Raw genomic sequence first — 143,060 nt, forward strand, 5'->3', positions numbered from 1 at the left:
ACATTCACCGGGCCTTGGAGAGGCCTTACCCTAGAATTCTTGGCATTGGCCTATCTGTTTTCTTAAAATATTCAGTGTTCCAGGCATATCCATGGCAACTGTTAGACATACAATCTGAATTTGCTTATATCAGAGGGCATTCAGGACACACTGAAAAGCTGTCATCACCAAAATCCTTTGAGAAGTTTTTAACACTGATGCCATGCTGGGTTCTCTACCAAGGAGACCACGCACAGGTGCGCCTCACCCTCTAGGATCTGATAATCAGCAACTTTACTTATAAATTATAGCAAATTTGGGGTAGGAGAGGTCGTAGAAGGCCACTTTGGTTTTTATTTTTAACTCCAGCACTTCTCCCCCACCCTAAGATTTACAGAATGTCAACATCACCTTGCGCATCCTCTTCCGGCCGGTCGCTAGCCAGCTTCCCCGCATCTTCACCAGCATCGGAGAGGACTATGACGAGCGCGTGCTGCCGTCCATCACCACAGAGATCCTCAAGTCCGTGGTGGTGAGTGAACAGGGCCTCAGCCTCGAGCCTCGAGCCTCGAGCCCGGCCCCCAGGAGATCGCTAGGTGGCAGGAAGAGCTTGGCGGTGACTGGCTGGGACTCCGCTTCCTCATTGTCCTGACCGGCTCCTCTTCCCTCCCTTGGAACCAGGCTCGCTTTGATGCCGGAGAACTGATCACCCAGAGAGAGCTGGTCTCCAGACAGGTGAGCGATGACCTCACGGAGCGAGCAGCAACCTTTGGGCTCATCCTGGATGACGTATCCTTGGTAAGGGTCTTGGGGTGCCTGCAGGGGAGGGTGCCTGATTCCATATCTGGGTAGACACTGTGAGGTCCTACCTTCCACTTTACTCAATGAAGGCTTGAAAACATGGAACCTTCTTGGTGGCATGTGGCAGTCTCCATGGGTTTGTTTTCAGAAGAAGGTTCTTTTACCTCCCCTGTGCCACAGACATTTTTCTTTTAATTTTTCGCCCTGACCACTAGATTTTTCATCTTCCCCGAACTGAATGTTCCCCCGAGCTCCCCAGGAAGTGATGTCGTGTTAACCCTGTTTGACACAGGCAGAAATTGCCCGGTAGAGATTAGGGAACAGCTTGGATAGTCTTTCTCGCTAGCACAGACCTCCCAGCCTGACCCCGGGGAATTTCCTAACACCTAGGGTCTAAAGCGCAGTGAAGTGAGCTCTGAGACCTCCCCATGAAAGGTGATAGAGTGTACATGAATGGTTCTGTTTCCCAAAGCCTGGTGTGGGAGGCAGGGGGCATCTCTGAGGCATAAGCTATCCTCTTGAGACTGTGTGGTCTGTGTATTTATATGACACTGAATGCCGCAATGCAGACAGAAAGCAATACAGGCAGGATAGCATTTCAGATCGAGGAGGGTGAGGGGAAGGGGTCGTGTTTCTGATTCTCCGGGGAAAATCATTTGGCGTGATTTGTTCGGGTGGTGAGGTAGAGTGTTCCCCGTTCCGTTCTCCTGTGCGTCGCTGGGGAAAGGCACAGCTTCCCCCTCAGCATCTGTGCAACTGTTTAAACAGTAACACTCTACATACCCTGCGCTCACCCCAGGGCGCTGCTCCACGTGCAGCTACTGCCTGAGCCGTGGGAGGGCTCGTGGGCTCCCTCTACTGGCGAGACGCCAGGCTGCAGCCATTTGGCTCCTTGGACCAGACTGGTTGCTCAGGCTCTCCCACTTAGTGTTAAACTAAACACTGTGGCCGTGAGAACACACTAAGTGAAAGCCTAAGGAGAAGCTTGGCATTTTGCTAGACTTTAACCACATACTCCATCCTGGGGAAATGGGGGTTGACCACAAGAAACCATATCTAAGAGGTGTGCGAAGAAAATTAGGTTTCATGGGGAATTTGCTGCCCTCAGCTGGCCCTTTTAGAAAGAAATTTTATTCCTTAATTACGCATTGCATTTTCATTGCTCAGGATTGTATTTTCTTTCGCAAACTTTGAACAAGAGTCCAGAAATGGAGCAGGCGAGGTAGAACAGCTGCAGTTTAAGAGTTAGGAGTGTCAAAAATTCTGGAAGACGTTGGACTGGGATTTACTCTTCAGGAGAAGTTTTGAGCCGCTTATTTTCTTTTTTTAAAGCAGAGGTTGGGAGGGTAGTGGAGGAAATGAAACAAGTAGAATTTGGTAGCAAAACCAATGCTGTTATCCCCTTTATTCTTCCCTTTTAATAAAAAATATAGATAAATTAGACTGGGCATTAGTAGTGCTGAGATCTGTTTCCGTTGTTTGCACTGTCATTACAGATACATCACTTCAGCGAAGTCTCGGTCACTCATGTTGTTAGGGAAGACCTATGCATAATCAGAATTTTAAACCTTCACCCGAAGCAATGTCTTTACCTGCCTTCTCTTTCTTTTAAACCCTTTATCAGAAGCACTCACACATAGGGAAAACCATGATTTGCAAAATCATGATTTGGAAATCGTCTCTCTCATCCTCTTCCTGTTTTGTGGTGGAGATGCTGTGAGAAAGCAGTGGCCTGGTTAAGTCATAAGCAGAGAGCATCACACTCTTGAATCCCTGAGAACCAGCTGCATCCCTCACGCTCAGGGGCTCAGTTTTCCATCTGGCTTCTCTGGGGGCTTCAAGCAGGCCCTCAAAGGACCTTGGAAGAGCACTAGTCAGTGGTGGGGGTCCTGGAACCCACAGGTCTCCTCCCCCAGGGAGGTGGTCAGTCGAGTAGATGCCTTCTGGTGCCCGTGGGCTGTGTTGTACCTGAGGGTGCCCGAATGAGGTCCAGGAGCACTTTGGGCAGCCGAGGATTCTGGGGTGTGAGCTCAGTTTGGGCACGGCTGTGGAGGTGGAAGGGCGCTCTGACCTCACATTGTCTCCAGCTGCTGGAGCCATTCGCGGCCTCTTCCTCCAGCGGCCGTGCGGGCCCTGCAGCAGCGCTGTCGAAGCCATTACCCTGCCTCGTCTCGTGCTCACTCTCTCCCCTTAGACGCATCTGACCTTCGGGAAGGAGTTCACAGAAGCGGTGGAAGCCAAACAGGTGGCTCAGCAGGAAGCAGAGAGGGCCAGATTCGTGGTGGAAAAGGTGAGCTCTCAACCAGATGGCAGGAGCCTCTCTCCCCTTTCTCCTGTGCTCAGCCTCCCTGTTTGCTGGGTGGCCTGGAAATTCATCATCTGTCATATCTTCCGGGATCATCGGAAGGGGATTGAAGGGACTGTACTCCTGCAATTGGTTCCAGAGTCTTCGGGGTCTAGTCAGGGATATGTGAAGTTATGTTCTTAAATCACTGAAGGGTAATTTTTTTTTCCACGTCCCTAAGATCAAAAACACTCTCCCACAAATAAAAACGTTTCTTCTGGAATATTTTCAGCTTCACTGAGAGGTCATTCTTAACTGTGGTTACACAGTGAAAGCTGACAGCAAAAGGGATCAAACGTTGCACCAGGTGCACTGTCATCAGTGGATTTTTTTTTCAAGCACTAAATCCATCCAGATGAGTCAGAGTGTGCTGGGACGCAATATAGTTGCATAGGGCCTGGTCTTTTGGTCTTTGCAAAGGTGTATTTATTTCATATATTCCCTTCTCCCCACCACTAATTCTCTTGGATTTTTATTCCTAATCCAGGACACCTTAGTCCTTAGAATCAGGCAAAAGAGAGGTATATGGGTAGACATTTAACTTTAGAGAATATAAACTCCATGTGGATGGAGACTTATTTTTTCTTTTTCCACTTTTTTCTGCCTCTCGCCAGCACCTAGAACATGTCCCAAACCATGCCTGGGATAGATTCTAGGTGTCACTAAACATTTGTGGAGTGGACAGTCCCAGAACCTCAGTTGAACAGCTGTCTGTCCATCTCAGAGGCTCCACACTGTGTTCTCCGTGCTTCTGAAGGTCATGCATTGCAGACAGACGTCCTCCTGTTGGTAAGGGTAGGCAAGGCCAGGAGGTCTCGTTCTGGGTGCCTGAGTTCCTGGTCGGGAACCAGTTTAGCCCAAGAGCGACTTTAGGGAGCGTCCCGTGCCTGCTGCCCCTACTTAGCTGCACTGGTTTTGATGAAAGTCGCTTTGACTTGGGGCTGGAGGGAAAGATGAGGACTAATTCCATCTTTCTTTCTCTCCTGCTTTCCTCGGCCTGGGGTCCTCCTGCCTCGGAGTATGTGGCCGGACTGGATTGCTGCATATTACTGAGGACTTTTAAATAAGACGCTGTTTATGTAGCCAACAGAAATGTGTCCCTGTGGTGGCAAGGCAGGAGAGGAGGGCTGGGGGGACAGTGCTCATTGACCCTGTCTGGAGGGGGAGGTAAAGTCCCAGAGTTCCTTCAGGACCCGGTGAGGGTGCCCAACGTGGTTCTTTTGAGACTGCAGCCGCCATCCAGCACCCCAAGGTGTGATCTTGGCCTCTCCGCTTCCACCCCCGCAGGCTGAGCAGCAGAAGAAGGCAGCCATCATCTCTGCGGAGGGTGACTCCAAGGCCGCGGAGCTGATCGCCAACTCGCTCACCACTGCGGGCGACGGCCTGATCGAGCTGCGCAAGCTGGAGGCGGCGGAGGACATCGCGTACCAGCTGTCGCGCTCCCGGAACATCACCTACCTGCCCAGTGGGCAGTCGGTGCTCCTCCAGCTGCCCCAGTGAGACCCGCACCTCCTGGGGCCATCTGGACCCCAGCCCCCATGATGCTCACCACCACCTTCCTTCTCCCGCCCCAGAAATCACTGTGAAACTTCATGATTGGCTTAAAGTGAAGGAAATAAAAGTAAAATCACTTCGGATCTCTAGTTACTTGATCAGGTGAAGCTCTTTCACTCTTCTCCTTTCCATCCCCTTTTTTTATCCACCTCCCTACCCAGAGTTGCCAAGTGTCTACACAGACCAGCTTGGCTCCCGTCTTTGGGGCCTGCTGGCACTCCAGCCTAGGCACTGGCAGTTAGCAGAAGACAGGCAGGGCCATGTGTGTGATGAGCTGGGAGGCAGTGGGCGGCCTGAGTAAACTGGTAGCCTCCAGCCTACTTCTATTCATGATTTGAGGAAGATGGCATGCGCAGCTGAACAACAACGAACACAGGCCTCGGTTTTTTTCCAGTGGTTCCTTCACGTACCCAGCTGAAGAGAGGTGCTGGGGAGGGGTCAGAGAGGAAGCGATCTGTCTCTTACCATAGGCCGATTCTCTTTAACTGCGGGGCCAGCGGAAGCACGGATTGAAGAATCTGCCCCTGTGAAGGTGGGTGGGCTGATTTGCTGCCCTACCCCCACCCCAGGGTCCTAAAATTGGAATGGACTTGGATAAAGAGAGAGCAGGCCTGGACCAAGATGTGAGTCCTCTGGCCTTCCTCTCCACCTCCCACCTTGGTGTCTCAAATACCCGGCGGATTTCCAGCTTGAAGGATTGCATCCGGCCGGGGCTACATGGGCCTGCCAAAGCCGTGTGCATCCTGCGTTCCTGGCTTCCCTTGTTCAGAGACTGCCCTTTCTAGAGGGCTCTGTGCCTGTGCCTTGAAGGAAACAACCACGGGAAGAAAACAAATGTGTGTAAACTGCTATGAATAAATGACACCCAGACCTTCCAGCTCAGTCTTACGGGGTTTTTTGTGTGTGTGTGGGCGGGGGGGGAACCGTGGGATCAGAACAGAGCATTCTAGCAGTTTTTGTGTGCACGTTTGTATCACCAGATACAGACAGAACCTCCAGCGGGGCAGAAAATGCTTTGGTTTCAGAAAACACTTTGTGCCGTGTTCCAGATCCATCCCAGCCCGAAATGAATCGGTGGTGTCAAGTGAGGTTTGTTGTTCCGTGGGTTCTTGGGAAGTGAGGGGTGGTGGAGGTTCGTTCACTTCCCCCGTGGCTTTTGGGGCCAACTGGAAAGTTGTAGGCCCACCCCTTAAATGAGGGGTTGACAAAATACACGTGTGCCAAGCCCTCGGTGCACTCTGGTTAGACTTTTACATACACGAGATGGCTTCGGGTGCCCTGCCTGTTTTGGGCTTCTATTGCTTATTCTGCTTTGCTTTGATGAAGAAAGGCCTTGGCCTTTGAAGGGGGGCCAAGTTTATGCACTTTGAGTGGTGGGGAGGGAACGCGGACCTACAACTGAGAAATGGGCCGTGCCAGGCACCCATCTCAATCCTTTTAGGAATAAAATGGAAATAACGTGCAGTGAGCGCTCACATTGACGGCTTTAACCTCCGCTCTCAGTTTAATCCCCAGCTCACCACCTGGCCAAGGAGAGTCGTCTCTTAACAGGACTCTGCAGGCTGGTCTCTGACCTGGATTCTGCATTTCCTCTCCCAGAGTGATAGGGCCAGCTGTCAACTGGGAAATGGGACCGGTGCCCAGATTTAGGGTGGGCTGGGGACTGAGTTCTCCCAGCACCGCACCGCGCTCCCCTCCCAGGCCCTCTCCCTAGGGATCTCGTCCTTTCCCACCTGTTCTGTTTGATGCTGGACGAGCCTCATCTAGCCCATCTCACCACCTCCCTGGCATCAGTTATCTCAGGTTAGCTCTTCCCACTTGTGTTTTGTGCTGTAAGCGTAGTGAGACCTGCAAGCGGTGAGCTGCCTGGACTCAAACAAAACGCGTGAAAGACTGGAGCAGAAAGAGCATGACTGCTAAATAGATTCCATACCGGCTTCCACTCCGCGGCCTTCCTGCTTTCCTGCCTTTTATTGCTCTGGACACCCTTGGGGGGCTGGGCAGGAGGCCTCTCTGTTCCCCGGGCCCTTTTTAAAAGAGCAGTTTGTTTCTTGCATATGGCAGGAGATTGGGTTTCCCAGCCAGGTGTGTGAGGGGAGCCGTCCCCGGCTTCCGGGTTCCTTCTGCCTCCAGGTCAGCCCCTGGCGTCAGGCCGGCCAGTCCCTGCTGGTTTTGCCTGCGGCCTCCCTGCCACAGACAGTGCCAGTGGCAGGCCAGGGGCCTTATTCTGCCTCAACTTCCGCCACGTAATTATTTTCCCAAATGTTCAAGGGCTGTTAACTGGCTGCTTAGCCCCAGAGTCCCTCCGATGGCCTCTGGGTTTCTCCAGAAACTGCCACAATGGGCTTTTATCAGCTCGGGATTCTCTGGGCCCTGGATCAAAAGCCATGTCCTGTCCTGGCCAGGGAGGGGGCCGAGCGGGGAGTGTCTCTCCTTTGGTCAGGCTGAATAGTTCCCTTGTTCAGGCTCCGAGGGTCCCGGACTAGGAAGGCAATGAGCCCTGGATGGAGGGCGGGGGCGGGGTGGGACCCTCGAAGGCTCGCCATTTTTCCTTCCTGCTGCATTTTACACAAGTTCTGCTGGTGTGGACTGAAGCGGGAGGAGCTGTGTCATCCCCAGGTGGGTCGATCTGAAAGACAGGGAGAGACAATGGAATATTGTCAAAGTCTGACGTGCAGCAGATGCTATTCTAATCACCTGGTGGTCCAGCAATCAGCAGGGCAAGAGCAGTTAGGCCCTCCCCTCAACCTTTGCCATCTGCCAATACTGTGGGCAAAGTAGCCCACCTGGACTGAAAATAACCTGGGTGGGACAGTCACAGGAGACTGGAGTTGATGTCCCCACCTTTCCTAGGCCTCCTGTCCATCCTGCACACCGCTCCAAACTTAACTTTTCTAAAGCAGATCTCATCCCCTTCCTCCTGAAAAATCTTCAGCAGCCGCTCCTCCCTTGGTTAATAAAGTGCAAATGCCTTGTCCTGGCATTCGAGGCCCTCTGCTCGCTACCTTTCTAGTCCAACTTTATACTTTACTGCTTGCCTTCACATACCTACCTGGTGGCTCCCATGGGATGGGGAGTGTTGTCTAAAAATGCAGGTGGAAAGGGGCAGCGGCTACTGGCATTAGGTGATGGGAAGCAGAGGTGGCGAGGATGTTATGAGACCTGCTTTGTGTGGGACAGACTCATGCAACAAAAAATTGTCCCAAACGTGATGCCAATAACAGTCCTCATTGAAAACACGCACCAAACTGAGCTCCTTGCTCTTGTCTGCGTACCCCCCAGCCCCACTTTCACTGCATCCCCTCTGCTCGCACGGTCACTTCATCCCGTCAGCCCTTCCCCCACATTTCACAGGTCCAGATGCCCCCCAGCCTTTGAGTGATAGCTCCAATTCTTTCTTTAACACAAAACTTCTGCTGAGCCACAGTCCCATGAGGCGTTTAGTGCTCATTTGGGTTGCAGGTGTGTGTGTGTGTGTGTGTGTGTGTGTGTGTGTACACGTGTTCTCCCTCCAGCCCTACATTTATGGAGGGCAGGACCCTTGCCTGATTAAACGTTTCCTCTTCCTCTTCTCCCCCCCAACCACCCCCGGATCTTTTCCCCCAAGTCAAACATGGCTGGCTCTTGGTGGGAGTTACTGAATGTTTGTCAGATGAAGAGATGAAAAAATAGACATACAGCACTGAAGCTAGAAGTGAGGTGAGTGCTGGGGGTCGAGGCCCCTGATTCTCCTCCCCTGCCGTTATGTTAGGTAGCCTCAAGCTGCTCTGAAGCAGGGTGCTCAGGGTCTAGCAGACTGACCCACCCACAAAGGTCCCACCCAGATCGATTTCCCAGCCTCGCCACCCTCTCGCTTCCTGTGGCCTCCAGGTGGGGGCTCTCCCCTTGCTGTCCCCTGCCCACAGCTCACCCTCTCCTGCTTCTGCCTGGAACACCTCTCCTCTCTCGCCTCCCTCTTTCAATCCCGGTCCCTCTCTGTCTCAGGCCCAACTCAAAATCCTTCTTCTCCAGGAATTTGCCTGTGGCTGACCTCTTCCCACCTTTCCTTACATTTAAGGCCTCCCTTTTTTTCTAAAGACATTAGCTCGGGGACTCTGGCAGCAGTGGGGTTGAGAATTGAACCAAAAAAGGAGTGAAGAGGCCTGCCGCAGCCAGTAGAGGCTGGGATGTTTGGCCCAGATGCACATGGCTGGACGAGGGAATGGAAAGGTACTGGCCTGGGGAAACCAGTTTATAGTTAAAAGAAAATGACTTTGCTCAGGACACTGGGTGGAGAAGGAGGAGGGTGTATTTCCAGCTCCCTCCAATCAAGCTACTTTGGAAGAGAGAGTAAAGCTGAAAGGGCAAGGTTACTTTGAAGGAACTTAAAGCCGCTGTCATCCAGGGAAGATAGGACAAACCATGAGGATTAGCCAGAAAAGCCTTCCATCAGTGACAGGCTTGGGCCATCTAAATTTGGCTGAACGAGCTGCAAACGCTCAGGTCAGAGGCTGGCAAACTATGGCACGCAGGCCACGCGCAGCCCGCTGCTTGTTTCTGTATAGCTCGTGAGCTAACCGTGGTTTTCACACTTTTAAATGGTTGGAAAACAATTAAAAGAATACTATTTTGTGACATGAAAATGATATGAAATTCAACCTTCAGTGTTCATAAATAGAGTTTTGTTGGAACACGTCTATGCACGTTTGCACTACGGCAGCAGATTTGAATACTTGCAACGGAGATTATACGGCCTGCAAAGCCTAAAGTATTTACTATCTGTTCCTTTATAGGAAACGTTTGCTGACCTCTGACTTAAGGGCATTAGATAGCCTTGGAGAAGGGATGCACCCTGGAATATGGAAATCTCAGGCACCAAGGAGGGGCTGAGGGCTTTACGTCAGATACAGTGTAATTGTCCCCGAAGTCCTCGACTGTGTCTGAGGCTACAGTAACCTGAGAAGCGAAGTCACACTGAGGCCCTAGCACACAGGCCTGTGCCACCGTCTGTCTCCGTGGCTGCAGATGGTTCTGAGCTGGGCAGAGGGTGGGAATGGGAGTAGCAAACAGATGGGAATTAGCAAGGAAGAGCCCAGTGGTTCCCCAGAGGCCTGAGGATCCCCAGGCCTGGGGTGAAACCACTTCTTTTCCACTCCTTTGCTCTCCAGGTAGGACTTGCTGCTGGATTGGACTTCCCAAGCCACAGCTGAGGAAGGGAGCCCAGTGCAGCGATGACTCCCAGAGACGGGGACTCTGGGACCTTTAGCCTCTGGGTGGAGGAGTCTCTTGGTGAATGCCGTGTCTATCCTGAACAGTCAGAGACCCCAGAAGAACCCACAGATGCTCCTCGTTGCAGATTGTGCCACCCCTAATCTCCACCAAGCATTCAGGAACAGCGGAGCTTGCCGTCTCTGGCTAGCAGCGACTTCTTTTCCTCGCGTGCCTTCGCCATCCTCCCTGTGTGAAATGCTGTCTCCTTCATCCACGTCCATAACCCTCCCGCCTCACTCACTTCCTTTGGGGATCCTTTCCTATCTAACTCCACCCCCACTGGAGTCACAGCAGCACAGAACTGAGTCGCAGGCTTTCAGGTCCTCAGGAACAACCCCTTCATTTGGGAGACGAGGGGGAGGAGACTTGCCCAACGTCCCACAGGATGCGGGTTGCAAGGCCAAGGGTGGAATCCAGGTGTCCAGACTCTGTCTAGTACTGTTTCCATCCCATCTCTCAGCTTCCAGGATTCTATATCCGGGCCCCCTGGTCCTGTAAATCTTTTGCACTCACAGGTGGGCTTGAGCATGAGGGGTCTTCATTCTCTTCGTAGGCACACTTCCATCCCCAGCTAGACCATAGCGGGCAGAGAGAACACCTTCTCCTTCGTAAGAACTCTGAGCTGGCCTGGACATCCCAGATTTGTCACCCCAGAAGGCAACTAAGTGTGTAGAAAGAACATGGGTTCTAGAATTAGAAAGATTTGTGTTTGGATTCTGACTCTGCCAATTACTAGCTTGGGAGACCTTGGGTAAATTACTTAGCTGCTTCAATCATCCTTTTTTTTTCATATCAAAACTAAAGATACGAATATCCACATTGCAGTGTTGCTGAGGAATAAATGAGTTGACAGATGTGAAAATGCCCAGCACAGGGCTCAGCCCACAGAAGATGCTCAAAATATTCTCGTTCCTGTCCCTATTTGTGTTCTAAGGGGCTGCCTGCCTCTCCCTGATGTCAGAGATCAGGAAACACCTTTGGAATTCTGAGGTAGCAATGGGCATCTACGTGCCCCTGATTCCATGCCTATAGCTATTGAGAAGGGGGCATAGGGACCATCATGGGTCTAACCCTGGTTTGATTCAAACAAGAAGATGTAGAAGTTGAGTTTCAGGCTTCTCCTCCCAGGAGCCCGGATGTCTTGGGGTAGGTGGCTTGATCCAGCACTCAGGAAGCTGTGTTCAGGTCTTCTTTATTTGAGGTTGAGGGTACAGGTTGGCTGCACAGATTCCAAAGTATGCCTTGTGCAGAGAATTTCTGCAAGTCCCTTTATATCTCCAGGTCTCCGTTTCCCCATCCTTACAACGAAGGGGTAAACACCCTATCAGCTGTTTGCCAGCTGAGCTTGGGGGGGCGTGGAACGCGTCCAGTCTTTCCCCTGCTGCAGCCAGAGCAGCGCTGAGTTTAGCAGTCTTGCAGGAAGGCCTTAGTCACTGCTGTCATTTAAAGGAAGGGCTCCACAGCTACAAAAGTTTGAAATCCACTGTCATGGAGGCTGTTCTCAAAGGTTCCTTCCGTCTCTCAAGTCTGTTTCAGGCCCAGCCCGGCAAAGCTGTGGCCTCTCTTCTCCACCAGATGGCAGCAACCTGCCTGCTGCTGCAGGTGCCAGGCTGTGTTGACAAGCACGAGATGTTCAGAAAGGTATCCTAGGCAAGGGACCAGGAGGACATTAGCACCAGCTCTAAGGGTAAGTAAATAGATCGAGGGGACCGTCTGCAGGCGACTTCCTGATACAAAACCCCCTGGGCATCTGTGGCTGTAAACATACCAAGTGTCCTGCCCCAACCACCAGCCAAACTGGTGCTACCCGTCTCTTTGCCAGGTGGGAGACCGCCACCAGCTCAGCTTAACTCTTTCTAAAACCAGAGAGGCTCCAAGTGTGCTGGATAGTGAGGCTTTGGCAGCCTGAGGTCAGTTTGGGGAGCTCAACAGTTGTTAATGAATTAGTGAGACACAGAGGGGACATCACATTCTCCTTCGGAGGCCCCAGGAGTTTCCTTCCAGCTTCCCCAAACACTCGTGAGGAAGAGCAAAATCAAATCTGCTAGGCTTAGGGGTGGTTTGACCTTCCACCTTGTGGATACTCTATGAATGAGCAGACCTGAAAAGGACAAGTGTCACGTGCACAAGTTGTTCCATTTATTCATCCAACAACTATTGAGCACCTACTGTGTGCAGTCCTGGGCTAGATGCTTCAGGGGATTAGAAGATGAATCAGATACAGGTCCTTTATAAAGAAGCAAATACAAGTTAGTCCAAATGACAGGTGATCAGGTTGTGTGTATTGAAGTCATACTGTATATATTCTTCTCCCTTCAGATTTCTGTTTCTTATTGTTTGGTTCAGGTCAAAAGTTAAATGATGAGGGCTTCCCTGGTGGCGCAGTGGTTGAGAGTCCACCTGCCGATGCAGGGGACACGGGTTCGTGCCCCGGTCCGGGAAGATCCCACATGCCGCGGAGCGGCTGCGCCCGTGAGCCATGGCCGCTGAGCCTGCGCGTCCGGAGCCTGTGCTCCGCAACGGGAGAGGCCACAACAGTGAGAGGCCCGCGTACAGCAAAAAAAAAAAAAAAAAAAGTTAAATGATGAGGCCATGAAATGGGGGAAGACACAGGGAAAGGGAGTGGTTAAAGGAAACCAGAGACGGCTCAAACATTTGTCATAAGGAATCCACAAAGTGGAGTGTCAAATGGCTCTGCTGTTACTGATGTGTACAGATCTTAAAGCAAAGCGCTTTCCCCATCTCCTCCCATCAGTTGTCCTGGAGAATGTATGATCCTAGCTCTACCCTGTTTCATCTTGCAAATGCACACTGCCCGATTCTTTAAATTGGCTTAAAAATAACACTTATTGCTTTGATATTTTTTATTCTAAATGATACAGAGAAGTACAAAGAATGAAACAGAATACACAATAATCCCATTGCCCACAAGTAATATTTTTAAAATATGTATATCTATCTCAATATCATATATACATCACTTTAAAATGCAAATGGTACAGGAGGATACATAATGAACACTGAATGCCTTCCCACCACTTTTCTTCCACAGTTCCTCTCCCCAAAATAACCGCTGTTATGTTACTTAAATTTCCTTCCAGTAAAAAAAAAATGTCATGCATTCTGGAGCACACACATCTCTAAGCCTATATGAACATGTCCTCTGCTGTTCTGATTATTTGCAGAAAAGGGATCACGCTGTTCTGTATCTTGCTGCTTTCATTTACTGAAATATCTTGGACATCTCACCACAGTAGCACAAACAAATCCACCCCATTGTCTTTAATGGCTACAGCGTTTCCCCCGGTATGGATCTATCATGTTTTGTTGTCACAAATCGGCTTTTGGATGACTTGCTGGTGGTTTTTCGTGTGTTTTGCTGTTGCAAACAAAACCACAATGCATGTTGCCCCATTTTTCAAAGGGTCCAATCTCTGCACAGGGTTTTCTTACAAGGCAAAAGGGTTGTGTCCAGGGTCCTCGGAAATAATCTTTGGGGTGGGGAGATGGCATTGCTTGAGCCCCTGGAGCTGCCCAGAGGCTTCATATTATGAATGTGTGACCCTGACTTCTCTGGGGAAGTCATGACTCCACCTCTTTACCCTGCCGACCTGGCATGGCTGCTACCAGGCTAGCCCTCCAAGTGTGGCTGCCCTGGGATGGGTCTCTGCTCTGGAGTTCCAGATGGTTGAGGGCTTGCTGGCTTGGTTGGTGGTCTCCGTGGAACTCTTGGCTCAGGCTGGAGTTGCTCTGCTTAGCTGGGGTTCATGGCTGCACAGTGCTGCTCCGAGATTCACAAACAAACAGGAAGCCAGGCCACTTCCTCCTCGCTGGGGCTGGTCCCCCGTCCTTATCGCCCAGTTGGCCCAGAGGGGAAGGGGCAGCCCAGGATTCACAAGGCAGCTTCCTGGCAGAGGTGGGGGGGAATTCTGGGTCCCACTGCCAGGATGAGCTTCCCAGCCCTGGGCACCTATTTGTTCAGTTGGGACAGCCCTACTGAGAATCAAAATTAGGCTCCAACCTCCCCCTTTCTAGAAGACTTTTCTGAGAAAGCCCACACTGTTTGGCTCCCCCCTCACCCCTTTGGTCTGAGATGGAGTTCGTTTGAACTTGTAGTCAGCAGCTCTCCGGGTGCTTGTGGTGGGAGAGTGTCAGCACCAACATTTTCTTGACTTTTCCCAGTACCCACGCAGCACCGCACTCTGCTCACGCGGGATGCCCGATAAATGTTTGTAGACTGAATGACTGACCAACTCCAAAAGGGGTGCCAGGGAACAAGCGAGACGGAACAGGGCTGTAGCCCCAGCTCCTGGTGGGGTCAGAAGGCATCGCTGCTCAGGACCGGACCATGGGGCGTCTGACCGGCGGGAGCGGTGGGGACTGTTAAGAGAGTGTGAAGCAGAGGTGTGGCTGGGGCCGAGGCCGGGGCCGAGGGCTGCAGATACCATAGTCCACAAGGCCCGAAGGCCCACTAGGCTGCCCGGAATATCAGTTCCCTGGTTTCCAATCAGTAATCAGTTAGTTGCTATATACGCTACACTGGGGGGTGGGGGGTGGGGAGGGTGCCCTTTTTTTTAAACAAATTCAAATTTATAAAGCACAGTCAACATAAAAACAATGCTGAATATACTTTTAATCCTTCATGGTGACTCAGAGGGCGCAGTAGGATACCTCGGTGCTTGGGGCTGTCCTTACGCCTATCAATTACTTTAGAGAACATTAGCCGAGGGCCCAGCAGCCTGCAGTGAGTCACTATCAGTTGCTTAAAAACAAAAATCTCGGCTATCCACTCGTTTAGTTGCCACTGTTCTCTTTTTTTTTAAGAAAGCCGAGGACAGAAACCAAACTTAAAAGCAAACAATAACTAGGAAACCCTAAAAGCTCAGTTATCTTCCCTTTGCAGTTGTTTGGGTTTCAAACAAAAGTTTCTCTGTTAAGCACCCGTGGTGCAGAGAAGCCTGTGGAGGTTGGAGGCCATCCGCGAGGACTGAGCGATGGGGGGCCAGGCTGGGGCTGAAGCGGAAGGCGAAGCAGGAAGGGCTGCCTGGAGGTGGGGACCTTGGACATTACAGGAGAGCAGAGAGGGAGTCGGAGCTCCCTGAGCCGCGTCTCCAAAGCTGCAAAGCTGGTGCAGACCACGGACCAGCAGCCCCCCTGACGCCCCCTAATGTGGGTCACACAGGTGGACCGAGAGGTGACCCTGGAGGCCTGGTGAGGTTCCAGCGCTCGTGGTCCTCACCTGGCTCCATATACAATCTCATAGCATTGCGGGAGGGGGTCAGCTCCCTACGTGTCCTGCACAGTTTCCAAAGCTTCGACCAACAGCCAGTTTAGGGTGTTTCCCTCGTAAGTAGAGAAGGGAGAGCTTTATAGAGATGGCTAAGGGTGAGGGCCAAGGCTGGGCCCAGCATGAGGCCACAAACTGTAGCCTCCAAGGCTGGCAAACAACCGGACAGTAAGAGATGAGTGGAAACCTCAGCTTAAAAATACCCAATCTTGTAAAGAGAAAGGAGAACAGGAAGGAAGTGTGGGCAGGCAAAGGCAGAGTAGACAAAAAGCCCCAGAGAAGAATGACATGTTATTAATGGCCAGAAGCTGATCAGGTAGAACAGGTTGGGAAAGCCCTCCAGGTGCCCGAGGGGCTGGTGGGCAGGGGAGGGGATCATGTGCGTGGTTCAGGCACACCCTCCCAGAGAAACGATTTGGACCTACTGAGACCAGGATTCAGATCGCCCCCCCAAAGGGCCCTTGGCCCAGGAATGGAGTGGCTGGGCATGGAGTCGCCCCAAAGGACAGTGGGGCAGGGGTGACCAGAGGCAGACTGTCATCTCTGTGCTTCCCTCTCGGGGGAGAGGGCCACCTGAGCCACCGGACCCTCAGCTCACGCGTGGGCAGGGTGGAAGGGTGTTCAGTTGGCCTTGGAACAGCAGCCACTCTTGTGGAGGGAAGGGAGAACAGTGAGAGGGCTGAGTGAAGTGGCATGGCACCGACTCCACGCCACCGAGGTTACAGTCAGGGCTCTGGATCCAGGATGCTGAGTTTCACTCCTGACTCAGCCACTTACTAGCTGCGTGACCTGGAACTGATGCATAACTTCTCTGTGCTTCAGTTTCCTCATCTGTAAAATGGAGATGCCAGGAGTGGTAACCTCATGGTGTTGTGGTGAGGATTAAGTGAGCAAATATGCCCAAGCCTTCTAGATCAGTACCTGGCGCCTAGTATTGTTTTGTAAGTGTTAGCCTTCGGGGGGTGGAGTAGGGGGCAATGCAGGTGATCGGTGGGAAGAAGCTCCCAACACCCTCATGTCTATGGGACAGCGCTTCACAGAGAGCCTGCACCACACCACGCTAGGAAGGAGGGGATAGAAATAGGATAGATGTGGTCTAAGCTCTCAGGAACCAGTGGCTTTCGGAGGACACAGACAGCTAACCAATCACATTTCGGCATAAGACAAGAGCGTTTCATACCAAGTGCTGGAGCGCTTGGAAGATGGAGTAACTTTCCCTGCCTTCAGTGTTTGGGAGGTGTGGGGCATGCTAGTCTTAGAGGTTTAGTAACATAAGTCATCAGGCCGAGAAGGGAACATGGTATTCAAGGTGGGGCTCCTGGGCGATTGCCCGGGGGTCGAGAGCAGGGAGGGTGGCTGGGAGTGAGCAGTTTGGAAGGGTCAGCAGGGCCTGGACTGGCAATTCTCTGCCAAGAGTTCGAACTTTAGCCTCTAGGCCTGAGGCAAGTGGAGAGGCTAGGAAGGGGGGACCCAAATCAGACTCTTGTATTTGAAAGAATTCTCTGGCACACATTTGAAAGAAATGTGGAGGGGAAGTGAGAGGGGACAAGAACAGTGGCAGGGAGGCCAATTGGTTAAGGAGCCCAGCAATGGTCAGGGCCAGAGATACCAAAAAGAGGGCCCTTAGAAAGTGGACTAATGGGGGATAGGGATAAACTAGGAGCTTGGGATCAACATATACACACTACTATACCCAAAACAGACAATCAACAAGGACCTACTGTATAGCACTCGATATTCTGTGATAACGTATATGGGAAAAGAATCTGAAAAAGAATGGACATATGTGTATGTATAACTGAATCACTTTGCTGTACACCTGAAACTAACACAACATTGTAAATCAACTATACTCCAATATAAAATAAAAATTAAATTAAAAAAATAAGCTACAAGCATATATAGTACAACACGGGGAATACAGCCAATATTTTATAATAACTATAAATGGAGTATAACCTTTAAAATTTGTGACTCACTATATTGTACACCTATAACATATGATATTGTACAGCAACTCTACTTCAATTAAAAAATAAAATAAAATAAAAATACTGCTCAAGGGAAAAAAAAAGAAAGAAAGTGGACTAATTTGGAAGGATGGCAAGCAGAAAGGAGGGGAAACTGACCCTGTGGTTTCTGGTCTGGGCAACTGAGTGTTTAGTGGTGTCCTTACTGGAGATGGGGAAGAAAGGGAGCAAAGTGGGCTTTTGACAAAGAAGGTTTAGAAACGGTGAGCTTGAGGGGATTCCCCGGTGGTCCAGTGGTTAGGACTCTGCGCTTTCACTGCTAAGGGTCTGGTCAGGGAACCAAGATCCCCGCAAGCCATGCAGCGTGGGCAAAAAAAAAGAAAAAAAAGAAAAAGAAAAGGAAAGCAAGCAAGCAAGCTTGAGCTTGAGGTGGCTGATATAGCCAGGAGGAGCTTGGAGAAAGAGGAAATGGTAGCACAGCGATGGACATGAGGTGGGGTTGCAGAAGACTCCCTTCAGAGTGAATCAAGGAACCTTGGACACGGAGCCATGGGCGATGTATGACACGTGGGGTCTGCAGGGGGAAACACAGAAGCAAGGGTACCAGAGGGGCTGACGGGGCTCCCCCACTCCCTGGCTCATGGCTAGACACCTGCAAAGTATCACAGATTCCATTGCCTAGTTAAATGACATTACGGATTATATTATCTAAATTGAACTAAATTAACCTTCACGAAATGGACACGGGGTTCAAAAAGATCCCTGCAAAGGAGCTGCAGGTTAAAGATCATAGTAATTCATCAAGCACTAGCGCACAAGAAAGTGCGTCTCACACGAGCTCTTTGTCAGCCCCATCGGGAGGTTAACACAGGGACAACCTGATCAGGTCTGACACGATGACAGCCACAAAACCGTTTTTGTCCTTTGTAATTGTCAAGGTCACTGGTGGATACGTGAATTCTACTTTCCACCATTGTTAAAAACAAACCCCACCCAAGGATATGTTGTGCCCTGAGATATAATGATAGTAGGCTGTGTGTACACCTTGTAAGTAATTGAACTTATATGAGGGGCGCACGCTCAAAGTTTATAATTGATGAGATGTAACTTCTCAGCATGAGGGTTGTCATCTCACTCAGGATTTGATTGGGGGGAAAATTCTTAAGTCATAGGTTTCGGGTCCCAGGGCATGAACTGCTTTCCTATTTTATCAGTTCCACACATCTGAAGTGCTGTGTATTGTATTTACCTCTTAGAACAAAGGATGCTTGTACTCAGAGTGTGGCCGCAATGCCTCACTTCTCTTTCATTGCCATGGTCCTTCTCTTCTTTCTGGGGATGAGGGAAAGATTAGCTGAGCTCCCTGGAGAAAAGCATTAAGTAAACACAAGGTGTTGCCGGAGTTATTGTTACTGTTATTAACAACACCTAACAGGCAGCAGCAGTGAACACTGCTCCAAGGTGTTCTCATAAGGATCCAGGTGAGAGGTTTCTAAACACCTCCAACCTCTCATCTCTTTTTTTTTTTCGGTACGCGGGCCTCTCCCTGCTGTGGCCTCTCCCGTTGCAGAGCACAGGCTCCGGACGCGCAGGCTCAGCGGCCATGGCTCACGGGCCCAGCCGCTCCGCGGCATGTGGGATCTTCCCAGACCGGGGCACGAACCCGTGTCCCCTGCATTGGCAGGCGGACTCTCAACCACTGCACCACCAAGGAAGCCCCTAAAATAATTACTTTTACTTTTTCAAAGCACATTTGTGTGGGGAAGTTAATGGGGGGGATGATTATTTGCCACCATTTATGCCCAGCACTTATTTATTGAGCATGTGTCGTGTATGCAGGATGCTGTACTAGGCTCTATGAGGACACAGAGATGGAGACCTCAGCACACTGATGACCCCAGTGGGCAAGTTGAGATATGCACATAACCAGGGCAGAGGGTGGACCCAGGGGCTTGAGGTTCAGACAAAGAAGAACCAGCATTCCAAGGTGGGAAGAGAGTCAGGCAGTCATGGAAGCAATGATCTCTGGCCTCGACCTCAAAGGCTAGCAAGGTCTGGCCAGGTAGAAATGAAGACAATGACATTCCCAAAGAAGGATGGCAACCCCAGAATGGGACAGCGTGGGACACGCATGACCCACAGCAAGGGATCGCTTCTGGCTGGCGTCTGGAGGGTGAAGAAGAGTGGGGTTGGAAAGGTGAATTAGAGCCAGATCTTTCGGACTTCCCTGATGGTCCAGTGGTTAAGACTCCACGCGTCCATTGGAGGGGGCCCTGGTTCGATCCCTGGTCAGGGAACTAAGATCCTGCATGCTGCACGGCATGGCACCCCCCCAAAAAAAAGAACCAGATCTTCAACAGCCATATGCTGGACTACGGGATTCAGAGTTTATCTTCAGTGAACAAGGGGGAACCTTGGAAGTTTTGGGGCAGGTGAGACAGTGAACCCAAAGAAGTTAAAAACAAAACGAAACTTGCCCAAGGTCCTACCGTGAATTAATTTGTGGCCCAGCCAGGACTTGAATTCTGATTTGTATTGACACAAGCAAAGCTCCTGGACCTCAAGCTGACTAGACAAAAATGGGTCTGTGGGAAAGTGCTCCAGGACAGGGATCGCCAGAGTGCTTCTCTGGGAAACCCAGGAGCCCAAGCCTCCAAGGAGCCTGGCGTCCTAGCCTCGACCCTCTAGTCGAGCTCACTCTTCCCATGGAACCTGGGGGCTGGATGAGCCGGGAGCTGGACTGCGGTCCTTGGGAACCCAACTGGATTGGGCTGGGAATGGCTAAGTGTGGGATCACTGCAGTAAAATGAAGGGGGAGGAGCCCTCGGAGTGTCTCGGGGTGTGGGGAGCACAGGGTGTGGGCCTCGCATTCCTGGATGGTTGAGACGCCACAGCTGATGATTATCATTATTATTCCTTCTCTGGCTTCTCCGAGCTTTCATCCTGCAGGACCCTGCCTTGCTGGCCGGGCTTCACCAACTAGCAAGTCCTCCTGGGGTGGGGCAGGGCAGGGCGGGCGGCTCCTGGCTGCAAGGGAACACAACACCATTGTGGGTTTCTTCCCCAGTGAGACCAGGGAATTTCCTAACCCTGGAAGCAGGGGCAGACTTTCTCAAGGGGGAAACTGAGGCACAGAGCCAGGGTATGATGTGACCAAGATCATGGGGGCCTCCCTCTCCTGCCGCTACTCACTAGACCATACTTATCCTTCCCCAACTGGAGCAGATCTTGTCGGCCTGGAGGGGAGCCAGGGAAGGCGTGGATGCTGGAAGAGAGAACTGGGTCTGGGCCAGGACAGCAGAACTGGTACCTTCCTTGCCAGGTGCTGTGGGCAGCATGAGGTCAGGCTCCTGGTTTCTCGTCTCTCTGGAAGGTCCTTCCTTATGGGTGGGTCCTCCCCAAGCCCCTGAGGGAGGCCAACGCCGCAGACGCGGATGTGCAAAATGCCTGGCTGTCTCGCATCAGACGCTACCTTGAGCACCTGGAGAGGAAGAGCCCTGGTCTCATAAAGATGGGTCAGGCCGGGGGCAGAGGGCCAGACGATGGCTCCGAGACAGGGAAAGGGGCGTGTGTGCCTGCACGCGCACATCTGCTTATGCCAAGTTTCCAGCAGTGACATGTCCCTGCCTGTCCAGATGAGATCAAAGAGAGAAAGACTAGGAGGAAACGTGAACAACACCTGATGACTGGGTGGGGGGGCTGGGTGGGATCCTATCGGCAGTGGGAACCCCAAGGAGAAGGGAGGGAGTGACCTGACCAGCTGAGGCTGAGACCCAGTTGGCAGGTGCTAGAGTCACTTTCCCTACTCTCTGCTGTCCACCTAGAGAGCCGCAATCTTTGGGAACATCTTCTGGCTTAAAGCAGAGGTGGGACAACACAGAAGAGTAGGCTGAGGAGCTTGGAGGAGAGAAGACAGTAAACAGGGCTTCAGGGGCCTCCACAGGCTCTCACATCTTCAGTGCCTCCCAGAGCCAGCCAACCAGCATTCATTTATCTAGCATTTATTAAGCAGCTACTGTGTGCAAAGCACTCACTCTGCTTGGAGCTGTGGGTGTAGATGCTTAAGACATGGCCTCTGCCCTCAGGAGAAAGACACATCTTCTTATTTGGTTTCACCCCCACTGCACACAGTGCAACGCCAGGATCCCGGGCTGGGTCCCAAGGCATCTTCCTCTTTGGCCATTTTTGGCTATTACTGCACTGGCCCTTGCTTCTGTTCCCACCGTCAGCTCTGAGTTCACAGCAGCAAGGCTCACTAGAGCTCTTACCGCATTCTTGACACTCACCCGGCTGAAACATTCACCCTTCAGCCACGAAAGTCATCTCTGGAGCTTGCCACTGTGACTGGGTGGCTCCAAGAAGGCGCACTGCTCTTCGGGTGACCCTACCCTCTTCCAGATCAAACACAGCCTGTAAAACCCCCGCCTGCTTGCCTTCTCCTGTCGGTGACCTGAAGAACCTGCAGGGGTTCCCCGTTACTCAGCAGATACAAATGGAACTTTGGGGCTATTTTCCAGAGCCCTCCCATGCATTTCTAGCGCTTTTTATTATTACCCAATGGTGTCCCTACACACCCCCAGCACACCCATCTTGTAATGTAACTCAACATCTGAGCAAGAGCAAAGAGCTCTTTAAGGGAATCACTTCCACATTTACAGTTGATTTATTCAACCAATATTTAATAACAGCCGCTCTGTACCAGGCACTGTGATACACACTGAAATGGCTCCAATGGTGTCTAGGGCACACATGCCTCCTGTCCTGGGGGAGCCCATGAACTAGCAGTCAGGACAGACACTAATAATGAAAACAGAATGGTATGTGTGGTCAGACTGAATGACCATCTGGGGTTCCTGAGAGTCTGGGCATTTCCACTGTGGCCGCAGAGATCTCTTTTACTTCCTGCCTGGACTCTTCACAGAGCAGAGTGTGCCTTGCTGGGGAGAACTGAAGAATGTTCCAACAGGATGTCCACATGGTAAGACCCCAAGGGCATCAGCCCCCATTCTGTTCTCCCTGGGGGTGGCGGGGGTGCCTAGGTCCCACCCTTCATGAATTCAGTCTCCTGGGGAAGTGGCACAGGAAGCAGGGACAGAATTAAGCTTAAGAATTCCACATCCATATATGTATACGTACAGCTGATTCACTTTGTTATAAAGCAGAAACTAACACACCATTGTAAAGCAATTATCGTCCAATAAAGATTTTTTTAAAATCAAAAAAAAAAAAAAGACGCAGATGTAGAGAATGGACTTGAGGATACTGGGAGGGGGAAGGGTAAGCTGGGACGAAGTGAGAGAGTGGCATGGACATATATACACTACTAAAGGTAAAATAGATAGCTAGTGGGAAGCAGCTGCATAGCACAGGGAGATCAGCTCGGTGCTTTGTGACCACCTAGAGGGGTGGGATAGGGAGTGTGGGAGGGAGACGCAAGAGGGAGGAGATATGGGGATGTATGTATATGTATAGCTGATTCACTTTGTTATAAAGCAGAAACTAACACACCAATGGAAAGCAATTATACTCCAATAAAGATGTTTTAAAAAAAAAGAATTCCACGTCCAAACAAACCATCTGGGCCATGAAACTGAGAAGGGCTGCAAAAGGCACTTCCCGATTTCACCCTGCTGGGAAATACCAGGTCCCGCCCCTCCTCCAGAAAGCAGCCACCTTGTTGAGGGTGAAATCCACTCTCCTCTGTTCTCTGACTGTATCGCCCATGGGGGGTAGCACCCCCGTGTTTCATTTGGAAACTTGTCCATGAATGAAGGCTCTGACCTCTCATGCAGATGTTGGATGTTGAGTCAGTGTTTTGTTTGTTTGTTTGTTTGCGGTACGCGGGACTCTCCCTGTTGTGGCCTCTCCCGTTGCAGAGCGAAGGCTCCGGACGCGCAGGCTCACGGGCCCAGCCGCTCCGCGGCATGTGGGATCCTCCCGGACCGGGGCACGAACCCGTGTCCCCTGCATCGGCAGGCGGACTCTCAACCACTGCGCCACCAGGGAAGCCCCTTGAGTCAGTGTTTAACCACTGTAATGGGCAGAAAAAGTCCTCCAACTATCTAACCGAGATGAGACACTGCAAATTCCACCCTCTTGCTCATCTGCTGCTCTCTGTGGAATGCAGAAAATAAGGAAAAGCTATAAAGCATTCCCTACTCCTGTTGTTCCCAGAAAACTTCTGTAAAACTGACATACGTAAAAGGGCTTCAGATCTGATGACCTTCACTCTCTCTAAGTGTCAGCATCCCGTATGGAAATTTTTTTAGAGGTAGTGATGGTGGCTGTAGGTGGGGGGACAGGGAGCTCCCACATTCCTGAGTACAAGCCTCCTGGGTGCTTTCCTGGGTCCCTCTCCTGGTGGGGGTCTCTCCCTGTTTGGTGCCTCTGTCACTTGGTTGTGAAACTGGAATGGGCCCCAAGAATGCTGTGGAGGTGGCAGGTAAGGCGTGGCTAGCATGTGCAGTGCAGCAGTAGAGCATTCCTTCTGAGGGGTGCCTGGTAGAGGTGAAAGGGGCTTGAGCTCTAAAACAAGAAAAGCGTCGGAGAAATAAAATTTTCAAAGGCTGCTGCCCTACGTTTGTGGGAGTTTCCTAAATCAACGGGCAAATCCCTACATCTGAAAGAGTTTCTTTCCCTCCTTCCTCACTCCCTCCCTCCCTTCTTTTCTTCCTTCCTTTCTTTTTTCTTTTTCAATGGAAACACCTTTCTCCTCTCTTCCAGCCTCAATTCTACCATCCTTTCAGGTCAAACTAAGGGCCAACCTCTTTCATACAACTTTCGCATCTAGTCAATCTCTGGCTGTCCGCTCCTTTCTCTGAATTCCCATTGAATTCTATTAAACTCTGGGGTTTGATATGACTACACAGTGTCTCGTGTTCCCCAGCTGTTTTATGTACATGAGTCTTGTCTCCCCAACCAGGCTGTAGATGTCTAGAGGGCAGAGGCCATTCCTTACATTTTCGAGTCCCTCAGCCCAGGGCTGGGTATGTAATAGGCCTTTATTGAGACCTTCATTTGCCTTTTACTTCTCATTAAACATCAGATAATTCACACAGGGAAAAAAAATCATAAGTGTAATAAATGTGAATAAGCCTTCATTTGGGTAGAGTCACCAACCATCTTATACAACATCAGAGAATTCTTACTGGAAAGAAACCTGTATCTGATGTGTCCGTGCGAGAGCCCTCGGGTGAGTCTGGAGGCTTGGAAGGCACATCTGACTCAGTGTCCAGGAACTTAATTACATAGAATGTGATGTGCGGAAACCTTCGCTCAAGATGAGACCCAACATCGGCGTGGACATTAGAGAGAAACCATGAATCCGAAGAATGTGGAAAAACCTCCCTCAAGACCTTCACCAACCAGCATCAGAGGATTCACCTGAGAATCAAGAGCAGTGTAGATGCAGGGGATACAATAGGCTGCGAAGTGGCCACAGCTCCTGTCTCTGTACAGCTCGTCTCTAGACCCATTTCCCAGCTGAAAAAATTGAGACTTGGAGAGGAAGCATTGTCTACCGTGGGTACAGCTGGAATATTACAAAACTTTGATTAGCACTTTTTCTTTTTTAACTTGAAACACTCCCATGTCTCACTTTCTTTGTCATTATCTCTCACTAGGGGAGGGAAGGGTTGATTTCCCCCTAACGCTGGTCATCAACGGAGAAACGGGGCTGGAGGGGCTGCATCACTGGTCCAGTGCACAGGTCAGGATTAGAGCTCTATTCTCCGGGGACCTTTATTTGATGTGCTGGGGACCATGCTAGGTACTAAGGGAGACCAAAGGTGAGAAGAGAGGTCCTGTACCCTCAAATAGCTTTTAACCCAGGGAGGGAAGTGGCCGGTCCTTAATATCTGCTTTAACAGAAGTGCATATGAATTGCAGCAGAGGCATGAAATGCAGGAAAGGAGCCCTACGTTCCTTCGGGGGAAGTAGGAAGAGCCTCACAGAGGAGGTATTGTTTTAGCTGAGACCTAAAGGATGAGGAGTTTGCCAGACAAACAAGTGAGGATAGGGTGTTCCGGGCACAGGCATTGACGTAAGAAAGGGCATGGCTGTTGAGGATCCTGAAGAAGTTCAATATGTAAAGCATGGGGTGGGGGGTATAAGCTAGCCAGGCAGTTAGACAGGGGGAAGATAACATGAGGCCCTTGAACGCCTTGCAAAGCAGTTCAGATTTCCCTTTAAGCAATGGAAGCTGTATTCGTTTCCTACTGCTGCTGTAACAGATCACCACAAACTGAGTGGCATAAAACAACACAGATTTATTATCTGACAGTTCTGGAGGTCAGAAGCTTCACTTGGCCAAAATCAAGGTGGCAGCGGGCTGTGTTCCTTCTGGAGGCTTTAGGGAAGGGTCAGCTCCTTGCCCATCCCTGTCTCTAGAAGCTGCCCACATTCCTTGGTGCTTGTCCCTCTCCCATCTTAGAGCCAGCAATCACGCCATTCTGACCACCGCTTCCTGGTCACATCTCCTTCTCTGACTCTAATGTTCTTGCCTCTCTCTTCTAAGGACCTTTGTGATTAGATTGGACCCACTGGATAATCCAGGCTAAGGTCTGCCTTTCAAGGTCCTTAACTTAATCCCCTTTGCAAAGTCCCTTTCACCAATGTAAGGTAACACATTCACAGGTTCCAGGTTTAGGGAGCCATTATTCTGCTTATCACAGGAGCCATTCAAGAATTCCGAGCAGGAGAGTGGTGTGACTGAATGGGGCAGGACAGCACTGTGGTTCAAAGAGCAGGTTTAGGAGTCTGACTGCCTGGGTTCAATCCTGAGTCTGTCACGTAAGGCTTATGTGACCTCCAGTCATTTCCTACTTTATTTCTCTCTGCCTTGGTTTCCTCATCTGTGAAATGCGGATACCTACCTCCAAAGGAAGTTGGAAGGATTCTGTGGGATAACAGAGGTGCAACATTTAGGACAGTGGAAAGCACTCAATAAGTTGGGGACATCTAGGTGCTTCGTAGGTGCTAGGAACAGCAACCTAGTCAGGAAAAAGACATGCACAGTCAATGCCACGCAGAGCAGAACCAAGCTTCCTATGGGGCCCATTTCCACAGGACCGTCAACACGATAGGAAGGAGGTCTCCGAGCACCAGGGGATTCTTTGGCTCAGAGGAAATATGCAGCTCCTCTGAATGGCACCACATTGCTCAGTGGAGCACTCACCTTCTTCGTCTCTGTTGGCAAAATGAAATGAGGGATGTAAGTTGCCCCTGTCTCTTCCCGTTCTTAGGTGAGGTTCCGTCTGTGTTGGATAAGATTAGAGAGTAGATGATGTTTTGTCTTAAGCTCTTCCCTGAGATCTCTGAAACAACTGTTTGGTTTGACACAGGGCCAGTTAAAGACCTGGTGACATCTTACCTATGCACCCAGTGTGATGGTCAGTGTGCTTCTGAGTTGATGGGCACCTGGTTTAGGGCCTCTTGCTTCCGTATCTTCTCTGTCCCCATTTTTCTGTCACCAATGAACCTGAAGCTATAAAAGAATATCTCTTTCCTGTTGCTTTTGTCTCTAAGGAACTCCAAAGGAGTGGCTTTGGATCTCCTAGAAGTTTACCTGCAAGTGGATAAAACACAGGACACCCAGTTAAATCTGAATTTTTGGATAAACAATGAATAATCTTAGTAGGTCCCAAATGTTACTATGTGCTTAGTACTACTTTAAAACCAGATTATTTGATTAACCAGAATACTCCGTTCCCTAAGACCACCATATAACACTTTACTCTATGTTCTTTGATGTAATCTGCAAGGGAGATTGGTATTCAAGCCCTGAACGTTCTAGTACATTCTAGAAGGTGACTTTCTCTGTACTAATACAGGGAAGGGAGGGAAGGCTGTGTTTCTAGAGGGATGGCAAGGGTCCGAATAGTAAGGACTGTCCCTCTTATTTCCCGGATACGAATGGTGATGGCGCTTCAGCTGTGACACAGCTCCTTCTTCTGCCCAGCTCTGAGATTCAGAGAAGCTCAGATCCTGCTCTGTATCTCACCTGCCCTCGTCATTAATGGGGAGCATCATCCCCGCTGCTCCATGACCTAAGGATGACCAGGATACCCATTCTGTTTGGGTATATTGAGATTTTTTGCCTATATTGCTGTCTTTGATGTTGAATAGGATAACGATGATGACTCCCACCATCTATGGCATGTAAGAGAAAGTCTGTCTTTGGATTGAGTGTGTGTAATCTGTAGTCACTGTAACGTGAAACACATAACTAAAAGAACGGTTGAAATCTGCAAGGGTAGTCACTATTGGCACTAGGTTTGCTCAAGGTTTGGCTCCCAGGCTCCATCCCATGTGACTCCGCAATCTAGAACGATCCTCCTTTTTTTACTCACCTCTAGCTCTCACTCTAAACTTCCGTCCTTGGTCTGTGGGGGGTAAACACCTGAAATCCTCGAGTTTACCTTGTTTGCAGGCCAAGGCTCAGCCTTGCCACCAGTTAGGGCTTCAGGCAGATGGTCACTTCCTGGTCACTCCCTGGTCATCTGCAGGCCACTCTCCACTGCAGCATATTATCCAGCCTGGTGCCGTCAGGTGGGACTTGAGTTTTCACCTCAAAGTTGTTTAGACATGTTGTGATGGCTGATTTCTACATTTCTATACTCACCCCATTTACGTATCATTTCAGAGACTCTAAGTAAATGCAAAAGGTTATAACAGTTTATGAAATGGGAAGTGAACCCTGGATTTTACCCCTCTGGATGTGAACGAACCCACCCAGCCAATGGCAGGAGGCTGAGCCCCACAGGATTAACTGTGTCCTCTAGCACCTCCATCACTTCTAGAAAAAGGTGCCCTGAGGGGCCAGGGGAATTAATGACTTAATGCCTACAAAGCTCTAGGAACAGCTTGCTGCAGGTAAGGTCTCATTATCATTAATTGTTGTTGTTATTGTTGTTCTTATCCCAACTCCTGTGAAAAGCTGCCACAGCTTTGTTAACGACCTCAGGTCAGGGGTTTAATGAATACCTCTGAATGCCAGAGGCCCCAGGCACTGTGTTCCCCGCCCCCCCCCCCCCCCCCCCCCCCCGCCACATCCAGGCTCCACCTCCTCTGAGCTCCGCCCTCAGGGTCCCCTCCACCCCCAGATCTTCCCAGGCGCTACCTGAGGGGCTCCATCATTCTTCAGTCCTGCTAACAACTCCAGGTCCCACTGCAGCCCCCAGTTTCAGACACCCTCATCCCCTTTGCCACCCCTCCCCCGTAATCTCACACACCTCCTTTGGCCAGGCCTTCCCTTTCCTGCAGTTTTCTGGCCCCCCCAACACGTTTCTTGGGGCTCCCAAACTGTTCTCCTGAGACGAGCCTTTTGAGGGTCACAAAAGCTAAGAGGGGGTTCCCTGAGCCCTGTCCTTCCCCCTTGCAGCCCCCATGTCCTACACTGCATATCAGGTCTCCCATCCCACCTCTGAGAATTTTGGGATTGTTCCTCAGGTAGTGAGGCCGGTTGGGTGGATTGCCAGGTTTAGGGTTACGGAGTTTGGCATGAACTCACAGCCCCGGTGCAGCTGCCTTTTTTAATTAATTAATTCCAATTTTTAAAAACCATGTCTTCAGTTGGACCTCAGTGCATGCCTCTGGGGCATATGTCACATCAATTACAGACAACAATGAAGCATGCTGCCTAAAAGAATCCCAGAGCCTCTTTAAAGACTCAAAACACAATTGGGCCTAACTGCCTTAGATCACTCCCCTGTAGATGGACCTTGAGGCAGAACCCCCCCAGGGGAGGAACTGGGCTGCAACAGTCCATTTAGAGATGGGAGGTGTCCTCCTGTTGTGCGTCCCTGACCTGGGCTGCCCGCACTCCCTAACCCCAGGATTCCTCTTGGCCTTTGCTTAGATATCCAGGAAGCTAAGCTATTGCGGGTAGTGTGGTAGCCTGTTTTCTCTGGGGTAGTACCAATGCCCCTCAGATCCCAAAGCCCACCTCTCTACTGTCCTAACTGGCCATCTTGCACGGATAAAGATGAATCTCAGGCCCTCACACAACAGGACAGACAGAGACTAAGTTAATCTGTCCTTCCATCCGTAGAGATGGTAGACGCAGGGTTAACTAATGCTTTCCCAAGTGGTTTGAATCAGGAAAATGGTTAGAGAGGCTGCTTGAGGGTAGAGATGATGTCTTCATGGTCCTTGATTCCCACCTTGCATGACAGACACTTAGTAGTTATTTCAGGTAGGTTGATAGAATGTTGAAGACAAGAAGGGGAAAGAGCATGCAGTGCAGCTACAAATAGTTTTTCCGTGTGCGAAGCAAGTAGGCAGAATGGGATTGGCCTAAAACCTTAGCCTCATTAACATTGTCCTTTCTACCAACTGAAATTTAAAAAATCATTAATAGGCCAGGTAAACATGGCTTTCCTTATCTATTTAACTCATTTCTTTATTGGCGTATGTGAGTCGACCGTGAATCACTTTGTCCTTTTATGTTGGCCAGAATTGTGGCTGGCCATCTGAGCCCAAACTTCCAGACAGCAGAGACCACATCTGTTCCATGTGCTTTGTATGGTGTCCAGCAAAGGGCTGCAGTACCGTGTCACAGACAAGTCCTGGACTTGGACCCTGGAGACCCAGGATTTCATTCTGGCCATGTTACCCTTAAATCTGGACCTTGTTTTTAATTTGCTGTTAAAAAAAAATAGTGGAAATGTTTTCCGCCCTGCCTACCTCCCAGGATTGAGGGAAGGATTAAATGAAATACTGTAAAAGAAAGATTTGTAGAAATTGTCACATACGTGTTTTCTGTTTGTTTTTGGGGTTTTTTGTTTGGTTTTGGTTTTGGGTTTTTTTGGCTGCATTGGGTCTTTGTTGCTGCACGCAGGCTTTCTCTAGTTGCAGTGAGCGGGGGCTACTTTGGCTGCAGTGCGCGGGCTTCTTATTACCGTGACTGGTCTTTGTTGTGGAGAACGGGCTCTAGGCATGCAGGCTTCCGTAGTTGTGGCACGTGGGCTCAGTAGTTGTGGCTCATGGGCTCTAGAGCGCAGGCTCAGTAGTTGTGGCACACGGGCTTAGTTGCTCCGCAGCATGTGGGATCTTCCCAGACTAGGGATCGAACCTGTGTCCCCCGCATTGGCAGGCAGATTCCTAATCACTGCGCCAACAGGAAAGTCCCCATACATGTGTTTTTTAAAAAATTATGAAATGCATTTTGATGATAAGGACACCAGAGGAATCATGATCCAGACTCTGAGATGTTTCAGATGGAGAAACTGATGTATAGAGACCACAGCTGTAGGGAACTATGAACCAAATGATGGTCCCAGGCCATGCTACAGCTAAAACCAGCCGAGACTGAAGTGACACTGGCTATCTCAATAGCCTCCCTCATCTCCATCCCCAAAGCAAAACAGCTCCACTCACATACCTGGCCTTTTGGTGCATTCTGGCATTTGTTTTAACTTTTCTGTGGAATTTTAGTGGGGGTGGTGGGAGCTGAGGGGGCACAGAATGAAAGTGCCCATGGACCGCATATACACATGTCCACAAGTGCACGCACACGTACAAGCCCCATGGCAGACAAGCCAAAAGTCCAGCTTTCTAGAGATCTGAGAAAAAAGAAGTGAATACAAAAGGGGAGTCCAGGACAGCTTTATCCATTCTGTAAAAGGGGCAGTTTCCTATAGGAGGAGCTTAAAGATGAGAATTGGATAGTAACTCTTAGGAAAGGAATGGAATTACAAGGTATTAATGAACACAGTCAACTTTCTAAAGTAGAATCCTAGGTAGATCTGGAAGGCACTAAGAGCCATATAATCCCCTCTTTTTACAAAGCCTCAGAGGTGGAGTGATTGAACAAAGTTCACAGCACTACAAGTATTAGGGCCTAGGAGACCACAACCAGGGCTCTGGCCCCAAGTCCGGTGCAGTAGGACGGGGTTACATTAGTTAATGTGTGGGCAGGGAGCCACAGCCACTGCCCCTCTATAAGTACAGGTGGAAAGAACTATTATTGACTATTATTGACTGGGGGTACACCCCTGGAAACTTGGGGAGCAAAGAAATGCAGTGAATACGGAGCTTGTACCAGCCTGTCCAGCTCACCTTACAGGAACAAGGTAACTCTGCTGCTGTTTAAATTAAATTTGTGAAGGTTTCCAGAGCTGTCAAAATATAAAGAATTTTCTCTAAAATTTTTAAATCAAAAAAAAAAAAAAAAAAAAGATGGGCCCAGTGGTTAGGATTCCAGGCTTTCACTGCCATGGCCCAGGTTCATTCCCTGGTCAGGGAACTGAGATCCCGCAAACCACGTGGCGTGACCAAAAGAAAAAGGGGGGGGGGCGGGGAGTTCTGTTGGTTTCTGCCCACGGCCTTAACGAGAAAGTTGGTGAAGAACTCTCCAGGGCCAGGAAACCAGGGTGACGGAAGCCTCGTCTTCCAATAAGGCCAGATGTGGGTGCTAAATGTTGCCTAAAATGGCTGCCCAGAGAAGGGAGGCACTGGGACTAGCAAAGTGATGACAGCCCTTCCTCCTGTAGGTTCTCCAGGGGGAAGACTTAAGGGAGAGCAGAGGAACTGGGCTCGCCTTGCCAGGCCCAAGGCCTTCCGAAGTACCAGTTGCCAAGGCTTCAGATACACAGGGCAAGTGCCAGGGTCCTGGAGAGAGCAAGGACGAAAGAAAACATGAAATAAAGGAGATGCAGATGTAGAACCGAATATTAGAATTATTGTCCCTCACACGGCCAGGCTACCTGCTTTCAATCCAGAGGAATATGTAGCTGTTTTTCCGAGAAGGCCCGTTCAACCCTTTGACAGGACAGCACACTGGGAGTCCTGCTTTGCCTCCATTGTTGACTGGGCTGGGTGACTTGGGCTGAGCCAGTAAACATACCTTGGCCTGGATTTCCTTCACTGGGAATAATACCTGTTCTGCCTGCTTCATGGGGTTGTTGCAAAATCTGATAATGGACATAACCTTTCTGCAAAAACCATAAAGCATGCTTCAAATGGAAGGTGACAATATTACTATTCCAATGACTAGGAGCCCTTCAGAGGTTTGGCCTGTGGGTAGAAACTCCTAGAGACTTGGTTCTCTAGCCGTCATTCTGCATACCCCTCTTCCAAGCAGGATAGCCCTGACAGGCAGAGGGTTGGGGGTGGATCAAATGTCCAAGAAGGCAAAGCTGGACACCTCAGTCAGATATTCTAGGCTCACCAGCCTCCACGGATGCCAAGTTATTTCTCACACTGAATCTAAGTCTTTTCTTTTACTACGTATGCTTGCTTCCTCCTGTTCTGCCTGAAGATTTTCTCTACTTGCTAAAATATGATATCATTTTTAGTGTTTATCCACTGAAGACACTCACTATTGAAGAACATGACCCAAAGTTGCTAAACTGCAATCCCTAGAGTATGGAGTCCAAGTGTAATAAAAACCAAGCATATGTTTTTGGAAGGAGCTAAGGACAGAGTTAACCCTCAAACCCCTTTATAAAGTTTCAATCTCTTCCCTAAACTTTTCCCAGACTCACATCATTTTACTCGCCACAGGAATTTGGGGGGGGGCTGCTATTTTGGGGAGAAATACCTGCATGTGTCTTCAAAATGTTGAGAGCTCAGCCTTAGTGCAAGAACGTTTGTTAAGTGTGCTTTTAATAATGGAAGGATAATAAGGAATTCCAATTAAGATAAAATTTGGATGGACTTCCCTGGTAGCGCAGTGGTTAAGAATCCGCCTGCCAATGCAGGGGACACCGGTTCGCTACCTGGTCCGGGAAAATCCCACATGCTGCAGAGCAACTAAGCCCGCTACAACTACTGAGCCTGCGCTCTAGAGCCCACAAGCCACAACTACTGAAGCCGGCGCCTAGAGCCCGAGCTCCGCAGCAAGAGAAGCAACCGCAATGAGAAGCCCATGCACCGTAACAGAGTAGCCCCTGCTCGCCGCAACTAGAGAAAAGCCTGTGCGCAGCAACAAAGACCCAACACAGACAAAAATGAAAAAATAAATTTATTAAAAAAAATAAAGATAAACTTTGGAAATCATCAAGGAAGTTTGGTTTATGGTGGGAAAGGTCATGCCCTGGTTCTACTCCATCTAAGGTCTTTACCTTGCTGGGTTCATTTCCCCTCTCTGTACTCCAAGCACTTTCAATTATGGACTACTTCTCTTGGCTATGAACTTGGATAAATGCTACCTTGTTAGCTAATAGTACCCTTAATTATATTAATGATTAATAGCTAATTAGTCATAATGCTATAATACTTAAATGGAGGCTTTCTTTCAGCAGCTCCCTGTCTCAAGCGCACGCGCGTGCATGCACACACACTCACACACATATCCCCTTCCCTATTTCTGGCCACAGAAGAAGCACGGCTCTAAATATGTTCTTCTGACCACCCTGGGTGATCTCTAAATTTCTCGTTTTTATTAGCTGTCCCATTACTCTAGCGAATGACCACTACTGCTTATATTTTGCCTCTTTTATTTCTGTCTTCTGTCACACTGCTCTTCAGTAACAAGGAGGCCAGAGTCAAGTTGTTTGTTTTCTTACTTTATTTCATAAACCAAAAAAGCTCTTCTACTTCTAAATCTCACTCGGGCCTACTTTTCTTCACTTCACCTTTCCCTAATCTTAACCCGCCCCCTACTTCGTGGAATCCCACCCCCCAGAACCCAAAGCTCCCTCCCACTCTACGTTTTGGCTTCCTTTCAGCAGCCACGCCCCCAAACCCAAGGAGAGCGGTGCGCACGCGCACTCCACGCCTTTACCTGGGTGCCCGGGAGTGGGTGGAGTGGGGGAGGCGGGGGTGGAGCGGGAATCGGCAGTTTTGTGGGCGGCGGAGCGCTCACAATGTGGCAGGAGGGAGAAAAGGTGCGCCGGGGCCGGCCCCGAGGGCTGCGCATGCGCGCCGCCGCGCCCAGCGGCCGGGATGCCAGGGGGCGGGCGGAGGGAGGTGTCGGGCTCCCCGTAGGGCGGGGGGGCCGGAGAGGGAAGGGGCCGCGGGCGCGCGCGCGCTCTCGCCGCCGCTCGCCCTCCCTCCCTCCCTCCCTCCCTGCCCTCCTCTCCGCACACACAAGCACACACGCACACCCCCTCCCCTGCCTCCCTCCCCGCGCGCCGCCCGCCCCGCCGGCCCCGCTCGCCCTCGCGCGCTCGGAAGGGAGTCGCGAGACGTCGGAGCGGCGGCCACGTAGCGCTGCGGCGGCGGCGGCGGCGGCCGAGGCCGGGACTGCGGAGCGGCCCTGAGGACAGACGTTGGGCAGGGGGGAGGGGCCGGCCCGGCCGGTGGTTGTTACTCGAGCGCCGCGGCTACAGGCCCCCCGCCGCAGGGATGGACCGCCGAGGCGGCGGTCGGGGCGGCGGAGGCGGAGGCGGCCGGCCCGGGTGAGTAGGGGCCCCTGCCCCCAACGCACACGCCACAGTCGCGGCTGCGCCCCTGGCAGCAGCCCTTCCTCTCCGCCGCCCGCTGAGCCGACTGGGGCTCTGGGCGCCGGGTGAGCCCTTCTCCAAGGCAGCTGCGTCCAGTAGGCCGGAGCAGCCCCCATCCGGCGGGGAGGCCTGGGGCGCTGCGCTCTTCTGGCCCCGAGCCTGGGCCGGGGGCGCCCGCTTCTGCACCTTCGCCCCCTCCTTCCCGGACCCGGGCCGGACTCCAGTTTTGCAGAGTCCGCTCGCCCCGCGGCCCGAGGGGAGGCTGGTGTTGCACGGGTTAGCGGGCCGAGGGGGAGGTTTGCACCGGTCCTCCTCCGAGGATTCGCCTGCCCTGAAGCTGGTGGCTTGCACCCCCTGCCTCCCCTTCCCTGCGGCTGCGCCCAAACCCCCAACCCCCGGGAGTATTGTGCCGCCTGAGATAAAATGTATCTAGTGTACACCCGCCCAACACTCACCCGGAGGGTAATGCAGACCTTTCTCCACCCCCACCACCTCCTCCCCTCCAATCAGGCTCTGCTTGAGATTCTTAGATGGGAGTCACTAAAGGTAGTGACACCCGCGTTACATCTGCACAGAACGTGTTCATTGTCGAGGAATGTCTCCTGTAGAAATGATAAATGCCCCTGCCTCACCCTCGAAGACTGTCTTCACGGTTTAAGATCCCATATGCTCTTCTTGAAAAGAGCCAGTCTTTGATCACATCTAGCATATCCCTCCCCCACAAAACACACACACACACTTCCTGGTTGCGGAACAGTCCCTGTCATCGCGGATCCATTGTCAGGAATGGCTTGTGCCAATCAAAGGAATGTGCTTTTGCCTTTGGAGAAGGGTGCCTTCCACAGCCATGTTCTCAGGATGGTGCTGCGTGAGTCTGTCTTTGATTGTCCCGTGTTCAAGCATCATTATTACAGTGTTTCCCCTATATGCATCTCCCATGGACCCTCAGTAATACCTGAGTGGTGCTTTTTTCCCAGTTAATTACATACATATGGTGTGTGGGAATTTCATTGTATTTTAAATTTCATTTATTTTTGTGGTAATTTTTAACATCTATGGTCAAGGCATAGTAAATATATAGGGTGATATTTTGGGAAGAACGTGTATTTTTTTCCCAGAGATGGTCAGGTCCATATTGTTCTGGGAATGGCAGCTAGCACATGCTTTGTTGACACATGTGTATGCTTAGGGAACGAAGAGCTGCTGTGGCTGGCATGTGAGAGTGTGTGCAGGTGATGTTCCCAGGTAGGGCTGATTTGAGAGTGGTGAGCTGTACTGTCATAGGGCTGGCAGGCATCTTGGATGTTTGTATCAGGACTGTGCACATGTATTCAGATAGATACTACCTTTAGTATAATTTTGTTTAAAATGTTCACTGCTGAGTTTTAGGGATTCTGGAAAAGTCTACTTCAGTGGTTCTTAACCTTTCTTTGGAGTCATGGAAGCCTTTAGGACCCTCTTCTCGGTGAAATAGACACATAATTTTGTGTGCAATTACAGTCATCTTGAGCCTGGTCCTGGGACCTCAGGTTAAGATCCATATTATGCAAAAGTGAAAGGAATTTGAGTTTTGTGTTTTGCTTTGTGTTGTTTGTCTCTTGAGGATTGGCATTACTTTGGTCCTGAGCAATAAGCAACAAAGTAGATTAAATATGTATCCTTGTGTTCTGTTCTTTGATTACAGTGAGTTAGGTATCTGTAAGGTATCATTTCCCTGTCTTCCTGTAAAGAGATGTATGTGAGAGTTTCAGAAACAGTTAAAACTGAACTCAAAATAACTTGCCTAAATTTGACCAGTTGATAACGTATATTCCTTGCACTATCTTCTAAATGTTGTAAATTTCAACAACAGTCAGGGGTCTGTTTTGTGATGCCTATCTGGAATTGTTTTGTGTTCTTTGAGGTTGATCCCGTCTCTTAAAAGAAGGCTTTATCATTCCCGTAATAGAGCACCTGCTCTGTGAAGATTTTTCAACTTTATTAAATATGATTTCATGCCTTTTTTCAGGGTGATGTTGCCATCAGAATCATCCATTTTTAAATGTTGTTTTAATGGAAGCATTTTCAATAAACGTGATTGAAGTGGCTTATATTACAGGTTATATATTTTTTTCATGTCACGCCTAAAGTTTTACTGTCAGAAATTATTTGCCTATCCTAAACTCAAAGTATTTCAAAGTTGCAAATATGTTGCTTTTCTTTGTCAGGGTAGTATAGTGACAAAGCATTAAAATCTCAGGGGACGGTGTGCTTCCTTGATTTAATATTGCAGAACCTCTTCTAACCAGTCACTTACCTAGTTAAACACCCACACACCACAAAGCAGCTGATCATGTAACTCATATGGCTGTGAGAACAGCATTCTCTGTGCCAGATTCGGAGCTTGGAAGCTGAAAAACAATTGCATAGCAGTGAAACACTTACGGAGTCGTGGTGCCAGCATCCCACGCTCATGAATACAAACAGCTTGCTTTATTTTAGTTTTTTCAATGCTCTTTGTCAGACACCCTTCTTCAGACACCCTTCCCTTGGGAGGTTTCAGATCAGCAGCTCCTACTCAAGGGAAACAGCACCTACTTTCTGCAACTGTGGCCTCAAGATCTGATTCGTGACACCCAGAGCTGTTTCCATTTCTGCTCTAAGTATGGGAAGTAATCTTGTAGTGTGGTAAGAAGATACTTTTCAAGTCTGTAGAAAAAAGTTGATTAGTAATGCTGCTGATGTGATTTTGTTTTTGAATGTCTGAAGCCTATCAAAGAAGTAAACTGTAAAAGTGAATTGCTTAAAAAAATCACCTTTTTCTCAAGAGTTTTAGAAAATTTCACCAAAAATGTGAATATGCTCTTGAGTTTCATTTCCCTTGTTCTAAAAAGTCAGTTGGTTTTGAATCATAGCCTTTGGATCTAGTTATTCTGAAGGAGGTGACTGAGTTTCCTTGCTGGGAATTCCTGGGTCTTGTGCCATGGTTTTAGGTATGATATTTTTCTCATCTTTGTCATCATTTCAGACAGCACTTGAATTTACTTTGATAAAGGAGAGCTGCTGTTGGAGTTAGCGACTTTAGCTGAGGGAGGCTAAAGGCTCTTTGGAGCCAGGTAGAACGAAGTTTGAATAAAGCACCACTGGCTTTATGGCATTAGACAAGTCACCTTGACCTCTCTAGCCTCAGTTTCCTCATCAGCAGAACAGGATTTGTTATAGGTATTAGAGATAATATATGCAAACTTCTAGAACAGTTCCTGGCACATATGCACATTAAGGACTCAATAAATGGTAGGACACAAGTGATGTGGGAGTGAAACTACAGATCATTTTGGCTTACAGGATTTAGAGGGCTGGTTCTGCGATCTGCATACTTTCATCTGTGCTGATTTAGGATGAAAAAATTGCAAATATTTGACTTGGAGCATACCTAAGACTTGCAGGTGCACTGTGCTTATTGGAACTTTGATTTGTTGCTCTATGGCTGGCTGAACTTCGTGGAGACAATAAAACTTGGCTCCAAATTCTAGTGTTACCCACAGGCTGTGCTTGTTTTAAGCCTTTACAGAGCTTATGTGGTGAAAGGGGTGTTTTAGGATATTAGCGTAGCTCAATAAGTTCTGTGTCCAGAGTTGAATCACGTGCAAAGCCTTGTGTAAATTTTCATGGTTAATGCAAGCCATAAAGTGCTTGGTAGAATCAGTGAAGACATCAGATGCTTTAGTTAATCTGTTTGTTTATATAGCAGTTACCTTTGATTTTTGAAGACACTTATGAACATTTTTTCTTAAAGAATTCCCATTGCTCTTCTGAGGTTTTTAGTCAAAAAGGCAGTTTTATGGTAAAATATGACATTATCTTTTTCCTTTTTTAAATATAGTTTAAGAGACTGGTTACTTTGAAAAGTAGATTCAAGAGCATGTATACAGTTTTATTCAGTGCATAGAGCTTTTAAAATAGGATTTCTTGGGTTCTATAGAATTAAATTATTCTGTCATTTTTGCAGAATATCACTGTGTTAAGTCTATGAACCCGCCAAAGTTAGCTAGAGACTTTTCAGATAAGGTAGACACATCAGTAATGCATTAGGATTTACCTCAGGGGAATCTGCTAAGCCTTATTTTCTTTTATTATTGAGCCACCTAGGGGCTTGCCCATCAGTGGAATCAGTCACTAGTATTGGGTTGCTGATAAAGAGGGATTGGCAAATAATGGTCTTAGACTCTCCTTAGACTTTGCAGAACACTTGAAAAAACTTAACCTCGGCCAGAATGTATAATATTAATAACACCATCATTAATGTTATGTGAGCCCAGACTGACTAAACAAATAAAATTTAGATGATTGAGTTACATATTTTTTTCTCCACTATAATACATTTTGCTAAGTAAAATTGTTCTTGGAAAGGGGTGCTATTTTTTTAATTATTATTTTTTCTAGTTTACTAGAGTCAAATGGCTTAGCAGATAGCTAGTTGCTTTTGTCAGTTTTTTTGATAGATGAATCAGTGTGTGGTGAGAAGGGTTTGTTGGAAGAGAATAAGAATGGAAATGAAGCAAAGAATGGCTCCTAGCCTGATTTTTTGGTCTTTACTATGCACGTGGCATCAGAGGGTTGTGACTCTACCTGAATTTCACCAAGATATGCAGTGGTGGGTGATTCCTTTTGTCTTTAATGCTAGTGTAGAATATAGTCCTTTACACATTTATACTTTTCAGCTTTGGAATTTTGACTCAGTTTGGGGAATTCAATGGAATATAACTTCTTAATTACACTGCGTGAGCTATAAAATGAGTTCTATAACTAGGTCCTTATGAATTGTTTTCACCCTTCTGAATGTATCATTTTAATAGATCTAGAGTAGTATCAGTGGCCTAGAAACATTGAAATACATGGGAAGTGTTTCATTTTTTGAGGGGGTGGCAAGGAGAGTGTTTATGATCTCACTTTTGTGCATAAATAAATATGTATTTTTTCCCAGTTCCTCTTAAAACTGTGACCCAGATGCCCAGGGACTTTTCCTGTATTAATATACTAGGAGCTAGAGTTTGAAGTTACCTTGCCTGAAAGATCCTGAGCCCTTCAGTTTTCTTTTTAGCATACCAAGCATACAAAGTCCTTTAAATTAACTCATCAAAAGTTTGGAAAAAACCTAAATGCCCATCAGTAAGAATTGGATAAATAAATTAACATATATTCATGCAATTGAATAAATTTTATATGGCTACAAAAATGAATGAAGAAACTATATATTACTATGGAAAATCTCTAAGCCATATGTAAGTGTAATACAGTATGTACTCATTTGAGTGTGGCATATAAGATGCACCCATATCATTATATGTAAGAATAATTAGTTTCTTCTCATATAATATTCCATTGTATGCATATATTATAATTTATTTCTCCATTCTACCATTAATGGACATTTGGATTGTTTCTGGTATAGCTGTCATGAGTAATGCTGCTCTATTCACTGTATTCTCTTCTGTATTTAAAATTTTTGATCCATGCAAGTGTATACTCCATAATTTTTTTTAATTTAAAAGTTATCTCATTTCAAATGGCTAGTTTCCTCCTGTCAGGTTGTGGTAAAGAAAGTATACACTTCTGCATCTATTCCAACTTGTCGGGGGTTGTAACAATAACCAAAGGACAGTGTGTTCTGCCTTTCAGTATCTCCTCCACCTTTTCATCACCTCAAATGGAAAGTTAGATTTTTTTTCTTTAAAGATGACTTGTGTCTCTAAGGTCAGGTGGTACAGTGAGTACCAAAAAACGTCCAGAGAAGCCAACTGTTGCAGGGTTGTACTGTTCTAAATCTAGAGCTGATGTTTATTTAATCCCTGTAACACTGTTTCTCGAACTTTTGGACCATGATCCACAGTAAGAAGCAGTATATGCATGCCTACATTTTTCACTCACATACATGTCCCCACCCACAACTGAAACAAAAGCTTCATGAAACAGTATTTACCATCTGTGAGGCAGTCTGTTATTTTACTCTATTTCATTTGTAAAAATTGGGTTGGGACAGACAGTTTGAAAATCACTGCCCTAAACAGAGCTTAACAAAAAGTACTTCCCTGAAGTAGGTGCTAAGCAAATGCTTACTGGATTAAATGGGGGGTGGGGGAGTGATAAAACGAAAAGCTGGGCTTAAAGGTATGAGTTTGAAAGTAGAAAGCTAAGAAATGTGGCATGAAGAAAATCATCATATTTATGACCTTACTCCATATAGAGGGGTAATTCTTAAAGACCTGACACTCTGGAAAGGTTAAGGTTAGATTCTCATTTTGCTTAGCATTTAAACTGTGTTCTTCTGAGAGGTAGGACACCTACTATTACTTAATACACACACATACACACACACACACAGACGAGCACTGGCTACCTGTTTATTCATTAAGTTAGGTAAAATTAAGAGGACTAAGAAATATGTACAAACAAATATATACAAATATGTACAGTGTAATCTTCTTTAACACAGAGTCTGGTTTAAACAACAATTTATTTGTGTAGAGTCATTACAGAATAAAAATACATCGAGGACTCAGTAGTGAATTTTTACTTCTATGTGAAAATCAGACGCTGGGCTTGGACTATGTTTCAGAGACAGCTCTATCAGAAAAGCAATCATCAGAACCTGGTTCTCTGGAAGGACAAAACTTAAGAGTTACTTGGTTGGAGTTGTCTTCCATTTCCATACCCAAAGTTATGTATACTGTGAATATGTCTATATTTTTATTTATTTATTCATCTACCATTTAATTCTCATATAACCCTTTGAGGTAGGTATTATTATCCCCATTTTGCCAACAGAGAAATTAAGACAAAATGAGGCTATGTAACTTGCCAAGTTGAATGTATTCTTTTCTTGGCATTGAGATTTTATAGGAAAAGACCCATCAAATCATTTTATTTTGCTAATTGAAAAATTAATTTTAAAATTGAATTTAAAAATCCATAAATATTTCTGGCTTTTAGAAGCCAGAGACTGAGTAAGTAATTTGTTTTAATTTTTTTATTTTTTATTTTATGTATTTTTTTTGGCCACGCCATGCAGCATACGGGATCCTAGTTCCCCGACCAGGGATTGAACCCATGCCCCCTGCAGTGGAAGCGCAGAGTCCTAACCACCAGACCACCAGGGAAGTCCCTGGGGTTTTTGTTGTTTGGGGGCTTTTTTTGGCTGCATTGGGTCTTCGTTGCTGTACGCGGGGTTTCTCTAGTTGCAGCGAGTGGGGGCTACTCTTCGTTGTGGTGCACGGGCTTCTCATTGCAGTGGCTTCTCTTGTTGCAGAGCACAGGCTCTAGGCGTGCAGGCTTCAGTAGTTGCAGCACGTGGGCTCAGTAGTTGCAGCACACAGACCCCCTAGAGTGCACGGGCTTCAGTAGTTGCAGTGCATGGAAGGAAGTCCCTATTTTAATTTTTAAATTAATGTACAGTAAAATGGACATTTTGGCATGTGTACAGTTCTTTGAGTATCAATACCTGTATAGATTCATGTAACCACCCCCACAATCAGGATACAGAACAAGTCCATCACCCAAAGACTCCTTCTGTAGTCCCTTTTCATTCATACTCTCCCCCACCCTCCACTCTGACAACCATTGACCTGTTGTCCATCTCTATAGTTTTGTCTTTTGGAGAATGCTATGTAAGTGGGATCATTCAGTATGTAACCTTTTGAGACTGGCTTCTTTCACTCAGCATAATGCCTATGAGATTCATCCAAGTGTTTGTGTGGATCAACAGTTTGTTCCTTTTTATCGCCGAGTAATATTCCACTGTGTGGATGTACCACAGGTTGTTTATTCATTAACCGGTTGAAGGACGTTTGGCTTGTTTCCAGTTTGGGGTGAATGTAAGTTCTCATTTCTCTAGGGTAAATACCTAGGAGTGGGACTGCTTGATGCCACGGTGTGTGTACGTTTCACTTTATAAGAAACTGCCAAACTGTTTTCCAGAGAGAGTGTGCCCTTTTGCATCTCCACCAGTAACATATGAAAGTGCCATTTGTTCTGCATCTTTCCGACACTTGAAATTGTCAGTATTTTTAATTTTAGCCATCCTAATGGGTATGTAGGAATAATTCATTTTGAGCCTTATGACCAGAATCTGGGTGATAGGCCCAGCTCTGCCATCAACTAGCTGTTGACCTTACAGGAACCATTTAACATTTTAAAGCCTCATCTTTCCTCATCTCTCATATAATGGAGAATATTGAATGTGTTATAAGTTCTCTTGCAGCTCCCCAATTCATTGGTATGGAAAGATAAATCCTTGGCAAGAGGACAGATTTCTGTTGCTTGTGCAAAAAAAATCTATTGACTGATCTCAGCTAAGGTACATATTTATAAATAGAATCTATGTGAAATAACTTGATATTTATAACTATAGTTTAGCTCTAGCTAAGCATAATAATACTGTGACATGTCATGTCTATAAGCTAAAATTATATAGCTAATGTTGCAGTTAACATTGACAACCTAGAGTCTTTGGCTAATGTCTTGATGTTTTTATAGTAGAACTATTTCTCAGCTTTCTAGGTTTATAGTTTACAGTAAGTTTCATAACAAAAATTTTGCCATTTTCAGTTGTGAACAGGGGATCACTTTTTAAAAATTACATATTTGGGTACTTAATGTCTTATTTGAGTGTGAAACAAATTGCTTCTATAGCATTATGAAGAATAGCTTTATTATTTTTCTAAAAAATTGTACAGGCTTATCCAAAATTATTTACAGATTACAGAAAGAATAAAGAAAAAAATAAAATATCTCCTTCCCCATCTTTACCCCTGTCCTGAGATATCTCTCAATATGAGCATATATATGCATGATTGTATATGCAGAGTTTTACATAGTGAGATTGCATGATTCCATTCCCACATGTTCTTTAGTCTTTTTTTTTTCATGTGGACATATTTTTGGGTCTGTTAATATAAACCTATGTCATAATTCATTCGGTTATGTAGTATGCCAGTGTCTGTGTATATCATTATTTATGTTTCAAATTTTTGTTATATTAAATAGTGCTATAACGAATGCCCTTGTGTACACATCTTTGTATACCTGTGGTATTATCTACTAATGAGGAATTCCCGATGGTTGGGTCCAAAAATATGCACACTTCACACTTAGGAAAATAGTGCTAAGCTGTTCTAAGGAAGGTTATTCCATATTCACATAGCATTCTGAGCTATAGTCGGCCATACCAGCTGATGTCAGAAGTCAGTCAGGTTATCTTGGCATTAGCCAGTTTGGGATTTAAGCCATAAAACATACCTATACGTGTTTTTAGGTGGATCCTGCTGAAAAAACCCAGCCCGTTTCGTAATTGATAGTCTTTACTAAGTAAACCTGGAAAAGTTTTAAAATATCAAAGTTAAAAAAACCAGTTTTTTAGGGAATTCCCTGGTTGTCCAGTGGTTAAGACTCTGAAGGCCCCAGTTCAGTCCTTGGTGGGGGAACTGAAATCCTGCAAGCCTAGCGGCACAGCCCGCCCCCCAAAATAAATGTTTAAAAAAAACTCACTTTTGAGAAAAACTAATAAACCAACTTGCTTTTTTAATTCAAAGAAAATCTTTTAATTAATGTGATTATGTCAATTTGTGTTATCCCAGTAAGTTCTCTTTTTTATTTATTTATTTGTGTGTGTGTGTGTGTGTGTGTGTGTGTGTGTGTGTGTGTGTGTGTTACGTGGGCCTCTCACTGTTGTGGCCTCTCCCGTTGCGGAGCACAGGCTCCGGACGCGCAGGCTCAGCGGCCATGGCTCACGGGCCCAGCCGCTCCGCGGCATGTGGGATCCTCCCGGACTGGGGCACGAACCCGTGTCCCCTGCATCGGCAGGTGGACTCTCAACCACTGTGCCACCAGGGAAGCCCTTATCCCAGTAAGTTCTCTTTTTTAAAATAAAAAATTTTAAATTTTGGAATAATTTTAGATTTACAGAAAAGTTACAAAGAGAGTACCTATATACCCCCTCATCCAGTTCTCTTCTTTTTTCTTCCTCAAAATGAACACATATGCATTTATTTCTTGGTTATAAAAAGAAAACCTTGGATTAAAATCTACACTTAAAAATATTATAATAACAGTACAACTAACTGTATATAGAAATATTATAAATTGTGATTGATAATCTTTAATAACTGTGCGGTCTTTTTGTGGTTTATGGAATAATGGTAGAGTTTAAGGTCCAATGCTCTTAAAAGTTTATTTTCCTTTTTATTATAACTATGCTTCCATTTCCTAGCCTATTACTGATACTTAGAGTTTTACCTAACAGCCATTTAAGATAAAATAATTTAGTCTTCCACATTACTCTGAAACCTAAATTGAAAACAAATATTTCTTTAAAAGCAATTACATATTTCCAGTGCTTATTACTTGCTCCACATATATTATAAAAGTTGAGTGCTTTATATTAGAGAAGTTGATCTGAAATCATTCTTAGCTAAATTCATTGTTCTCTTATAATTGTTAGAACAAGTAAAATAAAATGGTAGGAACATTAAAGTTGGAACATTTTTATTGTATGTTTGGCAAACTATAAAATTAACATTTGAAAATTACTTCACTATGTTGACATTTTGTTGTTTAGTTATGAAAGTAGAAATATGAAAATATTGCATATGGTTATATCTTATGAATAAAGTAGAAGGCCATATAAACACAAAGCATAATAATTATTATAACGTTTGTATAGGATTTTGAGATATTTTTCACATATATTAATACTCTTAAAAATTTTTTCATTTCATTTAATTTTTTATTGAAGTATAGTTGATTTACAATGTCATCTTAGTTTCAGGTATACAGCAAAGTGATTCAGATATATATATATATATATTTTTTCTTTTTCAGATTCTTTCCCTTATAGGTTATTACAAAATATTGAGTGTAGTTCCCCTCATCTAGTTCTGTTATTGTTTACAATCATACATACACTAAGAAACCAACACTGGTACATTACTATCAACTTAACTCCAAACTTAATTCAGATTTCACTAGCTTTTCAACTAACATCATTTTTCTATTTGGAAACATCCTAAACCAAGCTTTTAAACTCTTTACTTGAATAAGCTTGAATATCTGTTCATAGATTAATTTTAGTCATACAGTGTACCTATGTATATACCATATATAATGTATCTGGATGTCTATATTTGTTTAGACAAATTTAAGTTTTCGTTGACATTATTATCTTTGAAAGTTATCTTTTGGTGTTCACAGTCATTCTCTCCAAGGCTATTTTAGGGTAAGTGTGAAGGTCTTTTTCCCCACCCTTCTTGTGTCCATGCAGGAAAATGGTTGATAACATGGATGAGTGTAGCTCTTGCACAGTGATAACCCTTTTCAGTCCAGTTACAGGTCCCTGTCTCCAGGAGCACATGGAAAATAGCCACCTTTTGTTTACTAGAACATTAACTTGTGCCAGATGGTCACACTGTCTGCAGCGTCTGGCTCTGAGAGAATATAAGTATTAAGCAGTTCTTGAAGGAGAAAAAGGTGCTGGTCTTGAGACAGAATACCATTACAGATGGGGTACTACTTGAGTATCTTTCACTCTGCACTTGCTAATGCAGAAAGTCCCTCCTGAGGCAAACCATGACATCCCCCAAACTCTATATTAATTTAAATCATTCCCTGAAACAGTTTATTTTATGGAAGAGGAGGAAGAAATTGACAATATCACATGGATATGGATTTTTAAAAATCACTTTCCTCCTATCTTAAACAGAACTGTTGAGTATTCTTTCCATTAGCTCACACGTCCTTTTTTTTTTTTTTAAGTAATTAGAATGTTTTATATATTTTATTTATTTATTTATTTATTTATTTATTTATGACTGTGTTGGGTCTTCGTTTCTGTGCGAGGGCTTTCTCTAGTTGTGGCAAGTGGGGGCCACTCTTCATTGCGGTGCGCGGGCCTCTCACTATCGCGGCCTCTCCTGTTGCGGAGCACAGGCTCCAGACGCACAGGCTCAGTAATTGTGGCTCACAGGCCCAGTTGCTCCGCGTCATGTGGGATCTTCCCAGACCAGGGCTTGAACCCGTGTTTCCTACATTGGCAGGCAGATTCTCAACCACTGCGCCACCAGGGAAGCCCTTACACGTCCTTTTAAAAGAAAATAAAAATCCTCCGAAGCATTCTACGAAACAAAAATGGTGGTCAAGAAAAGCTTCATGAAGAAGGTACTTTTGAGCTAGGTCTTGAAAGGTGGCTAGGATGTTATGGTCCTATGGATGGCGGGGGGAATGATGTTCTAGGTAGAAGGAAAGAATGACATAGTCAAAGGTTTAGAAGTGGAAAAAGTCAAGGTTCATCTGAAAAATAGCCTGAGGATGTTAGGTGGGAGGGGAGGACTTTGGGAGCCAAGACTGAAAAAGTCAGTTGGGCGCAAATGGTGGAGGGCTTTTGAATGCTTTGCTAAGGAACTGAACTTTATTCCAAGGCTCCAGAAACCAGTAAAGGTTTGTAGCTAGGGAGTGACATGATCCAAATTCTTTAGGAAAATGTAGTCTAAAAAATCTCTGTGTAATGTGGTTTGAAAGAGGGAGGCAGAAAGACTGTTGTGATCTGTGTATGAGGTGATGAGGGCCTGAACTCCGAGGTTATGTTAGCAATTGGAACAGGGAGGACAGGGCAGTTTTTAAAAACAGGACTTGTTGGTTCATTAGATATTGGGGTAAGGTAGAAGGAACAAGCCCAGAATGAATATGAGGTTTGGATCCTCAGTCAGAGACTATAGCTGCTTCATTTGGGTCTTCCACAAACTTGACCCTAAAATAAGAACTTAAAATCAATAGCATCCTAGAACTGAGGAAAAGTATGTAGCATCCTTGTTTTAGACACAATAAAATGGAGCTTAGAACTGAGAATACCTGATATTTGCTGGCTCATGATGGAGGGAGAAAACCAGGGAAGGAAGAAGGTAGTTTTTCATTTAATGGTGAGAACCATGGCTATGGCCTGTACTTACATCTGACTTTTATGCAGTGAAATGCTTACGGCCATTGCACTTATGGTGATAGCAACACCACAACACTGACTGAATAAGAAGAGAATCCTGGTCACCTCATAGTACAGCAGATTTAGAAAATCATCTAAAATGGTCTTCTGCACACCCACAAGTCTCTCTATATAAACATACATGTACTTTGTTTGGATAATGGTTTCTTAGTTCGACCTGTAAATATGAAGGTGGCAGAATGTACTGTGTTGTATATCAGCTGGAGAACACATATAAAGCAGCTTTAATGGCAGTTCTTACTAAAATATTGGCTATGTACTTAAGCAATATAGATCTAAAACCTTACCTGTAGCCAGATCTACATAGTAAGTTCCACATGAAGACAGAAGTTTGTGGTTCAGTTTTAGTGTCCTGTCACTGAAACATTAAAAGCTAACTTAGTATCTGGGTTATAGTAATGTCTACTCTCTAAAGGCTGGATTCTGATCTTGACTGAGTGATGACCTTACTAGGCAAAGTGTTTGACTTCTAACATGTTTAATTTTTCTTTTATACTTTTGATCATTCTGTGTTAGCGTATTTGGGATTAAAGTTTTATTAAATCAGAAATATACCATAAGACCTGTATGCAGAAAACTGTAAGACACTGATGAAAGAAATTAAAGATGGTACAAACAGATGGAGAGGTACACCATGTTCTTGGATTGGAAGAATCAATATTGTGAAAATGACTATACTACCCAAAGCAATCTACAGATTCAATGCACTCCCTGTCAAATTACCAATGGCATTTTTTACAGAACTAGACCAAAAAACCTTAAAATTTGTATGGAGGCACAAAAGACCCCGAATAGCCAAAGCGGTCTTGAGGGGAAAAAACAGCTGGAAGAATCAGACTCTCTGACTTCAGACTATACTACAAAGCTACAGTAATCAAGACAATATGGTACTGGCACAAGAACAAAAATACAGATCAATGGAACAGGATAGAAAGCCCAGAGATAAACCCACACACCTATGGTCAACTAGTCTATGACAAAGGAGGCAAGGATATACACTGGAGAAAAGACAGTCTCTTCAATAAGTGGTGCTGGGAAAACTGGACAGCTACATGTAAAAGAATGAAATTAGAACACTCCCTAATACCATACACAAAAATAAACTCAAAATGGATTAGAGACCTAAATGTAAGACTGGACACTATAAAACTCTTAGAGGAAAACATAGGAAGAACACTCTTTGACATAAATCACAGCAAGATCTTATTTTTTTTTTTTTTTTTTTTTTTTTGCTGTACGTGGGCCTCTCACTGTCGTGGCCGCTCCTGTTGCGGAGCACGGGCTCCGGACGCGCAGGCTCAGCGGCCATGGCTCACGGGCCCAGCCACTCCATGGCATGTGGGATCTTCCCGAACCAGGGCACGAACCTGTGTCCCCTGCATCGGCAGGCGGACTTCAACCACTGTGCCACCAGGGAAGCCCAGCAAGATATTTTTTGATCCGCCTCCTAGAGTAATGGAAATAAAAACAAAAATAAACAAATGGGACCTAATGAAACTTCAAAGCTTTTGCAAAGCAAAGGAGACTATGAACAAGATGAAAAGAGAACCCTCAGAATGGGAGAAAATATTTGCAAACGAGTCAGTGGACAAAGGATTAATCTCCAAAATATATAAACAGCTCATGCAGCTCAATATTAAAAAAAAAACCCAATCCAAAAATTGGCAGAAGACCTAAATAGACATTTCTCCAAAGAAGACATACAGATGGCCAAGAAGTACATGAAAAGATGCTCAACATCACTAATTATTAGAGAAGTGCAAATCAAAACCACAATGAGGTGTCACCTCACACCAGTTAGAATGGGCATCATCAGAAAATCTACAAACAACAAATGCTGGAGAGGGTGTGGAGAAAAGGGAACCCTCTTGCACTGCTGGTGGGAATGTAAATGATGCAGCCACTATGGAGAACAGTATGGAGGTTCCTTAAAAAACTAAAATTAGAATTACCATATGACCCAGCAATCCCACTACTGAGCATATACCCAGAGAAAACCATAATTCAAAAAGACACATGGGGCTTCCCTGGTGGCGCAGTGGTTGAGAGTCCGCCTGCCGATGCAGGGGACACGGGTTCGTGCCCCGGTCTGGGAAGTTCCCACATGTCGTGGAGCGGCTGGGCCCGTGAGCCATGGCCGCTGAGTCTGCGCGTCCGGAGCCTGTGCTCCGCAACGGGAGAGGCCATGATAGTGAGAGGCCCGTGTACCACAAAAAAAAAAAAAAAAAAAAAAATACGATGATTTAATAATCATCTAAAACTAAAAGACTTCCTGACCATCATTAAGTGTTCAGTGTTTTTTTAAGTCTTTTGTCATTTACAGACAGTTCTGGGTGTACTCTGATACTTTTGCAAAAATGTTCCTATAAAAGGGTTTCATCTTCAAGGAATTCATGGAAAAGACTCCTGACAAGTACAGGTTTCTGGTAACTGACTATACTGCTGAACTGAATGAATAAGCATTTTCAGAACTCTAATGGAAAACTGATGATTTCATAAAAGTGCTAACAAAAGACCAAGATGAAAAAAAATTATTTACATGGGACTGAGTGAACTGATGAGGATGATTATAATTTTTGTGACTTTCTGTTTGAATTAAAAAAAAATCTCACAACGACTCAGAGGCAAAAAATATACAAATCAATTTTCACTGCAAAGTAAAGGAACTGTTACAGTGGAGGATTACTGGACTGAATGTCAATATTATGACAAAGTATGAGTGTGTTTCGTGTATAGTATGAGTGTGTTTCGTGTTTGGTAATTGCAATCATTGTTGCTTTTGTTGTGGTCATCCATTTACAATGCTTGGTGTCAGTTTATCTCTTGTAAAAATAAAATACAGTGTGTGTGTGTGAAGAAAAAACAAAAGACAACTTAATACCATGATTCCACTAAAAGACTTCCTGACCATCATTAAGTGTTCAGTCAGTGTCTGTACTTCCCAATTGACTCATAATTGTTTTTTCAGTTAGTGTTTTCAACATTTAGACACAGGCTAGAATGTTGAATTAAAGTCCAAAGAAGAGTGATTGGTTAATATGTCTGTTAGGTCTCTTTATAAGTTCTCCTTCCTTTCTTTTTCTTTCTTTTTCTTTCTTTTTCCCTGGAATTTTTGTTGAAGAATCCCTATCATTTGTTGTATAGTTACCCATAGTCTGGATTGTGCTGATTGTGTCCACGTCATATCGTTTAACATGTTCCTCGGTGCCTTTTACTTCCTGTAAATTGGCTTTGAGATCTACAGGCTTGATCAGATTAAGGTTCAGTTGTTCTTGTGGGTGTGGGGCAAGACTAATAGCTGGTGGGGTATAATTCTACCAGGAGACGTACAGTGCTGGTTGTTTCTTCTTTGGTACTGTTACCAGCCACTGATGATCTTTGCCTATATCTGTTCATTCATTATGGGTTGCAAAATAATACCAAACACTATAATTTCTTCTTCAGTTATTAGCTGGAATACTTCTATAAAAAAATTTCCCCTTGGGCTTCCCTGGTGGCGCAGTGGTTGAGAGTCTGCCTGCCGATGCAGGGGACACGGGTTCGTGCCCCGGTCTGGAAAGATCCCACATGCCACGGAGCGGCTAGGCCCGTGAGCCACGGCCGCTGAGCCTGCACGTCCAGAGCCTGTGCTCCGCAACGGGAGAGGCCACAACAGTGAGAGGCCTGTGTACCGCAAAAAAAAAAAAAAAAAAGAAAAAAGAAAGAAATTTCCCCTCAACAGATATTTAGTTTCCTTGAGGTACAGACCTGATAGGAATGGCAGACTAAGTGCTTGATCCTTGCCCTTCACTTACCAGTTTTCAGAAGAATGAGTTGGTTCTCTTAGCATCCTCTAAAGGTGACCAATGGATTTAAGCATATTTGAAATGTTTCAGTGCATTACTGTTATTCATCCTTGTTGATACTCAGTTGTACTGTTTTTGTCCATTAGGAGCTTATCAGGCTGGCTCCTGAGTCTTTTTTTTAATATATAAATTTATTTATTTATTTATTTATTTATTTATTTATTTATTATTTTTGGCTGCGTTGGGTCTTCGTTGCTGCGTGCAGGCTTTCTCTAGTTGCAGTGAGTGGGGACTACCCTTCATTGCGGTGCGCGGGCTTATTGTGGTGGCTCCTCTTGTTGCGGAGCATAGGCGCTGGGCATGCGGGCTTCAGTAGTTGTGGCACGTAGGCTCAGTAGTTGTGGCTGGCAGGCTCTAGAGCACAGGCTCAGTAGTTGTGGCACAAAGGCTTAGTTGCTCCGGGGCATGTGGGATCTTCCCGGATCAGGGCTCGATCCTGTGTCCCCTGCGTTGGCAGGCAGATTCTTAACCGCTGTGCCGCAGAGAAGTCCCTCCTGAGTCTTTTTTTTTTTAATAATTTTTTTATAGATTTATTTATTTTTATTTATTTATTTTTGCCTGAGTTGGGTCTTCATTGCTACAATGCTGGTTTTCTCTAGTTGCGGTGAGCTGGGGCTACTCTTCCTTGCAGTGCACGGGCTTCTCATTGCAGTGGTTTCTCTTGTTGTGGAGCACGGGCTGTAGGTGCACAGGCTTCAGTAATTGTGGTACATGGGCTCAGTAGTTGTGGCTCATGGGCTCTAGAGCACAAGCTCAGTAGTTGTGGCTCACGGGCTTAGCTGCTCCGCGGCATGTGGGATCTTCCCGGACCAGGGCTCGAACCTGTGTCCCCTGCATTGGCAGGCAGATTCTTAACCACTGTTCCACCAGGGAAGTCCCTCTGTATACATTTTGATGTGGTAAAATCAGATTTTGATTTTTTCTTATTTGATTAAAGCAAATCTTTGATTTTATTGTATGACAGGTATATATCAGAATGAGATGAAGGTCTAAAATAAGTTACTTTTTATAATTTGAGAAAATCTAATGTGTAATAAAAATGAATAAAATTAATTTAAAGAGATAAAATCTGGAAATGATACATATTTTACAAACCTATTGCCATATAGGAACAGTTGTATATTTGTTTTTTGCATAAATGCATAACCATATAATTTATTATCCAGACTGGGAGAGATGTGTGAGAGGGGCATTATTAACATTTAATCTGGGCTTCCCTGGTGGAGCAGTGGTTGAGAATCCGCCTGCCAGTGCAGGGGACATGGGTTCAATCCCTGGTCAGGAAGATCCCACATACCGCGGAGCAACTAAGCCCGTACGCCGCAACTACTGAGCCTGTGCTCTAGAGCCCAGGAGCCACAACTACTGAGCCCGCATGCTGCAACTACTGAAGCTCACGCACCTAGAGCCCACGCTCTGCACCAAGAGAAGCCCCCGCAATGAGAAGCCCGCACACCGCAACAAAGAGCAGCCCCCGCTCTCCACAACTAGAGAAAGCCTGCGTGCAGCAACAAAGACCCAACACAGCCAAAAATAAATAAATAAAATAAATAAAATTTTTTAAAAAGTTAATCTGGGAGAAACAGGTATAAGCCAGGACTTTGCTCATCAAAATAGGATATAAGGCCGCCCTGTCTAAGTGGCAATATTGTAAGCTTCTGAAACCAGGGATCATATGTATCATGTTCATAGTTATGTCTGTGGCACCTCACACATGGTAGGTACTCAATAAATATTTGTTGAGTGTTACTGAAAGTCTGCTGGTATTTTGAGGCTTGGTGTAGATTTAAGTGTTTTTTATGCTTAGTTAAATTACGTTTGCACTTTCATCAACACTTGCATCTAAATGATCTTATATGTTGAATCTGAACAGGTTTGATGAATTCATTTAGTTTCTAAGTTTAGGATCAGTTGTTTGGTTTATTGTAGAAATAATAGGGACTTCCCTGGTGGCACAGTGGTTAAGAATCCGCCTGCCAATTCAGGGGACACGGGTTCGAGCGCTGGTCCGGCAAGATCCCACATGCCATGGAGCAGTGAACCCCGTGCACCACAACCACTGAATCCCGCCCCCCTAGAGCCCATGCTCCACAGCTAGAGCAGCCACCGCAATGAGAAGCCTGTGCACCACAACAAAAGAGTAGCCTCCTCTCCCCGCAACTAGAGAAAGCCCGTGCACAGCAACGAGGACCCAATGCAGCCAAAAATAAATAAATAAATTTATTTTAAAAAAAAAAAGAATACATGTCCATTGTAAAAATATTAGAAAGCCTAGATTACATTACCTCTTTACCAGCAACCCTCACCTCCACTTCCAAAAAAAGTCATCTGCCCTCCGATTGGGTTTTATTTTAAGGGAGAAAAGAGTATAGCAGTTATATACTCAACTAGTTCTTACTCTCTCAGAGCCCCTCTCACCTTTTAGTCAGCAGGCCTTAATTTCCTCTATTTATGAAAGAGACTAATACTTGACAGGAACTTTGTGATCGTAGATAGATGTGGGGTTTTGGCGGGGAGGAGCTGGGGAAGGAGGGAGCAGTTACTAGAACAATGGTTCTGTGATCAAAACTCTGATTGCTCTAGCCACATTTCTTAAAGGTGTTGCCAAAAGTAGTTGGTAGAAATTTTACATTGATGTGAACCAGTGTGAAAACTCTTTGATTTTGGTGAGGGAAGTATATCTAAAGATATTACAAGAAAAACCCACATTACTAATTAAAATATTTTCTTCAGTATAAACAGGTGAAGGGGAATTAGTCTTGGTCACATGTCCCCAGGCCTTCAACTGGGCAACCTGCTTGGTCACGTTGGCTTGATTATCTTGATCACCCATTGGATTTGGGTTGTGACAAAAGTTATTTAAAAACAAAACAAGTAGGCAAACAAGTATTCAGGTTTTTGACTGATTACATCTATTTATAGCACATATATTGCGAAGAGCTGTGGTTTTCTTTAGATTAAGAAGAGCATCGTGTAAAGATCATCCTCCCCACATAAATGTTTCCTCCACCCACTCATTTGTCTGCAAGCCAGGAGTCTGTTCACTTCCTCTTGGGCTCAGTGCCTTTGCTGTTGATAGACTCATTTTTTAGACATTCCAGTGCAGTTAAAATATAAATGTCTAAAGTGTGTATTGTTACTAATTAATTTATTTTATACCCTCAAAGTAACTTCTCTGGGGTTTATAGGGAGATAGTGTCTTGGAACAGGTTGTTCACTCAGAGATGTGGATGTTTGGGATTTTTGTCTTTCTGAAGTATGCATAGTATTCACAGCTCAATATAGAGAACCATGTTTTGGGAGAAAGCAATTAAGAATTCTATGTGGAAAAACCTTTGTATATTTGAACATCTTCCACCAGCTTTCCCTGCTCAGGTTATTACTGACCAATTATTGAACCAGGGAGCAAATAGTCAAGCGTAATTTTGTGTGATGCTGGGGATTTTTGCGCCTCACAAGCAGATTGTTAAATTGCCACATGTTCTATAGGTTAGCCTTGAGTTAACATTTTCGTGTTATCTCACCAATAACTAACAGAAGCTTATCAATGTGATACGTGTATATGTGTGCGTGTTTGTATATGTATGTGCTTGTAAGTACTGTGCTTTTCTTCCCTTAAACTGAACAGTTGAGATGTGTTGTAGCATGAAGATGTATTGACTTTTTTTCCTCCTCTGCTTTACCTGTTATATGGCATTTAAAGAAAAAATCTTGCTCGAAAGTTGCAGATCCCTTGAGGGCAACAAACACTACACTCAGAGTGAAACTAGGTTACTGCTTCTGCAACATGCAGTGGTTTGTATCAAAAGCTGTTTTTGTCTTAACTTTGAAATTATCCCCTTTTCTTTGAAGTGGTCATATTTTAATTTGGAGTGGTTTTAAATTTTAGAATTTCCTGAATTGAACATTAAAATGTTTTGATATTTTCTTATGTGGTTGTATACACAAGCTTATAGAAGGCTTATCTCCGGACAGCGTATTTCTTCAATAAGACCAAAGGGAAAAAATACTTCAGATTTGAGAATGTATTAAAGACTGATACAATGAGTTATCACCTCACACCAGTTAGAATGGGCCTCATCAGAAAATCTACAAACAACAAATGCTGGAGAGGGTGTGGAAAAAAGAGAACCCTCTTGCACTGTTGGTGGGCATGTAAATTGATACAGCCACTATGGAGAACAGTATGGAGGTTCCTTAAAAAACTAAAAATAGAATTAACATATGACCCAGCAATCCCACTCCTGGGCATATACCCAGAGAAAACCATAATTCAAAAAGACACATGCGGGCTTCCCTGGTGGCGCAGTGGTTGAGAGTCCGCCTGCCGAGGCAGGGGACACGGGTTCGTGCCCCGGTCCGGGAAGATCCCACATGCCGCGGGGCGGCTGGGCCCGTGAGCCATGGCCGCTGAGCCTGCGTGTCCGGAGCCTGTGCTCCGCAACGGGAGAGACCACAGCAGTGAGAGGCCCGCGTACCGCAGAAAAAAAAAAAAAAAAAAAGACACATGCACCCCACTGTTCGTTGCAGCACTATTTACAATATCCAGGTCATGGAAGCAACCTAAATGCCCATCGACAGACAAATGGATAAAGAAGATGTGGTACATATATACAATGGGATAGTACTCAGCCATAAAAAGGAATGAAATTGGGTCATTTGTAGAGACATGGATGGATCTAGAGACTCATACAGAGTGAAGTAAGTCAGAAAGAGAAAAACAAATATCGTATATTAATGCATATATGTGGGACCTAGAAAAATGGTACAGATAACTGGTTTGCAGGGCAGAAATTGAGACACAGATGTAGAGAACAAACGTATGGACACCGAGGGGGGAAAGTGGTGATGGGGAGGGTGATGTGATGAATTGGGAGACTGGGATTGACATGTATACACTGATGTGTATAAAACTGATGACTAATAAGAACCTGCTGTATAAATTTTATATATATATATATATTATATATATATAAAGACAGAGTGTTTTAGGAGGGTATTCCAAACAGTTTTAGGTAGCTATGTTATAGATTTCCTTAGCTTTTAAAATATCTGAGCTTTTATGATTTAGTACTTTGTGTTTTTGGTTTTTTTTTTTTGGTACGCGGGCCTCTCACTGCTGTGGCCTCTCCCGTTGCGGAGCACAGGCTCCGGACACGCAGGCTCAGCGGCCATGGCTCACGGGCCCAGCCGCTCCGCGGCATGTGGGATCTTCCCGGACCGGGGCACGAACCCGTGTCCCCTGCATTGGCAGGCGGACCCTCAACCACTGCGCCACCAGGGAAGCCCCATAATACTTTGTGTTTTAATATTGGAATCATCTTTTTAGTATAACCAAGAGAAGATTAGGCACTTTTTATTAACTATTTACTATTACTACTTATTGTGATAGATAATCTTTTTTCTTTTGGTTGATATGTTCTGAAATGAGGTAGAGATTAAGCTTGTGGCTTTATCATACTTTTTCATCTGTATATAATTTTTTAAAGCTTAATAAACTAACCTACTCTAATAAATTCCAAAATGTTTTCTTGTAATGGGTTCCTTGTGGTAAAAGGTGTTCCTTCCCATCAGCATTTAAACACGCTCCAGTCTCTCCCATCTTTAAAAACCGGATGCAAACCTTTTGTCTGTTTGGAGTCTGGTTCCGGCTGCCATTCCCTCCTCCTCACAGGGTGGGCTGGTTGATTGAGCAGGCCCCACAGCTAGGAGTGGTAGCTCCAGAACTCAGCCCAAGTCTGAGCCCTTAACCATTATACTAATTAACTCAAGACGGCTGTTTTTCCAGGGAGAAGGAGGCTGTGGAAGGACAAGGTGGCCTTTATGTTAAGGAATTATTCAGCCACTAAATTCAGTGGCCATTTTTCTCTTACTCAGTGTTTTAGCAGCATTTGATGCAGCTGAACAGTTCTTCTTTCTTGAAGCTTAATCTCTTGGCTTCTGCGCATTGCAGTTTAGTGTTTTCATTTTACCGCAGTGTTAATTTCTTCTCTCTTCCTTGTTGGCTTTTTCTCCTCTGCCCATAGGGTGCCCTAAAGCTTGCTTTTCTCTCTCTGTCCTGTCTTCCCAGCCCTGAAATGTAAATTCTGTATGTTGCTATCTCCCAAATACATGGGTCCAGTCCTGACTTCTCCCCTGATCTTCTATCCAATTGACTACTCGATGTCTCTGCATAGATGTCTAATTTGCATCTCAAACATGACTCTATAAATTAGGATGCCTTGGGCTTCAAATGATAGAAAATCCAATTCAAAATAATTTGAAAATAAGGAAAATTTATCATAACAAGTAACAAGATGCCTCAGTCTAGGATTGGCTTAAATCTGTGGTTTAGTGACATCATCAAGGACCCACATTCTTTCCACCTCTCTGTTCTGCCACCTTGGACTTGTCTGCTTTCTCCTTGAGCCAGTTCTCATCATGGATGCAAGATGGGTACCACAGTTCCAGGCATCATATCCAGACAAGATGACATCCAGCAGAGAGTGGTGGTTAGTGCTTTCTTATGCCTTTTTAAGAGTTTGGAAATCTTTCTCAGAAGCCTTCCAGCTGATTTCACTTCAATCTCTCTGTCCAAAACTTAATCATGGACCCACTTCTAAATCAATCACTGGCAATGGGAATGTGGTCATATAAACAAATTTTATACAATACGGGATGAAATAAGTATAATAAAGCCAGGAGTAGTAGAGTAGAAATACACACAGGAAAAGTGATAGGGGCTGGGGATTTTTAGAAAGAGTTAGTGGTGTTTGAACTGAATATTGAGAGATGAGTGAGATTCAGTTGATAGCGAGAGAAATAAGGGCATTCTCGGCTGATGGGGCAGGATACACAAATAACTGGCATGAGAAGTTATATGGCATGCTCAGGGAACATTGAGTAGACAGACCTTAAAAGAGTTTGTGGAGGGATGTGGAGGGAAATGAGGTTAGAAAGATAAAGTGAGGGGCCTAATCTTTTTTTTTTTTTTTTTTTTTTGGCTGTGTTGGGTCTTCGTTGCTGCACGCAGGCTTTCTCTGGTTGTGGCGAGTGGGGGCTACTCTTCGTTGCGGTGCACGGGCTTCTCATTGTGGTGGCTTCTCTTCTTGTGGAGCATGAGCTCTAGGGCATGCAGGCTTCAATAGTTGTAGCACGTGGGGTCTAATCTTGAAGGAAGTTTGGACTTAATTTTTTGGTAGTGGTTGTCATTGTAAAGGAATGTTAGGAATATTTAGCAAAAAACGTATCTAGTCACTCTGCAAAAGATAGAACTAGATCTCTGAATTGAGGCTGATTGTCTTAACAGTAATAAGAAAGATGTGCTCTCCCACCTGTATTTTCCTGTTAGATATAGGTGTGGAAATTCAAACTGTCTAAATCATCTTTGGTATTTTTCTTTACCCTTCACATCTAATGAGAAAACTCTGTTGATTTTCCCTTTTTTTTTTTTTTTGGACTCTCTCTGCCACTGTTGGTGATGCCCACATCTCTCAGCTCTACAGTCAAACCCTCGCATTTTCTGTCCCTACATTGACTACGTTTATAACCTTATCACCAGCTAACCCCCGGTAAAGTCCCTTTGACTGGGCCTAAGTATACTGTGCTTCTTCACGGTAACAGCCTTGCTCTCCTCATCCTGTCTTCTCATTTCCTCTCTGCTTCTTCAGATCCCTCCATCATTCAGGACCTAGCTCAGATCTCATGCTCTTCACAAGGCTTTCCATAGCCTGTCCATTCTACATCTTTCTTGCCCTTTTAAATAGTTATATGGCACCTTTTTAAAAAATACCACCGGTTTTATTCGGCAGTTGTGACTTTTTTTTTTTTTTTTTTTTTTTTTTTTTTGCGGTATGCAGGCCTCTCACTGTTGTGGCCTCCCCCGTTGCGGAGCACAGGCTCCGGACGCGCAGGCTCCGGACGCGCAGGCCCAGCGGCCATGGCTCACGGGCCCAGCCGCTCCGCGGCATATGGGATCCTCCCAGACTGGGGCACGAACCCGTATCCCCTGCATCGGCAGGCGGACTCTCAACCACTTGCGCCACCAGGGAGGCCCAGTTGTGACTTTTTAAATAAATTTATTTATATTTTATTTATTTATGGCTGTGTTGGGTCTTCGTTGCTGCGCGCAGGCTTTCTCAATAGTCGCAGCGAGCGGGGGCTACTCTTCGTTGCCGTGCGCGTGCTTCTCATTGTGGTGGCTTCTCTAGTTGCGGAGCACAGGCTGTAGGCGCACGGGCTTTGGTAGTTGTGGTGCGTGGGCTCTAGAGCACAGGCTCAGTAGTTGTGGCACACAGGCTTAGTTCCTCCGTGGCATGTGGGATATTCCCAGACCAGGGCTCAAACCCCTGTCCCCTGCATTGGCAGGTGGATTCTTAACCACTGCACCACCAGGGAAGACCCAGTTGTGACTTATTTTTTGTGTATAGTTCTTGCTCCCCAAACAAATTTAAGCTTGTGAAGGTTGGGGTCAATACAATAATTATTTGAAGGAATAAATAAATAAATACCTTCTTACATTAGACTCTTGGTACTTTGCGTGTAGATGATAGTTAAAGCTTGTGAATGGAGAGTAGAGTGTGGTAATTGGACAGAAAACACAGTGCATAAACCTGTTTGACCTATAAACTTTGCCTTTATAATCAGAAAAAAAAAGTTAAAAGCTATATCTCTCTTTAGAGGAGAAAAGGAGATCTGGGCATTCACAAATAGACCCTATGTTTGAGAAGCAGCAACTTTAGTAAAGAGTCCCATCACTTCCAAGACTGTGACACACTGGATATCTCGTGAGCATTCATTACCATAACTCAGTGTGGTTAGGGTCACAACCCAGACCCCAGTATCAACCTCTTCTCTATGTTCAGCTGTACTTCCCCAAAGGGAGGGAGGATCCTTTGGCTCAGTTTGCCACCATCCCACATAGAACACCTCTGTTGGGTAGAGTTGTGCTCCACACCACCTACAGAGTGATTGGGCACTTTTGCCTTTAATTTTGACACAGTTGTGGCATTGCTACCTGGCTTTGTTTTACTCAACCTACAACTTATGTTTTTTTAAAAAAAGGACTATTAACAGTAAGGTAGTAATGGATATGGCAGGTTATCTGAGGCTTCATAGGTTGCGTCTACATCCCATTTGGCATGTTGCCTTAAATGCCTTCTGATCAAGGCAGAGGACTGAATAGAATCATCCGAGGGATGGTGTTATACGTGGTCATATCTCTCTCTACTCTGAGAAAGTGTGGTAGACCTAGTGTTGTTTTTGGAAAAAGTTACCTATACCATGGTTAAGGCTAGTCCCATTTAATGTCATACTTATTTCAAGATTGTAGATAGCATATTCCCTTAACTCAGGCATCCCCATCCTGAGATTAATAAACTAATTTTAGTGTTCAGAAAGTCAAATGGAAATTATGGTAAATGCTGGAGAGTCTAACCAAAAAGTTATGATAGGCTACTTTTTTATATTTGGTTAGCAAAAAATAAAATAGTATGACCTAAACGCAGTTTCTTAGACGCAACTTTTTTTTTTTTGGCTGTGCCACGCAGCATGTGGGATCCTAGTTACTGGACCAGGGATCAAACCCGCGCCCCCTGCATTGTAAGTGTGGGGTGTTAACCACTGGACCACCAGGGAAGACCCTCTTAGACATAACTTTTAAAAACAGTGCTCCATGGGAACGTGGGAGGGACGTAGGAAGAGTGGTGAGCCCTTAATTAAAGGGCTCAGCATTAAAGCCCTTAATGTTGAAAAGGTTGGGAATACTGTGCGGCAGTAGGTGACCAGATGAGCTAGGCAAGAGAATGGAAAGAAACAGCACAAACAGTGAGTGTCACTGGTGGGAGGGAATCCCTTAAGTGTGTAGCTGAGAAAACTGAGGGTTCGAAAAGTAAAGTCACCTGCCCAGCAGTATGGAAGAGCCCCAGGTAGAGCCAGTCCAAATTCTGTGACGCTCAGCACTGTGGGTGGTTTTGAATTTTCCGCTCAGTCTCATTGCATCACTGCTGTTAGAGCCCAGTTCATCACTTATGACCTATCCAGTAAATCAATAATGTCATTTTTATATAAAATACCTAATTTTCAGATAATCTTATTTCAGACCGTCTTTGGACTACTAGTGTCCATATAGCCTATTTCATCTCATTTCATTTATTTATTTATATTGAGATATAATTTATATACCCTATAATTCACCATTTTAAAGTGTACAAGTCAATGTTTTTTAGTGTACTCAGAAAGCTGTGCAACCATCACCAATATCTATTTCCAAAATATTTTCAGCACCCCAGAAGGAAACCTGGAATCCATTAGCAGTCACTCCCTGCTCCTCCCTAACCCCAGCTCCTCTCAGTCACTAATTTACTTTCTGTCTTCATGGATTTGCTTATTCTGACCATTTCATGTAAATGCAGTCGTACAATGTGTTGTCTTTTGTGTCTGGCTTCTTTGCTTAGCACAATGTTTTCAGGATTCATCCATGCTGTACAACGTCTCAGTACTTCATTCCTTCTTATGACTGATCGTATTCCATCGTGTGGATATAGGTTTTATGTATGCATTCATCATCAGTTGGTGTATAACTGGATTGTTTCCACTTTGGGGCTATTATGAACAATGCTGCTATGAACATTTACATACAAATTTTTGTATGAACATATATTTTCAGTTCTCTTCAGTACATACTTAGGAGTGGAATGACAGGTCATTGTGGTAACTCTACGTTTGACATTTTGAGGAACTGTCAGACTTTTCAAAAGTGACTGTACCAGTTTATATTCCCATCAGTAATGTATGAAGCTTCCAGTTTCTCCACATCCTAGCCAACACTTGCTTCTTTCCAGTTTTTCATTATAGCCACCGTAGGAGGTATGAAGTGGTGTCTTATTATGGTTTTGATTTGCATTTTTTTAATGACTAAAGATATTGATCATCTTTCCCTGTACAAATTGACCATTTGTATGTCTTCTTTGGAGAAATGTCTATTCAAGTGTTTTGCCCGTTTAAAAATTGGGTTGTCTTTTTATTGTTGAGTTGTAAGAGTTCTTTATATATTCTGGATACTAGACCCTTATCAGACCTATGATTTGCAAATATTTTTTCCCATTCTCTGGGTTATCTCTTTACTTTTCTGATAGTGACCTTTGACACCCCAAAGTTTTCTATTTTGATAAAGCTCAGTTTATATTCTTTCTTTGGTTGCTTATGGCCTACTTCAGTTGTTAAACTTTCTGTTCCCCATCTTTTCTTTCATCTCCACTGCATCATGTTCACTGTGGAAAAATGCATGCAACAAACTCTAAAATTACATAAATCTCTGCTCTGCTGTCCATAATCTATAACTTCTTTAGGAATGATCTTCTCAAGTAGGAGGGAGAAAGGAGCCAACACTGAAAGCCCCCTATGTACTGGGAACTTTGCCTGTGTTATCAGATTAAATAGGTGTGGGTACTATTATTCTTCTTTTACGGGGGAACACACTGAGATCAAGTGAGATTAATTGGCTTGTCTGAGGTTATACATCTGGTTAATTAGCATATTGGGGTTTATACTAAGATCTTTTATTCTACATTTAATGATGTTACTCAACACAGTTCTTTCATTCAACTGTTAGTTCTTTTATGACCATAGATATGCTGGAGAGATTCAGAGAAAAAGATGTAGGAAAGAAGAGCAAAGGAGGTAGAGGAAATTTTAACTTACAAACCTAATCTAAATGTATATTACAAATACAGAAAAGTAAAAGCTGCTGTACAACAAGAGTTCTTAGACTGGGGTTTGGGGATCCTTAGGGGGATCCATGGATGGGTTTCTCAAAATGGGCAGACTCCCTGAAATTGCATGTAAATATTTGTGTGTTCATTTTTGTGGAGAGAAAAGATTTGTAGTTTTCCAAAGATTCTTAAAAGTTTAAGAATTACAGCCAAGGAGAGGAAAATACAGACTTAGGAAGGAAAAGGCAAGTTGTATGTTAGCAATTCACCTTTTTCCATTGGACATGTTTTGGGTATGTCATGGTTTGGGTTAAACCTTCCCATAGGGTTTCAAATAATTTGTTTTAGATTAGTTGTTTATACCTGGTTTAAGACTAGTTCAGTTAAACTTTTTTCCAAATGTTAATTTTTGAAGTGTCAAAAATTTTTTGTTAATGAGAAAATGGTAACAATCCTTTGTCTTTTGGTAGGTCAAATATATAAATTAAACTCCAACATTTCCTGGTGGTGTTCACACATTGTAAAATACAACGTATGAGTGTAATGAGGGCATTTCTCAGTTATTTTCATTTTCTAAATGAGTTTTTAATTCAAGTTCACAATGATCTAGTCAACTTGACGTATACATAGGCCTCTCACAATGGCTTACATTATAGGTAGCCACGATGCGAACATCTGAACCTGCTAAACAGGTCTCAGTTCTAACTTAAAGTGTTACTTTTAAGGAGTTTAAGAAAAGTAAGATTCACAAGGCCTTTTAAGTCTCTGATTTTTCTTAATAAAGCTAATAGGCAGGATATCAACTACTAATGATCAAAGTACTCACATTGATAGCCATTTTGAAAATGGACTAGTACATTAAGTGTGATAATTGCGTTCCATAAAACAACCTTTGGTCAAAGCTAGACTGAGACTTTCTAAGATTATGTGTCTTGTCGATATGTTCTTCTGATTGTTTTTAAGGGTGCTGAAAGTGTTCATGTATCCAGGACTTTGTCAGATTTTAATGGGAAAGTTAACAGTAATACAAAACTCTTACTCTTCTTTTGAAAATGACTCCTTTGTTTAAATTACATTCTCCTGTCTGTAGATGACTTTTGTGAAATGAATTGAATAATGGAAAGATGTTGTAAAAATATGTTGTAATCATCCAGGTCCTGCAGTATAACCTACTTAGTATTTGATTTCTTCTTTGGCCCTAGGGGGTTATTGGTGAAAGTTAAGGTTGCTTAAGCCACTGTGTGATGAGTAATGCACATTAGTTTTTATTGTCTTATATGGAAATGTGGAGACTGTTGATGCTTGAAGGTAATTAGGTAGTACGTAGGAGAAGTACCTCTCCTTTGTACTCTTCTACTAGCTTCACTTGCATATTACTGAGGAAACGCAAGGACAGTCTCATTTAAATGCATATGTGGGGCTTCCCTGATGGCGCAGTGGTTAAGAATCCCCCCGCCAATGCAGGGGACACGAGTTTGATCCCTGGTCTGGGAAGATCCCACATGCCACGGAGCAACTAAGCCCGTATACCACAACTACTGAATCCCACGCACCTAGAGCCCGTGCTCCGCAACAAGAGAAGCCACCGCAATGAGAAGCCCGCTCACCGCGAAGAAGAGTAGCCCCTGCTCTCCACAACTAGAGGAAGCCCGCGCACAGCAACGAAGACCCAACGCAGCCATAAATAAATAAATAAATAAATAAAATTTATAATAAATAAATGCATATGTGAAAAACTGCAGTGAAATTTTATTTTTACAAAAGGTTTGTCTAAGGTTGGAAGTGACAGGCATTTCTCAGTTTCATTTCTTACAGATAACGGATTAAATGGACTGCTTAAAAATAATTATTTGACATTAAATTTTGTTAGATGAGATTGCATTAAAACTAGTTATATTTTTCAACTATGTAAAATATAGGCATCTGAGAACACTTTATGATGTTTATCTAAAATATGGTCCAATGATATATGTCATTTGAGGTTTTGTTTATTGCAAAGTTGACTTTTACATGTTGGTGTTGGTAGCTTTTCTAGTGCATCCCAGGTCGATTTTGTGAGCACCTTTAGAAAGTAAGCATTTAATAAATGTTTAACAATGTATGATAAATGTGCTTTATGTAATCTAAAGTATCATATAAATGCATATAACTGTCACCACTACTATATGTGTTTCGTAGATCAGAGGGGAGAATTTACCAAGTTTTTCAGTTTTGCAGTTTTTCTTGGCTCCCGCTTTTCAGGTTGGCAGACTGAGGCATAGGTTAGTAAAATTTAAGGGTTGACAGTACCAAAATTTAGGTTAAAAATGAACCCCCCGGGACTTTCCTGTTGGTGCAGTGGTTAAGGATCCGCCTACCAATGCAGGGGACACGGGTTCGATCCCTGGTCTGGGAAGATCCCACATGCCTCAGAGCCACTAAGCCTGTGCGCCACAACTACTGAAGCCTGCACTTTAGGGCCTGCGTGCCGCAACGACTGAAGCTGGCACGCCTAGAGCCCATGCTCCACAACAAGAGAAGCCACCACAATGAGAAGCCCACGCACCACAAAGAAGAGTAGTCCCCGCTCCCCACAACTAGAAAAAGCCCACGCGCAACAACAAAGACCCAACACAGCCAAAAAAAAATGAACCCTAATTATCGACCCCATCATTAAGCCTGTATGGTCACACATTCTTTACCATAATAATATGGCTTGTTTTATATAAAAGAACAAGATCTTAATCTCCCTCACCTATTTCTCTCCTACCCCCTCCCCCCTCGGCTCCCCACCCCTTTGGCAACCACCTGTTTGTTCTCTGTATCTGTGACTCTGTTTCTGGTTTGTTGTTTGCTTTTTTTGTTTTTTAGATTCCACATATAAGTGAAATCATACAGTATCTGACTTATTTTACGTAGCATAATACCCTCTAGATCCCTCCATATTGTCGCAAATGGCAAGATCTCATTCTTTTTCATGGCTGAGTAATATTCCTGTGTGTGTGTAAATGTATATGTATGCATACACACCGTTATCTTCTTTATCTATTCTTTTTTTTTTGGCCGCACCGCATGGCATGCAGGATCTTAGTTCCCCGAGAAGGAATTGGACCTATGCCCCCCTGCCATGGAAGCGCAGAGTCTTAACCAATGGACCACCAGGGAAGTTCCTCCATTCAACTGTTGATGGGCACTTAGGTTGCTTACATTTCTTGGCTATTGTAAATAATGCTACATTGAACGTAGGAGTTTTCTTTGGATATATACCCAGGAGTTGAATTGCTGGATCGAATGGTAGTTCTATTTTTAATTATTTGAGGAATCTCCATACTGTTTTCCATAGTGGCTGCTCTTACAGATTGCTTTTAAGGAAAAGACAGGACATGGTGAGATTTCATTTATTTTAGGCCTACTGAAAGTAGAACCTACTGTATTATCAAAAAAACAAAATTAAGGTTTTAGTGTGGGCATGAGTCTTAAACTCAGTTTAACTACTCGGTAGGGAAATTAATTATTTCATAAGGAATGCATTCTTGTAGAGAACTTTTTAGAATTACAGTTTGGATATTTTTAATTTTATTTTAGTCAGTACTAATATAGGATTTAGTGTAAAATTGTTTGTGCTTTTATTTTGTTTTTATCCTAATTCCTGGTATTATTTTCCTACTCCTATTTTTTTGTACTTCAATTTCTTTACTTATTTTAAGTTTATTCTATTTTGCTTAATTGTATATCTGTTTTATCATATATATGTTTCAAAGATATACTTACATATGGGTCTACAGTTGTTTGCTGTCATGTAATTTGACCCCTAAAACACAACTCTAATTATATTAGTTCCTTCCTTAAAAACCTTTGATGCTCTATCTTGTCATCCATATTAACTACAAACTCTTCAGTCGAGCCTTCAAGGTTGGCCACAGTATGGCAATAACTCACCTATTGGGACTTCCCTGGTGGCTCAGTGGTTGGGAGTCTGCCTGCCAATGCAGAGGACACAGGTTCGAGCCCTGGTCTGGGAAGATCCCACATGTCGCAGAGCTAACTAAGCCCGTGTGCCACAACTGCTGAGCCTGCGCTCTAGAGCCCATGAGCCACAGCTACTGAGCTCGCGTGCTGCATCTACTGAAGCCCATGCGCCTAGAGCCAATGCTCCACGTTAGGAGAGGCCACCACAACGAGAAGCCCGCGCACCACAACAAAGAGTAGCCCCCGCTCGCCACAACTAGAGAAAGCCCGTGTGCAGCAACAAAGACCCCAACACAGCCAAAAATAAATAAATAAATAAATTTATTTTTTAAAAAAAATAATAACTCACCTATCTTGCCACCTCTCCCTCAAGCCCTATATTCTAGCAAAACTAAACAGCTTACACGGTCTCTTGTTTAAGAATATACCTCACTATTACCCCATTCTAATTTCACTTTACTAGAAGTGACTTTTTCTGCCTTCATTTCTGCCAGTCTAAAACCTGCCTGCCCTTTATGTTTTCCTGAAATGTACTATCCTTCACAAAACTTTTAGTGATTTTCCCACCTGCATGCAGTGTCTCTTTCAAACTTTTGGATTTCTAGTTTTGTTTTCTTTTTTTACTCATAGTAAGCACATAGTTAGTAGTTGTTAAATAATTACCTGACCATCCAAAGACTTTGAGATTAGTTGTTATTTGACAAATGTATCACTGACATAGTTTCCTAATGAGAAAAAAGTGAGTAGCCTTCGGCAAAAGCAGGAAAGCTTTGACTGAAGTATCAGACCATTGCATTGCTATCACTGACCCAAATGTCATCCTGTCCGTTCTCCCTAGTGGATCTTTTTTTCTTTTTTCTTTTGAAAGAACTTTGCTGATAGGCATTTATCTTTCCCTCCTTGATCCTTTCCATTTCTTGGTGGTTTTAGTTTTGGCCTGATCCTCATAGGTAGTTGTATGCTTTAGAAACCTCTCCATTCAGCAGGACCAGGGTCTGGCAGTACATGGGTGGTTTGAGCTTTGGAAACAGGTCAGAGGCCATGGTTCTGAAGGAGTGGAATAAGCAGAGGTATCAGACTGATAGACCTTACCAGGTTGCCTTTTCAACTTGCAAAGACTCGTCCAAAATAGGGTCTTTTTAACATACAAGGAGGATGCATAGGTACATATTTTAATAGAAAAAAAATTAAATTTGTTGAAATTAGCTATTAAAACTTCTCAGGGAACAAAATTGTTTTCCTTTTAAAACTAATAAACACTCTTGAAGACTGCATAATCTTAATTTTGTAGTCCACTTGGGGAAAAAATGGCATTGAAAAAAAGCACGTTCTGGAAGCTGTACTTTACTATCTGTATATATGCTGTCATATTTTCTAACTTTTTTTTAAAAACTGTATTTTCTTCCCAGTAGCTGGTCCAGCTTTTACAGTACTAGGACTGACTGCTTCTCAGCTGGTGAACCCCTGACATACAGACCACGTTTTCCCCCAAGTTGTGTACACTAATTATAGCAAGACACTAAGGAATGACCCACTTCATTTTGGAATTTATTTTATGACACTTCAGACAACTATCTCTAAGAACAGATGAACTTGTGTTGTTTTAATACCATAGAGAGATGAATTTAAGCAGCTTTAAATATTGAGGGTTATTTCTTATTTGCCTCTCTGTCTCTCTCAGGTTCTTAGAGCTCAAAATATTCACTTAGAGAGTCTTCTAAAAAACTAAGATGATTTGTAATAAGCAAGTTAGAACTGAGGATACGCATGAAGAGTTGGATAATGGAACATGGAAGATTCTGATTTCCCTAATGTGGTTTTGGTATTGTAAAGGTTACTCTGTTGTGCCCTTAGGAGATATTTTAAGTTTTCTGGAAAGAGAATAAAGAAAGATTATCACCAAAACTCAGACAAGGGAAAAGGTGCCAAAACCAAATGAAGAAAGTAAAATGTGGGCAGAATGCCCATATGTGTCTCAAAGTGAACAATTAGATTGTGTCTTTTATTGTGACAGTGTGATTTATTGGTGTTTCTATGAGCCTTCCTGATTTTAATAGTGGTGAGATGTCACTTTCAGGTTCATATGGGGGGACTTCCCTGGCGGTCCAGTGCTTAAGACTCTGCTCTTCCACTGCAGGTTCATATGGTAATCCTATATATGTGTACATCATTTAAAATCATATAAAGCAAAAAAGGGCGGATTTCCAGGTGGTCCAGTGGTTAGGACTCAGCACTCTCACTGCCAGGGCCCGGGTTCAGTCCCTGGTCGGGGAACTAAGATCCCACAAGCCATGCAGTGCGGCACAACCCCCCCCCACCAAAAAAAAATAGAATAGAGCACTTCAATTCTAATTTTTTAAAGAAGGAAAAGTCTTATTTTCTAACTTATTAAGTAGAGAATTCCCATGTGAGTTGATCCCTTCGTCTGTCTGATTTTTAAACTTTTCACCTAGCAATTCTGTCTCTGCTGTCTAGCTTAAGACTGAGACCATTGATATATGTAATACATATACATATTCATAAGGAACTGCATTAGCTAGGTTATGCTGCAGCAACAAACCACCTCCCAATCTAGGTGGCTTAAACAATGAAGCATTTGTTTCTCACTACATGGCCATGATAGATCAGCAGGGGAGCTCTGCTCGTGTCACTCAGTGATCCAGGCTGATGGAACAACCACCTTCTTGTACACTATTGGTCACCATGCTAAGAGGGAAATGAAGTCTGGAGGGTCTCTCACTAGCTCAGAAGTGATTCACATTCCTTATTTCACAACATGATGGCCAGATCTAGTCATGTAGTGCCATGTAACTAGGCAGGGCCAGGAAGCATAACACTGCCGGTGCCAGGGAGACAGCTGAAAATATATAATAAACAGCACTATTCTTTTGGTCACCAGATGTGCGATCTACTCTCTCTCACAGGCAAAATACACTCACTTCCTCCCCAGGGTCCTATCAAATCATGGCATCAAGCTTGAAGTCCAGGATCTCTGAGTGGTGCAAGGATGTGATGACTGGTGGTCTGTTCGTGAGGTGATAATGCACATAGTGGTCTCTACATCAGGCCCAGATGTTGCTCTTTTTGATCCATAGACTTATGAAAGAAATTGGCAAATGATTGGCTGCCCTCACATACAATATACGGTGGTGACTAGCGACAGGATGATAAAGATAAACACTCCCATTTGAAAGGGGGAAGAACAGGAGACATATAGCAGTCAGTGGACTGCAGCAAATTCTGCAATTCCTCTGAGCAGTCATTGAGAGGACCCCTCCAGGGATGGGTAATGTTCTTGAAGAGATCCTGACTTGGTTCCTTAGCTCACTTGTCTGTTCTTTCTTTGCTCCCCTAGCTCCATCTTGTTGGACCTCCTCCTCCTTTTTTTCCTATTATGTTCCTTGGCTGTATCCCAAGTGGACAATGAGGAATATACCCCTTTAAGGGGATGAACAGCTTTCTTAGTCCACTTCCTGCCATAGATGCTTGGGAACCCAAAGATTATTTTAAGAAGGTTTGAATAGTCATAGGCTCTCAAGCCCAGGCTGGTGGTCGTTTTGGCAGTATAACTCTCAAAAACTTAGTTGGATTTTTACTTATTTGTTTCCAGTCAGCTCCATGTGCCCTAGCCACGTCCACCAGTCTTTTCTAAGCATACTTCATAGATTTGCTGCCTAACTCTGCATTATTGGTCTCATACTTCCTCCTTGACTTAATTTTGAATACAGGTATTTCTGCCATAATGCCGTATATGCTTTCCTGAACTCTGCAAAATTGCACACTAAAATAAACAGGTCTTATGGGAAAAACAGGATTGGGCAGACCACTCAAAAGCTGTGGAACACTGTAACCAGTGCACTAATAAAAGCAAAATTAATTAAAATAAAAACAGTAGCATATTAAATCTCCAGTGGCATATGCACTCAGCATCGGTTGGAGCTTTACAGACTCAATCCCCTGGGTGCTTGTTTCCTCCTCTGAGATTTTGGGGTCTTGAAGACATTTACGTATAATAGAGACTAATTTCATTACAGTAAAATTTGATCTATGGTATGGTGTATGCTTCAGCAATCAAAACTTTCTTTCTTTTTTAAACACAGGAGGAAAAACATATACCCTCAACTTCACCAGATATAAAGTGGAAAGTGCAGTGGTTCATGAAGCAGCTGAACCAGCCACAACTTGCATTAAAGGAAGGTACAGAAATGGGATGTTTAGCTTTTTTCTTAGTGTTTTCATATATTGCTAAAGCTTTCTTTTTAATTTGGGAAAGCTTTCTCCTGGTCACTTCAAACAGGAAAATTTCGTATAAACCAACATGACTTCTGTGTTATATTGACATCATTTCCCTATTTACTAATAGCATTTGAACTAATTCACATCACAAAGAAACGTGCTTTGTAGCAAAACAGACTAAGAGACTGCTTTGGTGAGAGAACCTCTCTTTCGTCTCTTTTTAGAAAAGCTATTTTATTCAGCACTACCTTAATCAGTTGGGAGGTTTTATCAGTGGTTGTGAAGGCCAAAACTTTCACTTGATCCTTGCCTCAAGACTGAATTCTGAGCAGCATTTGTAGCTCAGAGACCTTCTCAGTTGTCTGTTAAGCACTTGCCTCTTCTAACCCTACAAATCACTGACCTTCTGGACTCCTTTTTTCATGATTGGAAACTGACTGATTCTTTTCTGAATTCATCCTTTTCAAATAATAATTTGTCAAATACAGCCAAGAGCAACCAACACACTCTTTTAATAGTCCATTTTCCCACTAGAGCTATCAGTCTTTATGGCATATTAACTCTCTTCACCACTGTGCAATAGGAGCTGCTCTCCTTTTAGCCTCTGATAACTTCTTCCTTGCCTCCTTCTACCCAGCTCCTAAGGCTTCACCATATACTTTAGGTTTTTTGGTGAAGCAGCACCACACTTCTGGATTCCACCTGTATCAGCTGGGAGAGACCAGGTTATGCTGCAGTAGTAAACAACACAAGATCTCAGTGGCTTTGTAGTGGGAAGCAGCCGTGTAGCACAGGGAGATCAGCTCAGTGCTTTTCGACCACCTAGAGGGGTGGGATAGGGAGGGTGGGAGGGAGACGCAAGAGGGAGGGGATATGGGGATATGTATGCATATGGCTGATTCACTTTGTTGTACAACAGAAACTAACACCTAACAGCATTCTGAAGCAATTATACTCCAGTAAAGATGTATTAAAAAAAAAAAAAAAACTCAGTGGCTTTGAAAACATGCTCTCTTTCAAATTAAATAAAAAACAAAAAAATTTAAAGATCCACAGCATTATGCATATCCTGTGGGTCATTTTGTTACTTAGTGTCCCAGGATGATAGCAGTCGTAGCAGTCATCACCTTAAGGATTGCTGGTCCCTGTCTCAGAGGGAAGAGAGGTCTGGAGGGTCTCATACTGCTCTTCCATGTATCACTTCTACTCAGCTGTACTGGCTGGAAATAGTCACACAGCCCCACCCAACTACAGGGGAGGGGCAGGGTCAGAAAGTGCAAGTCTGTCATGTGCCCAGAAGGCCGAGGGTCAGGGGTATTTCAAAAGAACAAATTGACCACTACCACAGAGGATATCCTTTCATTTATTTTTCTTTGTCTTCATGATTTTGTTTTATTCCTATCTTTTCCTGGTTAATTGAATTTTACTGTCTCCCCCCTTGCTTAATTTGAGATAATTAATGTGGTTAAGTTTATTTACTGATACTTGTAGTAGTTTGCATTATTTCCACGGGTCAGAAGTTTGGGCAATACAAAATAAAGCTACTATGATTTTCCTACTTAAAATGCAAGGTACAAAACTGATGCAAAAAGTATGTGGTTACAGGAATAATTGAGTTTTAATTACTTTGGAATGTAATTTGTCATAGTAGAAATAGACCATGAGCTTTGGAGTCAGGCAGGCCTGGAGTCAACCATTGCTTCTGTCATTTAATAGATGGGTGATCTTAGACAAATAATTTGAACTCTCAGAGGCATAATTTCCTCTTTTATAAATACAAAAAAGTATAAATATATCTATTTGGATGTCAAGTAAAACATGGTGGCATTTATCACCATTTCTTTCTGAAATTCTACTAAAATGAAAGTAAAATAATTTTTTATAATTAATTAATTGATTGATTTGGCCACACCACGCGGCTTGTACGATCTTAGTTACCCAACCAGAGACTGAAGCTAGGCCCTCGGCAGTGAAAGCACAGAGTCCTAACCATCGGACTGCCAAGGAATTCCCTAAATATTTTTTTTAAAAGAATAGATCGGGGGCTTCCCTGGTGGCGCAGTGGTTGAGAGTCCGCCTGCCGATGCAGGGGACACGAGTTCGTGCCCTCGTCCGGGGAAGATCCCACATGCCACGGAGCGGCTGGGCCCGTGAGCCATGGCCGCTGAGCCTGCGCGTCCGGAGCCTGTGCTCAGCCACGGGAGAGGCCACAACAGTGAGAGGCCCGTGTACCCCCCCAAAAAAAGAATAAATCCATAAGGAGAGAAAATGGAAGAGGGACAGTAGCAGAGGACGGATAGCAATAGTCGTGACGTACGTATTACAGTCATGATAGTGTGAGCAAGAAAGACGGACTGAACAAAAAAGTGATGCAACCATATGGGGAGGACGAAGGGAGAGTGGGGAGCAAGAAGGTAAGAATACTATAGTGGGAGACAAGTGGTATTATCTAAAATTGAAAAAAAAAAGTCAAGAAATAGAAATACAATCACAGGGACTTCCATGGTGGTCCAGTGGTTAAGACTCGGCACTTCCACTGCTGAGGGCCCAGGTTCAGTCCCTGGTCGGGGAACTAAGATCCCACATGCCATGTGGCATGGCCAAAAAAAAAGGAAATATAATCAAATTGTTTAGAAATATGAAAGTAAATACAAGGGGAAGGGGATTAGGAACCAAGATGGCGGAGTAGAAGGACGTGCTCTCACTCCCTCTTGCAAGAACACCGGAATCACAACTAGCTGCTGGACAGTCATTGACAGGAAGACACTGGAACTCACCAAAAAAGATACCCCACATCCAAAGACAAAGGAGAAGCCACAATGAGACGGTAGGAGGGGCACAGTCACAGTTAAATCAAACCGCATAACTGCTGGGTGGGTGACTCACAGACTGGAGAACACTTATACCACAGAAGTCCACCCACTGGAGTGAAGGTTCTGAGCCCCATGTCAGAGTTCCCAACCTGGGGGTCCGGCAATGGGAGGAGGAATTCCTAGAGAATCACACTTTGAAGTCTAGTGGCATTTGATTGCAGGACTTCGATAGGACTGGGGGAAACAGAGACTCCACTCTTGGAGAGCACACACAAAGTAGTGTGCACATCGGGACCCAGGGGAAGGAGCAGTGACCCCAGGGTGGTCTGAACCAGACCTACCTGCTAGTGATGGAGGGTCTCCTGCAGAGGCGGCGGGTGGCTGTGGCTCACCGTGGGGACAAGGACACTGGCAGCAGAAGTTCTGGGAAGTACTCCTTGGCATGAGCCTTCCCAGAGTCCACCACTAGCCCCACCAAAGAGCCCAGGTAAGCTCCAGTGTTCGGTTGCCTCAGGCCAAACAACCAACAGGGAGGGAACCCAGCCCCACCCATCAGCAGTCAAGCAGATTAAAGTTTTACTGAGCTCTGCCCACCAGAGCAACAGTCAGCTCTACCCACCACCAGTCCCTCCCATCAGGAAACTTGCACAAGCCTCTTAGATAGCCTCATCCACCAGAGGGCAGATAGCAGAAGCAAGAAGAACTACAGTCCTGCAGCCTGTGGAACAAAAACCACATTCACAGAAAGATAGACAAGATGAAAAGGCAAAGGGCTATGTACCAGATGAAGGAACAAGATAAAACCCCAGAAAAACAACTAAATGAAGTGGAGATAGGCAACCTTCCAGAAAAAGAATTCAGAATAATGATAGTGAAGATGATCCAGGACCTCGGAAAAAGAATGGAGTCAAAGATCGAGAAGATGCAAGAAACGTTTAACAAGGACCTAGAAGAATTAAAGAACAAACAGAGATGAACAATACAATAACTGAAATGAAAAATACACTAGACGGAATCAATAGTGGAGTAACTGAGGCAGAAGAACGGATAAGTGACCTGGAAGACAGAATGGTGGAATTCACAGCTGCGGAACAGAATAAAGAAAAAAGAATGAAAAGAAATGAAGACAGCCTAAGAGACCTCTGGGACAACATTAAAAGCAACAACATTCACATTATAGGGGTCCCAGAAGGAGAAGAGAGGGAGAAAGGACCCAAGAAAATATTTGAAGAGATTACAGTCAAAAACTTCCCTAACATGGGAAAAGAAATAGGCACCCAAGTCCAGGAAGTGCAGAGAGTCCCATACAGGGTAAACCCTGGGAGAAACACGCTGAGACACATAGTAATCAAACAGGCAAAAATTAAAAACAAAGAAAAATTATTGAAAGCAGCAAGGGAAAAATGACAAATAACATACAAGGGAACTACCATAAGGTTAGCAGCTGATTTCTCAACAGAAACTCTACAAGCCAGAAGGGAGTGGCATGATATACTTAAAGTGATGAAAGGGAAGAACCTACAACCAAGATTACTCTACCGGGCAAGGATCTCATTCAGATTCAATGGAGAAATCAAAAGCTTTACAGACACGCTAAAGCTAAGAGAATTCAGCACCACCAAACCAGCTCTACAACAAATGCTAAAGGAACTTCTCTAAGTGGGAAACACAAGAGAAGAAAAGGACCTACAAAAACAAACACAAAACAATTAAGAAAATGGTAATAGGAACATACATATTGATAATTACCTTAAACGTGAATGGATTAAGTGCTCCAACCAAAAGACACGGGCTTGCTGAATGGATACAAAAACAAGACCCATCTATATGCTGTCTACAGGAGACCCACTTCAGACCTAGGGATACATACAGACTGAAAGTGAGGGATGAAAAAAGGTACTCCATGCAAATGGATATCAAAAGAAAGCTGGAGTAGCAATACTCATATCAGATAAAATAGACTTTAAAATAAAGAACATTACAAGAGACAAGGAAGGACACTACATAATGGTCAAGGGATCAATCCAAGAAGAAGGTATAACAATTATAAATATATATGCACCCAACATAGGAGCACCTCAATACATGAGGAAACTGCTAACAGCTATAAAAGAGGAAATCGACAGTAACACAGTAATAGTGGGGGACTTTAACACCTTACTTACACCAATAGATCATCCAAAATGAAAATAAATAAGGAAACAGAAGCTTTAAATGACACAACAGACCAGACAGATTTAATTGATATTTATAGGACATTCTGTCCAAAAACAGCAGATTACACTTTCTTATCAAGTGTGCATGGAACATTCTCCAGGATAGATCACATCTTGGGTCACAAATCAAGCCACAGTAAATTTAAGAAAATTGAAATCATATCAAGCACTTTTTCTGACCACAATGCTATGAGATTCGAAATGAATTACAGAACTTCCCTGGTGGCGCAGTGGTTAGGAATCCGCCTGCCAGTGCAGGGGACACGGGTTCGAGCCCTGGTCTGGGAAGATCCCACATGCCGTGGAGCAACTAAGCCCATGCGCCACAACTACGGAGCCTGCGCTGTAGAGCCCGCGAGGCACAACTACTGAGCCCGAGTGCCACAACTGCTGAAGCCCATGCGCCTAAAGCCCATGCTCTGCAACAAGAGAAGCCACCCAATGAGAAGCCCATGAACCGCAACTAAGAGTAGCCCCCACTTGCCGCAACTAGAGAAAGCCCGCGTGCAGCAACAAAGACTCAAGGCAGCCAAAAAAATAAATTAATTTTTAAAAAAAGATGAGTTACAGGGGAAAAAAACGTAAAAAACACAAAACACATGGAGGCTAAACAATGTTACTAAATAACCAAGAGATCACTGAAGATATCAAAGAGGAAATCAAAAAATGCCTAGAGACAAATGACAATGAAAACATGATGATTCAAAACCTATGGGATGCAGCAAAAGCAGTTCTAAGAGAGAAGTTTATAGCTATACAAGCCTACCTCAAGAAACAAGAAAAATCTCAAATAAACAATCTAACCTTGCACCTAAAGGAAATAGAGAAAGAAGAACAAACAAAACCCAAAGTTAGCAGAAGGAAAGAAATCATAAAGATCAGAGCATAAATAAATGAAATAGAAACAAAGAAAACAATAGCAAAGATCAATGAAACTAAAAATAGGTTCTTTGAGAAGATAAACAAAATTGATAAACCATTAGCCAGACTCATCAAGAAAAAGAGGAAGAGGGCTCAAATCAATAAAATTAGAAATGAAAAAGGAGAAGTTACAACAGACACCGCAGAAATACAAAGCATCCTAAGAGACTGCTACAAGCAACTCTATGCCAATAAAATGGATGACCTGGAAGAAATGGACAAATTCTTAGAAAGACATAACCTTCCAAGACTGAACCAGGAAGAAACAGAAAATATGAACAGACCAATCACAAGTAATGAAATTGAAACTGTGATTAAAAATTTTCCAACAAACAAAAGACCAGGACCAGATGGCTTCACAGGTGAATTCTATCAAACATTTAGAGAAGAGCTAACACCCATCCTTCTCAAACTCTTCCAAAAAATTGCAGAGGAATGAACACTCCCAAACACATTCTATGAGGCCACCATCACCCTGAAACCAAAACCAGCCAAAGATACTACAAAAAAAGAAAATTACAGACCAATATCACTGATGAATATAGATGCAAAAATCCTCAACAAAATACTAGCAAACAGAATCCAACAACACATTAAAAGGATCATACGCCATGATCAAGTGGGATTTATCCCAGGGATGCAAGGTTTCTTCAATATATGCAAATCAATCAATGTGATAAACCGTATTAACAAATTGAAGAATAAAAACTATATGATCATCTCAAAAGATGCAGAAAAAGCTTTTGACAAAATTCAACACCCATTTATGATAAAAAACTCTCCAGAAAGTGGGCATAGAGGGAACCTACCTCAACATAATAAAGGCCATATACGACAAACCCACAGCAAACATCATTCTCAATGGTGAAAAACTGAAAGCATTTCCTCTAAGATCAGGAACAAGACAAGGATGTTCACTCTCATGACTATCATTCAACATAGTTTTGGAAGTCCTAGCCACGGCAATCAGAGAAGAAAAAGAAATAAAAGGAATACAAATTGGAAAAGAAGAAGTAAAACTGTCACTCTTTGCAGATGACATGATACTATACATAGAGAATCCTAAAGATGCCACCATAAAAACTACTAGAGCTAATCAATGAGTTTGGTAAAGTAGCAGGATACAAAATTAATACACAGAAATCTCTTGCATTCCTATACACTAATGATGAAAAATCTGAAAGAGAAATTAAGGAAACACTCCTATTTACCATTGCAACAAAAAGAATAAAATACCTAAGAATAAACCTACCAGGGCTTCCCTGGTGGCACAGTGGTTAAGAATCCGCCTGCCAATGCAGGGGCATGGGTTTGAGCCCTGGCCCAGGAAGATCCCACATGCCACGGAGCAACTAAGTCCGTGCGCCACAACTACTGAGCTTGCGCTCTAGAGCTCGCGGGCCACAACTACTGAGCCCGTGGACCACAACTACTGAAGCCCACGCGCCTAGAGCCTGTGCTCCGCAACAAGAGAAGCCACTGCAGTGAGAAGCCCGCACACAGCAACAAAGACCCAACGCAGCCAAAAATAAAAATAAATTAATTAAAAAAAGAATAAACCCACCTAGGGAGTCAAAAGACCTGTATGCAGAAAATTATAAGACACTGATGAAAGAAATTAAAGATGATACCAACAGATGGAGAGATATACCATGTTCTTGTATTGGAAGCATCAGTATTGTGAAAATGACTATACTACCCAAAGCAATCTGCAGATTCAATGCAATCCCTATCAAATTACCAATGGCATTTTTTACAGAACTAGAACAAAAAATCTTAAAATTTGTATGGAGATACAAAAGACCCCGAATAGCCAAAGCAGTCTTAAGGGGAAAAGATGGAGCTGGAGGAATCAGACTCCTTGACTTCAGACTATACTACAAAGCTACAGTAATCGAGACAATATGGTACTGGCACAAAAACAGAAATATAGATTAATGGAACAAGATAGAAAGCCCAGAGATAAACCCACGCACCCATGGTCAACTAATCTATGACAAAGGAGGCAAGGATATACAATGGAGAAAAGACAGTCTCTTCAGTAAGTGGTGCTGGGAAAACTGGACAGCTACATGTAAAAGAATGAAATTAGAACACTCCCTAACACAGTACATAAAAATAAACTCAAAATGGATTAGAGACCTAAATGTAAGACCGGACACTATAAAACTCTTAGAGGAAAACATAGGAATAACATTCTTTGACATAAATGACAGCAAGATCTTTTTTGATCCACCTCCTAGAGTAATGGAAATAAAAACAAAAATAAACAAATGGGACCTAATGAAACTTCAAAGCTTTTGCACAGCAAAGGAAACCATAAACAAGACGAAAAGACAACCCTCAGAATTGGAGAAAGTATTTGCAAAACAAATCAACAGACAAAGGATTAATCTCCAAAATATATAAATAGCTCATGCAGCTCAATATTAAAAAAACAAACAACCCAATCCAAAAATGGGCAGAAGACCTACATAGACATTTCTCCAAAGAAGACATACAGATGGCCAAGAAGCACATGAAAAGCTGCTCAACATCACTAATTATTGGAGAAATGCAAATCAAAACCAATGAGGTATCACCTCACACCAGTTAGAATGGGCTTCATCAGAAAATCTACAAACAGCAAATGCTGGAGAGGGTGTGGAGAAAAGGGAACCCTCTTGCACTGTTGGTGGGCATGTAAATTGATACAGCCACTATGGAGAACAGTATGGAGGTTCCTTAAAGAACTAAAAATAGAACTACCATATGACCCAGCAATCCCACTACTGGGCATGTACCCAGAGAAAACCATAATTCAAAAGGACACATGCACCCCAATGTTCATTGCAGCACTATTTACAATAGCCAGGTCATGGAAGCAACCTAAATGCCCATCAACAGACGAATGTATAAAGAAGATGTGGTACATACAATGGAATATTACTCAACCATAAAAAGGAACGAAACTGGGTCATTTGTAGAGACGTGGATCGATCTAGAGACTGTCATACAGAGTGAAGTAAGTCAGAAAGAGAAAAACAAATAGCGTATATTAACGCATAGATGTGGAACCTAGAAAAATGGTACAGATGAACCGGTTTGCAGGGCAGAAATAGAGACACAGATGCAGAGAACAAATGTATGGACACCAAGGGGGAAAGCGGCGGGGGAGGGTGATGTGATGAATTGGGAGACTGGGATTGACATGTATACACTGATGTGTATAAAATGGATGACTAAAAAAGAAAATGGATGACTAATAAGGACCTGCTGTATAAAAAATTAAATTAAAAAATTTTTACAAGTAATAAAAATAAAAAAAGAACACTACAAGGGGAAGGGAAGGAGGAACAGCTAAAAGGAACGCTTTTGTCTCAGGTATGGGACTCAGATGGGATGGAGCAGGCAGAGGATGGCTGCTGTTTTATAAACCTTGCAGTCTATTTGACTTGTAAAACAATGTATGATTTTTCTGAGTGATTACTTTGATAAAAAATTTAAAATAAGTTTAACAGTCAACCCCAAAGTTTTGTAGTGATTGTTAACTAAAAATAATAAATAATGAGAACCTTTACAATTCTGTGCACATAGCAGGTGTTCGGTAAATACTAGTTTCCTTCCTTTTGTCAATTAGATAGAGTATGTGCTTGCAGTGATAGTCATATGACTCAGAGGTTAGGTGGTTGGCTAAGCAGCAATGTGAGGTATGTCACAAAGCAAATTATGTGCCTTTCTCATCTTTTTTTTTTTTTTTGGTACGCGGGCCTCTCACCGCCGTGGCCCCTCCCGTTGCGGAGCACAGGCTCCGGACGCGCAGGCTCAGCAACCATGGCTCACGGGCCCAGCCGCTCCGCGGCATGTGGGATCCTTCCGGAGCGGGGCACGAACCCGTGTCCCCTGCATCGGCAGGCGGACTCCCAACCACCGCGCCACCAGGGAAGCCCTCATCTTTTTTTTTTAATGGATGGTTTTATTTTTCTTGGAACCATATCAACCTTATGGTTACTGTTTCTTAGAATTTAGACTTCTGTGCAACTGACACATGAAAAATCACTTGGTTATTGAGTGGATCTAGAGGGCTATGCATAGAACAAATTTAAAAATACTTAGCAACTTTGAAATTACTCTAAGAAACCTGAAAACAATGATATCTATACCTAGATTATAAATTAAGGCCAGTTACATTTCTCTCTCTTCTGTAGTTGTCAGTTAGCTGCTTTATTTTCCTAGTCCACAGTGCCTAGCCCACTACTACCTTTGTTCCATGAGCTCTCACTGTGGTGGATGGTGGTGAGTGATACTGAAAAGAAAACCAGCCAGCATAAGGTCCTTACATGTTTCATGGACAACACATATTGTGTAACTGGACTGTAAACTCCTTGGGGACACAGACCATATATTCTGCCATGTCAGTACGTCCAGGATAATGAATGCTATGCAAAAACAGATATTCACTTAGTCATCAAATATACACTGAACACCTACTAAGTGCTGGTAGTCACTGTGCTAAGCTGTAAGAATACCTCAGTGAACTGGACAGGTAAACTCCTGCTGTCTTAGAATTTACAGTCTAACAGAATGTTTGTTGAATTCATGTAATCCAGTAAAATGATGGCCCACATTGAACCATTTAAGCAGGATAAAGAACTGTATATATAAAGAGTTTAACCATTTTAAGATATGTTTGTTGTATGATGTCAGTGCATGCTATGAGAAGGAAATAAGAGATATCCGATCTTTTTTCTCTTTGCAGATAAGATGCTCCACGTCGTTTGCAGCTTTCTTCAAAAGAAAAATCACTAGTGCTGTGCTCTTGCCATAATACCAAACCTTTTGACTTATGCTTTGGTGCTGCAACACTGGAAGAATTGCACACAGGTTCCAGGAATACCTTTTTTTTCATTTGAGTGATTCTTTGTGGATGGAAAAAGATTTGAGTCTTAATAATTACCTTGTTTTAAAGCTACTTCTCTATAGTCTGAACTGCTTAATAAAGTAGGCCACTTACCAATGAGCCACACAGTCAGTTCTTGTCAGGAGCTGGTTGAAAACTGTGCTGTGCATGTAGCAGGGATGGCACAAGAAGATAGCCGCCGTGGTCAAGTGCCGTCTACCTTTTATCATGGTGCCAACCAGGAGCTTGACCTGTCCACCAAAGTGTACAAAAGGGAATCAGGAAGTCCTTATTCTGTGTTAGTGGACACCAAGATGAGCAAACCACATCTCCATGACACAGAGGAGCAGCCATATTTCAGGGAGACGAGAGCAGTGTCTGACGTGCATGCTGTTAAAGAAGACCGGGAGAATTCTGATGACACAGAGGAGGAGGAGGAGGAGGAGGTCTCCTACAAAAGGGAGCAGATCATAGTGGAGGTAAACCTTAATAATCAAACATTAAATGTGTCTAAAGGGGAAAAGGGTGTCTCTTCTCAGTCCAAAGAGACGCCTGTTCTTAAGACGAGCAGTGAGGAGGAAGAGGAAGAGAGTGAGGAAGAGGCCACAGATGACAGTAATGACTATGGAGAAAACGAAAGGCAGCAGAAAAAGGAGACGAGAGTGGAGAAAGTCAGCGTTACCCAAAGGAGAACGAGGAGAGCTGCCTCTGTTGCCCCGGCTGCTACGTCCCCTCCTCCCAGAGCTACGAGAGGTCGTAGGAAGAGTGTAGAGCCACCTAAGCGTAAGAAGCGGGCCGCGAAGGAGCCCAGGGCGCCAGCCCAGAAAGCTAAGTGCGAAGAGAAAGAGACTCTGACCTGTGAGAAGTGCCCCAGGGTGTTTAATACTCGCTGGTACCTGGAGAAGCACATGAACGTTACTCATAGGCGCATGCAGATTTGTGATAAGTGTGGCAAGAAGTTTGTCCTGGAAAGTGAGCTCTCCCTTCACCAGCAAACAGACTGTGAAAAAAATATTCAGGTAGGTTTCATCACCAAGAGGGCAAACTTTCCAGGATAGAACCTGGCTGTTCACACTCACCTGGTATCTGCCCGAGAGAATAAATACAATAGAGGCTGAAGGGACAGTTTTCACCAATTTATCGTTTTAAAAGCCCCTGCTTTGGTCTTTTCAAAAGCAGCCTTAACCGTTTCTTTCAAAAGCATTAAATGTAACCGACGCTGGACTAGTGGGAACCCAGGTACATTGGAAGGGGGAATCTGTTATAGGTGATTGACAAGGAGGTAAAGTCAACACCGACCTTGCACTGAGATTTACTCTTGTAAGACATGTAATATGATTCATTCTGGCATCTTCTCTGTCAAGGTGGGAGATACCAAGTCAAGGTCAGGAGTAGAGAGAGGTCCTTTTCTAAGGTTTGAAAGGATGCCAGATGCTAGTGCAGCTGATGGGGACAGAAACCATAATGACTCAGACTGGTGGAAATGGAAGATCTCCAGGAGTGAGTTTGCTTTTACCAGTGGAGAGATGACGACACTAAATTTGTCAAGAGGCTGAGCCCATGGGAATATGCAGACTTTAAACGAGGCTGAGCTGGTTGAAAATGTTGCCCACCTGGCAGTAGGGTTATATAACGCTACTGTGCAGTATTGTTAAGGTAACAAAACATGGTATTCCAACCGGGCTAGTCCTTGAAAGGACTATCTTGTGATAGGTTAAGAAGTGTGCTAATGATATCATGTTGAGTGAATTATATTATGTTGAGCTATGTTGGTTTGCACATGTGAATGCATATTAATGAATATTCATAAAAGGTAAGTCTATTAATGTCTCCAAAAGATATGTAAAATAGAAATTTCTTGTACCATATTTAAGCTAAACTTCTTTTAGACGATGAAGTTGTTTTGTTTCAGTGTGTTTCTTGGAATACTCTTGATTTGGAGCGCTCCTTATTTTTCACGTTTCTTTCTTGCTTTTAATCGACAACCAAGATCATTGCTTTACTTTAAAGAGGTTTTTTTTAAAGTATAAATTATATTTGCTAAAAATTCACTGCTTTTTGATTCGTCAGTTGTGACTTGATCTCTGACACGCTTGGTAAATAAAAGAAGACTGAATCATGGTGCCTACCCTCCAATAACTGCTGGTGCCCAGGGCCTGGTTCTGAATTGGTTGCAACAGTTCAGGCCAAAAGGAGTGCAATGCTGTGCTGCACCCTAGGGGTCATGCTTAGTTCTGTAATGATTCGTTGCTGAAAAGGGTATATCTTGATCTTGATGTTTATATAGTTTTTTTTTTTTTTTTACTTAAATTTGCTTCATTAAGTACAGAAAACATTTAATAAATCCTTTTTTTGTGTGACTTTCTTCACTATTCCTCACCATAATTTCATTTACACTTGTATTTAGGTTTTGTGGATTCTGCTAAAAGAACTCTTTTTGCATTTCTAATCCTGATGACCTGGAAACGAGTAAAAATTAAAACTGTGCTTATAGGAGTTGTCTGTCCTTCTCTCGAGCAGTATCCAGCCAGAGGCTTATCTTTGTGACTCTTCTTTGTTTCCTGAAGGGATAATGTGTTCAGAGATCTTTATTTACAGTGAATAACAGCTTGCTCCCTTCAGCATCCCAGAGTCTGATGGTTACCTAGAACTTCCTAATATTGTTTTTAACCAGAAGTATTTTATTTTGGTACATGTTATGATAGCCTAGACTAGTGATGATGCATAATACAGGGAACTAGGCAGGAACGCCTGTGTCTCCTACAGATGCCTATGTGAGAGATCTGGAGCTGGGCTCCCCGGGAAAGGGGAGGATGAGACCAACAGCCGAGGGGTCATATTAAATTCTGCCAGGGGGAAATGTTTAATAGAAAAAATTCGATTTGGGAAGATATAATAAAATCTCAATAATTTGTGTCAATGAAGGCTCCAAATACATTCTCTAAGCTACAAAAACATTGTTATACTTCTACAGATATATAACCATTAATGTATGCTTTATCTTGTTTTTATTTATGTTAATTTAAAATTAGTTTGTATTCTCTGGTAAACACGTATTAACTGCATAGTAACCCATGTGTAGGAAACAGCTGCTCTTGGTAATCCATATATAAAAAAAAAAACACTTGAAGGTTCTTTTCAAAGGTATAATGCTAATTCGATAAAAGCAGTCAGTTCTTTGACATTAGTGGAACTTCCTTTTTGCCTTACTTTTTGCCATTGTCTTCATACTCCCAAAGTGTCTCTAAAAAAATTCATCTTGGGGCTTCCCTGGTGGCGCAGTGGTTGAGAGTCCGCCTGCCGATGCAGGGGACGCGGGTTCGTGCCCCGGTCCGGGAAGATCCCACATGCCACGGAGTGGCTGGGCCTGTGAGCCATGGCCGCTGAGCCTGAGTGTCCGGAGCCTGTGCTCCACGACAAGAGGGGCCACAGCAGTGAGAGGCCTGCGTACCGCAAAAAAAAAAAAAAAATTCATCTTGGAAAATAGAACATAAGAAGGTTGGTGTTGGAATCTGGACTCCGTGGATTTGTTTGGATTCTGGCCTGTGCCACGAATCTAAAGCACACCCATTTCATGGGACTTCTCTGGTGGTCCAGTGGTTAGGACTGGCACTTTCACTGCCGTGTCCCAGGTTCAGTCAGTCCCTGGTCAGGAGAACTAAGATCCTGCAAGCTGTGCAGCTTGGCCAAAAAATCATTATAATAATAATAAAGCACACCCATTTCAGCTGCCAGTCAGCAGGTGTGGCTTTCTGGAAGCTCCTATAAATAAAGATTATTTCTGTTTATCCTGCTCAGTGTGTTTCCTGTAATAAATCATTCAAGAAACTCTGGTCCCTTCATGAACATATCAAGATCGTCCATGGATACGCAGAAAAGAAATTTTCCTGTGAAATTTGTGAGAAGAAATTCTATACCATGGCTCATGTACGGAAACACATGGTTGGTAAGTTTTTTCTGTTGCTTTTCTCGTACACCTATAATTTACCCTTGTTCTTTGGTGTGTTTTATACTTTGGATTGGGCAGGATATGAGGAACTGCCTTATTTGAATCAGTTTTGACTTGTTGAAACTAAATACAACATGTCTTCAGTAAGCATCACCAAATTGGATGGTAGAGTCTTCCACATCCAGGTTTCTTTTCAACATTGTTATTTTTTCCTTCAGAACTTTGCCGGTAAAGCCTCACAGTTTAGAGAATAATCAATTCAGATGGCATGACCACCTTACAGTAGGACATATCTCTTTTCCCATTTGAGCCTTTTGGTGGACCGTTTCTGAGTATAAGTGCATTCTGTGTTGCAGCACACACGAAAGACATGCCGTTTACCTGCGAAACCTGTGGAAAGTCATTCAAACGCAGTATGTCACTGAAGGTGCACTCCTTGCAGCACTCTGGAGAGAAGCCCTTCAGATGCGAGGTAAGGCATGTGCTGCCCACCAGGCCCAGGCATGGGGGCTGGCGTATGTGTACGTGGTGAGCCGTGGGAGAGAGGTGTGCCTCGTGCGAGGCACAAGGCTGCGTTTCCACGGAGCCATCAGACCCATGCTCTGAGCGTTGTGTTATCTCACTGCTGGATAGAGAGCGGTCCTTTTTAACACAGAGTTAACTCACTTAGATGAGGTTAAGTTTGGGACTAACACGTGACGAGTCATTTTGCTTTTCCCAGTAATTCAGAGAAGTTAGATATACTTGAGGGATAATTATTTGGGAAATTTTCCCTTTTATTATAACTCAGCTAAAGAAATGTAGCAGAGCCAAATAGTTGACACAAGCAGGTTCTATTTTGAGTATGAAAAATATACCTAATCTCAGGCTATGTAGGGTGGGCGCAGGTAAAGCTGCTATGCTTGGCATTCAAAAATCTCCACTGTGTCCAATGCAGAACTGTGACGAAAGGTTTCAGTACAAGTACCAGCTACGCTCCCACATGAGCATCCACATTGGGCACAAACAGTTCATGTGCCAGTGGTGTGGCAAGGATTTCAACATGAAGCAGTACTTCGACGAACACATGAAAACACACACTGGTAAGAATTTCTTGGGAAAGGTACAGATATGTCTCAAGCACTTGTTAATGATCACCTGTGAGTCTGTTTACTTAAAATTCTAAGCCACGAGTCTGCATTCTAAGTCCACGAGTCTGCATTCTAAGTGCAAATTCCGCTTTAAATAAACCTGATATATAAAAATACAAATTTATAATATCGAAAAGTTAGGCTTTCATAATTTTATTTATTTAAAAAAGGATTGTTAGTGCCTTTTAACTGTGGGTTCCTTCAAGATGGTAGACTCTTTATTTGGGACACAGGATCTCCTGAAATTGTATGAAACTTGTTTTGCATATGTGTGTATGTTATTTTTCTAAGGAAAGGGTTCTGGGTCTTTAAAAAATGGAGGCCATTGTGTTTTGGGGGGTTTATTTATTTATTTAATTTTTGGCTGTGTTAGGTCTTCATTGCTGCGTGCAGGCTTTCTCTAGTTGCCATGAGCGGGGGCTACTCTTTTGTGGTGTGCGGGCTTCTTATTGCAGTGGCTTCTCTTGTTGCGGAGCACGGGCTCTAGGCGCACGGGCTTCAGTAATTGTGGCACGCGGGCTGAGTTGCCCCATGGCATGTGGGATCTTCCTGGACCAGGGCTCAAACCTGTGTCCCCTGAATTGGCAGATGGATTCTTATCCACTGCACCACCAGGGAAGTCCCTGAGGACATTGTTTTTAATAGGATACTCTCTCAATATTCTTAAAGTTTGATTGGATTTTATTTACCACAATTCACTACTTTTTACGAACACATCCATCAAATGACTTTAAGTAGTATTTTAACTACATTGTGTTTTCAGAGGTATATGCTTCATAGCGTAGATTTGAGTCTTGAAAGCATTGGATCACACAGCCTCCAGGAAGCTGGTTAGCATAATAGCCCCCTGTAAACACTGGGGCATTGTGCGTCTGTCTGGAATTAGCGGGCTTTGCACAAATTGAACAGTGTGAAACATATTTCAAGTTTCTAATAAAATCTAATCACAGGATTCGAGGTTCTGTTAGCCTACAGAGTAGCAGAGCTAGAAAGAACCACAAGAGATTATCTTGCTTAGCCTTTATCTTGCTTAGCCTTAGTGAGGAAATTCTGCCCATAGCTGGGCCTCTATAGTTCCCATCTCTGTTAAGTCCAAAGAAAAACACCTGCCTGGTGGGCTTCTTTCCCATTCAGAGCAGGACCTCTGATTTCAAGGAATAAGCTAGAGGAAGAGCCATGAGAGGAGTTTAAGTAAATTACATCTCAAAAGGTAGTGATAACCTTGAAGCCTAAGTGGATAGCAGGATATATCAGAGTATTTTAACAAATTCTCCTCTTAAAATCTGGTGGCTCTTGGATAGGCTCTTCGTTCTGAGTCGCCTTTAGGGTGCAGTCTTTTGTTAATTCAGCAGGAAACTATGGAACTAGACAGAAAATAAGTTTTTTTGAAGGCAGAAGCTGTGTCACATTCACACACTGTGCTTGGCACATAGTAGATGCCCAGTAAATGTTTGTCGCAAGATTGGAAGGAAACTCCACCACTTAAGCCTCTGCGCTCACCTCCTCTTTCCTGCCCGTCTCCCTGCGCTTCTTCCTCCCGGGTCCCCCCTCTCTCCTTCTCCTTCTGCGTTTCTTACTCTTTCTTCTTTCCCCTTTGTCCTTCTTTCTTTCTTCAGGCCCTTAAATGTCCATAATATGAAACTGAAGTGTACATTTTGTGATTAATGTATAAGTTGAATAAAACTTTATGTTAAGTATTCTTCTTTGACCAAATAGGCAAGCTGAACATTCCCTGTTTCTTCTAAAGGAATACAGCCACCTAAATTCACTTAAGTTTTTATTTTTCTCATTAAAAGTAGTAGTACATACTTATTAAAGTATATTAGAAAATATGAAAATTGAAATGATCTATAATCTTATCAGTGAGAGATGACTACTGTTAACATTTTAGCACATTTTTTTTAATTCTATAGTTTCTTAATATACATATAGATACTATGCATAAGTGTTTATACGTTCATGGATATAGTAATAAAACAAAAGTTGGGTCTTTACGCTCTGTTACAACCTGCTTTTTATTTTACTGTATTATGTCATTAACAGTAATATCATTTTAATGGTTGTATAATAGTCCTTCTTATAAATTTGCTGTAATAATAGCCATCATTTATTATGCACATATAGGCTGAGTACTATCTTAAATACTTTACATACATTATCTCATTTAATCAGTATAACCTTTACAGTGCTCCTGTTAAGGATGTTATCTCCATTTTATTTAGCCAGTTCCCTATTGGACATTTAGATTATTTCTATTTCCAATTTTTCTACTGTTATAAATAATACTGTGACAAACAACTTTGTGGCTAACACATCCATGATTATTTACTTAGGATAAATTCCTAGAAATGGGATTATTAGGGCAAAGGGATGTGTATAGTTTTAAGACTTGGTGGTATGTATTGCAAAATAGCCATCCACATATGCTCTTACCAGCTGTGCATGAAAATACCCATTTTCCCAACCCTATCCAATGCTAAATAAAATCATTGTTGAACTAATAGGTGAAAAATGGTTTCTTACTGTGTTAATTTGCACTTAATTGCTAAGTAAGATTGAACATTTTTTTTCATATGCTTGTTGGGTATCAGTATATTTTCTTTTCTGAATTGCTTGTGCCTTTTCTGTTTTCATCTTGCCACCGCAGTGTTTGGCGTTTTCTTATTGTTTATGATAGCTCTTTATATATATAGCTCTTTGTATATATTTATGTGTATGGGACCTTGTTTAACACCGATATTAAAATTCTTTTCCTGGTTTGCATCTGCCTTTTAGTATTGTTTGTAATGCTCACACTGGGAAAGCGCTGGATGGTGGAGTTGGACAAGCCTGGCTCTGCCACTCACTAGCAGTGTGACCTTAAGTGAATTATGCAACCCCTGTAGGCCTCTGGTTCCTTGGTACTAAATAAGGATTACAGTAGTACCTGAAAGGATCCCAGAAGGGTTCGCTTTTAAAGAAGAAAAGGGAGAGCTCTTTTAAGGCTGGATGAAACCACATTTAGAGTATGTTTTGGTGAGGGTTAAGGCCATTGCAGGAACTGACATGGATTGGGCTGTTTCTTTGCAGTTAAAGAGAAGTGAGGTAGATCTTATCTAGGGAAGCCGACCAGCCCTCAGGCAGGGTTTCCTGGGATGGTGTGGACTTGGGGTGAGTTCAATATAGAATAATTGTTGATTCTCTTTGTACCAGGCACAGTGCTAAGTGCCGAGGGATACAGGATGAATTAAGACCTGTTTTTTGCCCTCAAGGAGAGCTTACAGTTCAGTGATAGTGATGATGATGATGATGATAATAATAGCAGCACTAAAATGCACTGAATGTCTACCATGTACCAAATACTGTTCTAAGCACTTTCCTCGAATTTCTAACTTATCGCAATAACCTATTATTATTATCTTCATTTTTCAGATGAGGCTCAGAGAGTAAAGAACTTGTCCAAGGCAGTCTGACTCCAGAAACACATACTTAGTTATTCTGATACAAATTTAATGAAGCAAGTAATAAAATGGAGGGATACACAGGACATCATGAGGGCAAAAAGCACCATCCCAGAGTCTGGTTCTCAGCTTCCAGAATTTGTCAGTGTACCCAAGCAGATGAGGGTCAGAGGGATTGATCTGTGCTAAATAATCTTAATAATATATAAATAAAGTTGCTAATTCACAGTGAAAAGCCTGAGTGACCAGTGATTCCGAACTCTTATGTTCTTTGGTCTGAATATTCTTTGCCTAAAATAAATTTATATTAGAAGCTAAATTATAATCACAAGATCATCAGGGACAGAAAATTACAGCAAAGGAAGGTAATCGAATGATCTTAATTGTGAGTACCATCCTTCATGGAATCCAAGAAGCCATGAGTTTTAAGACAAACCTCATTCATGTATCGCTAAGAAAATGCTGCAGATTAAAGAATGACACGTCACCCATTGTTATGGTATATGTCAGTTTCACAGATGTAAATATTTGGGGGGAAATGCATGTCTTAGAATTAACTAATATTTATTTATAAATATTAATTAAGAATCTACTAAACGGGGCTACTGTAGCAAACAAGACTGAAATAGTCCCTAGATTCACAGAGCTTATAGTCACGTTGGGGTGATAGACAGGCAAGGCATAACAGTGGTTTGGTGGTGAGAGCACAGTAAGTACAAGTAAATGAAGTTGGTTAGAGTTTGATGGATTGGGGGAGGAGGGGAGGCAGGGAGTATAATAAGACATGATACTGGAGAGCAGTAAGCAAGTGCCGCATCACAGAATAAGCCGTGTAGAAAAGTTTGAGCTTTATTCTGAGGACAGTGGGACGTTCTTCAGTGGTTTGAAGCAGAACGTGACACATCTGAAAGGTCGCTCTGGCTACAGTGTGGAGAGTGGATTGGAGGGTGGGGAGCAAGAATAGAGATGGTGAAACCAGTCAGGTGGATACTGCAGTCATCCAGGTGAACGATTGTAATGTTACGGTAGGCCAGATATGTAGATATACAGATTTCTGATGCTGCTCAAGGATATTCATAAGCAGACTGGGATGCTTGTGTTCATCGGCCAGATCACGTTTTCCTTTGAAAGTTCAAAGGACAGCTGACTAGCCAAATTCTTGCTCTTTCTATCTTCCCTGCAGATTCTGTCTTCATTTATTACGTGCACTCTTCAGACTCATTACAATACTGTTTCTTATAGTTAGGTTAGCTTTCTCCGTATGTAACAGTTAGGTTACATCATAGGATGTAGTGACGTGTGCGCTTTCTAGTTACCTCGGTGGACTTAGCCGTTAGTACCTCCTCCAGCCACCCACTTACTAGCACTTCCTTAAAGTGGGACATTGTGCAGGTGGTTGATTTCAGATGTTACATTTCGATGTTTCCTTGTTTCAGCCTCCTTGTAATCTTACCTTGAGGTTTCAGGGAAACCTTATCATCAGTCATTAGCACAGTTAGGAGATGGGGCCTAATGAATAATGAGAGTTAGAGTTGGGTGGGATTGTGGGTTTATGTCTGGAATAACAAATGTGGAAAATTTGCTAGGACATCAAGAAATGGATAAAAGATTATTAAGTAGTTAAAAGGACCCATTTAAATTTGAATACATGGATTTATGGTAGGCCAGTTCTAATAGTTTTTAGTCTTTCTGCGGCAAATCATTATAGCCTAGAAGACTACAAATGAGAGATGGATGGTGAGAGAGATCCAGGACTGGATCCAGGTTTGAGCACCTAACAGAAAGTTACATGTCCATACATTAAGGAAACTGTCAGTGAATAAAGTGTCTAGTGAACCTAGGAAGTGACTAGTGAATTAAGTGGAGAATGTTTGCTTGTATTAGACTAACAATTCAAACATTAGGTCCTTTGGCTCTGGTTCCGCATGGCTGTTAGGAATGGGAGAGTCAAGGAGGAAGGGGTCAAGGGGATTGGTAGGTTATCAGACAGGGGTGCTTTTAAAACATTTTATTATACAAGTAAATTGTGTTTATTTTAGAAAACAGGAAGTACATATAAGCATACAAAATAGAGTAAAATTTCACTCATAATCCCATTGTCTAAAGATGATCACTGGTAACATTTGTTGTGTTTCTTTCCGTATGTTCCTACACATATTTTTCATTAAAAATGGATAATACCATGTATACGTGTTCATAACTTGCTTGTTTTACTTAATAGACTATAGGTAATAGATTATAGATTTTCACGTTAATAACTACATTTCTACACTTTTATAATATTGTTTTTAATGGCACTCTCCATTAGATGGGTATACCGCAACTGATCTAATCAATTCCATTTAACATAGAATTTGAAGTTTTTAATTGGAGGAAATGGATTAAAAGGAAGGAACACAAGCCAGTACAGAATTTATCTAGAAAGATGAGTATGAATCACAGTGATGAGCCTGGCAGTGGCAGTGATTGAATAATGAAAGGTAGGAAGATAAAAGAGATACTATAGTCAGCAAATAGTACTGGTAGCTATGGAGAAAACTGATCCCTCCTGACGCTTCGATTCAGTCTCTCATGGGAAGTGAGGGAAAGTCTGCCTTCCATGGAAGGAGGCAACAGGAGATGTCAGTTTTCAAAGGCAGAGAGAAGAAATAAGGACTACAATATGGATAAAGAAGCGTTTGCTCGTAGTGTTAGAAGGAGTCCCAAAGTGGAGGAAAACAGTTAAGAAAATAACATTCCTTTGTGTGTTCAGGAATGCACAAGACGTTGAGGCGTAAAGCGCCGTTGTTTTACGTGTCTGGCGCCAGACTGCAGAGTTTTAACTCCTGCCTCTCCACTGGCTGTAGAACCTCCAGCAAGTTTCTTAATTTCCTCATCAGTAAAATAGGGATAATAGCATACCTACCTCCTAAGGCTGTGAGGATCACCAGAGGTTAATAAGGTGTCAAGTGATTAGAACAGTGCCAAGCACACAGTGAGACTCCGTACACAACAGCTCTTATTTATACCGAGTAGAATAAGGACACCTGTTGGAAACAAAGGGAGTAATAATTGAAGTGAGAGCAAACTCTTGTAGCAGGAGCTACAGTAGAGATACAAGCGACATACACTGAGCATTGGTGAAGGAATTGATAAATACAAAGCACATGGTCGCTGAAGCACATGGAGACAGGTATTCCACACCGCACCACAGCATTCTGGATGAAGTGACCATGGACCTGTATGTTCAGACATCATTTTGTTTCTCCTTGTGGCCTGGGGAGAGAGGCAGGCAGACATAGCATAGAACTAAGCAGTAAGTCCAAAGGAGAGTTAGGAAGTTTAGAAATTAAGCCCTTAGAACCCAAACCTAATTTCCTCCCTAAGTACCCTTAGAACTAGGGGGTTTTGTTTCCTTTTTGGCTCATTTTCCCAGCGGTTCCCCACCAAGAAGGGTAGCCTGCTGCTCAACCCTCCCCACACCCATGGGCATTTGGAAATGGTGTTGGGGACATTCTTGATGGTCAGAATTTCTTGGGGGCGTATAAGTAGTCTGGCGCCAGGACCACTGAGCGCTCTTCAGGTGTGCAGACAGCCCCACGTAATGGAGAGCCGCCTGCAGAGAAACACCGTGGTGCGAAATCTGTGTTGTAGGGTGAGTCAGTCCAGAATTTCCCCAAATAGCAAAGCGTAAGCCGCATTCTAAGGATTATGTTCGAGTAGACGTGCGGAGACTTAGGTACTCCACAAGACATTTTCAGCAAAGTCCTACTCTGGGTTGGAATGTCAGAAATTGCTCACAGATCAGCTCGCCTGTGCTTAGAGGCGGAGATTCATCTGTGGGCTTGGTTCCCTGGAACACAGGAAGGCCATTTGAACACTTCTTCCTGTAGGATGTGGAAGATCACTACTGTAGAAGCCTTTTTTGTTCTTTTAAGCAAGCCCAGATGGTAGGTTGTAAGTAAGTTTGAAGTTGTATCTGCTCTTTTTTGTTAAGTCCCGACTTTGGGGAACTCTTTTATGACTGTTAGAGTATAATATGCCGTAAGGGAGAGGAGTGGAAACCTCCTTGTTTAGTACGAGGAATAGCTGGAGCACACACTTGCCGCCTAGTGTGTTAATCCTGTTTTTGTGTCTGTGTTCGTCTCAGGAGAGAAACCCTTTATCTGTGAAATCTGTGGCAAAAGCTTCACCAGCCGCCCCAACATGAAGAGGCACCGCAGAACTCATACAGGCGAGAAGCCCTATCCGTGTGATGTGTGCGGCCAGCGGTTCCGCTTCTCCAACATGCTTAAGGCCCACAAGGAGAAGTGCTTTCGGGTGACCAGCCCCGTGAACGTGCCGCCTGCTGTCCAGATCCCACTCACAACCTCCCCGGCCACCCCGGTTCCTTCTGTGGGGAGCACCCCCACGAGCCCCGCCCCTCCCATCAGCATGAACCCCGTCAGCACGCTAACCCCTCGGCCCATGCCTCACCCCTTCTCGCACCTTCACATCCACGCACACCCTCACCACCCACACCACCTTCCTATCCCCCCGGTCCCTCACCTCCCCCCACCTCCAGCTCTCTTTAAGAGTGAGCCTTTAAATAACAGGGGCCAGGGTGAGGACACCTTTCTGCGGCACCTGGCAGAGAAGAACAGTTCAGCCCAGCATCACTAACATCCATCTCCTTAAATGTGTTCTCCACGAGAGTTCCGTGCCCCGGTGTGAGTTTGCAGAGTGGGGGTTGGTGAGCGTTTCTGTAGCTGTCAGACTCTCCTCACTCCACCAAGAGCTTTGTCATTGTCTTGGTGAATCAGCACATCCGAGGGAGTGGACGAGAAGACCTTGAGCTCACGGAGGGAACTGTCGAACCAGGGAACCACCGAACTAAAGCCCAATTTGCTTGCATTTTCTGGTGACTTTTATAAATTTCAAATACTCAGACTTGTGGAATTTTATAATTTCATATCAGCTGATGAGGTATGCTTGCTTTTATATCCTGGACTTCTCCTCAAAGAGGAGACGGGCCTGGTTTCCTTTGTACTAATCGGGAAGGCTGTGACATTAATCCAGAGCATTAATTGTATCACTGTGTATCGTAACATTCTTTTCAGCTTTTGGTGCTGGCTTCAGAGTTGAGCTAGCCGTGTTTCACAGTATATCAAGCATTATAGAGAAAGACAGAAATTTTCTTCTTTGTGTAGCTCTCCTAATGCACTCTTTATTTTACTACAGAAATTATTTTAGAGTTTTTGTATAGACTTCTTTAGTAGTCTGTTTCTAAAATGAAATGTATTTCAATAAGCAGTGTAATTTTTTCAGTGTAGCTGGACCTATGTTGTAAAATAGAAAAAATTTTTATAATCATCAAAATGTGATTCTTAAAGATGCATATAACTTCTATAGTTCAAAGTTATTCTTACATCCGTACAACTCAAAGGTGCTTCAGAGGCTAGATGTATCTGAAAGGGTCTCCAGACCAGGTTACTGCGAAAATGAGGTTTTGCTTTCGGAATTTGGCATAAGTCCTTGGTAGTTTTTTAATCTCTGCTTAACGCTCGGGGGCCTGTTAGGCTCATGGACATGCTGTGTCCTCCATGTTTCGTTCAGTTCAGTTAGTACGTTGAATGGAATGATTTGCAGAGGGTTGAGCCTTTTCCAGGGAGGTCACCTGAAGCTGGCCTGTTTTGAAAATCTGAGTAAAGCTGTTCGCCATCAAGAGGAGGAGGTGGCGGAGGCTGTTTCCTCTCAGTCACGTCTCGCTTCCCCCAGAAACGTGTTCAGGTTCAGCCTCCGTGGGACGACCAACTGAAGTCTCCTAATACACTGCTCACTTTAAGTTTGCTTTATTTTTCTAGAATTGTGACAAAAAGATAAAATAGTACACTAAAACCACAAACATGATGTTGCTGATAGTGGCTGAGAAATTTGGATAAGAACACAAATTGGTTATGACTTTTAAAATGTCTCTTCTATCCATGGATGTAGTCACAACTTCGAGCTATTCTAACACAGTTTAAATTGTGGTGAGAGAGAGAAGACGACATTTTGCTGCCCTGTCCTCTGCAAGCGATGATGTGATAGCAGCCTTCTTGGCGATAAGGAGAGCCGCAAATGGGGCAGGTTTGAAAGAGTTTGGGTCACTTCTAAAGAGCATGGTCAGTCAGGAGTTCATTATAAGAAAGGCTGAACAGAAGGGGCTAACAGATTGGTTATATTTAACTGATCACATTTATCCGGACTCAGTGTAGCTAAAAATTTTGTAATTTTTCATCTCAGCGAACTGAGTTTCAAAGCGAGGTCTACTTTCTTTCTTTCTCTCTCTCTCTCTCTCATTTTTTTAATCTTGAAATTTCTTCATTTTCTTTCATCAAGGTTTTAAATCTTTGCCTGAATCAGAACCCTGACTTTTATTTATTGTTTATTTTTAATGTTAAGTGTGCAGATAGACTTCAGCACTTTTCTGGCTGATGAGCTCTGTGGTAGGAAGACTGGATCTCTTTCCATTGGGGTTAAGTCCCTGTTTTTAAAATATCGCATTCTCTGTTAGCTTCTTGGTTTAATATTTCCAGATTTTTTTCCTTCTGATTACTGCCTTTGTCTTCTATAATGAGCATAGGAAAATTTGGGAATGAGGCGGAAAAGTATCTCAAGACATACTTTTCCTGTTTTGGGATGTAACTTCTAAGGAATGTGGTTTTAAATATTTGTATACATTCTTTGAACATTCAAGTACCCAAACCAATAAGAAGAGTTAATTCCTTATTTATGACTGTTACATCTTTAGTGGCTGCCTCCCCTTATTTACACAGTCTCCTTGGCGTTCCATGACAAGTTTGTGGATATACACCTTTGTGTGGACATACCATTATTTCATGTCCAAGCTTCTAATATTAAAATGATGTTTAAGATATAAATTACAGCTTAGTTAATTGGTTATACCTTACTTTGTTCTAAATAAATTTACAATATTGGGCAGCAGTTCTGAATTCTAGACTTGAGACCATTGAATCAATGATTTTATGAAGTGTACTATAATTACACACTGAAAAATTCAGGTAGTCGTATTTGATTTTCCATTCAAGTGAATATAGCCATAAGAAAATATCTACTACATAGGAAAACCAGTATTAAGCATATAATCACCACCATCCTTAACAGAAGCAAAGAAAGGATTATCTTTTTTTAAAAATCAGCATTGTCACACAATACATTTCTTAGTGAAATGTATTGTGGAACAATCTGGAAACTTCCAATTTTTTTTCCCTAGATAAGTATACCCTCCCTGATTTGGGGTTTCTGGTCTTCGGGAAAACTGCTCAGAATATAATGACTCCTCATCAGTGTCATATTACATATGCCTAATGAAATGCATTAAGAATATTCATAACATTAATGCTTCTGAATAGAAGAACTGCAGAATTAAGCCTTAAACATATATGTGCATCAGGTTTAACACGCTTAAGACTCAAACTCAGGGTTAAAATTTTGATTGGGGTCCTTTACGAAAATAAAAGTTGCATTATATGGTGTGTTCCCTCCCACCTATAGTACAGCACCCTGTGACTTCTTCAAAACTTATTAACTACTTGTTATCTGTTTATGAAAAAAAGAACTATGGAGGAGTTTGAGTTCTCAGCCCTTATCTGTACTTAAATTTTAAAGACAACAAAGGCCACATTTCAGCGTTATATAGATACCAAATTGAGGCTGTTTCTCCTGACTTAATTTTACTGTCTTCAAAGGCTTATATCATTGCTAGAGTTAAGACTTACTTGAAAATTCCCAGCTTGAGTTGCTATTGCTTTTTAAATTTCTTTTGCACTTTTCTATTCTTTTCTCATAGATTTATCATTCAAATATAAACTCTTCCTTAGCCTTAATGAAAGGCTGCTTGTTGCTTTCTCAAATTGAGTGGGGCAGGCTCATACTGAGTCAGGTTTTACATTTGAATGAAGAAAATAAGATGAACAGCTTAAAAGCATGTGGCTTCCTTTACATGTATATTTGTGATTTGATCCTTATTTTTAGCAAGCAGGGAAGTCTCCACATAAAACTTTACTACAGTAGTTCAAAGTAACCGTTGCAAATCAGTTACGTATACTTTTACAGTCTGCCATTTTTACATTAACTGTTCTAGATTAATGACTGAGCGTGGATATTACCATAGTTGTACCATCTTTTTTAAAACTACATTGGTTGAAAGTACCTTTTCATTGTGGTTAGAATGCTCCCTATAATTTGATTGTCCCTTGTATACTAACTGGAGGCAAAATACTCTGAAGAGATACTTGTAAACTTTTAATTTTCTACTTCTTGAAATTTTTTTCACTTTTTATGTTTTTTGAATGGATATGCTTGTTTTGCTTAATTTTTATTTCACTGGAAGTTTTAAATTTTAAGAAAATCAAGCAGAAATAGAAATCCATTGCAGATGTGTATTATATTTACCACATCTTGAAGATTTCCGTTAGTGAAACACAGAATGGTAGGTGGGGTTTTAATGTTTAAAAAGAGAGAGAGAGAGAGAGAAAAGAAAACTAAAGTTAGAGAGACCCATCTGTTTGAGCTACTGCATAGAAGAGACAACTTTTATTACATCGCTGATCCACGTGATGAACATTTCGATGCTGTTCCAGACTGTATGGGAAGTATTTGATGAAACAGGGATAAGTTACATTTAAGAATTTTATCAACTATCTCCCATTACAAAAATCAACTCACTTGGAATTCTTCAGACTATAAAATTGAGCAAGTAAATATTGGGTTTTAATTTTCATTTACCCAAACCAAGATAGGAAATTTCCCAAAAGATCATTTTTTTCAGGAAGGAAAGGTCATTAGCCACTAGAGATACTGGCATTATTATGTACTAACAACACCCTAGCTAACCTGCTCCTGTCCTCTGTAGTGTTTATAACAAATAACAATGACCTTCCAGCCCTGGACACTACCTCGATACAGCAAACCAGAGATCCTCTCTACACTTTCTATGGAAGCCATAAAAGTTGCCATCAATATATCTACTTTCATAGCTCTGTACTTTTATACTCTCTAGACTTTTTATAGACTTTGTGATCAGATCTTTTTGTCTTAGAGGATAGGTTTTGCAAGATTCAAAGGAAAATCAAACTCCTTGGTTGTCCCAGCTTTGAAGCTTTAGCCTCAGTAAATTTGTTTAAAGAACTAGATAAGGTACCACTTATCAAATTTTTCATTAAATTATTTTGCAGAATTGCATATCGGGAAAACAAACTTCTCTTCTCATTCCCTAAATAGAAGCTATGTTGTTGTAAGAAACTACTTACAGAGTGGATTTCTACCTTGTTAGACTCTGTGTATAACTTGATAATCTATGTATTGTCATAATGTTCCTGGAGTTGTTTTTATTTCCTTATGACAGATTAGTGAGTGTACATCTCTCACGAATCCCGTTTTATCTCACTGCAGCTTCAGTCTCTCTCACTCTGTTCTTGAGTGCCTTCAAAAAGCCAGCATCATGGAACATTCTTTTCCTGATCTAAATCCTACCTCTGATGATTCATCCTCCATGACTATTGGAACTCACTCTTATTCCAGTTGATCTGTCTCTACAAACTAGCTCTAAAACCCTGGATGTGAATTTTTTATGTATTTCTGTTTTGTTCCCCCATGTCGCTTTTAGATTACATTTTAAACTTTTATTTATATCTTATTTCTTCATGTATTACATCTCTAGTGATGAAAGGCTTTATCCTTATCTTAACTCCTCATGTTCCTTTCTTTCACCAGAAAGTAGATGTTCCTTTCAAAGGAAAGGTCATTGGGCTTCCCTGGTGGCGCAGTGGTTGAGAGTCCGCCTGCCGATGCAGGGGACACGGGTTCGTGCCCCGGTCCGGGAAGATCCCACATGCCACGGAGCGGCTGGGCCCGTGAGCCATGGCCGCTGAGCCTGCGCGTCCGGAGCCTGTGCTCCGCAACGGGAGAGGCCACAACAGGGAGAGGCCCGCGTACCGCAAAAAAAAAAAAAAAAAAAAAAAGGTCATTGAGTATCTCTTTTGAACATCTTTTTCTCATCTTAGTCTTCCCGAATGCCTCCCCTTTCTGATTAAGGGATCTTGAATGCTGCTCTTGCTATGCCCTATTCTGATAGGCTCTCTCTCTTCGAGAAGCATTTGGCCAGGTTGTACCCCTAATGTTATTTGAGTCAAATTAATTTAAAATTGCCCTCTGGGTTTACCAGAAGTCCTTGACTGACTTTTGATCCGCCTCTCTCATCCTTCCGTCCCTCAAAAACTTCCAGTTACTTTCTCTTCTACTTGTTCTAATTAATTTTTAAAATAGTGTGGATACGTAGTATATGAAGGATGTAATAAAAAGGAGGTTTCAGTCTGTTCTCCATGTGATATGAGCACCTTATTGATAAAACATTGTAGCAATTGGCTCATCTTTCACAGTCAGAACTGCAGTTTGTGCTGCGTACAGGTCTCTTGCTCCCTTTCAGTTCTCCTCCAAAACTGAAAACAAATAGACCTCATTAAAATGAGGAAATCAGATGGCTTTTTTTTTTTTAAGTGAATGAAAGCTATTGAGTTGAGTATTTTGGCCTTAGTCGAAATTTTTCCTTTCTGACTTAAAACGTCATGCCTCTTTCCTTAAAGTTGAGATAATACTAATACTCAGGTTTTCAAGGCTAACTAGCCACCACATGAAGTGGGAGTCTAAGAAGGCAGCTGTTCATAAATTCTTGTTGCTTTTATCTGACGACAGTATGTTAATCGGTGGGATAGTGTAACATTGTGAGAATGCTTATGTTTGATAACGAATAAATTCAGGCCATTTGAAGATGTCACTGGCTGTTTGGAATGGGAATACTCGTTTACAAAATGCAAAAAGTAGATTGCTACAGAAATAAGTAACAAGAGTTTCTTGTTGTTTGAAATCTTTTTGCTTTAGTATGCCTTGATAGTCCCCAAACCTAGAAGTTTGCCTCTTTTAGGTAGTAACTGGCTACCTAAAGTAACCACTTTGAATCTGTGGCTTTTCTCCTGGGAATCTCAGGCAGTACAGCAGTGGGAGCCCGTGTGGGGAGTGGGGGAGGGGGGGTGCTCACACCTGAGGAGCCACATCCCTGAGACAGACTGTTGGCTTGTTTCATGTCGTTGTATGTAGGAGACGTTTGGCACAAGTATCAAAGGGCCTTTGCCCCTACGAAGTGTCTCCTCCACTTTCTAGTTTCACACTATTTGAGCTTCCCTGGTGAGATCAGGGATGTTACAAATTACTTGAAAATGATTTGGGGGGACGGGGCAAGAAGGGGTGGGAGCTGAATTTTGCTTCACTGTGGAAGGAAATCTGGAACTTGCATTGTTGATTTTGATCAACCAAAGAGCCTGTCTCTATAGCGGATGTGCCAAAGAATCAAGTTGTTTCTAAATATCCAGCTCCTCTGAGCAAACACAGCTTCCTTCTTACCTGACTTTTACAGGTGAAGAGGGACCGTGTGATCACAAGGCCAGAGACACCAACTCACATTCTGCATAGGACTTGAGGCTGCGTTTAATTGCATTCAGAAGTTGGTGGGAAATATTTTGTTCTTTTAGAAGCTCCAGCCTATCCTAGAAATATCTTTTCTGTGCTTCATTATTCGACTCATTAGACTTGTTCCAAAAGTAAAAAAGAAAGAAACTGTGTGGCGTAGTCTTGGTGTTTACTGCTGAAGTTGTATCCCCAACCATATATATGCAGCCTCTGAAAATCAGATGAATTCTTCTCAATCTTCCATAAGTTTGAATATGCATCTTCCTCTTGACATGGGCAGTATGATTCTGCTCCACCAGCAGTACTGGCTTTGTCCACAAGGGAGCAACAAAATACTTTAGCTTCTTTATTCTCACCTTCTAAAGAAAGATCCCGCTTTTAAGTCTCTTATAGAATATTCTCTCTAGGCTCAATATTTATTTATAGATCTTGGTTTTTAAGACATTTTCCCTTATTACTAAGTGCTCAGCCTTCATGATGGAAACAAAGGTTGATATGCGGGTCAGAGGTCCTTGTGGGTCAGGCATCTGAGTTAGCCTTTTTACATATTGGTGCCAGAGATTGAAAGCCAGAACCTTCCCATGGGGGATCCGTTGTGTGCTAAATGCAGAGCAGGAAGGCCACCCTCCTTACTTCTTTTCTCCCAAATCCCACCGCCAGCACAGGGCCATGACATCTCTGAGAAGGACACCAGCGGCAGGGGTAACTCTGGAGTATGAAAGAGGAAGTGCTTCTTACCTTCTCTGCTCCAAGCAGATGTCTGTCACAGCAGGGACCAAGTCAGCGGGGTCAGCCCTGTGTCCTGACCTGTAGGGAGTCCCCTGCAGCAGCCAGTCCTCCCGGTTAGAATTCAGTTTGTGTTCCCTCTGTGTCAGTTGCTTGTCTTGGGGCTCCTAACCCTCATCAGTTCTCTGACTGCAAGTTTTGTTTGTGCTCATAGCAGCACCTTCCTCACAAGAAGCAGGTCAGTAATCGACTAAGAGGAAACACCAGACCCTAACTATTTAGCCCGTAGAGCCAGGAGGCATTTGTACCTGGAATGGCCTTGCGAACAGATACCTGCCTGGCCCTTTTTCCCCAGCCAAGTCTGACCCTGAGCAATACAGACAGATAGAGGCATCCACTTGTAAGCCCAGCACTTGGCGAAAAACAAAACTGAAGCTGTGATTGGTTTAGGTAACGGGGCCAGGTGTAACTTGGTTGTCTTTATTTTTATTTTCCCCGACAGTACTGAAATCACTTGCACTTTTCCTCTTTTCTTAAAGAAAAAATCCAGTTTGCTTGCCAGGAATTGTTCAGCGTTAGGTTTACAAAGCTTGTTGTTGAATGTTGAACATTTGTCCAAAGGAGTTTGACAAAACAGAAGCTGCTTGGTCCCTGTTCTGCCTGCTAGGTCATAAGGATTAAGGCCATGTAGCTGGGGTACTTGTGTCAAGTCCAGAAGAGGGCAGTGTCCCTCTCCTACCTCTGTGAGGACGCAATTGAAGGTGAAGTTGGACTCATGTAGGACAGGTACCTCTCGTGCTGCAAAGAAGTTTAGAGGAGTCTTTCAGTTGGGGAGGTGACAGGTAATAGGACAGGATCTCGTAAGATGGGAAAGATACTGGGGAGAGGAGAGCTGCTTGGCCCCAGGGAACCGTAGTGAGGGGGAACCAAGCTTCCCTCCTGAGTCTCCAAACTTGCCCAGCTTCCCTGAGGCCTCTGTATTCCAGCATCCTGTCAGATCCCTCAATGTACTGATTCTCCCCCCTTGTGTTAACTGTACCAATATTATTTTTTTAGCAATTGAAATGCACTTTTTAATTTCAACTCAATCATGATTTTAAGTATAAAAAATTTATAGACTGTTAAAACTACTTTTTTGTGTATTTTTAACCACTTGATGTAGCATTGTTTATTTTATTCTTATGAGACTCTGGTACAAGGTGTGCCACTTCATGATATTTCTGAGATGCTGGGCCTTTGGATGTGTACGGTAACCAACTTAATGCTAATGTTCACAGTAAAAAAAAAAAAAAAAAAAGTAGTTATATCCATTGTGTGTATTTCTTCACTTCATTTCTTCCTTCCTTATCCTCAGGTGACAGTCCCCCTGACAGGCTGCCCGGCCCACAAATCCTGCTGACCTCTTTATGAAGGGTAACACGTTTTCAAGGCTGCTGGCCAAAGTTAGAGTGATTAGTTCTCTTTTAATCTGTGCCGCCCGGCTCAGTGCTGATTGGTTTCAGTAACACTACTCTGTCTAGCTGAACGATAATCTGAACATATCCTAGAAAACAGTCTTCGAAAAAAAGGATCATGATTGGGTTCTGCATCAGTTTGAAGCAAAAGAAGACAGATGGAAAGCGCTTACAAAGTACACTCAGTGAAAAGCAATGATTCTAAAATGTGGTACTTGGATGAGGCTCCTTTTCCTTCCCCTATTCCCATTAATTCGTGCACTCATTTGTTTACTCCACAAATGTTTAGGGAGTGCCTAACGTATTGGGCCCTGACCTGGCCACCGGGGGTTCAGCCGTGAACAAGACACAGTCCCTGCTCTCATGGAGCCCGTGTTCCAGTGGAGGAGACCCGACAACAAACAAATAATTCTCCAACAGGGAGGCTTGCCCTCAGAGCTATTACTGTAGCCACTGGAGGATCAGCTATTTTCTATCGAGCCTTTCAAGCTCAGGATCCACCCTGTTTCTTTCTGTCTAAGGATTCCAGTGAGGGAGTTAAGCACATAGAAAGGAAATCTTGTTCAAGGTTCCTTTTGTTTAAAACCTCTTAGAACGGAACAAAACTGCCCAAATCATAGAATTCCCATTCTTATTCTCTATCATCTTGTAACTCTGACTAGATGCTGATGTTAACACACTTTTTTCATGAACATAAAGTAGATATTCCCCCTACCCCAGTGTATACTAAATCAGTGGCTTTCAAACTTTGGCTGTGACCCATAGTAAGAAATGTATTTTCTCATTACTTGGCTATCCAATATACATATCTATGAGTTTATTTATACAAGTGAATTAAAAATCCAAGAAAAATATCTTTGTGCTGCACTTTGATATTTTCTATTTTTTAAATGCTGATCGTGAACTACTATATTAATTTTAAGACCCACTAAGCCCTACCTGCAGTTTGAAGACTCTTTTCCTAAAGCAGTGTATATGTGTATTAGTTTATTCCAGCAGCAGCCTGAATTCAGTTTCATACAGAGTCGGGTTGTTTTAACTGGATCTTCTAACATTTTAAGTCTTAGGTGTCTCTATTTCTGACCGGGTCCAAACTCTGAAGCTCCCTGCACAGATGAACCATCTCTCATTCCGGTGCCCTGCAGCGGAGACAGGTCACATCCTGGGCGCAGTGCAGCCGGTCCTGGCTCATGGGGCCTCTGACCCGCCGCCGGGTACAATGGTCCTCGATGAGTCACGCCTCCTTGTGTCCACACCCTTCTGTGGTCTGTCCTTGCCCCTCCTTCCATTAAACTCCCAGGAAGGAGTGTGGCCATTCTCAGCTCCCTTGAATCTGGGCCGGCCTTAGGAATTCTTTGACCAATAGAATGTGGGGAAATGATGTAGCAAGTCCTGGAGCATGGTGCAGCTTCTGCCTTTAATTCTCTTGGAACATGACTGAGGAAGCTCAGGTGAGCCCACTGACTGAGGAGAAACTGCGTGGAGAGAGAGGTCCCAGCTGTCCCTGTCAAGGTTCCAGGCACGTGGTTGAGGCCATCGCAGACCCTTCAGTTCAGCTGACACTCCGACTAAACGCATGCTTAAGAGCCCAGGTAATGCCAGCAGAATAACTGCCCCACCAACCCAAAGAATCACCAGAAATAAATTATTTTTGTTAGGAACCACTAAGATTTGGGGTGGTTTGTTACACAGCAATAAGATAACTTGGAAACGCCCTCAGATTTAGGTCTAACAGTTACTAAGAGCTTATAACTTCGCACAGTCCGTTATGCAAGAACTTTGGGGGGCATAACGAAGTAACAGTTTTAGCTCATGTGTAACCCTGCTACTTCTATTTCCAATCCCTATTCAGCAACTGTGTACTTGGAGAGGAAGGAGGGTTTCCTCATGTCCACAGCTGATTTCATCAAGAACACCACCATTTCAGAATTCCCCTCCACCCAGACTTCTGGCCTGCTCTTCTGTGTTCCCAGCCCTATTCCTGAACTTCCTGGGTGAGGTACTGCCTGGGTTTAGAGCCCTCTGACTGGTACATCTCACCCCCAGTCCCTGCACCTAAAGCATCGTAGCCCCTTACTTAGCTTCAATCTTTGCAATGACATTGACCTTCCCAAGATGTTATCAGGGGAGACAGTATAAGAGTTAGAAACACACAGGCTTGTTCACAGACAAACTTGGGCTCGATCTTTTCCCCCCTAACCGTCCCTTCTGTGGCTGCGAGTAAGTTATCTAACCACTCTGCGCCTGTTTCCACATCTGCAAGGGAGGATATTAATAGCAACTCCCTTAAGGTCACTGTGAGGATTGAATAAAGCCGTGCAGGTAAAATGCTCAGCTTGGTGTTTGCCAGGTAGTATTTGTGACAGGCCGCTCCAGGGTGGCCCCCACCTCCTGGTAGCCACACCCTGTGCAATCCTCTCGCCTTTCGTTGGGCTGGTTTCGCAACTTGCTTCTCAGGAATGGAATGTCACAGAAGTGCGGCCGTGTCTCTTCCAAGATTAGTTACAAAAAGACTCTTGGTCGTGGTCTCGACCTCTCCAATCACCAGCTGCCATGTCATGAAAATACTTAAGGCAGCCTATGGAGGACTTGTCCAGGAACGGAAGCCTGCCAGCAACCCCATGAGTGAGCTTGGAAGTGGGCTCTCCAGCACAGTAGAGTCTAGAAGTGACTTAGCCCAAGCCAGTAGCTTGGTGACCCTGAGCCAGAGATACCTGTCGAAGCTGAGGTCAGATTCATGACCAACAAACTATGGAATAATACATGTTTGTTGTTTTAAGCTACTAAGTTTGGGGGTAATTTGTGCAGCAATAGAAAATTAATACGAAGTACAAATGTTATCTGTTAGCAGATGGAGAAAACAATGATTGCAGTGGATGCTGTGGTGTGCTTCCCAGATTCTCCCCTCTTAGGGTCGAGGCACTCATTCTCCCAGCTGCTCCAGAGCGTTTGCGCTGACAGCTCTCAGCTGAAGACAGCCACCTGCCCCAAAGTCACACCTCCTCCCCTCCCCAAGGGCAGCCCACATCCAATGACTAGTTGGCACAGAGGTATAGTGACCCGGACCTGTTGCCTCAAGGGGGGAATTTTGAAGAGCTGCCCTCTCCTTAGCTCCTGTGAGGTCAGCCGCGGCCTTTACCGTGAGTTCATGACAGTCAACGCTGCCCAACTTCACCTCTGTCCAGTCCTTCTTCTTTGAAGACTTTCCAAGTTTTGATTCTTGGGAACCTGACCTAATACAGTTGGTACCAGGATTGGCTAGGGGAAGCAGCGTCAAAAATGGGATTTGGGGGCTTCCCTGGTGGCGCAGTGGTTGAGAGTCCACCTGCCGATGCAGGGGACACGGGTTCGTGACCCGGTCCGGGAAGATCCCACATGCCGCGGAGCGGCTGGGCCCGTGAGCCATGGCCGCTGAGCCTGCGCGTCCGGAGGCTGTGCTCCGCAACGGGAGACGCCACAAGAGTGAGAGGCCCACGTACCGCAAAAAAAAAAAAAAGAACATGGCAGGAATGAGAGTCTTCATTATATCCTTGCTAAATTCACCAATCCGGCCTCTGCAAAGAACAGACAGGACCTAGGGAATTAAAATGGGCCACTGCGGATTTCCATGGCGGTCCAGTGGTTAAGACTCCACGCTCCCAGTGCAGGGGGCTCGGTTCAATCCCTGGTTGGGGCAGATCCCACATGCTGCGTGGCACAGTGGAAAAGGAAAAAAAAAAAAAGGACCCCTGAAAACTCAACAAATGGTAGCCCCATTGAAACTGCTGTGCCAGATGTAGTATCTTTGCTAAAGGTAATTCACCCAGCCTCAGGTACATGGTTTACAGCCATTGATCTAGTGAATACTTTCTTTTCCATCCCTGTCAAGGAGAAGCAGAAAAAATTTACATTCACTTTAGATGGATAAATGTATATACTATGGCCTTATTCCCCTTACCCTCGACCTGTGTTCCTTCTCCTGCCCTCTGATATAGTCCAAAGAGACCTGACTGTCTGGACATCCTGAATAGCATCACATTGATACACTACATTGATGACATTATATTAATCAGACTGGAGGGGCAAGAAGTGGCAAGTATTTTGGAGGCTTTGCTAAGACGTGTTTACTCTAGAGGGTAGAAAATAATCCCTAAGAAGATTCTAGGGCCTGTGCCACATCAGTGAAATGTTTAGGGGTCCAGTGATCTAGGGCATCCATAAGAAAGGACAAATGATTTCATCCTGCACCTCCCAACTCAAAGAAAAAAGTACAATGCCTTGTGGGCCTCTGTGGGTTCTGGAGACATCTTTCCATACTTGGCAATGCTGCTTCAACTCATGTAAATGATGGCAGAAAGGGATGCCAACTTTGAGCGGAGTCCAGAGTTGCAAAGAGTTCTGCAGCAGGTCCAGGCCATGGTGCGAGCTGGCCTACCACTTCGCAGATAAGGGCCATACAACTGTGGCATTAGAGGCATCCGTGATGAAATTATGTGGAGTTTATAGCAAGCCCAAATAGGAGAATTATGTAGACACATGGGGTCTGGAGCAGGTCTATTCTATTTGCATAAGATCATTATAAACTTTTTGCAGAACAGCTTCTGGAATGCCACTGAACCCTGGTATAAACACAACACCTGACCACGGCCATCAGTGTTCATGCAGCCAGAACTTCCTACCATGAGCTTGATTCTGTCAGACTCATCCGTTGAACTTGATCAAAGACAGAGGGCACAAGGAAGACGTACAAGTAAGCTACACCAGCACGTGGCCCAGACCCCCATGTCTCCCACTACACAGGTACCTCTCCACTAGTTATCCATGGTTGATGGATACATGGGAGTGGGCGGGGGGCACTTTATGATCATCTGAAGGAAGAGAGGGGAAAAAAGGAGAGCTTGGTTCACAAATGGGTTGGCTTGCTGGACGCACGCTGGGAACAGACTCGTGCTGCACTGCATCCCTCTCTGGCTCGTCCCAGGGAACAGCAGTGAGGGAGGATCCTCCCGTGGGCAGAGCTTCGGCGGCGCACCCAGACATCCACTGCACGTGGAAAGAGAAGCAGCCTGAGGTAAGCACATACCAGAAACACGCACAGGGGCAAATGGTCTGACTAGCTGTCCAGGGGCTTGGGAAATAAAGTTTGGAAGATCAGGGACAAGGAAGCATGGTAAAGAGATATGCAGAATGACCTATGGGAATGGGCATGACGTGTGAAGACTTTCACAATACACGTTAAAGGTCATCTGAAACACCTACCATGCCTACACTACACATGCCACATAGACCAAGTAACTGGGCCAGTTGACATTAGCCAGTCTCCGTCATTAGTCAACCCAGTGCTCACTCAATGGGTACACGAATGGAGATCCATGAGAGCAGGGAATGAAAGTTATAACTGGTCCAACTAGCATGGACTCCCACTCACCAAGATTCACCTAGCTACCGCCAACCAACCTGCCACTAAGAGGCCAATGCCATGGCCCTGATACTGCACCACCATTCCTCAAAGAAATCAACTAGCCACTTGGTAACAAGTTGGCCACATTGGATCCCTTCCACTCTGGATGAAGCAAGACTTGACTGGAATCAACACATATTCTGGGTATGGGTTTGCCTTTCCTGCCACAGGGATGGTGATGGTTAGTTCTCTGTGTCAACTTGACTAGGCTATAACACTCTTATTCAATCAAACACCAATTCAGTCTAGGTTTTTCTGTCATGGCAGTTAACAGCTACAGTCTGTTGACTTTAAGTAAAGGAGATTACCCTTGATAATTTGGGTGGGCCTCATCTAGTCAGTTGAAAGGCCTTAAACTCAACGGTGAGATTTCCCTGAGGAGGAAGAAATTCCACTGTGGACTGCAGTATCAGCCCCTGCCTGAGAGTTTCAGCCTGCTGGCCTGACTAATAAATTTTGGACATGTCTAGCTAGCCCCCCACAATTGTATAAGCCAGTTCCTTGCAATAAGTCTCTATAGCTATAGATAGATACAGATATATCGCCTACTGGTTCTGTCTCTCTGGTAGAGCCCTGGCTGATATAGGGCCTGTTCCAGCATCACTATCTGAGGGCTTACTTTTAAGAAAAACAGAAGCATGGGAGTGGACAGGAAGCCTCCGGCTCCCAAATCACCAGTTTCCAGGGAACCCAACTTAAGGCCACAGCTCACCTGTCCCAAGCACCTGTTGTGTGGTAGCCATTAATGTGGACTTGACGTTAAATACACGACCAGGGAGGAAGAAAACTGTTCAGGATCACAACTCTCCAGGCTAATAATCATAGATGGTGGCAAATCACATTTTGTAATGTTGTCAGTGGATGACAGGAGTGGTAACCAGGGAGTGTGGCCAGCCTGAGTGGGTGGGCACAGATTCATCCAAAGAAGACTTTCATCGAAAAGTCTCCCCCTTGAGAAATGGGCAGGTGCTGATGTTGGGGTGAAGCCAGGGGCCTCTGCAGGATGAATGCAGCACGGCCCCCTGCGGTCCCTCACGTGTGAAGTGACCGGATCAAGCCCTGAAAGGGGTCAGAAGCAGAGGAATGAGAGGTTGACCAGTCAGAGGAATGAGAGGTGCTCCGCTGGAGTCAGGAATATTGAACTGAAAAATTAGAACAGTCAGCATTCAGCGTTTGGAAATTACTTTTCTTGCTTTCTGGTTGTGAATTTGTAAAAATCAGTTTAGGAAGCCACTGCGCTGCCTTGACTGATGCATTGATTTCACAGCTGGCTTTGTCTTCGTCTCATGCTGGGCCCAGGTGAGAGGACATTCATTTCTGTAGGCCGGCCCGGCGGAGGGTTAAAATCAGGGAACTCATTGGGGAAATGCCAGCCCAATGCGGGCCTAGAACCACAGAACTTTTAAAAAATAGGAACGCAGGCAGGCCGAGGTAAATGACGGTGGCTTCGGTTAGCAAATAATTTCCCAGACAATCTCAGACCACAAAACAGTGCTCACCCTGGAAAGCTATAAAATTAGAACTTCAAACATTAGCTAGTTACCAAATTAAGACTCTTTTATTTACCTTCCTCACCCTCAGGGAGCCACATCTTTCTGCCCAGGTCGGCACCACAAGGAGGATGAATAGAATGATGTACTGGGGGATGATGTGACATGTTTGGGTCTGTGAAGACCCACACCCGCTGTCTTGAGTGAAAGAACAGGGCCCTTTTCAAAGGATTTGGTTTTTTCCACCTCTTTGTGATCCAAGTTACCAGACCGTCCGGAAGGGTCAAGGAGAGAGCCGGGGACTTCAGCTCCGGAGACCAACGGTGGAGCATCTGAAACCTCCACTGTACTCGGGGACGCATTCTAGTGAATCCAGAGAGCGGCGCCATCAGTTGAATCGCAGCTTGTGGGCCTCACAGGACAGCAGGATCCATCAGGGCCGCCTGACCAGCAACGGGCAGAGCTGCCTACAGCCCCCCCTGCCTCCCCCACCTTCCTGCCTCCAGACCAGCCCTCTCACCGCCACACGGCCCCGCTGCCTGGCCCTGATCTCACCCTCCACGTGCTCACGCAGGCCTGGGCCCCAGGCGCAGGCTCTCCCCCTCCCCCTTCACTCCTGTGTTCTAGACTGACGGGCAGGACAGTCACCAGGAGACACTGTTTTCCACGTGACAGGGGATAAAGTTTGCCTGGTGGGCTTCAGTTTCAAGAGTCTGAGTTCCCTAGGTCTAAACTCCATGTTTCACAGTGCTTGGAGTCTCAGCCCTCATTTCACAGGTGAGGAAACTGACTCCTGGAGAGAAGTGACCAATCAAGGCCACACTGCAAGGTCATGGCAGAGCTGAGGCTGTATTCTTCGGAAAGTCAGTCCCAGGACCTCCTTGTAGCACTCCTTTCTCATCCTTACACGTGCATGTTGGTATTTCTCTTATTTCAGTCTTTCAAAATAATCTAAAAATTCTAATTCATTCATATTTTAAAGGAGAGGAAGCAATATAGAGTTCAATCCACAAAACCGCAGTAGGTTCCAGCTTCATTTTTACTGGATATTCATTCTATAATCGCGTGTTTAAAGCAGCACTTTGCCATCCTGAGTTGGCTCTGTCTTGTGCTGAGACATCTGCATCCTCTGAGCACCCCATGCCAGATACCAGGGACCAAGGAGTCTGGGAAATAGTTTCTTCACTAGTGGATAAGCCACACTCAGATAATCAAGAATCAAATGCTCAGATTCACCAGGCTATCCCTGTGGTGTCTACGAGTGGAGAGAGAAATGGAAACTACCTCTCCTCTCCTGGACTAGGATCAATGGAACACTAGACCCTGGTTTCCGTCCAGGCGATGCCACGATTTTAAAGGGTTCAAATCCCCACTGCTGCTGCCAGCTCGGTCTGTCTGTCTGCGAGGCTGTCTCTCGTTTCCTCCCTCAATGGCCCAGGCAGCTCTGGTCTTGCTGATGGATCCTGGCCTTTTCCAGACTGCTGCATTGGTGCCCCATTTCAGGCAGCTGGGAATTCAGGTCTCCAGCTTCCCCAGCAAGTCATCTCAAGATGACAGAAACACTGGCCATGTACGCAAAGAACACCAGCCTAGAAAACAGGTGTCTAGTCCTAACTCCAGCCTCTATCACAACCCACCTTTCTGGGCCAACCACTCACCCTTCAAAACCCAGCTCAAGCACCGCTTCCTCTGTGTATGGTCCTACTGTGAGCTCCTGAGGGAGGAGAACTGTCTTGATCATCTCATCTTTCAAGATACTCAATATACAAATAAGTAATTATGGAATTTCTCCAGAATGAGAGGGTGGTCTTGAAGATGGGTTCCTTATTTAAGAGTCTGTGATGACCCCAATCTGACTTCCAGGATTGGGACCTAATGCCTGAGAGGCACAGAGAGGTGAAAGACCTAGGATTCCGAAACCCTCAGACCAAGTGTGCACGACTCAAGTGTTCCAACCTAGTTAGTCTCTGAGAAGTTACATGGATACATCAGGTACACAGGCATGACAAAGATCTGGAGTTTAGACGTGCCTCTCTTACTTCTGTGGGCATAGATCAGTCATCTGTGGGCATGAGGTCTGTCTGTCATCACAGTGTGAGACGACATGGTGTTTCTCTGATAGGTGAGAAAATGGAGTGGTTCCCCAAGGGGATGGGGATGGAAAGAGAAATATCTAGAGGGGTTGAGTGATTTGCTGAACCACACACATGTTGAGGGGTGATCCAGATGCTCAGCTGACATTCTCAGTTTCCCCTCTGGGTTTTCCTGACCAAGGAAAGTCTTGACCAGGCTAAGGTTTGCAATCAACGCAGCGGACACAGCTGGCCATTTCCTCTCTGAACTGTTTGGGGGCAGGGCAGGGATCTAGGAAGAGCTACTTTTGAAGTGGGACTTATATGCTGAGGGTCCTCCTTGATGTGGTATGAAACACCTCCATGGTATGTTTGGATAATGGCTAAATTAGCCCTCCATAAAGACTGAGAATGAAGGGATGTCTAAATATTACTCTGGGACACAGTTTGAGAATCGCCTGTGGGTAGAATGGAAGAACCCCATCAAGAGGTACAAGTTAGTAGAAAAATCAAATCCACCTCCCATCCCCACTTTCCCAGTTCTAGGCGTTTTTTAAAGGTAGAGAAGAAACAGGCAGTCAGAGGTCAAATCAGGTCTCTGGGCATCTCCGCCCCTTCCAGGTGCCAGAGAAGAAAATGCCATTGTGTGTGTGTGCTGGGGGGAGAGGGAGCCTGGGGGTGTTGGAAAGCCCACTGCTGCCAGGCTGCAAACGGCCAGCAAGGTTGGGCAGGTGATTTGTGGAGCCAGTGGGTGAGACCTTATAACACTCTGGGCCCCTGGAGGCAGGCTTTTATTAGAAACCTTCCATTTTCTGGCATTTCACTAATTTAGCCAAACCACTCCTGGCAAAAAGTCTGACTGTCCTTAGCCCCAGGGTGGGTTTGATTTAATTTAATGTAGGTAGGAGAGTGTTGGAGAAAGGGCCCTGGGCTGGGGGACGAAAACGTCGGTCCCAATCCCGGCTGGGCAGTAACTTACCTTGGGACCTTGATCTTGAACAAATCAACCCCCTTCTCTGGGCCTCTGTTTCCCCAGCAGTAAAACGCACAGGGTTAACCTTAGGCTCGCTCCACCCCGCTCCACCATGGGACGCCATCCTACAGTTAGTTCTACGATTGGCTCGTGACTCAACTCCAGGCATCGGAGGCGGGGGCCCAGCGTAAGTTGTTTGAGCCCCCAAGTTGCCAACTCAAGTTGAGCAAGTGTCCTGAGGTGACCAAGGGGGCCAGCGAGGGGCCGTGCGCCCTGCAACCGCGAGCTGCCGCCCCGCGCCCCGGGAGCGCCACGTGTGGCCGGGAAGGGCGTCGGCTCCCCAGCCAGAGAAGCAACGCTCCCGGCGGCCGCACCCGTCCCGGAACGTGGCGCCAACGGAGGCGTGGCGGGGGCCAGGGGGCCGCTGCCCGCCCGAGCCCGACGCCGGCCCCGCTGCCAGCCCTGCCGCGGGCCAACGCGTCCTTCCTGGACGTGACACGCTCCGCACTCCCGCGACTGCGAACCAGGAAGCGCAGGGGACGCCCGGCAGGCGCGGGGCGGGGCGGGGAGCAGGAGGGGGCGGCCATGGCAACGGGTGGGGGCCGGGAGGGGACGTGTGTGCAAAGCTGCTCTCTCCAAGCGTCGCTGCGCGGCCTCCGTTCACCGCCCCCGCCGTCTGAATAGATGTTCTGTCTCCGCGGATCCCCTCGCCGGCAGCTGATTGTTTAACTCCCAGACTGGCTGGCTCTGTTGAATTTCCAGACGCCTCTTTGGGACAGGTCCTGGGGTGGGGGTGGGGGGGTGGAATTTTTTCGGGAAAAGCCGGGCACAAATAATCTTGCCTCTGCTCGCCTCTCTTTTGATCCTCATGCCATCTGGGCCTGCGACTCGGCGGGGCCAGTAACCCCCTTTTACAGATGGCAAAACTGAGGGGCGAAGCCACTTAGCCAAAAGCGCATCGCAAGATACAACTAACGGAAACGAGAGAATTCCTATCCCTCCATTGTCAGCGCCCACAGTGAAGCTCTGGAAAACCCTCCGTTTTAGGGCTCAGAATTGGACACGCCAATCTCCCTCTTTTTCTGCCTGCATCCCCTGGTGAGGGAATGGCAGGCTTCAAGGATGTAAGCCAGAAGGGAGGCAGGACCTAGGTCCTGGACCCTGTTTTGGGCTCCCTGGCTTCCTTTTACTGGATGGCTCCACTTTCCCCCTCCCGTCTCCACCTTTCCTGGCTTCACTCCATCAGGGTGGGAGGCTAAGGACCACTCCTATTTTCTCATTAATAAATCTGCTTAAAGACCACTTGAGTGTTCTAACTTGTGGAACTTGAGCAAGCTCCTTCCCCATTATGGGCCTCAGTTTTCCAATCTATATAAGGACTCTATTAACCCCTAAGAAATTTTCCAGCACGAATATTCCAGGATTCTAATTCAGATACTTTCTCTGCAGGCAATAGCCTGCTGTAAGGAGTGAACTTTTCTTCCTTTTCTCCGTATCATAATTATACGTATCTCCCCAGCACCTGTGCACATTGTAGCACTCGATAAAAGGCTATTAAAAAAGTATAAAGGTATATCTTTGCCTGTCCCCTCTCTCCTAACAAATTCCTAATGATGACCAAAGAAAAAAATAAGTGGGTTTATCAACTCTTTCCAAATATCTCTGCATCACCTTGCGTGATGAGACGCTGACGGCCACCTCCTGAGGCTGGTGGGACAGCAGAAATAGCTCAGTTCAGAAGCTGGGTTTGAATTTGACCTCTGCCCCTCCCTCACTACCTCTGGCACATAGCCTCTTTGAACCCTTGGAGTCTTAGGTGTTCCCTGGCCTGTGGGTATATCAGAAACAACAGGCTCCCATTTTACAGGTGACAAAACGAAAGAAGTGAAGTGACTTGGCCAAGAGCATACCACAAAATACAAGATGGCAGATCCAAGATCATTTCCTCATTTGTTCAGTGAAGACAGTAATAATGCCTGTTTTACAGGATTGAAGGAAGCTCAGCTGGACTAGAAGGGAAGGCTGTCTATAAGCCGTTAAACTGCTAGTTGTTGGACGCTGTGGCCTGGCGTGGGGCTATGACAAGCTTTCTTACCTTAGACATTTGCATCTGGTCCATAAATAGGGCTGGGCATAGGCACTGGACTCAGAGGATGAGCAAGACAAGTGCTGGAGGTAGAAGACAGCCAAGTAGGAGCACAGAACCTCAAGGCGGTTTTCAAGAAGTACACAGCCCCACGGGGCATGTAAGCAGCACCTCCCCTCCCAGCGTATTGGATTGGTTTGTTCTGTTTTGTTTGTTTGTTTTGTTTTACCATCTCTGCCATCAGGAGCAGCTCCCCTAAGGCAAATATGCGCAGTTCAGGACTTGCCACCCTTCACCCATCTTGGGTGCCACACCTAAGGGAGAGGTCAGTTGAGTGACTCCCCTGTCACCTTTTCTTGAGGTCTCCAAAAACCTTTCCCCAAAAACCTCAGGAACAAGTTTGCTGGCTTTCCTTGTGCTTCAGCTTCAAGCTGCAGTGGAAACACAGCAGGTGGTCATATTTGGGATGTTTGCTTTTTTACCTTGTACCTGAACAATGCTCTAATATTTTACATTTATTTTTCAAATGAATTTACATTTACCCATACATGTATATGGTTCAAATACTCATGCATGTGGTAAAAAAAATTCAAAAGGTACAAAAGAGAATATAGTAAAATGTAAGTCTTTCTCACTGCCGTGCCCTCAAGCCTTGAGTTCCCCTCCCCAGAGATAACCACTCTTATTAATTTCTTTTATGTCCTTCCAGAAATCAAATATTCTCTTTTAGGAATTTTTTTGAGTGGGGAGGAGGATTGTTGTTTGCTTTATTTTATGGTACTTTTTTGGGGGGGCCGCACCTCACAGCATGTGGGATCTTCCCAAGCCAAGGATTGAACCCATGCCCCTTGCAGTGGAAGTGCGGAGTCTTAACTGGACCCCAAGGAAGTCCTATGGCACATTTCAGATAGATGATTTTAATTGTTAAAGTGAAAACATTCACTTTGAAATGAAATTGAAAGGAACTTTAAAGTGAAAAATGGATTTCATCTTTTTTGTCTTTTTCTTGATCTCTTTTTAAACTTATTTATTTATTTTTATTGAAGTATAGTTGATTTACAATGTTGTGTTAGTCTCAGGTGTACAGCCAAGTGATTCAGTTATACATACATATGTATCTATTTTTTTTTTCGGATTCTTTTCCCTTATAGGTTACTACAAAAGACTGAGTATAGCTCCCTGTGCTGTACAGTAGGTCCCTGTTGGTTAGATAATTTTATCTATCGTAGTGTGTATATGTTAATCCCAAGCTCCTAATTGATCCCTCCCCTCTCTTTTAGCAGTTTTTTTAAAGCCACGTTTGTCAGGACAAGCTCTATAGACCACCTGAGTCAGAATCACCAGAGTGTCTGCTCCCTGAGTTGCAGTCATTAGAGTTGGAGAACACTTGATTCGAAGAATTTGACAGCTTATCATCCTGTGGTTGGAAAGATATTTCCATATGTTCCTATTTCGAGATGAGGAGACCGTGGCCAAATCTGGTCAGCTTCATGCCAGACCTAGAACCGGAGTTTCCAACACTTTCAGCTACCCCAGTGTTTTACAGACTCTGTGTGTGTGTGATTAGTAGCAAATCTTTTTTTCGAAAGGAAATTGTACCTGTACACATGTAAAATAAAAGCAGAGCTCCTCCTCCTGTTGAAGTGTGTTGGAGCAGGGTAGGGGCCACTCAGCAAGCCTCCTCTGCCTTATGGCAGCCCCTGTGGCGCCTGCTTGGAACCCAGGGGTTGAAAGACCACAGTCTCAGCTGACATCCTCGAGGTGACAGGAACCCGGTGTTCAGATGGTCAAATCCAAGGTGGGAGAATCCTAGATACCCCCGGTGCCTGGTAAACTCCACCAGGCTTCCTCGAATCCCTCAAGCCCGTGAAGGCAGTTTACAGAGAAAGCTGCACGAAGCCCCAACGTCCCCAAGAAGAGAGGTGGCCTCCTTTGAGCATCTACATCCCGATCAATTGAAGCACATTTATGGAGACCTCCGATGTGCCCAGTGCAATAAACTCCAAGCAGTTTAAAATTAGTCCCTGCCCTCCCATTGCCCTCAATGTACCTGGAGAGAGAAGACATAAATAGAAGTGGTGACATTAGGCAGGTGTGTGCTGGGTGAGGGGTGAAGGCGGGCGAGCAGGCAGGTAAGTCATCTTCTCTCTGGATTGGGGGGAGCTGGAGAAGGCCTTGGGTGGAAAGGCAGGAGGAACAGCAGGACACCCTTCCTGCAGGGGGGAAGCTGGGCCACTGTCCCTCCAGACACGGTCAGAGTCGAAGAAGCAGCGAATCGGGACCTGAAACCTTAACCCCAGCTGAAGTAAACTGACTGGCTTGAGGGACTTGGGTTTAGATCTTCACAGCCAAAACGTCCATCCTTCAAACCTGCTTCTCCATAAATAGCAGCTCTATCCCTCCCGTGGCCCTTTCTGGCTCACTCGACTCTCTCACAAGTACTGGCCTTCTGCTGCTTGTTTCCTCTGCCGGAAGCCTCTTCCCCCAACATCTGCACAGCTGGATCCCTCACTGCGTCCCACACCTTATCAGCTGGGCTTCGTCCAGCTGTCTTTGAATAAATATCGCCCTTCCCCCCACTCTCCATACCCTTCCCTGCCTTAGGTTCTCCATAGCACATGTAGCTGTCCAGCATTCTATACATTTACTTATTGGTTGCCTCTCCCATTAGATGTGAGCTCCATGAGGGCAAAATGGTCTGTGCCCCTCGTGCCTGGAATAGCACCAGACACACAGTAGGTACGTAATAAGCATTCGTTGAACGGATGAGTGCGTGAACGACTTCCCCTTAAGGATTCTCCGTAGAATCCTCGCTAGGATGGAGAGGGCTGCTCATGGTGGCAGGAGCTCTGGTTTGGGGACAGCGGTAGGAGCCAGCTACGTCCTGGGGCAGTTTCACTGCCAGCAGTCATAAGAGCAGATCGTAAATCTCAGCAGAAGGTGCAGGTGCCAAGTTGAACCAGTTCCTCACAGTGAATGATGAGGATCCCGGGGTGGGGAGGGAGACCCGGCCTTGGGAAGGACCACCACAGGGCTTGGGTGGAGCAGGTGGAAGGCGGGGTTCCCTGTTCCCTGCACGTGCTCAGTCACCACAGACCCTGGGCCAGGGACCGAGAGAGAGGAGCCAGTCATGTGTGATGGGAGTGGCTGAGGCTGTGGCCAGGTGTCCCCTCCTATCCCCTGACTCATGGCCCTTAACCTGACCTTGGCTCCCTGGATGAATCAGCAAGTTCCAGCCTCTGGGGTTTGTTGCCGCACTTCCCTCAGGGCCGGAGGATCTTGCGCGACATTAAGTAATACACCCGGGTGGGCGGGCAGGAGGCTCAGGAAGCCAGCAGCAGCCTGGGGTCAAGGGTCATCCAGGGCCAAGGCTGTGTCTCCGTATAGAGACCCCAGCACAAAAAACAGCTGATGCTGGGAACTTGGGGCGTGGGGAGGGGTTCCCAGCCTCAGCTGAAAATCAGCACCTGGGGTACAAGTAGTTGAAGAAATACAGTTTGACAAAGTGAGAGAGTGGCATGGACATATATACACTACTAAAGGTAAAATAGATAGCTAGTGGGAAGCAGCCGCATAGCACAGGGAGATCAGCTCGGTGCTTTGTGACCACCTAGAGGGGTGGGATAGGGAGGGGGGGAGGGAGGGAGATGCAAGAGGGAAGAGATATGGGAACATGTGTATACGTATAACCGTTTCACTTTGTTATAAAGCAGAAAGTAACACACCATTGTAAAGCAATTATACTCCAATAAAGATGTTAAAAAAAAAAAGAAAAAAAGAAATACAGTTTGGAGGCAGCAAATCCTCACGGAAAGTGAATATGAGCGTGCCTTGCTTTAAGCCACCACTTATAGGAAAACTGCATAGCTCCTGAGGATAAACCAAGGAGCAAGTCCATATTTTAAAGAAGGACTCTCTTTGGGGATAGTGGGCATGGGTGAGCTCCCCTAGTGAACTGGAAATTGTTGCCTTTATGAATATTCTGCTTCCACAAAATAATCATTTGAAATATGGCACTCTCTGATTTATAAAATGCCTTCAAAGATGTAAATACTTTTCCACATATATATTCTCATCAGATTATCAGAGGGTCCTATGAGATCCCCATTTTACAGATGAGAAAACAGAGGCCTAGAGTGGGTAAGTCGTACAAGTCAGCCAGGTTTTTGGACTTGAATATCTTCCCAGCCCAGCATGCTGTCCCCACGTGATTCCTACAACATCTCTACAGAGCAGGAGACTATGATCCATACGATAGAAGAGAAAACCGAAACCCAGTGGGTAAAGGCTCCAACCGGATTCCCAACTCTGAGCCCAGGCTTTGGAGTCAGACAAAGTTCACCACTCACTAGCTTTACTTAGCCCTTACTTGACCTCTATGGGCCTCGGTTTCCTCATCTATAAAATGGGGGTAATAATACCCATGTCACGCAAGCTGTGAGGGTGAACTGATGTATGTTATTGCTTAGAGCAGTGACTGACACATAGCTGCTACTTTTATGCCTGTCATTCTTGTTATTTTTACAGTTTCTCACACTTCTTACGTGAAATATCCACAGAGACATGTTATGGAGTCTCCTCCAGGGGTGAGCAAGATGTCAGCCCCTCCCTCATCCCAGGCTTTCACTCCCTTCCTGCTCTCCCCCCTTCCAGAAGGTCACACCAGGCTGATTCTCTCCCAACCCCCAGGAGCCGCCCTGCCACCGGCCCGGCCCCACCTCACAGCTGCCTTGGCCAAGGATGAAGGGCAATCCCCACAGCCCCCCGCCAGCGTGTGGTCACCCCACCTCTGCCTGCTGCAGGGCCTGGAGCCCGGACGGGCCTGGCAGGCTACCAGTGCTTCCTTGGTAGGATGCCCCACCGCTCCCTCCGGGTCCCTCTATTCTGGGAGCTGTAATTTAGACGGCCTTCCCCGCCCCAACTGCTATCTGTGGCGGCAGTCGCCCTTCCCTCAGGCCCTGCCCACCCCAACTAGGCTGCCTTTTCATAAACAGCTCCTAGGCTGCCCTGTTATCTTAGGCGCCCGTGGCTCTGGGGAGGAGGCCCTGCCAACCTGGAGATACAAATGACCCCTCAATCCCAGCAGAAGCCAGCCCAAGGCGGGCAAAGGAAGGATGGAACCCTCACCCACCAGAGCCCAATATAGCAGGCCTCAGAACCTGACCCTGCAGTCTGCCAGGGCGGGTGGGGTGCAGGAAAGAGGAGAGCCTGTCATTATGCCCCCAACACCCTGGGGACTGGGTCGGCTTAGGCTGTGGTCTCCCCTGAGGCCCCTGCCTCAGCTCGGCATGCTCAGCCACAGGGCCATGGGGTGGGGTGGGGGGCATGGGGGGCGGGCGTGTGGCAGTCAAAAACAGCAGCCAAAGTGATGTTTCTAAAATTCAAATGTGACTGTGTCGATCGCTAGCTCCACACCTTCAGCGGCTCCCCATGGCCCTTAGGGATGAGCCTCATAACACCCTCTGCCCTCTGCCCTTTCTAACGCCTCTCTCCCTTTAGGACCTTTGCACAAGCTCTTCGCCTGCCTAAACACAGTCCTCCTCTTCATCTAGCTCCTACTCATACCGCAGGGCTTGGAAGTCACTTCTCATGGAACCTTCCCCTGACATCACCGCACATCACACTCCTCCCAGGTCCTCCCTTAGGCTGGAATGAGTGTCCCTCCCACGTTCACCTGAAGCACCAGGCCCTTGCCTGTACACTTGTCTCTCTCGCTTGCTGGCTTTAAGTGCTCCCAGGGCAGGAACTCTGTCTTGCTCAGATTGTTTGTAACACCCAGCCCAGCTCTGGTATACAGTAGGTGTTCAAGAAAAGTTTGGTGATAGGGAATTTCCTGGTGGTCCTGTGCTTAGAACTCTGCGCTTCCACTGCAGGGGGCCCGGGTTCAGTCCCTGCTCAGGGAACTAGAACCCCACAAGCTGCACAGCACGGCCAAAACAAAAAAGTTTGTTGAAAGAACTCATGGATGAATAAAGGGATGGCTCCTCTGCCCTCCAGGCTGAGCGGGTCTCGTAGGGGCAGCGGTATGTGCTGCGTTGGGCCCTTCGTTTTCCCAGAAAGCCCCTCTTCAGCGTTCTGTCCCTTAGTCCTCTAAGTATAACTTCAGGCTTGCTGCACTGTCTGTCCGTTCTGATCTGGAATATACAGTTGCTATCGTCATGGGCCTGCCACTGGGGAGCCCTGAGGGGCTCTGAGGACGCACTGTAGGACAAGGCAGACGTCCCTGGGTTGAGAGGGAGGAAGGCACAGAAAGAGGGAGTCCCCAGGCCATGGGTCATTTACAAGCAACAATGCTGTTACTAGGAGGCAGATGCGGGTTCTTATTTCGGCACTTTTTGCTGTGATACCTCCGTATCACACATTTTGTATTCTGCTTGCTCCAAAGACAGACATTGCAAAGAAGAGCCTATAACTACAGCAATGAAGCTGGAGTTAGATTGTTCTACCTGTTATCCCCCTAAATTATTGGAGGATCTCCGAAATTTGATCTCTGCGTCCAAATTGCATTTCCTCCATCGTTTCTGTCATCCTGAGGTTTCACTTGAGTTTCTCCCAGACCGCCTGCCTGGGAGACTGGGAAAATATGGGCACTGCAGCTGCTTCTACATCCCGAGAGCCTGAGACCCACTCCCAGGAATACAACTACGGAGCCAAGGTCTAGGACCCAGGCCTTTTAGGGGTAAAAGAGTGGGGGCTCAGCACACCACCTCCCTGCTCCTGGAGGCTGCCTGATGATGCGGCCAAAGCCAGGCCTGGTGAGGACAATCAATCTAGCAGCAAAATATATTACAAAGTGCGAGCTCTGGTAGGTCCTATGATCCAGACACGCTCCCACCTCAGGGCCTTTGCACTTGCTGTTCCCTCTGCCTGATGCTCTTCCCCTCAGGTTTCTCTAGGGCTCACACCCATGGGTCTTTGTTTAACTGACCCCTTTGCAGTCAGACCTTCCCTGGTCGCCCTATTTAAATGGAACCTCCCTCACTCCCACCCCATTTCCCTGCTTTATTTTTCTCCGTAGCACTTACTGCTTATCTAACATATAGGGTTCCTTTTCTCCCTCCCTCTCTCCTTTCCTCCCTCCCTCCCTCCATCCTTTCCTTCCTTCCACTGTCTCCTTTCTACAGAATGTAAGAAATATGTGTACAGATGTATCACTCGGTCAGTTCTCTATGGCTGGGTAACAGATGACCCTAAACTTTTAGCAACTTAAAACTAGCATTTATTATCTCCCACAGTTTTTGAGAGCCAGAGGTGAAGTTGTAGTCACCTCAAGGCCTGACCCAGGCTGAGGGTCTGCATCCACACTGACTTGTGTGGTTGCTGACAGGCCTCAGGTCTGCGTTGGCTGCTGGCCGGAGGCTTCAGTTCCTTGCCTTGTGGGCCTCCCTATAGGACTCTCTATGACATGGTACTTTGCTGCCATGAGAGCAAGTAAGCCAAAAAGAGGACGAGCAAGAGAGTGAGAGAGCCCCCAGGAGGTAAGTCACAGTCTTATAACCTATATTGGAAGAGACGGCCCGTTGTTTTTGCCCAATGCCACAGGTCACTCAGACTAACCCTGGGTGTGGCCACCAGGAGGCAGGCATCACTGAGGCCATCTTGGAAGCTGGCTACCAATCTCCAACACATCTTCCACACAGAGAAGATGCTCAAGAAACAGCTGTAGAATGAAAGAAGGAAGGTAGGAATGATTTCAGCAGAAATCAGTTCTCATGGGGAGCTAATAGCTGTGACCAGTGCCCCATCCCTGAAGGATCTGGACCACATTCAGCTTCCCTCCCCCTCCCCCACCTCTGTCCCCGCGATGCTGTCTTATAATTCACCTCCACCTCTTCCCAGCCACGTGACCTCGGGCAAGCTGCGAAACTCACGGGCTTGTTGTGGGGATGAAAAGAGATGAGGGTGTAAGCATCATAGGGTCTGACCCACACAGCCCTCAAGAAATGTAGCCATCATGGGCCGTACCGTGTGTTACTAATACCAGAGGGAAAAACCAAAGTATCTCCCTGGCGTCAGGAGCAGTTTTAGAGCTGCGTGTGGCGTGTGTGTGTTTCTACATGTTGACTCCTGCAGAAGTGGCTGAGAGGAGCTGTCCAGGGTCTCAGTGCCGAGGATGGGTCATGTGGGCCAGAGATGGTCACGTGCTGGGGCCTTAGTCACCCAAACAAGCAGGACAGACTGTTGAGCACATGGGCCGCTGTCCATTTACAATAAGTAGCATGTGTGACCCCAGTGGTGCTTAACCTTTCTGCAGGAAAGGGAGAGGAGGGTAGGTGGTGTCATGAAACTTTTTGAAAGTTTACATAAAAAATGCACATTGGTACATAAACACACAAAAGTGTATGTAATAAACTCAGGCCATTCCCAGATGGACCACAGGTTCAAAATGCTAGCACTGGACTGTGACCTTCTTGAAGGCAATGAGGAGCTTATGTCTCTTGAACCAATTAACGCATGAATGAATAAAAAAAGAACAAAAGAGTAAACTGCCAAAAAGGCCAGAATCTTGGAATCTTTGCTGGTTAGCAGCACACCATCTCCCCTGGTATAATCACCTCTGGAAAACTGGCTGGCTTCATAAGACCTGGGTTCAAGTTTTGCCTTATCCACCCTACTGACTGTATGACCTTGGACTTGTCACCTAACCTCTCTCAGCCTCATTTTCCTCATCAGGAAAATAATGTGAATTACAGAGAGTGTTTTTTTTGTTTTAAGTTTTTTTTTTTTTTTTTTTTGGCCACACAGCGCGGCTTGCAGGATCTTAGTTTCCCAACCAGGGATGGAGCCCGTGCCCCCTTCAGTGGAAACCTGAGTCCTAACCACTGGAGCACCAGGGAAGTCCCCAGAGTGTTTTGTAAGCTCCAAAGTCTACTGAAAACATGAGGGACTCTTATTTTTGGTGCATCTGGACCTAGGCAAAAGGAACCCAAAATAATGTTCCTATCAACCTGCCCTCAAGGCCTCCAGCTCCCATCAGCACAGGCCTGCCTTAGGATAGGGAGATTCCTGGGTGGGGCAGCTTGCTCAGAGGAAGGTGTAAAGACATGCTGAGCTGCCAATGCCATCTATTGTTAGCATATCCACAGTCAGATGGCCAGGTTGCAACACAACTGAGGCTGGGACAGCTTGCTTTGGTCTCATTCCAGGCCTAAGGCCACACCCTACACCAGTAGATGAGGTAGACTCCTACAATCCTTCAGGCAACAAGTATTTATTGTGCGACTGGCTGCTCTAGATCAAGGCCTGTGCTGGTGCTGTGGATATCCTGGGAGCAAACACAATATGGCCCTATCCTCGTGGAGGTGACAGTCTGATGGGAGGCAGACATTCATCAATCACCCAGGACAAGTACAGGGTGCTGTGGAGATGTGGAATGGGAGGTCCTGACATCAAGGTGGGAGGAGGGGTTGTGGGCATAACAAATTTCCTTTTAGAAGTGACATACGAGCTGAGCCCTGAACTCAGTGAGAGGCCATGAATGGTGTGGGAAGGGGCTACAGCATGTGCAAAGGGCCTGTGGTACCACATGTGAAAGTCTGAAATAAGGCTGGTATGTTTAGAGCACACAATACGAGGAGGAGAGGGATGCAAGAAGTAACCATGGACACGAGGCAGGCAGAGACTCTGTTCTCTCTAATGTGACATTTGCAAAAATGAAGAGACTAGAGTGGCAGATTTCAAGCCTCTGAAAGCTGTTTCACAGAAGGAGGGTGCTTAGAAGCCAAATGAGAGGAACTACCCCAGCAAGTGGGATCTGAGTCAGACAGCACAGACTTCCTGGCCCAGAGGAGGCCCGAGGGGATTACTTTGTCTACTTCACCTGTAGTGGGGGTCTGCTAGGTAGCAGAAAGGGTATTTGCTCATTCACTTCTCTATCCTGTTCCCCCTGCCACATTACTCCCCAACCTTGTTGTTCAGTGGGGGAGGACAGCAGACAGCTCAGTCAGGGTGAGCCCGTTGTATGGAGAAGGGGCCGGGGCTGGGGAAGGCAGGAAGGGAAATGTTACCCGAAAAACTGGGTTTGCCATATACACTACCAAACGTAGGGTGGATAGCTAGTGGGAAGCAGCCACATGGCACAGGGAGATCAGCTAGGTGGTTTGTGACCACCTAGAGGGGTGGGATAGGGAGGGTGGGAGGGAGGGAGACGGAAGAGGGAAGAGATATGGGAACATGTATATATGTATAGCTGATTCACTTTGTTGTAAAACAGAAACTAACACACCATTGTAAAGCAATTATACTCCAATAAAGATATTAAAAAAAAATGGCCTCACTTATGTCAAGAAAGCCAGGCCTGGTTCTCTCTCTCTGGGGACCCCCTACCCTATCTGCTTACAGAAAGATGCAGGGGTGGAGAGGTGTTTGGGGTGTTTCCAGGCTGCTCAGGGAAGGTGGAAAAGAGAGGGAAGGGGACAGCCAGCAGCAGCCAAGAAGGAGAATGATCAGGGTGGGGCATCTCTAGGGCACCCTACCCCTGGATTATGAGTCTCTTCTTTTTCCTGGAGGCACCTCAGGTCCCAGCTGCCTTACCTGCTGAAGGACAAGACAGAAGGGCCCTGAGGGTCACAGGTAGAACAGAGCTGCCAGTTCTCTGAAACTCCACTCCCCACACACACACCAACCAGAGATCGAACCCGTGCCCCCTTCAGTGGAAGTATGGAGTCGTAACCACTGGACTGCCAGGGAAATCCCTCTGACACTCTTTTGGGAAGAACTGTTTGCTTGTCTGGGTCTTCTCTCTAAATTATCACTCCTGGATGGCAGGGTCTCTGTCTTGCTCAATGTCATATCTCCCAGTGCCTGATGAAGATAATATTTGTTGAATGAATGAAAGGACAAACCCATAAACACTGTATAGTAGTGGTGATTTAGAGAGCAGGAGACTGGCGCTCACAGCTACTGATGCGACCCAGCTCTGAAGATCTGAGCCTTGATCTATGTTATTGCCAGATTCTTCCAAGGATGGGGGTGGGGGTGGGGCAGCCTATTCCGATCTATAGGAGGACAACTCAAAACTCAGAAACTTTTAAGGCAGGCCATGTGATGATTAAGAATAGAGCTCTGGGGGCTTCCCTGGTGGCACAGTGGTTGAGAGTCCGCCTGCCGATGCAGGGGACACGGGTTCGTGTCCCGGTCCGGGAGGATCCCACATGCCGCGGAGCGGCTGGGCCCGTGAGCCATGGCCGCTGAGCCTGTGCATCCGGAGCCTGTGCTCCGCAGCGGGAGAGGCCACAACAGGGAGAGGCCCTCGTACCGCAAAAAAAAAAAAAAAAAAAAAAAAAGAATAGAGCTCTGCGGCTGACTGCCTGGGTTCAAGTCCTGTTTCTGCCTCTTCCTAGCCCTGTGACCTTGGACAAATTACATACCACTCTCTTTGCCTCATTTTTCTCATCTGTAAAATGGGGGAACTAGTAGATCATAGGCTTGATGTGAGAATGAAGAAAGCTGAGGCTTTTGGAACACTGCTTGGCACACATTAAGTGCTCCATCAATGTCAGTAATTGTTGTCTAGGAAGGAGATGAGATACCTGGAAAGGGATTGATCCAGCCCTGATCCCTAAGCCCCGGCACAATACCTTAGACCCAGAGCACCTAAAACAGATCTTGCAGAACTGCCTGAGCGGGGTCACTCCCAGTGGCCTCTTCCACTAAGCCCACCTGCATCAGTTACCAGATCTCCAAGGGAACCTCTGCCTTCTGCAGACAGAGAAGTGCTGACCTGAACGTCGGGGCTGACCGCCACTTGCTACACAGTGTCTTTGGGCAAGGTGCTTTCTTAATGTCCCCAAGCTTCTGCTTTCTTATTTGTAAAATGGAAATACTAAAACCCATCTGCCAGGGTTGATGTGGGGATTACGTTCTTGGCATCCAGTCGGTGCCCGGTGCCCGAATGTAATTGTCCCCGCGGAGATCTGCTCCTCCCTCTGGCCCGTGCCCCTCTCACCACCAGGCAGATCGGAGAGTCAGAGGCCACATGCCTGGCCTCCCGGCCTCCCAGGCCTTACAACCAAAACCTCGGGCAAGAGTTACACCCTCTTTGTGAAGACCAGCTGGAGAGCTCCATTCCTGACCGCCTGAGTCAGGGCTCACCAGGGACTCCTGTCCCTGTCACCTCAGATGACTCCCATCCCCACAAGCTCTCTGCCAGATGGACTGAGCTGAGTTCTAAGGTGAACCCCATGGGAGGGGAGGAAGTTCTGCAGCCAGAGCGCTGGGCAGAGGCCTCAGTCTGCTGGGGGCGGGGATGGGGTGTGGTAGCAGGTGAGAATTCCCCTTCCTTCAGTCCCCATCATTAGACACATGGCTGATCATCCAACTTGCTTACTCATTGGCACAATGAGAGGGGAAAGTTTAAAGAGAAACAGGTTTGCGTCCTGAAAATTTTAGTGCAGGGAGAAGTAGGAGTTTCTACATTTATTCCATAAAGGTGCTTTGCACGAAGCCCCTGTTGACCTTTGGTATTCCTGTGGCTGGCAGGCGCAATCCGGCAGTAAGAACTCACTGTAGGCGGCTACAGGAAGTTCCCTGCCCACCCCTCCTTCAGCCCCAGGGGTGAATTTGGAAACAAGGTTTAAAGGGCTCATTGCAACAAAGGGATTAGAATCTAGTGCCTCCTGGGAGCAGTGTGACCCTGGACAAGTCATTTGATCTCAATTTCCCTGTTGTAAAACGGGAATAAATCCGAAGTGACTGTTGGTGTGAGGATTTAACAGGGAACACAAGTGGAGCACTAACATTGAGGTGAACACAGCAGGGGACTTGTTTCATCCAAAACCAAATATCTAAGGCCTACTATGTGCCAGGGTCTATATGCTAGGGACTAGGGGGACACTAATAAATAAGACAAGCATGGTCTCCGCCCTCATGTTGCCTACAGGAGAAGCATCTAGGCAGACACAGAATGAGAGGGTGTGGCGTGATGATTAAGGCAGCCAGGTTGGAAGCCCAGCTCTACCATTCACCAGCTGAGTGACCCTAGTCTAGCTCAACTCTGTGCCTTGATTTCCCAACAGTAAAACGAGCCATGCACCCACTTCATAGGGTGGTGAGGATTTCACGAACTGACATATGGAAAAATATTTATGTTACCTGAAAACTAGGTTCGCCTCTTGGTGGATGTTGAGCCAAAAGACACAACCAAACCAAAGAGCAGGAGAAGGAAGAATTTATTATTTAAAGCACACTTTCACTGCTGTGGCCCGGGTTCAACCCCTGGTCAGGGAACTAAGATCCTGCAAGCCAGGCGGTATGGCAAAAATAAATAAATTTTAAAAACTCAGCAAGGAGAACACCAGGCATCTTTCCCAAAGGAGATTCAGCATAGAACTGGGGCAAAGGTCAACAAAGTTCAAGCTTTACTTGATTAAAGTCGGGAGGGTCAACATCTTCATTCCATCCTCCACCTGGGCAGGGGCCTTAGTTCCTACAGAACTCAAAGATACGTATCAGATTGTCATGCAGATCCCTAGAGGAGGCACCAGGACTCTGTTTTATCGCTGAGCTATTGTTCCTTGACTGCTTTTCCTTTTCTCCTGCATTCCCTCACTTTTCTTAAACTCATGAATTACTGAGACCTGTTAACGATAAGCACCGTGGCCAGGATCAGATCACAAAATGGCTTAGGTCAAAAACGGCCTCTCTCATGTCAAGAAAGCCATGCCTGATCTCTTTCTCCAGGGACCCCCTACATTTACGGCACCTACTATGCGCTCTGTTAGCACACACGTGATCAGTATAATAAAAGGAGCTGCAGGATGTGGAACAGGGCAAGAGATGATGTCCAGGCTGAGCTTGCTCAGCAAAAGGGGTGGGCGTGGTCCTGAGGAGAAAAGGGCCCCCTGCAGGGGAGCAGGAGGAAAGGGTGAGGCGTGAAGACTGGGGTGTGAGATGAAATGGAGCAGCAAACCAGTTGAAGGAGCTGGGGCACTGGGAGTTACTGGCAAGGGTTTTAAGGGTCAGGTTTGCAGATTTAAAGCCTTGCTTCCTCTTTGTATATATGGAAACACGGCACACATTTGTCCTATTCATCAATGTACCCCTAGCCCCTGGCACAGAGATTAGGGGACTCCCTGGCTGACCCTCGCTCCCTCGCTGGTTTCCAGTCCCACTGGCCTCCAGATCACTCGGGGCCTTTGCATTTGCGCCCTCTCTTCTCCCGGGAGTGGAGCCAGGGAGACTAGGGAGGACTAGTTAGACCCAGGCCTGGGGCTGCCCACCTTGTCCCCACCCACACAGCCCCTTTGTGACCCCCAGGAGTTAGGTGTGCCCGGGTTTGAACTCAATTTTTCCTGCTGTCAACATTCAACCATAAGTGCTGCGATCTCGTACGATACCCGGTTCATAGTATGTTCTCAGTAAATAGGTTCCTTTCCTCTCTAAACATAATCTTCTCTCCTCCTCACCACCAGGGTGGGAGGGCATAAGGGTGGGGCGGGTGTGGCTAGGAAAGGACTCAGCGAGCGAGGAGAAAGTGGGTTTTTTATTTACCACACTACTTGCAAAGGGGCAGAGAGTTTAGTCCCCACCTTAGTGTTTACAGTGTAGGGGAGTGGGAAAGTCGGCAACCCCCGTGACCTGTAACGGGGGCAACGGTCCCAAGGAGCGGGGCGCAGTGACTCCGCCTGGAGGGCAGAGGGCACCTAGCTATGCGCACGTGAGAGAGGAATTGCTTTTCCTCGGCGGGGTCAACCGATCCCTGCTCTCGGGTTTAGGAGAGCAGAACGGAATAAGGGCTGGAGATGGGGGTGCATTTCTGCAAATCTCCGGGATCAGAGCTCTGGAGGCGGCGGTGGAGAAAGTCCACAGCCCGGGCACCTCCAGGTGTGTGCTCGGGACTTACGTAGAGGCCCGCAGCCGCTCTAATGAGGGTGCCCCCCACCCACGCCCCTCTGAAGGGACGCGTTCCACCTCCACTCTCCTAACCTTCCCCGCAGCTCCCAATCCCACCTTCGCTCGCGCTCCGGGAGCCTCCGGAGCAGCCGAGAGGCGTGGCCTGCCGGCGGTCCGCCCCCTTAATGTTCTCCGGCGCCACTGTAATTGGACAGCCGCTTGTGACGTGCGGGGACTGCGGTGGGCCCGGGTGCTGCGGCAGCCGCAGCGCCAACCGCAGCTCGGGCTCCGGCTCAGGCTCCCGGGTATTTAAAGGGGACGCGGCGGCGGCCCGGGGTGGAGATGGAGGGCAAGTGGAGAGAGCGGCCCAGATGCACATCATCCACGGCCTCTCGGGAGTGGAGGGACTCGTGAGAGCCGGAGCCCAGAAATCCGGGGGCGGATAAGACACCGCGTCCCCTCCAATTCCCGTAAGCACCCCTTGCTCCATCCTGCGCCCAAATACCTCAGCTAGCCCCTCTCCCCACTCTTTACACTCCAAACTCAGCCGGGACAGACGTCTGCAGCCACCGCTCCCCACGCGAGTCCTGGGTTTCCCGAGGTGGGGAGGGCTGGGGTCCCAGTGTGGGGTGGCTGGCGGCTGCGCTGAGTCTGAGAGCGCTCTTTCACGCGCGTGTCATTGGGGGAGTCTCCGGGGCGGAGGAATGAGTCCCCCTTCTCCTACCCCAGGAACGGGCTGTCCGGGTTTCGGTCAGTCCCCGACTCGGACAAGGCTTAGGAATCCGTGCTCCCTTGCTCCCTGCCACCCACGAGTCCCCTCGACTCCCGAGCTGCCCGCCCGCCGCCCCTCACTGGAGCGAAGCACCCGCCAGCTGGGGGTGTGCCAGAGTGCCTGCTTTCCAGCCACCTCTAAAAATATCTCCCCCCCCACTCCACCGTCAGCTGCCACCTCCTTGCCCATTGAGGATCCCCTCCTAGCTTGTCCACCCAGGCAGGGCGAGACCAGAGGTGACTCAGGGTCTCAGCTTCCTCACTGGCACGAGAGCTCCAGGACTTCGACCCAGCTAGTCAGGACTGCAAGCTAACAACCCAGGGGGGCAATAGGGAAAGTTCTGGCTGCAGTTTTCCCAAGAAGCAGTAGAGACCCCTGAGTTCTAATCTTGATTCTGATGCTGTGTGACCCAGGATGTTAGCTTGACCTCTCTGGGCCTTTCCTATTCACTGCTGGTGGTGGTGAGCAAGGAATAGACCATGACGAAGTTAGGAGTGCTATCTGGGGGAGGGAGAGAATTCCATCCTAGTGGTGGAATCTGGTTTCTAGTGGTTGATACTAAGAGGACGCGTTACTATAGTATCTCAGGGGTCCTTGCCCCCACCACATCCTTATCCTGCACGTTTCTCGTAGAAAACCGTTAAAGCTGCTAAAACTCCATCCATCCATTAAGAGGGGCATTTCAAACTTAGGGCCTATGCTCGTTTCCCTCCCCCATCCCCAGGTGTCCTCCCACCCTATTCCCATAGATGTAATGTAGCAGCACTTGTGTAAAAAGGTGCACAGGGGGGCGGGTGGAGGAGGGGGGAGAGAAGCACTGCTTTTAGGTAGGACTAGAACGTGGACTCCCTGCCAGCCTGATGAAACCCTTCTCTCTCTACTCTAGCCTGCAGGAGAAGCTCAGAGGTCCTTTCCTCCTTTCCTCTGAGGGACTCGTTTTGGCGACCACAAAAGGATTTGGTCGCTCAGGACAAAGCTAGCAGGGGTGAGTCACAGGAGCCCGATCCAAGCGGGGCCTGGGGTCCCTCTGACTACTCTGGGGTAAGGGTGGGTATCACAGCATGGCCTTCTCAGTTTCGAGGGGAGAAACCCAGGATGCCTGGCTTTCTGCTCTGGGGATTAAAACAAGGGCAACTCACCAAATAAATGTTTAACTGATTTCCCTAAATACTAGTATTAGATGAAAAAAATGTAACTATTTCTTTTGCTATGAGAAGTTTTGAACATGATTAAAAACCAGTAGACTATTCCACCAAATTTAAAAAAGAAAAGAAAAGAAAAGAAAAAGAACCAAGGGCAATGCAAGTTGGCTTCTGGGTGGCTCCTGGAGACCCTTTTTTATCTTTGTATCTGCCCGGCACATGTCTGTCCATGTTTGCTTTTACAAGGGGAGTGGCATCCCTTGACCTTTTCTCTTTGGATTGGCCTGGCCCCTGGGGAACATGTGATATCAGCCAGGATTCTGGAAGGCTGAAACTCCCTCTAGATGGGGCCTGGGGACAGCCCTCCCACCTCTAACCCCCCAGACATGCCCTTCCTTCACCTCACATGCCTCCCTCCCCTTCTCTCCCATCTTCTTGAACTGTGTCTCTTCAATTCCTGGATTACAAGTTCTTAGGGAAAAGGCTGAAACCCACATCCCATCCCTAGCGAAAGGGTTTAACGCATGTGTGGTCAGGGAGTGGGGAGGGATGGGGTACCTCAACATGGAGAGCGAGAGAGCCCCTCCCTCCTGGGATATCCCAGTCTCTGTCTTGAGGGCTACAGCTTCTCCTTGCTGTCCTGGGATGCTCTGGGGAGAGTCAACTTGACAAAGTCAGAGGGGTACCCAGTGTCACCCACTCTCACCACCAGAGGGCAGCAGCCAGCCAGACCTTTGCTCCTTTGCTCCTTAGCCTGTCTAAGCCTGTCTCCTGGCTCAGTAGCTTTCCAGACCTGTCCCAGCTGCATCTAGTCTCTCATTTAACCCCAGGATGGAGGGGAGGTACTGGGAGTTGTGGGTTTGTAGCTGCACTGGTGAAGCCCCCACGAAGCCAAACCCTGTCCCCAAAGTTACATAGCAAAGTCCGGCAGAAATTTCAACCCGACTCCTGCTGACTGCCAGCCTCTAGAAGCACCAGGGAAGAAGACAGTCCCAGGTCACCTGTGGTGCCCAGGAGTCCCGGCCCTCCAGCTGTGGTGCAGTGAGCCTGGTCATCTGCCCCTTTCCCTCTGAGGGCAGAGAGCAGGCAAGGCTGTGGCCAGGTGTTCATGAACCAGGCTCTGTGCCATGGAACCATCATAGCTTTGGGCAAGTTATTTAATCTCTGAGCCCTTCTCATCTGCTGAATTCATGGGATTGTGATGAGAAGGGAGAGAATGTGAGTGAAGATGATTTGTAAACTATGATGCACCATACACAAGAATGGGGCAATGACCATACAGAGAAAAAAGCACTGATCTCAGACTCTGAGATCTGGTTTTGAGATCTCTCTCTGCCACATACAGTGGGTGATGTCTGCACAAGTTGGTTAACCTTTCTAGGTCTCCAATAATATCATCTGTAACCTTTCCACCATCGTGGGGGATTGTTAAGAGGGTGCCCAGCAAGGGCTTTGTGGTCCTTAGCCTATCTGAGGGGCTGTTTTTACTGAGTGGTTTCTGGGGCTCAGGAGAGGGGTTAGGACAAGGAAACAAAGCCACCTGACTGGGACTCTCAAACGGACCTTGTATGGTTGTCAGGAGCTCTGGACGACGGCTGGAGGCCAACAGTCCCTACAGGTGGTGCCCCGGGTGATGTACTGACAATGAGCGGGTGTTTTCCAGTTGCTGGCCTCCGATGCCTGTCTAGGGTAAGTGGGTCCCTCCAGAGGTCTCTTAGGATGAAGCCTCAGCTCCCATGTTCCCATCATGGGGAGGGAGGAGCCCTATCCAGCCCCTTTTAAGCCTGCCCTCACCTCTACTGTGCCTCCACTAATCCCTGGAAGCTTCCATCCCAGGGGTGGGGCCCTGATGCTTTACATCCTCAACTCCAGGGATCGTGGGCCACTGAAACTCACAGACAGATGTTGGTGAGACCAGAGAGTGACTAGGGATGAAGTCAAAGGGACAATTCTCTTAGGGAGGCAGATAGCAGGTTCAAATCCCAGTTTGGAAATTAGGAGCTTGGCCTTCTGTTTACAGGCTGTGCCAGGCCATAAACATCACAGGAACATTGGAAAGGGAGTTAGGAAGAAACCAGAAAGAGGAGTGGTTCTGTCTCAACTAATTGGGGTGGGGGGTTGAGAGGCAGAAAGGCAGCCTGGTGGGTATTCTGAAGCCGTACATAATCTGCTCACTGCCCCTCGGTCACGTGAAGCTGCTGGCAGGCAAAGAGGCGGGGACAGGCTGCAGAGGGCTCTGCCCTCCGTTCGCTTTGCCTTCGCGCCCTCGCACGTGCCCTGTTGCCTCCCATCCTCTCCCTGTGTTTCCCACCCGCCGCCCCCCCCCCACGAACATGATAACCCAGGCTCCTGACTTCCTGTCCCTCCCTGTGCCCCCTGGCGTGACTGCCTCCGAGCCCTCTTCTTCCCCACTCCTGCCTCATCCCCCCCACCCATGTCCCCACGACCTGCTCCCTCCTCTGCCTTTTCAGCCACTGCTGCTCTCTTTCCTCTCCCTTACCTGTCTCCCAGGTATGTCGTGGCCTGGTGTGGGAGGCTCCGACTTCCCCAAGCCCCACTGCTTCTCCTGCTGCCCGCTTGCTTCGGACTCTGGCAGAAACCCCACCTGCTGACAAGTTCCTCCCAGGGAATTGGCAAGTGATTAGTGATGAGCTGTCAGCATAGGGCCCTGAAACTCCCCAGAGAAGTTGTGTCCCATCCTTGGGCCCCTGCCCAGTGCCACTGGCTGGAAGCAGCTCACAGAGAGCCTGCCTGGATTTGGGATAGTCAGTCCACCTACCTGGTTCTTCCAAGAGCTAAAATCCAATTCTCTGGCCAGTGCAGAAGCCCAGGCACCTAACTCTCCAGGCCTGGCACTGATTGCCCACATGCCTTGGGTGGTGCCAGCAAGTCTTCCCTGGCTCCTCCTGTCCACCAGTCCCACAAGCCATCGGCCGTGCATGGCCAAAAAGGGGAACGAGGAGGCTGCTGCGTTTGGATGAATGGGTGGTTTCCCTAAACCATGTTAGGAAAGAGGGAGGAGAGAGCCCCTCCCACCCTCCCTGCATCCAGCGGACAGCTGGGGTCACTGGAAGTCTCCAGAATAGTCTAGTCCAGAAGCCTCCCCAAAGGAGTGCCCCCTTGGAAGCTGCTCTTCCACTCTTTGAAGCTGACCCTCGTTAAGCCCCCGTAGCCCCGGATGAGAGTAGAAGAAGCAGGTGCCAAAGAAGCCTTTCTGGGCTCGCGAGGAGGATGGTCCCCTGAAGATAAACCCCAGCGCAGTTAACCCAGAGGTGCAAGGGGGTGGGCGGGGAAGGCTGGGGGTGGGGTCGGCGTTGCTTAACCAGCCTTGGGTCCTCCTCAGGTCTTGGATGTGCCAGCGCCTCTGGCCGAGGCCCGCTAACCAGCCTCTCCCCGGCCGGCTTCCGCCGCGCCCCCTCTCGCTTGCTCCCTCCTCTCTCCCCTGCTCCCAGGAAGGAGGGATGGCTGCGCAGGGCTCACCGCGCTTCCTCCTGACCTTCGACTTTGACGAGACTATCGTGGATGAAAACAGCGACGACTCCATCGTGCGCGCCGCGCCGGACCAGCGGCTGCCCGAGAGCCTGCGTGCCACCTACCGCGAGGGCTTCTACAACGAGTACATGCAGCGCGTCTTCCAGTACCTGGGCGAGCAGGGCGTGCGGCCGCGGGACCTGCGCGCCATCTACGAGGCCATCCCCCTGTCGCCCGGCATGGGCGAGCTGCTGCAGTTTGTGGCCAAGCAGGGCGCCTGCTTTGAGGTTATTCTTATCTCAGATGCCAACACCTTTGGCGTGGAGAGTGCGCTGCGCGCCGCCGGCCACCACGGCCTGTTCCGCCGCATCTTCAGCAACCCGTCGGGGCCCGACGCTCGGGGGCTGCTGGCGCTGCGGCCCTTCCACGCGCACAGCTGCGCTCGCTGCCCCGCCAACATGTGCAAGCACAAGGTGCTCAGCGACTACCTGCGCGAGCGGGCCCACGACGGCGTGCACTTCGAGCGCCTTTTCTACGTGGGCGACGGCGCCAACGACTTCTGCCCCATGGGGGTGCTGGCAGGCGGCGACGTGGCCTTCCCGCGCCGCGGCTACCCCATGCACCGCCTTATCCAGGAGGCGCAGAAGGCCGAGCCCAGCTCCTTCTGCGCCAGGGTGGTGCCCTGGGAAACCGCCACCGAAGTGCGCCTCCATCTGCAACAGGTGCTGAAGACGTGCTGAGGACCTGGCCTGCAGGGGGCACCCGGGCGGGGAGGGGGTGAGGGGGTGGGGGTCGGGAAAGACAAACCTAGCTTTATTACCCCCTTTCCCTTTCGCTTTGGTATGACCCTCCGGGAATTTCCGGAATCCTAGGTTCGTCCATTTGGGGACTGGAGGAGGGAGTTCGGAGCGGTCCCCGTCTATGCCGTTAACCCAGCTCGGCTGCCTCCCCCAGTTCCACTGCAAGCAAATTCCGGAGTCTGCCCCACCCGGGTGGTGCGCATACCAGAGCAGGCAGCAGTGTTTCCACAAACCTGGTCCTCCCAGCTGGGAGGAAGGGGTTCCCTGGCGGGGTGGAACATCTCCCGCTGCGCTGGGTTAACTGCTGCCTTGGGCTGCATGACCTCCCTCCTCCAGTCTTCTGTCAAGGGGACCCAGGTCCTGCACTCTCCACCACCCCCTCCCCTGCACCGGACTCCCCGCAGCGAGAGGTGGCGCTCTCTGCCGACTGTCCCAGGCCTAGATCCTGCTTTACCTACTGTGACCCTACACTGCACTCCTTGCCTCCCTCCGCCCCCACGCCCCGCCCCGCCAGCATCCCCACAGGAAAAAAAAGCCAGAGGGCACAGACATCTCCTGGTGGTCGAATGAGGTAGCGCACTCTCCGGGGCTCGGGTCTGGCCAGCCAGGGACCTCACAGACCCCGAAGATATCTCCTCGCACCCCAGCCTCGTCTATGCAGCAAGAAACCAGGGACTTAACCAAAGTTGCCCTGCCGACTGGGCCCTCTGAGTCCCCATTCTCCCGTATGGAACAGAAAGCCACGATGTTTTAAAGCAGAGCCAGCGGAAACCCAAGGCCCTCCTCCCTCTTTTGGTGTTTCAGAGCTATAAAGGAGGTGAAGGTGGCTGAGATCTCTTGCGCCGCAGCCTGAGGGATGAGGGCGAGGTGATCTCTGCTCTCAGCCCCACTTAAGTGAGGGAGCTGGTCCCCACTCTTGGGAGGAGCGCCCAGCTTGGGGAACCAAGACTAAATACATAACAAAGCAAGCAACAGGCAAAAGAGCAGGGTGCAGCCCACCTTTGCAGAGGGGCACAGGGGTCTAGTGTGGAGGGCTCACTGAGCACCGAGGAGATGGGGGATACTGCTGCTTAGGGCAGGCAGAGGAGGCTCAATGAGCGAGAGCCTTACAAGTGGGTTGCCTTTCAGTCCCTCGGTTTCCCAGCCCTGCAGGGCAATCAGGTCATCAGAGTTTTATTCAAAGTTGGCACTTGCAGCTGGAGACCCTGTCTTGCATGGCGTAAGGGTCCCCTGTGGATAAGGTCACCAAACTCCTTGGTTTCCAGTTCTTTCCTGTCTCCAGCAGGCCTCTGGAGAAGGAACAGACACAGCTCACAGCCCAGGAGGTGTGCAGGCCTGGCCCAGTCTTGACTATGGAGCTGGCTTCGGTCTGGGACTCGAGAGGCTCACTCAAGGCTGTGCTTGGGTCAGCATCCCAGAGAGCCCAGACTGTCAGCAGCTGGGTTCCACATAGTTCCCGGGGAAGAATCCAGACCCCTCTGAGCAGACACCCTCACACCAGCCATTGGAGTAGCGGCGGGTGATGCAGATAACGGTGCCCTCAGAGAAGGAGAGTTCGTTGTCCTTCTGGCGGGTGTATGGGTACAGTGTCACCACTGCAGGGCGGGAGGAGAAGGTACCATGAGATGTGCCTCCTGCCCTGCCACAGGGATGCTGGTGCCCACATACTGGACCCTAGGGAGCAACGTGGGGAGTGGGGCAGGAGGTGCCTTCTCCAAAGCCCCGGGACTCCTCCCCAGCTGAGATAATATTCAATATCAGGCCGGCTGCTTCTCTTCTCTCTGGGGGTGTGGGGAACAACAGCCTCACCCCTTTGCAGCTGGAGGGGAGAATGGCTCTGGGCTAGAAGAGCGGGGAATCCTGACCCCAGGATCTGGTGCCTTTCAGTCCCAGGAGTCAAGTACCTTTTTCCAAGTATGCATCAGGGACCCAGCTGGGTTCTTCAGGCCCAAAGCCTGGTGGTGGCGGAGGTGGCAACCCCAAATCATCTACATCCAAGGGCGGAGGAGGGGGCAGGTCCAGGGCCGTGGGCAGCTCTGGGGCCGGGAGGGAAAGCAGAGAGGCTGCAAGTGTCACCCAGGCAACGCCCTCCACGCCAGGAAACTTCAGTGCTGGAGAGCAGGGCCCCAGGATCTACCCATTGTTTGCAGTCTGCTTTCAGCCCCCGTTCATCCTGGTCCTCCCACCATGCCTCTAGCAGGTAGTAGGTGCTCAGTAAATACAGTAACATTGAACAGTTGTAGGGCTGTCAGACTCTGCCACTTGGCTGAGTGAGCCAAGGCACTCAGTTTAACCTCTCAGGCTCAGCTTCATCTATTAAGTGGGAGTGTGAAGATCCTAGGGGGTTAAGGAAAAGTGAGACAATGGGTGAGAAGCTTTGACCCTGGGGTCTGGTATAAAGCGGGGGCTGAATTATGTTAGTTCACTCCCTCCGCCGCCTTCCCGTTCCTCCTGCCTTGGACAAAGTGGTCACTGACATAGACCCAGTTGGATCCAACAAGGGTGAGGGTGGGGAGAAGTATTGGGAGGAGAGGGCGGAGCTCCTTACCCGTCGGGGGCGGGCACAGTTCCCCCAGCGGAGGGGGCGGCAGGAAACCGTCGGAGGCAGGAGGTGGAGGGGGTGGAGGTGGGGGTACTGCCTGCTCCTGGGTCGTGGAGACCCCACCGACACCTTCGGCGCTGCTGAAGACCAGAGAAAGCGGGCGCTCGGCTAGATTGGGGGCGGGGGGGACACCTTCCTAACTCAGCACCCAACTGGCCCCGCCCCTTCTGTCCTAAGCCCCGCCCCCGTGACCCTGAGTCCTCTTAACCCCCCCGCCCTTCACGACCACCCCCAACCTGGACCTGTGCGGCTCACCCGGCCGAGGCCAGGGAGGAGGCCGAGGAGGCGGCGGAGAGTTTGCCGTCCGGCACCACGGGGAGCTGCACAGGCTCGGGAATCCGGGGCGCTCTCCTGGGGGTGGGCAGAGAGAAGGGGTGTCGTCGAGGGGAAGGCATCAGGCGAGCAGGCGGTCGGTGCGGGGTGGGGGAGGTGGCAACTGGCGGAGGAGGAAGCTTGGCGCCCGGCTTGAAGGGGGCTGTGGGGGAGTGGGGCTTCTGGATGGGGCAGCGCAGGTGAGAATTGCGGGGAGGCCTCACCCCAGGGTGGCGGAGCCGGGTGTGGCAGGCGCCTTGATGCTCTTCCGAGACAGGGTCCCGGTCCGCGACAGCTGTGTGCTCAGATCCTGCGGGGGGGAGCAGGGGGCGGGGCTGACACCCGGGGGGACCTGCAATAGCCCCCTCATCCCAGAGAGGAAATGGGGGAGGGGCAGACGAGAACTGGGAGGGAGAGCGCGGACGCAGCAAGTTCCCGTTCCACTTCCCAGCCCCCTCTCCCACCCCGCCCCACCCACTCCTGCTCGTTGCCCGCATCCCAGGCCTCAAGTCTGCCTAGGCTCAGACAGGCACGGTCAGAAAAGGCCACTTCCTGTGCAGAGCCTCAGCGGCTGAGCCCCACCCGCTCGCAGAGCATCTCAGCGCTCAGCTGGGTGGTCCCTAACTCTGAGAAACCCCAACTCCAGCGTGCGGCTCAGGAGGTAGAGGTTGACTTAGAAATGTCCCACCTGTCATTTTCGCAGGCCTGGGGAGCTGGCTTTGGGGAGTTTGGAGCAGAGAGGACAGCACATTTAGAGTGTTCCAGTGACAAGGTGCAAAGCTACATGCAAGCGAGCACCTCTGTCAGTGACAGGGTTTCCCCAAGCGTGGGTGCATGCGGCATGATGTCCTCTGCTATCCTTCACAAGGCACAAGACAAAAAGGGACTCGAGCTCAAGCATGAAGAATTTAAGTTGGACAGAAGGAAGAACTTACTGGTGGGGAGGCCTGGTGACTGAAGGAGGGAGTGTGCTTTCTCTTTCTGGGGGGAGATGGCGTGTTAAGGATGTCAAGGGGCCATTTAGATACAGGGGAACGTCCAATCTAATCTGGAATGTTGGGGTGTGGGGACAAGTAATCAACAAAATGGGATGGGGGGGTGCCCTCTCCCACCTCTCAGAAGGACATGGGCTGTCAAGGAAACGCCAGAGTCATTCACCGTGTCCTCATTTGAGTGGCTGCGTCCCGGCCCCTTCCCACCCAACTGCAGCTCTGGGGTGACTGTTCAGTGCAGTGACCTCAAGCCTCCAGACAGAGGAAGTTGCCGACCTCATGTGGCTGGCACGCCATTCTCATGCACACCCTGACATCCTCCCTCCCGCTTCTTCCCTTTCACACACACACCCAACACCCACAAGGAGGGGGGGTGCCCAGATGTCACTCGCAGCAGGTCGTGTGATACAGAGGAAAGGTCAGTTATGAAGAGAGGGGTCATGAAGAAGTTTGAAGGAGGAAGCGGCTGAGGGGCCTCTAAGGAAGCCTTGTGGAGTAGGGGAGACACTTAGGGTGATGGCTTCAGGGAGTGAGGACGGAAAGGGACTGCCGCTTGGGGACAAGAGCGTGGTCGTGGAAGAAAACTGAGGGTCTAGAGAGAAGAGAGCCATGAGGCAGAAGAGGGTGGGGGGACTTCCCTGGCGGTCCAGCGGTTAAGACTCCGCACTTCCACTGCAAGGGGCACAGGTTCGATCCCTGGTCAGGGAACTAAGATCCCGCATGCTGCACGGCACAGCCAAAAAAAAAAGAGAAGAGGGTGGGCTGCGGAGAAAGAGCAGGAGCCCCTCTCTCTACCTTGACCCCGTGACCGATGTCATCCAGGCAACTGAAGTTCAGGGGTCTCCTGTAGTAGGGCGTGAGGGGAGGCAGGCTCTCAGGGGCGATGATTTTCTGGCTGGGGGGCAGCCGCTGGACGGTGGCTAAGGTGCCGATCTCCCTTCGGGCCACCTTCTCCATATGCATGTTCACCATCTGCAAGACAGGGTTGGAGAGGACAGTGGGGCAGCCTCTGCACAGCACCCTTCCCCTTAAGACTTTGGGGTGGGAGGAGGGACCATCGGAGGCAGTGACGTCCAGAGAAAGAGTGAGACTTGTCCCCAAGGGCAGACAGCATTTGGGGAAAAGGGCTGCCAGTTGAGGATGGAACCACTTTGGAGCAACTTCCTGGTGGAAGAGAACAAGGGTTATTATTAGCTGAGCAGGAACCGAGGAAGAGAAAACACAACATCCCTGGGCATGCTGGGAAGAGACTGGGCTGGCTTGGGAGCAGAAGGGGATAAAGTGGAGGTGGCTGAGAACTGTGGCTGGATCAGCTCTTCCTTTGGGGGGACAATAATAGAAGTGAATTAACTTCCTCTTGGAATGTACCGTGGAGAAACGTACAGCACTGAGAGGGTGGGAACTCCAAATCTGCTGGGGTGAGAGGAAAAGACACACCCACACTGAACATGTGAGTGATGCACAGCCCAGACCAATGTGTAGCTGGATCTGTGCGTGTGGTTTATGGGGCAGGTCCTCGGCCAAGGATCCAGGAAGGAAGGAGGAGGGCGCGTACGCTAGACGGGCGGGGCTTGCTGTGTGCTGGTGGCGGTGCTTCCAGGGCTGAGGATGACCTTGCCAAGCAAGCACTCTTGAGTCTGGGATATTTATAAAATCACCACCCGTGTTTATATGGAAACAGGGTCCATTTGCCTCTTTCCTATCCTATGCAGCCACCGTGATAGGGAGAGCCTGCTTTCTACCATGTAG

At 46.1% G+C, this 143,060-nt stretch overlaps 4 protein-coding genes across 9 annotated transcripts in view; 3 read left to right on the forward strand and 1 right to left on the reverse strand.

Moving 5' to 3' along the window:
• PHB1 (prohibitin 1) overlaps window positions 1-4,767 on the forward strand; it is a 10,183-nt gene extending 5,416 nt beyond the window's left edge. For all 3 annotated transcript variants that reach the window (XM_060082212.1, XM_060082211.1, XM_060082213.1), the window contains 4 exons: window positions 369-511; window positions 661-777; window positions 2,975-3,070; window positions 4,412-4,767. In XM_060082212.1, coding sequence (XP_059938195.1) covers window positions 369-511; window positions 661-777; window positions 2,975-3,070; window positions 4,412-4,624 — 569 coding nt within the window. In that variant the 3' untranslated portion in view covers window positions 4,625-4,767. The remainder of the gene's footprint in view (window positions 1-368; window positions 512-660; window positions 778-2,974; window positions 3,071-4,411) is intronic.
• Window positions 4,768-34,146: 29,379 nt separating this feature from the next.
• On the forward strand, window positions 34,147-104,157 carry ZNF652 (zinc finger protein 652). Of its 2 annotated transcripts, XM_060080972.1 has the most exons (7): window positions 34,147-34,527; window positions 71,180-71,276; window positions 82,004-83,163; window positions 85,943-86,090; window positions 86,450-86,565; window positions 87,031-87,175; window positions 94,793-104,157. In XM_060080972.1, exons 3-7 carry the CDS (start codon window positions 82,261-82,263, stop codon window positions 95,302-95,304), a joined length of 1,824 nt encoding a protein of 607 aa, XP_059936955.1. In that variant the 5' UTR covers window positions 34,147-34,527; window positions 71,180-71,276; window positions 82,004-82,260; the 3' UTR covers window positions 95,305-104,157. The 2 variants fall into 2 exon arrangements, with proteins under 2 accessions (XP_059936955.1, XP_059936956.1); XM_060080973.1 differs by lacking the exon at window positions 71,180-71,276.
• A 28,794-nt stretch (window positions 104,158-132,951) lies between these two features.
• PHOSPHO1 (phosphoethanolamine/phosphocholine phosphatase 1) lies at window positions 132,952-137,345 on the forward strand. Of its 2 annotated transcripts, XM_060082563.1 has the most exons (4): window positions 132,952-132,977; window positions 134,714-134,823; window positions 135,646-135,767; window positions 136,478-137,345. In XM_060082563.1, exons 2-4 carry the CDS (start codon window positions 134,779-134,781, stop codon window positions 137,343-137,345), a joined length of 1,035 nt encoding a protein of 344 aa, XP_059938546.1. In that variant the 5' UTR covers window positions 132,952-132,977; window positions 134,714-134,778. The 2 variants fall into 2 exon arrangements, with proteins under 2 accessions (XP_059938546.1, XP_059938545.1); XM_060082562.1 differs by lacking the exon at window positions 135,646-135,767 and having other exon boundaries at window positions 136,587-137,345.
• A 1,491-nt stretch (window positions 137,346-138,836) lies between these two features.
• ABI3 (ABI family member 3) overlaps window positions 138,837-143,060 on the reverse strand; it is a 9,743-nt gene continuing 5,519 nt past the window's right edge. For both annotated transcript variants that reach the window (XM_060082166.1, XM_060082165.1), the window contains exons 3-8: window positions 142,107-142,283; window positions 140,544-140,629; window positions 140,263-140,358; window positions 139,954-140,087; window positions 139,310-139,468; window positions 138,837-139,000 (exon numbers count right to left, since the gene is read on the reverse strand). In XM_060082166.1, the coding sequence (XP_059938149.1) occupies window positions 138,837-139,000; window positions 139,310-139,468; window positions 139,954-140,087; window positions 140,263-140,358; window positions 140,544-140,629; window positions 142,107-142,283 (816 nt within the window). The remainder of the gene's footprint in view (window positions 139,001-139,309; window positions 139,469-139,953; window positions 140,088-140,262; window positions 140,359-140,543; window positions 140,630-142,106; window positions 142,284-143,060) is intronic.

This window comes from Mesoplodon densirostris, chromosome 18 (assembly GCF_025265405.1).
Source record: "Mesoplodon densirostris isolate mMesDen1 chromosome 18, mMesDen1 primary haplotype, whole genome shotgun sequence".
NCBI lineage: Eukaryota > Metazoa > Chordata > Mammalia > Artiodactyla > Ziphiidae > Mesoplodon > Mesoplodon densirostris.

What these genes read in the sequence shown, in the direction of transcription:
- PHOSPHO1 (XM_060082563.1), top strand. Translation starts at nt 134,779, where the DNA reads ATGAGCGGGTGTTTTCCAGTTGCTGGCCTCCGATGCCTGTCTAGG. An exon ending in GCCTCCGATGCCTGTCTAGG is followed by an intron (nt 134,824 to 135,645) that starts GTAAGTGGGTCC and finishes CCTGTCTCCCAG; the next exon opens with GTATGTCGTGGCCTGGTGTG. An exon ending in AAGTTCCTCCCAGGGAATTG is followed by an intron (nt 135,768 to 136,477) that starts GCAAGTGATTAG and finishes GGTCCTCCTCAG; the next exon opens with GTCTTGGATGTGCCAGCGCC.
- ZNF652 (XM_060080972.1), top strand. Translation starts at nt 82,261, where the DNA reads ATGAGCCACACAGTCAGTTCTTGTCAGGAGCTGGTTGAAAACTGTGCT. An exon ending in ACTGTGAAAAAAATATTCAG is followed by an intron (nt 83,164 to 85,942) that starts GTAGGTTTCATC and finishes TATCCTGCTCAG; the next exon opens with TGTGTTTCCTGTAATAAATC. An exon ending in AGAAGCCCTTCAGATGCGAG is followed by an intron (nt 86,566 to 87,030) that starts GTAAGGCATGTG and finishes TGTCCAATGCAG; the next exon opens with AACTGTGACGAAAGGTTTCA.